This window comes from Aethalodelphis obliquidens, unplaced genomic scaffold (assembly GCF_003676395.1).
Source record: "Aethalodelphis obliquidens isolate GAN/ISIS:26980383/991018 unplaced genomic scaffold, ASM367639v1 scaffold31, whole genome shotgun sequence".
NCBI classification, from domain to species: domain Eukaryota; kingdom Metazoa; phylum Chordata; class Mammalia; order Artiodactyla; family Delphinidae; genus Aethalodelphis; species Aethalodelphis obliquidens.
Genome location: NW_020837975.1, coordinates 14,906,106 through 15,048,795, shown reverse-complemented (window position 1 = coordinate 15,048,795; position 142,690 = coordinate 14,906,106). Strand labels below are relative to the sequence as shown.

At 52.1% G+C, this 142,690-nt stretch overlaps 1 protein-coding gene across 1 annotated transcript; it reads right to left on the bottom strand.

The window, feature by feature from the left end:
• Positions 1–41,242: 41,242 nt before the first annotated feature.
• LINC03040 (long intergenic non-protein coding RNA 3040) lies at positions 41,243–97,406 on the bottom strand. The gene is given in 6 exon segments (XM_027126833.1): positions 41,243–43,799; positions 43,802–43,895; positions 45,145–45,203; positions 45,434–45,870; positions 47,524–47,563; positions 97,137–97,406. Coding segments are annotated over 6 exon segments (1,050 nt in total). The 3' UTR covers positions 41,243–43,649.
• Between the last annotated feature and the right edge of the window lie 45,284 nt (positions 97,407–142,690).

Sequence of the window (142,690 nt, the reverse complement as noted above, 5' to 3'; positions counted from 1 at the left end):
TCCTGTCGTTTGTCCCCTGTTCTCCTCAGGCTGTGGCACAGCGTCTACTGCCTCTGCTCGCACAGGCTGCCGGGAATGACTCGCAGACAAGCAGGAGCTGGGGGAGCCAGGGGCCGCTGCCCAGGATGCAGGCTACGCGGAGGCCTCTCCCGGGGCGGTGGCAGCAGAAGAACTAGCCCATGTGGGCAAGGCGGTCCCTATCACCCCACTCTGGGCCTCCAGGCAACAGAGGGAGTCACGGAAGACCCAAGTCCCCTGCCCCCTCCTCCAGCCCTCCTATGCTCTGCTTTCTCCCCGAGGCGAGGCTGCCCCTCCTTCCCTGCATCCCACTCCATCCTGATGCCAGCCCTCCCGGCTTGGGTGGCTAAGGATACCCGTGGTGGGGTCATTACAGGACACAGCAGCCCGAGGGTCAGAACGGAGGAGGCCCAGCCGTCAGCTGGAACCCATCAGAGCCCAAACCAAGCCCTGGCAGCAGGCGGGAAGGGGAGGGCGGCTCGTGGGAAAGGTGTCCCTGCGAACTTTTCTTAACCCTTCCCAATCCCGTCACCAGGGTGTGTCCTGAGACTTTTCCACCCTAACAGGTGGCTCCAGGTCCCTGGTTCTTCAACCCACGTTGGTGGGAGTGGGGGAGAGATCCTGCCCCTGCCTCAGGAGCCCCTAGTCTGAAGGGAGAGAAACAACATAGTCCCTGTTTTCAGGGAGATCTTAGTTATATGGGGAAGATGCAACTCAGACCTAGTCTGAGAGGGAGACACAGCCCTGACTCAGGGAGCCCCAGTTTGAGGGGGGAGACACAGCCCTGCCCGCAATTAGCTCAGGGTCAGAGATGAGAAAGGGAAATTTCGTCTTGTTGTTAAACTGAGAAATTAATGTAATGGCATCACTCTTGATTTTCTGTGTGATTCTGTGAAGAATTAGCAACTTGAACACATTGCTGTGCTATAAAAGCCCAGGAATGATATGTCTGCGGATCCAGAGGGCTGTCACCGGGGAACGGTTTTGTTCTGGTCACCCTCTTGGGGTCAGCTGCCCACATCGGCTGCCCGCTTTTCTGAGACCCCCCTCCTGAAAACCACTCAGCACATGGGTTCTTTTCAAGAGCTTGTTCAACTCCTTCTTCGGTGTCCACGGAACTTATATAACTCACAGCTTTCAATGAACAATTAGAGCTGGCGAGCAAGAGCACAGAAGGAAACGAGGCTACGTGCAGCTGGCCCCTCTTCAGCTGTGGGGTTTAGATTTCTCTGATTTATTTTCCACAATTAGCGGCTGGCCTTCTCCCAGTGACTCACCCAGGGTTCTTGTCGGGGCGGCCGCTGGCTGGGCACAGGGACTGGAGAAGCGGACTGCGGGCACCCCTGCCCCTGCTGGGATCACCAGAGAGGTCAGGCCTCTCCGTGACCGGACTGCACGGGGCTAGTCATCAAGTTCTTCGGTGGGAGGGGAGCCAGGCCGCACGCAGCTGAGGAGGAAAAAGGCCCAGAAAGGCCGACGCTTCTGCTGTGCCCCTCAGTTTCAGGCCTCGTTCCGGCTCCTGGCACCAGGCGTCAGTGTCCGCATCTGTTAAATGCGAGTGAACAGTGAGGTTAGGTGGTCCCTAAGGTTCCTTGTACTTGGACTTTGCTGCTCCTGCCTGCTTGCCTCCCCACCCCGATCTGGGCCCCCCTCCACACACCTTGTCAGGACCACAGTGGGGGGCTCATCACGACCTCGGCCGGCAGCCAGAGTGGTCAGCAAACATGCCACTGGGTAGCCTCGCGATGCCGGCCAAAGGGCTGGGGCCCACCTCTGCCAGCCCTGGTCAGGCACTGGGACACCTGAGGACAGAGTGGATCTATAGGCCAATGGGGCTGTTTGGCCACCTTCCCTGAGACCCCTCTGAGCTGGCCTCTGGGCCTTGCTCTAGAGAGGCCCCCAGCACAGGGAGCTGAGCGCATCTAGGAGGCTTGACTGCGGCAACCATCACACATTTACCGAGCACCTGCTCTGAGCCAGGTCCTGGGCTGGGCAGGGTGGTGACAAAGGTGAATGGGCAGACGTGGCTCCATCCCTCGTGGTGCTTAGAGGCACGTGTATGGGCTCTGACTTCGGTCTGCCGGGTTCAAACCCTGGTCTGACCCTCACTTCAGCAAGGCACTTAGCATCTTATGCCTTGGTTTTTCCCTCTGTAAAATGGGGGTACTAACAGTACCACAGCCATGGGCTGTGGTGAGGAGTAAATGATACAGTGAATGTAAAGTGTTCAGCACCCAGGGTGTGGTCATTACAACTTTCATTTCATGAGCACCAGCTCTGTGCCAGGAACTGTTGTGGCATTTGGTATAAACCAGAGCCCTTCCAGGGAGGGAGAGAGATCACTTCCGGTCTGGCTGAGGAAAGAGGCTTCATGGGAGAGTTGGTATCACAGTTTGGTCTAGAAGGACGGAGCTAAATATGATAGGGAGCAGCAAGGAAGGGCATTCTGGAAGGGGGAAACAGCATGAGCAAAGGCACGGAGGCAGGAGAACAAAAAGTGTGTTGAGGGAACTCTGAAAGGACCAGAGGGATTCAGTATATACTGGAGTTAAAATTGGAAAGTGGGCTTAACCCAGATGAACTCCCAGACCATAGAATGTGGCTTTCCTCCTCTAGGCAATGGGGGGCCACGGATGGTTGTTGAACGAGGGCATCCTGCAGGGAGATAAAGCTGTTGTAATTTTTTTTTTTTTTTTTGTGGTACGCGGACCTCTCACTGTTGTGGCCTCTCCCATCGCGGAGCACAGGCTCCGGACGCGCAGGCTCAGCGGCCGTGGCTCACGGGCCCAGCCGCTCCGCAGCATGTGGGATCTTCCCGGACCGGGGCACGAACCCGCGTCCCCTGCATCGGCAGGCGGACTCTCAACCACTGCGCCACCAGGGAAGCCCGAAGCCGTTGTACTTAAACAAGACAGTAGGGTTAGTTTCCCTAGATGATGATAACAACAGTAAGAATGTCAATGAGAACCCTTTCATTCTGTAGTACACGGTAAAGTGCACTGAGGGTTTTCATGGGTACACCTCGTCCGATCATCACGGCAACCGGCAACCCCGAGAGGTGAGTTGAGCAGGGATTATCACCTCCACTTTAAAGGCAGAAGGAGGAGGCTCAGGCAAGGTCACCCAGCAGGTGATGACGGAGCCAGGAGGGTCTAAGGCCCCATCCCGTGGCTGCCCAGGGGAACTGCACCATCTCCTCAAGCCCCATCCTGAAGTCCTCTCTTGCCAGGTGGCTTCTGTCTTGTCTTTAGGGCTTGGCAAGCCCGTAAGTGTGTGTGTGTTATGGGGAGGTGATGAAGGTGTCGGTGCAAGAAGCAACCCCCCTGCCCCCCTGTCAGGCCAGCACTGGGTCTGCTGCACTTCTGGCCCACTGCCAGGGGTCAGCCCACCTAGCACACGGGAGGTGGGTGTCTCCTCTCTGCTGACTGGTCCTGAGAACATCGGTGACTTGAGTTGGGGGGGACAGCCACTGCCAGGGGTGTAGGGGGCAGGCGGGGCTCCAGACATGTGGCGTGAGCTCACACAAAGCTCTGCCCTTACCGTAAGGCTTTCACCTTCCTAGAAGCCCCCCAGCTGAGCAGCAGGCAAGGAGGAGGGGAGAAGCCTCCGTTTGCTTTTCGTCTCCTGCCAGGCTCCTCTGCGTCTCCTCTGGGTTCCTGCCTCAGGACTGGGAGTCTGACTTCTGCTGCCCCAATCTTAGCTCATTCCTTCCTCTCTTGGGATCCCGCCTGCTTGACTGACACCCCCTCTCCCTCCCACACTGGGAACTTCCTTCTCTGATATTTAGTTTTGAGGTCCTAGAGCAGGGCTTGGGGGTGAGGAAGGAAAGCGTCGAGCCCCTGGCTTCCTGAGCCCTGCTCCCTGCCCCCAAGGTCTGGCCAGGCTCGCTCTCATTTCCAGGGGACCCGGCCCAGGGCCCGACTCTTGGTGCAGCCCACGTGGCATTTGTTGAGACTGTCCGCCAGGGCCTGCCTCTTCAGGGGAATCCAGCAGCCCTAGGGGGACTAATAGTGAGCGTCCTGAAAAGGGCACATCATAAGCGGGAGAGCGGCCCTAGCCCAGGGCTTTGCAGGGTTTGAAGCAGGTGAGGTCTTGGAGCAGGAGAGGAGACAGTCAGGGGACTTCCTGGAGTGGGGCTCCTGACTGGAGCTGAGCCTCAAAGGGTGTGGGGCTTGGATAGGGGAAAGGGCTATGCAGGAGGTCCCTCCCAGAGGGTGGGGGGCTGGCCTTACTGAGCTGGACGAAGCAATGGGTTGAGTGGTGAGAGCAGAGGGGTAAGGGCCTGGCCAGCCCTGGAAGAGGTGTGCGTTCGTGGACCTGAAGGCTGGTTAGGTTTGAAGGCCTTAAAGGTGGTTACGGGCTGTTCATTCATTCGTTCAATCATTTGCCATCTATCCAGTACCTCCTCCCTGCCAAGGGCTGTGCTGGAGGCCGAGGACTTACTGATGGGTAGCATAGATGTGTCCCTTCCCTCCTGGGGCTCCTGGTTTAGCTGGGAAGACTGAGGAGCAAACAGAGCATCCCAGCACACTGACTGGTGCCAGGAGAGGAGGGAAGCAAGGGCCGCGAGGGCAGAGAGGAGGGTTTCAGCTTCAGACCCCGGGGAGGTGGAGAGATACCTGCAGGGTGATGAGTGAGCTGGAAGGAGAGAAGAGCATCTCGGAACCGGAACCGGGGCTGGGGGTGGATGTTCCTTTCAACCGGTGAAGATCATGGCTTGAGGGGGCCGTGGAGGCGAGGTACGCTAGTGGCAGGGGCCAGGCCCCACGTGTTGAGCTATGTTAAGGAATTATCTGGAGGGCACTGGGAAACCTTTGAAAGGCTTTAAGCAAGGGCTGGATGGGATCAGATTTCTGTTTTGGAAAAATCCCTTTGGCTCAGGCGGAGATCTGGTTGGGGGACACCTGAGGGATGTCCTGTACCAGAATCAGCTCTAGGACAGGGAGGGGCGCCTCCAGGACACCAGCCCTGTGAAGGCAGATGGCGGCCTTCTTGCTGTTACTCCACAGAGCCCAGTGGGGAGTGTTGCCCAAATCCCATTAATGGAGGCCACGTGGGGTCCTGGGCGATGGCCGGTCTTCTTGCCCATGGGGTCCCTTCCCCTGGCTGAGGTACAGCCACCGTGATGTGGCCCAGCTCTCCAGAACCATTGAGGAGAGATAAGGTGAAGGCTGCCAGGAACAGGTGGGGAAACCTTCTGGAGGGGGCAGGGAAGAGCCAGTTCTCAGAGATGGTGACCACTCTGATTAACCCATTAATACCTGCATCCCCTTCCTGCCAGGTGATTCATTTGGTCTTTAAGAGTAAAACACAAAGTGGTTCCCTTTGCTTGGGGAGGGGTTTGTTGGGTGGGAGAGAGCTGCCCCAGACTAAGCCCAGCCTGTGAGGGGGGCAGATGGGACCCCAGAGATGGGGGTGGAAATGAACTTCATGGCCAAGGGGACAGGTGGGGGTGGGCTGGACTACCAAGTCTGCTGCCCTGGGAAGGATGGGGACCTTGTAGAGTCTGGACCTTTGAGGTCATACCCTGCACCTGAGCTCATCTGCAGGCCGCCTGCATGGGCTGGGGGATGGGATGCCAGTGATTCAGGAAACTTCCTTCTCTCCCACTTCCCCACACAACCCTCCCTCTCAAGGGAGAAGGGAATGGGAGGGCAGAGGAGGGCTATTTGGCCAGGCCCCCAGTTCAGCTGGGCCTGGGAACCCTGCCCAAGGTGCCCAAGACAATGCTGGGAATGGAGGCCGGCCTGGCCAGAGGCAGGCCCAGGAGGGGCAGGAGCAGGGCCCACTTAACTCACAGTCCTGGCCCCGGAGCTGCACGGTGGCCCAGAGTACCACCCACAATCTTGGGCTCCCCACTCGGTCCTGGGCTTCTGCCCACCCACCCACTCATTGGCAGCTACCGGCCATACCCTCCTCCCAGCAGGCCTTTCTCCTACCCAGCCCCGTCCCACCCCACTGAAGCACGAGAGTGTGTGAGTGTGTGTGTGTGTGTGTGTGTGTGTGCCCAGATGAGTGTGCCTCGGTGCCTGAGTCCCTGGTCTCCCCTGCGTGGGTGTGTATATATGAGCATATGAGTGTATGTGTGTATGAGTGTGGGAGTGTGTACATAAGTATCTGACTGTGTCTTTGTGGGTGAGTGTATATATGTGTGTGAGTATATATCAGTGTGTGTGTATGAGTGTGTGAATGTGTGTTTGAGTGCTGGGGAAGCGGTGAGGAGACAGAAGCTCTCCCCGACCTGCCCCTCGCCTAGCCGTTCTGCAGTGGGTGCCCTACCTCTCGTCCGGGGATGAATGCCTGGCATTACTTAGGACAGCCCTCATTCCCACGATTTACCCCACTGCCCCACTAGTGCCATTTATATTGCCAACCCGTACAGACTCATATTCAGCTTGGAAGATGCAGCCCCCATTTCTAGAAGTCTCCTTCTCCTTTAGGGCTGGGGGAGGACCCCGTGTTCTCTCTACCTGGCCAGGGAGGGGCCGCTGCAGGTGCCAGGGCAGGTGGACCCCACTTCTGGGGCTCTAGGCTGGAGGTGTTGAGGAGAGGCTTACCCGTTCCCAGCCCCAGGCCTGGCCTGGATTTCCCTGGAGGAGACAGCAGGAGGGAGCTCTGGCCCACGGGAGAACTGGGATTTGATTGTTGAACCGATTTGCAAGTTCATTCCACTTTCCGGCCAACTTTTCTTCCCGCCGCCCTTTCTCCTCAAGATAATAGAAATACCCCGGGAGGGGTTCCTTTCCTCCTGGGCCAGCTGGGGGAGGCTGGTGCCCTGCCATTGGCCTGGGCTGCAGTCACAGCAGGCACACCCCCTGGGCCTGGGCCAGCTCCCACCCCCGCCAACAAGGGGGAGCGGTTACATCAGTTGCTCTCTCCTGGCTCCAGCCCTCTGTGGGAGAGGCCTCTGTCTGGTCCCTGAAAGGACCCGCTCATCCTGAAGGAGGAAGGTCATCCTTGGCTAGGCCTCTCGCCTTTTGAGTCTCCCTGCCCCGGCCAGGTCTTGAAACTGTGGCAGCAGCAGGGATCAGTTGGGGTGGCATGATGCCTGGATTTGAATCCTGGTTCATCCGCTTTCCAGCTGTGTGATGTTGGGCAAGTCATTCACCCTCTCGGAGCCTCTGTTTCCCCATCGGTAACTGGGATGATCATCGTGCTATATTTATAGGTTTGTTCTGGGGTTCTGTGGGTCAAAATGTGTAAGGGACCTGTGCTTTCTCTTGCACTATGTAAGTGTTGGTTAACTAAATACATCGCTTTCCTAAATGATGACCAGCTAAGGACTAGGAGGATGGGAGGGTCACCGAGCTGCTAACCTCCAGCTTTGTGCGTCAGCGCTTACTCCTGTCCTGGCAGTTAGCTCCTACCCCACATGGACCCAAGACTTCTCTGACCTCTGCCCCTTCCCTCTGTGTTGAAGCCTCATCTGCACCATTTTGCCCTGACCTTATCACTCCTGAGGCAGGGATGTCACAGCAGAACATGGAGCCCAAAGGGGGCTCAGGAGAAAGTCTCTCTCACCCTGACCTGTCTCCCACTGCTCTTCGAGAGGTGCCCGTGCAACAGGTCTCTCCCCGGCACCTTCTGGGTCTTGAATGTTCTGGAGGAAGGAGGTGGCAGCTTTGCCTGCTGGGCTAGAGACGACGTAGGTTTCGGTTTGAGGATGGAAAAGATTCACTCATGGAAACTCACTCGCCTTCCCGGGACAATGAACCTAGTCCATTTCCAGATGCTTGTGCTGGGCTGAGGGCAGTAGTAGGGGGGGACTACATGCTACTTTGCAGGGCTGGTGGAGGGATGCTCTGTCCTCCCAGGCCGCCTCCCCAGTCTCTCCCTCCTTCCCAGGCTAAGATCCCACCAGAGGGGCAGACCTCTGTCTTCCCTGGTCTCCCCTGCACCCTTCCTCCTTGAGGGACACATGGAATCTTGGGCAGCTGTGAGCCGCAGGCCAGAGCCTCACACTGCCGGCCACCTCTACCTGGTCCCACTGCAGCCCCCTACCCCAGCCCCTTTTATTTATTATTTATTTATTTATTTATTTATGGCTGTGTTGGGTCTTCGTTACTGCATGCGGGCTTTCTCTAGTTGTGGCGAGCGGGGGCTACTCTTTGTTGCGGTGCACGGGCTTCTCATCGCGGTGGTTTCTCTCGTTACGGAACATGGGCTCTAGGCGCGCGAGCTTCAGTAGTTGTGGCTCACGGGCTTTGTTGCTCCATGGCATGTGAGATCTTCCTAGACCAGGGATCAAACTTGTGTCCCCTGCATTGGCAGGTGGATTCTTAACCACTGCGCCACCAGGGAAGCCCCTCAGTCCCTTTTTGATGTGCTCGCTCTGGAGCTGGAGACCGAGGCAGGTCTGAGGCAGCTTTGTCCGTGGGCCTGAGGCCTGCCTGAAGCCTGACTTCTTGGTGATCAGAGTCATCCAACTCAAGTCAGAGTTCTAACTCAGTAGCAGGGACCCACTCTGTGCCCTTTTGTGCCTGGCACTGGGGGCCAGCGCTGAAAAAAGGCCCAGGTGGTCCTGGTCACCAGGGAACTCCAACACCAGAGAATAGCCTTCAAAGAGAAGCCAAGGGCCATGAGATTCCTCCCTCCCTCCTACAAATGTTTACTGAGTCCTCCATTGGAGCAGGCCTTGCTAGGCCCTGGCCATCAGTGAAGGCTTACCCTGCTCTGAGGTTCAGAGCACCTCACTGCAGGACCCACACAGTGCTTTCTTTCCTCTGAGTTCTGCAGCTCTGCTCACCGGGGGTCCCCTCAGTCCTGAGTCTCCACCATCAGACTGTGGGCTCCCTGAGGGTGGTGCCTGAGGTGTCTCCCTCTCACAGGGTCTTCTGCATTCATTCATTCATTCAGTCCCTCAGGGCAGCCCTGCTGGGTGCCGGGCTCTTGTGAATTGGCCAGCCATGCACATGCTGTCTAAACTGATTCCCAGTGGATGAGAAGAAGCTGGTTCTGGGAAGGGGGTCCCAGGCAGAGGGAGCAGCACAGGCAAAGCCAGGGCTGAGGTAGGCAGGGAGGAAGCAGAGACTGCCCTGGAGTCAAGGAGAAAGGAAGCTTAGAGAGGGTTGGAGATTTCATCGCTGTGGCAGGAGAGAAAACCCAAGAGAGTGTCAAGTATCCGTTGCCCAAAGGAAGGCAAGAATTCAAAATTCTGCGGAATCCCTGACTCATCACTGGGGGTGGAGGGAGATGGGAGAAAGCTGGACTTCTAGGATGACGGTCAGCTCCTTCCTCACAGACTCCTCCCCCGCTCTGTCCTGTGGGGAATGTGTCCTGGGGCCCTAACTGTCATCAAGTGCTCCCTGTTGTCTAATCACAGTCTCACCTGCTGCATCCTTGCGTGTCCTTGGTGGACATACACCACAGTTGGGGCTGGCAGTCTCTCTTCCCCGTCCCCCCAGGCCCTGGTAGAGGCCCTCCCCATCCCTTTCCCACCCCAGGTACTGTCCTGGGCCACTGGGGCTGGGTCCAGGGCCTGGGGTTAGTTCCTGGGAAGCAGCTTCATCCTCTGCCCCGGACCAAGCTTCCACCTTGATCTCTAGGATCGATTGAGGTCTTAGATCACACTGAGAGGGCTGGAGGAGCCAGGGAACCTCATGCTCTGTTCCTGTCTCTTTCTTACCTTGGTTCCTTTTTTTTTTTTTTTTTTTAATTGGAGTAAAATTGCTTTACAATGTTGTGTCAGTCTCTGCTGTACAATGAAGTGAATCAGCTATGTTCATACCTATATCCCCTTCCTCTTAGACCGCCCTCCCCTCTTCCCCCTCATCTAGGTCATCACAGAGCACAGAGCTGAGCTCCCTGTGCTATATGGCAGGTTCCCACTAGCTCTCTATTTTACACATGGTAGTGTGTTTATGTCAAAGCTAATCTCCCAGTTCGTCCCACCCTCCCCTTCCCCTACTGTGTCCACCTTACCTTGGTTTTTTATCTTTTTTCCTATCTCTGTCTCTTTCTCCCCCACCCCCGACCCATCTTTCCTTGGTCCTGTCTCTGCCCCCTCCCTCCCTCAAGGCCGCAGTCTCTGTCCCCTTGGTCCCTCTTTCTGACAGTCCTCTGGCAGCGCTGGTGGACACGCTGGAGGAGAAGCTGGGATTATGGGACTGCGGGCACACCTGTGCCCAGCAGTGTGCAGGAGACCTGACAAGGGGTGCCATGCACGGCCACCCTCTTCCTTGTCAAAGTCGGAGGAGATTCAAGGACAGGGTCTCAGATCAGCAGGCTTCCATACCAGGCCCACTGGAGGAGTTCCTAATGAAGGGCCGGGCACTGAAGCCCTGAGTGCTTTGACTTTCTAGAAGAAAAGCAATACGGTTGCTTCTTTAAGAGGGAAACCCTGCCTACCCAGTTCAGGGAAGGAAGAAGGTACAGTAGTTGGACTACAGTAGTTGCTGCCCCTCCGCAGGCCCACACTCATTCTTGGAAAGTCACAAGAGCCTGCCCCACCATGGCCAGTGTACACAGAGCACATTGTGCCACTCCCCAGGTCTCTGCCCCGCCCCTGCCGGCTTCAACGCCAGCTCCCAGTGGCAAGCTGGCAGCCTCACTCTCTGAGGCTGGGACTGCTCACCTGGCTGGGTGGCGGCTCCTTCCGCTGCTCATCTGATGTCTCCCCTCAGGAGGCAGGGGCAAGAGCCACTCTGGGGCAGGGACAGGCATGCTGAGCCTCAGGCATGGCACTCACGCCCCTCCCTGCCAGCTGCCCACCGGCACACCTTGCCCCATTCTAGGAGCTGGCAAGCAAGCCTGGTCTGCCCTCCATTCCCACCCCAGCCTGCTTTTTCCCACAGGTCTTTGAAGAAGCCAGGTATCCTGTGTGGGAAGCTCACCCTCTCTTTACTCCATTTCTCAGGCTTCGATTCCTGCCTGCAACTCACCTCCTCTGGGAAGCCTTCTTGGATTGCCCACTTTCCATCTCAGATAGCCCATTCCTCCTGGGTGCTGCCAGATGGTTGGGCCCACAGCAGACACACTATGTGATTGACATCCAAGTCTCCTGGCTGAGTGCTGTTCCAAGGAACAGCCTGGGGCAACGAGAAGGTGCCAGCACTGACTACCACCCCCCAGCTGCCAGCACTTTCCATGCGTTATTGACTTCATTCCCACAGCAGCCCTTTCAGGTAGAGATTATTATTGCCATTTGACAGATGAGACAACCAAGACTCTTCGAGATTACCAACTTGCCTGAGGTCACACAGCAACACCCCTAAACTAAGACACTCTCAAAATGATGTGGGAATGACAGAGGCTTCCAGGGTGGGAGAGGGGGCAGCCCCTGCCCCTACAAGGACTTGAAGTGCCTTAGCTCCTGGGCCTGTTGGGGTGGGAAGTCTAGGTATTGCTACCAGCATCTGGGATGGAGGAAGGAGGATGGATGAAATGACCTTCTGAATGCTCGCCTGGGTTCAGTCCACTCCCTCTGCCCTTCCTGTGAAGAGCTTCCAGCGCCAGCCTCAGAGGGCTCAGACCCTGGCTCTCCCATGAGGGCAAACACTCAGCAGCTCCTGATCCCTGCCCAGTGCCCCCCGGACCCCACCTCTGGCTGCCTTCCTCGGGGCTGGCCTGGGGAGGCCTGGTTCAGAGCAGCCTGCTAGTTCTCTGCTCCAGTCGGCCCCCCACCCGTCTCCCTGGCTCCCCTCCCCAGACCACCTTGGCTGGGATTCGCCCAGGATCTCCATCCAAGGTGTTTCTCCGGCTTTGGGAAGAGCCTGGATTCAGACTTCCCATCTCCGTGACCGGATACGGAGCTCATCCCTCCTCTTCCCACCCTGTCTCTGCACTTCCTTCTCTCTTCCTCTGGGGTGTGTACTATGTGCAAAGCACCGGACTTGAATGCAGAGTAAGTGGGTCCACCAACAGCCAACTAAACAAAAACATGAACTAATGTAGCAGGAGCCCACACGAGGCATTGTGGGAGCTCAGGGAGGAATGCAGAGGCAGGCGGGTGCCCTCCTGGATGAGCCTTGAACGACAGGCAGAGAGGGGAGCTCTGTGTGCGGATCTGTGGAGGGAAGAGCCTCCAGGCCACTCCCCAGAGGAATCTTCCATCTTGCACTGTGAGCTGCTGGGCAGGGCCTGTATCCTCTGAAGCAGGGCTTCTCAGACTGCCTGGGGGAAGGATCAGTTGTTTTTCTTTAAATTCCAATTTGTCATAGACCATTAAATTATAAAATACAATACAAAGGAATTGCTAGAAAAATAAAACAAGATGTACAAGCCCCAACATTTTATTGTTGGATTCAACAGACATAAAATCACTTTGTCAAATAGCTATTAAGAGTCTAAGTGCCTGTCCTTGGTCTGCACTGCCCAGTGCCTGGCAGCCGTGGTTGAGCCTGGCGGATGGATCGCTCCTGGAGTGTCACTGCCTTGGAGCGGGGTGTTCAGGCTGCAGGTCGTGACCTGCTAGTGGGGTGGGAAATTAATTCAATAGGTTGTGACCCGCATTTTCAAAACATGACATAGAACAGAATAGGAAATACAGCGCCTCACCTGTAGCAGCGGAAGTGTGGTTTTATGAAGTGTTTATTTCAGGCAACTGCACACACGCACTTGAACACACACACACGTGCTCGTCCTGGATTGCGAGGTGAGACGTCTGCCTGGGCCTGTGGCCGGGTGCCCCTCCCCACAGTGCTGTATGGACTGAAATCGGCTCTCTGATGTCACCATCCTCGCCCGAGCCCCTTGTTTCCCTCCCTTTAGAGTCTACTTCTTTCATCTCCTCCTCTGGCCACCTCTGGGCTCTGGAGTCTTTGGTCCTTCCACTCGCCTGTTTCTTTTTTGTGGACTGTCCTCCTCCTCCCTCACCTTCCCCAGATGCTCCTTTCCTCCTGGGCCCCCTGGAATTAGGCCCCAAATGCTGCACTGGGTCCAGGGCAACCACCAGACACAGAACAGGGGTCCCTGCTCTCAGGAAGGGAGTAGCTGTCCTAGGGAGTCAGAGCTTGTCTGGGGGGGTCAGGGAATGGATTGCATAATATAAAGGAATGTGTGATAGCAACTGAACCCCGAACCCAAGCCCAGCCACGACCTGGTTCTCCCTGGAGGCCCTCGATGGGGAGAAACACATGACCCTACCCAGGGTCCCTGCTGAGCGGGCAGCTCCTCTTTTAGGGCCCTGTTGATATGCCTCTCCCATTCGAGGCATAACTTATTCAACCAGTTCTCTAGAAATGAACCTCTGGGTTGTTTCCAATTTTTTTTTCTTTTGTTTTTAAGTATCTGAAGCAATTAGAAATGGTGCTGTAATGAACGTCTTTGTGCCTCTCCCTCACCACATCTGAGCTGCTGACTCCCCGAGGTCCCCTCACTTCACCTCCTGTTTCTCTCGTCTCTAACCACACATGGTCCACATTCCTCCTCAGACCCCAGCTCATGTCCTGGGGCTGAACATGAGCCACAAGTTTGGAAAATGTGATCTTCTTCCCCCTCAGGCCACACACCCTCCTTCCTCAGAACGACTCATTTGCTGTCTTCAGCCAGGCTTTCTAAACACCCGGCTGTATTATAAGAACCTTTGACTGGAAGTAACAGAAAACCCGACTCAAAAATGGTTTCGACTCTACAGGAAGTTTTCATTTCATAAGAAAAAATGTCCTGAGGTAAGGTGGCTCCAGGGAGGTTAAGTGAGTCGCTCTACCACTTCATCAAGCATCCTGGTTCTTTCTGATTTTCTGCTCTGCTCTCCTCAGATTTGGCTTGCTCCTTAAGTGCTGTAGTTCTCCTCATGGTTGCAAGATGGCTGCTGAAGATCCAGACATCACATCCAGACATGCTATGTCTGGAGGTTGAAGAGGGACAATCTCTTTCTGTGTGTCTATTTTTTAGATCAAGAAAATGTTTCTCTGAAATACCCTTAGCAAAACTTATCCTCGGCTCTCATAGGCCAAGGTTAGGGCACATGTGCATTCCTTTGTTAACTCCCTAACTTTGTAGGGAGAATGTGTGAGCCCCAGGTTGGGTTTTAAAGGAGAAAAGGAGTCTGGGAACAGAGACTGAATAGACAAGCCTGTGGCTCCTGCTCTGCAGACTTAGCTTGAAACTGATTCAATTAGAAAACATTTTTTGAAGGAATGAGATATGGTTTTGCCCTTGAGGGATTGTGTTGCAATGTGGGAGAGCAGAGAGCAGGGCCAGGGTACAGGGCCCGGGAAAGAAGGCTGAATTTGTTGAAACTGGAGACAGGAAGTGCTCTAGCCCTTCTCTCTGAGGGAAGGAGTTGATGAGGATCCCGGTTCCTGCTGGATTGGAGGCAGGGGACTGACTGAGATGACCTGGAGCTGGGCTTCCCCTAGAGCTGAGGCCAACTCTCTGTCAGAGATGGGGAGACCAAGGTATAAGAGGTACAGAGACAAGGGGGGCACTTATCCCAAGCCAGGGTCCCCTTTTTTCTGGCCCTCAGGTGGGTCCTTGTCCGTGCCCCTGAGTCACAGAGGGACAGGAAGGAAAGAAGGAGGGTTGTGAGTCAGGAGCCTACCTGGGGAAACAGAAAAACACAGGAAGTGACTCAAGGCTAAAGGGCAGACAGGTGGTCTGTGGTGCCCAGGGGACAGACCCTGGGGGTGTTGGCTGAGGGCGAGGGTCCCCTCCCCAGAGGCTGCTGGTGCACACCATCCTGGCTATTTCTGCCAACCATGTTTCCCACAAACCCTCCCGTCCTCACCACAGCAGGCCGCCTGCCCACTCACCCACAAACCCAGCCACCAGCTGTCGCAATTCCTGGCACTGGTCCACCCCCTGCATCCGGGAGGGCTCATCACCTCTGACCCCAGAAGGGGGGTCAACCCCTTTCCCTGCTTTCCCTGAGTCCATCTTCTCTGCCCTAAAAGCCAGAAGGGAGAGATGCTTGGGCCACTAGGGGCTGTGGCTTTTTTGAACAAAGCAGATGCCTCTGTGCACACATGTATGATGGGGCCGTCCTCAGGGTCAGGGACATCAGGGTCACATCTAGGTGGAGTGATGGGTACAAAGACAGTGGGAGCACAGGCCTTGTGAGCTGCTGGGTCCCCTGCTGGGAGCGAGTCAGAGGAGCCTTTGTCCCACTGACTGGATTTCGGGTTTGAGGTCGGGGTCCCAGCTTGTAATAACATGATATTTTGCTTCCTTTTACCTCTGTTCTTATGCATTAAGCTTCCTTAGGGACCTTTGAAGGAGGAGGTGTGGCGGGACCAAGGCATGATTAAAGCATATTATATTAGGCTTTATTTTACAAATGTTAGGTTATATTATAGGTAAATTTAGCAACTTGTTTTTTCACTTATTATCTTAGACATCTTTCCACAATAGTATATATAGAAAGCTTCCTTATTATTTTTATTTTTTACTATTTTTAAATTTAATCTTTATTTTTTTGGCTGTGCCACACAGCATGTGAGATCTTAGTTGCCTGACCAGGGATCAAACCCATGACCCCTGCACTGGAAGCATGGAGTCTTAACCACTGGACCACCAGGGAAGTCCCCCTTATTCTTTTTAATAGCTGCATAGACTTTCACTCTATGGATATACTATAATTTATTTAAACAATTCCCTATAAATGAATCCCTGGGTTGTTCCCCGAACTGCCCCTTTAAAAAAATTATAAACAATGCTGCAGTGAACATCTTCGTCCATTTACCTTTGGGCACATGCATAAATGCTTTTACAGGATAAAATCCAAGAAGTTAAACTGCTAGGTCAAATAGTATGAACGTTTAAAATTTAATAGATAATGCCTAATTGCTCTCTAGAATGTACTAATTTTCCTTCCATCAGCATTGTATGAGACGGCCTTGTAACCACATCTTCCACAACCTCGTGTGGTATGAATCTTCTTAATCTTTGCAAATCTGTTAAGTGAGAAATTATATCTTGTTTTCATCTGCATTTAAAATTGTTAGTGAGATGGAACATTTTGTATATTTTGTTAGCCAGTTGTGTTTTTTGTGAATGACCTATTTATATTCTTTGCCTGTAGTCTCCCATTGGATTGTTGTCTTTTCCTTATTGTTTTATAAAAGGCATCTTTTGTTTTAAATTTGGAAAAGGAGCATCTTGTTATACATCTTGCAGGTATTATCTCTTATTTTATCCTTTGAGTTTATTTATGGAGTTTTCTCTTTTAATTTCCATGTAGACACATTTATGAGTCTTCTCTGTTATGACTTCTGTTTTGTTCCATGACTAGAAAAGCCTTTGCTACCCCAGGATCATAAAAACATTTACACACATTTTCTTCTGGCATTTTTATGGCTTTATTTTTCAAATGTTTTATTTTCAAAAATTTATTTTCTTTAAATCTTTGATCCTGTTAAAATTTATTTCAGTGTTAGGAGTGAGGTAGGGAATACAGATTTATTTATTTTTGTCCTAGTGTCTCTGTTTATTAAATTGAATTCTTATGTTTATTTGAGTCAATATCAAATTTGCATTCTTTACTACTGGAGTAAGCCCTTGACCCAGAATTCTTTACTGCATTCTTTACTACTGATCTGTCTGCCTGTAGCAGTCCCATACTATTTTAATTGTTATAGTTGTATAATATTTTAAAAAGTATTTTATAGGACTCCCCCCTCCCTTATTAGTTTACTTTTTTCTGTCCAGGGATTTTCTGGCTATTCTTTTCTATTTATTTTTCCAGATGAATTTATTTTTTAAATATTTATTTATTTATTGGCTGCATTGGGTCTTCGTTGCTGTGCGCGGGCTTTCTCTAGTTGCAGTGAGCGGGGGCTACTCTTTGTTGTGGTGCGCGGGCTTCTCATTGCAGTGGCTTCTCTTGTTGTGGAGCACAGGCTCTAGGCGTGCGGGCTTCAGTAGTTGTGGCTCGCGGGCTCTATTGTGCAGGCTCAGTAGTTGTGGCGCACGGGCTTAGTTGCTCTGCAGCATGTGGGATCTTCCCGGACCAGGGCTCGAACCCGTGTGCCCTGCATTGGCAGGCGGATTCTTAATCACTGCGCCACCAGGGAAGTCCCCCAGACGAATTTATAATCACTTTGTCACCTTATCTCAAAAAAAATTCTACTGAATTAATAGATTCATTATGGGGACACTGACATGCTTTCAATGTTACTGACTTTTTATCCAAAAGCAAAGTCTCTTTCTCCATTTATTCAAGTTTATGATTTGGGTTTTATAGCTCTTTCCATGTATTCCTGCACATCCTTTTCTATATTTCACGTTATGAGTTTATTGCCTTCATGCATGGGACCTTGATTCTTGTGCTTAGGAAATCTCGTTTTTAAACTAGCCACCTTGTTAAATCTTCTGATGATTACCAGAAGTCCTTTAGCTGATTCTCTTGGAATATCCATGTATAGAATAATATCATCCAATGATAATAATTATGCTTTCTCCTTACAGTATTTATAACTCTTATTTTATTCTTTTATCTAATTGCATTGTCAAGTAATTCCAAAACGATGTTAGATACTCTTGGTGGTAGTTGACAGTGACGGCTGACATCTGTCTTTAATATAGGGCTACTTCTAGACTCTCCCCATGAAATATGTTGTTAACATATTAAGATAGTAGGTTATGCTGAGTTTCCCAGTATTTGGCCTTCTTATTCTTCTGAAAGGAACCACACTTAGTCTTCATGTATTCTGCTTTTTATTAACATAATCCTAACAAATACATCCTTCCTGAGCTCAGAACCTCCTCTTAGATGATCATTCCTCCCTTGTAAGCAGAGGCATGAGAGAAGGCATGAGGCAGCAGAGAAGATGGGTGGAGGTGTGAGATAGGCGAAGAGCTGTGTGGTCCATAATGGGTGCAGGGCATCGAGGTGGCTGAGGGCACCTATGTACATGATGGGCTGAAGCCAGGTAGCCAGAAAGAGATGGAAGTGCCTTTCGGGTGTCTTCTCCGAGCTGGCCTCCCTCTCTTTACAGGACCAGCAGCTCCAGGATCGCAGAAGGAGTAAGCCCTTGACCCAGAATTGCTGCGTCTTCCAGACCCATGAACTCCCCTCTGGCCCTTAATTAACCCAGTCATTTAAGAGGAAGGGAGGTGAGTTTGTGACTGTGTTCATATTAACCGAGTGGGTATAGACACAATCCATTCTTTTCTCATGAGAGATCAAGAGCATACAGACATGTGTGGTGGTAAACTGAGTTTCAGGGAAAGTGAGGGAGAGCACGGTCAGACATTCACAGGAGGCAGGCCTGAGTGAATGGTGGGCACCCTGCCCGGAGGCAGGGGATTGAATGCAATGACCTCTGGATGTCGATGATGCTGCGAAGATTAACGAATTCTTGTCTTTTCCTGCTACTTTCGGCACATCCCAGTAGGGGCAACTGGGGCTAACCCCATTTCCCGGCCATGGGAGGCTGGGAAAAGAGTGAGGGTGTGGTCAGCAGGAAGAGGCTCCTGCCGACAGACTGGGGCTCAGGTTGGAAATCCAGCTTCTGGCAAGACGGCAAGAGCAAGGCCGACTGTAGCCCTGGGGGCGTCAGAACGCTGGGTGAGCGTTCAAGGCAGGGCCTTGGATAGAAAGAGGCAAGATGGGCCCTTGAGTGCGAACTTGAAGGTCCGGAACAAGGAGGGCTGCGTGCGGAATGAGGAACCCTAGGGGCATTTGAGTCCGTCCCTTCCAGCCACAACCCAAAGGGCTTTCCTTAGAATCGTCTTGCAAAATCATGGTGGGTTCTTGAAGGATGAGGCTTCCTGTGGAAAAGTAGGTGCCACGGTCCTGTTAAGTGATTTGGCATGAGCCTTACTCATTTCCAGTTCTTCTCATTTTCTGTACCAGGTCCAGGCCCCCCTGGCAGCGGGTGAGCTGCTAGTAAACACATCCCAGATGTGCTGTGTGAGACGAGCCAAGATGGCGGGCGAGATGGCTGCCTTTTGGAATAAAAAGCAATTTCCTCAGAAAAGCCTTCTCCTTTGGGCAAACACCACCTGATGTCAGCAGCTCAGAGAGACCAGAAGAGCTCTTCCTCCCCTTTCCAGAGCCAGGGACCCTTGGGGTTGGAGGGACCCTTTCCCCCCAAACGGTGCCCCAGGGCGCCTTGGGAGCTCTGTGGAGCCTCCTGAGGGGGTGGACAGCTGAACGGGAAGTGCTCAGCATCACCCCAACTCTTCCACCCTGAGCTTCAACCAAAGATGAGCCTCTGCCTCGATTTGTTGTACTTATTGGGTTCAGAGTAATGTCCTTTATACCGTGAGTTCTGAATCTTAAAATACATCTGAAAGACCCTGGAATAGCCCAGGGGCCCTGCCCTGTGGGCTCTGTGCCTTGGCCATGCATGCCGTGCTCCATCCTGGTTTACAGGCAGCCAGCTGCAGCCAGCTGCCCAGAGTCATACTCCTGGGGCTGCCTTCTACCAGCTCTGGGAGCTCAGCCAGGCTACTTAACTCCATCTGGGCCTCAGTTTCCTGAGTTGTAAACTAGGCTGTCGTGACAATTAAGAAAGCACTTAGCACGATACCTGGCGTGTAGTGTTAGCTATTACTAATGTCCTTATCCTACCTGCAAACCCAGGAATGACACTAGCTCACTGTCTCTGCAGGATGCCTGGTCTGTGTTCTGACCCTTCTCCCTGATTAGGCAAGGGCCACTCTGTCTTATCAGCTTGAAGGGGATTTTTTTCCTGAGTATAAAAGTAATACATGTTTTTTATAGTAAAGAGGGAAAATTCAGAAGATCAAAGACAAGGAATAAAAGAAAGAAAAAATAAAAAAGGAAAGAAAGAAACAATAAAGATAGAAATGACCACTGTCCAATTACCCAGAGAAAACCAGATGCAGTATCTTGAGGCTGGCATTCGCTTCTCTGCAGCCATAACAAATGACCACAAACTTGGCGGCTTAAAACAATCCCCATCTATCATCTCAGTGTCTGTTGATCAGAAGTTCCAGCGTGCTTGACTGGGCTCTTGGCCTAGGGTCTCATGAGACTGACATCAAGGTGTTAGCAGGAATGTTTTCCTTTCTGGAGGTTCTGGGGGGACGAATCCGCTTCCAGCTGGTTCAGGTTATTGGCAGCATCTAGTTCCTTGCAGTGTAGGACTGTTTCCTTGCTGGCTGTCACCTGGGAGTCCCTAGCCTGTAGAGGCCTCTCTCTGGCCATTGCGTGTGGCCCCTACATCTCAGAAGCAGCAATGGCACGAAGTATTCTTTAGTCACTTGGACTTTCTCTGACTTCCCTCCCATCATCTCTCTCCTCTCTTCCTCTTTTGCCCCATCTTTCTTCTTCTTTCAGCCAGAATTCTCTGCTTTTAAGGGTTTGTGTGATTAGATGGAGTCCACCCGGATGATCTAGGAAAACCTCCTTATTTTAGGGTCTGCAGCCTTAATCAAAGAGTCCCTTTTGCCAGGGAACATAATACACTCACAAATTCCAGGCATTAGGGCAGAGACATCTTTTGGGGGTACATTTCTTGGCCCACCATAGTATTTATGCTTTCAGTCTTTTCTCCAGGCATATTATCTTTGTAAAGAAATATTTGTAAAAGCGTGCAGTAGTCTGCTGGCAACTCAATATCATTTCCTTCCCCTGGTCTATGCTTTCCTCTGCCCGGCAGGGGCTGGAAGCCAGGGAGCTACAGTTCTCAGAATCCCGGCCAGCCGACTAGAGGCACTTGCGTTGAGATCTGGCAGGGAGGGAGAGAAGCATAAATCATAGCATTGTTCTCCCGGCGGCTACAGGCAGGTGCGTGCGCTTCCAGATAGGAGATTTGGGAGCAGACTTCAGGCACTTCCTCCATGTTTCCACCTGAGGAGGCTCAGATGTCCTGAGGTTTCAGCAACTTCCTAGCGCCCTAAAAGCTCGTCACGAACCTGACAGCCAGCCCTTGCACAGCTTTGTAGACACCTCCTTCTCTGTACTACATCCCTTTCTGCTGGAAATGCCTAGAGTGGTTTCCAGGTTCCTAGCTCACCGATCCAGGGATCTCGTTGACCATAGCAATTTATAACCTTCTAGTTTTCACTAAATAATAGATCGTGAAGATAAACCTGTCCACAGGTCATTCAGTATTCTGAAAACATTTTTAAAAATCTGGGTTTCCATGGCTGTAGGCTAACCTATCATATGGATGTACCATAATTTATGTTACCAACCCTCTTTTCTTAAACAAGTTGTTTCCTGTCTTTCACTTTTGTAATCTACACTAAGAACATCACTGGCCATGAATCTTCGTGCAAGGCCAAGAGTATTTACTTAGAATATATTCTTGAGGTGCAATAATTAATTAAAGGGTATTAGCTTTTTGAAAGCCTTTATGCATATTTCCAGATAAGTCATCTGTATTTTCTTTCCTTTCTCCTCCCACTTCTCCAGCTGTGCCTTCTCTGTCTCCTTGGTTGCTTCCTTCTCATCTCTCCGACCTCTTGCCGACGGAGAGCTAAGGGACTTAGTCCTTGCCCCTCTTCTCTTTCTTATCTATACTTATTCCTTGGTAAATTAATTTACTTTCATTGCTTTAAATACTATTTGTATGCTGACGACCCCTTCATTTCTATCTTAAGCCCAAGCCTTTCCCTGGAACTCTAAGCTTGTGTATTCGAATTGCTTTCTCAGAATCTGTCTGGATGACTGATGGGAACATCAAAAGCAGCACTTCTGAAACTAAACTCTGCTCCTGCCTCCCAAACCTGCTTTCCCCACAGTCTCCCCATCCCAGCTAATGACAACTCCTTCCTTCAAGTTGCTCGGACCGAAAAATCTGTAGTTCTCCTTGACGCCTTTCTTTTTCTCATACCCCTTGTCCAATCTGTGAGCGAATCCCGTTGGCTCTAACTTCAAAATGCATCCATAATCTGACCGCTTCTCACCAGCTCCATCATCACCACCTGGTCCAAGCCGCCATCCTCTCTTAGCTGGGTCGTCGCAACAGCCCCTCCTACCTGGACTCTCCGTTTCCCCTCGGCTTGGTCTATTCTCAGCAGCAGCCAGCATGATCCTGTTAACACATCAATCAGATCACATTGCTCCACTGCTTAGAACCTTCCAGTGGCTCCCGTTCCCCTCAACATCCTTACAGTGGCCTGCAAAACCTTGACCAATGCCTCCCCATTGCCTCTCAGACCTCCTCTCCCCACCACTCTGCTTCTTTAATCTATTTGAGCCACTTGAGCTTTCTTGTTTCTCAAACATTCCAGGAAACAGCCCACCTCGAGTCATTGCACCAGCCTTCCCCTCTGCCTGGAACACCTTCCCCAGGCGTTCACGTGACAGGCTTCCTCACGTCTTCAGGTCTTAGGTGAAATGTCTCCTCGTGATGCCTTGTCTGACCCCACCCTGACAACCCCCGCTTCTACCTTACTTTTCTCCAGAGCTCTTATCACCATCTATCAAATATATATAAATATATAACTCATTTTATTATCTGTTTCCTTCCATTAAAATGTGTGCTTTCTGAGAAGGGGAAACTTCGTCTGTTTGGTTCACTGACTCAACCCCTGAAAGAGTCCTGAGAACAGCAGGCACTGGATAAATATTTATGGAATGAGTAAATGGATTTGGTAGTTTTCTTTTAGTGGACTCTTTGAGAAGCACATTACGTTTTACAATGTGGATCTCACTTTACCTCAAAGACTGACAAGTAGGGATGGTACAGGGGTAAAGAGATCGCCTCACTGTGAAGCCTTTGGTGCTGTAGTTTCTCATCTGCGGTAATAACCATCTCACAGGCTTGTTGTCAAAACTAAATAAGAAAATTCAAGCAAATGACTTGCATAGTGCCTTGCACCTATTAATCACGAAATAATTACGTTTGTTTATTGCCATTTTATAGTAGACAAATCTGAGGCTCAGAACGTTTAGGAATTTGCTAAAGCTCACGTGGTAAGGGGAAGAGGGAGGTTTGAATCTAGGACTTTTTTTTTTTTGCCTCTCACTGTTGTGGCCTCTCCCGTTGCGGAGCACAGGCTCTGGACGCGCAGGCTCAGCGGCCATGGCTCATGGGCCCAGCCGCTCCGCGGCATGTGGGATCTTCCCGGACCGGGACACGAACCCATGTCCCCTGCATTGGCAAGGGGACTCTCAACCACTGCACCACCAGGGAAGCCCCTGAATCTAGGACTTTTGATTCATGATAACTTTCTGCATCAAACCAAACTTATGTAAAACTTAATTAAGGGCATAGGACTCTCCCCCAAAGCCCTAAGGCTAGAGAGATCTGGGGAGTCTCTTGATTTCTTTCTGTTGTTTGAATCCTCTCCAGGGTGTTTTGGCCAAGTCATCACTTCTGTTTGAGTCTCTCTGGGCCTGGGAGACTCACTGCCTCCAGGCTGCTTGTCCGAGGGCAAGGCATTCAGGCATCTGTACAGTTTGTCATGTTAGGTGGGCAAGGTGGCAGACAGTGTTAGGTACCCACCAAAGAGCTGTCCTCCCCACTCTCCTTACTCATACAAGTCCAATTCTCTCCAGGGCAGCAACGTGCCCAGCAAAAGCTATACTCTCTCTATTTCTTCACAACAAGTGTGGGCCTTGTGATGTAGTTGTGGCCAATGAAATGTGACTGGAGATGACTGCATGGTTTTCCTGATTAAAAGGGGGTAGGGATTTTCAGCAGGCAGCATGCCCTGCCCTTCCCTCTTCCCCCTTTTCCTGCCTAGAATATGGATGTGATGGCTGGGGGTCCAGCAGCCATCTTTTGAGCATGAGGAGGAAAGACATATGCTCAGACTGGAGGGAAGGAAAGCTAGAGAAGCCTGGGTCATGGAGGGTAGTGACAATATGGAATATCAGTCTCAAGCTGCTGTTACTGCTGTGCTTCTCATTGTGTGAGGAAAATAAGGCCTCTTTGGTTAAGCCTCTGAGATCATGTTTCTGATACTTGCAGCCTAATGCAGTCCTAACCAACACACTGACCCAAACGTTCTATAGTGGGTGCTGTTCCTCAGGCTTGAGCATCTTGGCCATTAGTCCCATTTTACGTGAGGCTCAAAAGGCTCCAAGGCTGTAAGAATTTGTAGCCTCCCTGGGAAGCAACAGGGGTTGATACTCCTGTGATGGATAAACACAGGCTGCAAGAAATCCCAGCTAGACATTCCAGAGAGGATCCTGCTGAGGTGGGTCCCTCCTGCACTGGGCTCATCACTAGGGTGTCCTACTACAATCGGAGGTCCTGCCTATGGAGCAAGATTTGAAAAAAGGTGTCTCCCTTTGGGCCTAGCAATTCTGCTCCTGGAACTTTGGTTTTAAATAACAGTCAAAGAAATGAACAGCTATTTGTGTAGGAGAACGTTCATTCACCATAGTCCTATGTATAACAGTGGAAACTAGAAAAAAAAGTTAAAAACCCAACAGCAGAAGAATAGCTAAATAAATTATGACACATCACATTATACAATAGGATGTAGCTTAGTGCAATCATCCTATTGGATGGCTGTTTATTAAGGTGGGAAGCTATTGCTAAAAAATATAAACTTTGAGTATGCACAGTAGAGTTCCAGTTTTGTCAAAACTACATCTCTACGACTCCCTTCTGCTTGACTCCAGCCCTCTCAGGATGAACCCCAGAGATAGCTGCTCTTATCATGATTGACTGCCATTGCTTCCCCTACTGGAAGTTGTGGCCTGGAGGACAGGGACCCTGTGTTTCCTCCCTAGAGCCCCAGGGGCTTGCCCCAGCCCCAGCACAGAGCAGGCAGACCGTAACCTTTTATGGACTAAATGAATGGGCAATTGGCAGCCAGAGATTTGATGCTACCCATTGCTCCCTGTGAGGGTCCCTGTGTTTCCAGGTCCTGCTGACCTCTCCCTCTGCTTCTCTGCCTGGCCCTGCAACCACATTCAGGTGGTCTCCCAGGCCAGAGAGGGTGGTCCCCACTCCTGGCTGTCTGTCAGCCTCACTGGGGCCTCACCCCACACCAGGGAGATGAGAAGCTCTGGGGTGGGCTGGCTGTGCACGCAGGGAACATGCTGCCTGCAGCCCCAGTGTGCTGTCCCTGAGGCCCCATGGGGAGTAGGGCTCAGTTCTGATGCTGAAAGGGGATCTCAGCTGCTGCCAGCCACTGCCAGCTATAAAGCTATCATCCCCACACCATTCTGCTACAGACAGGCAGGGTTTGGGTGGCCCCCGTAGGCAGCCCCTCAGGAGCAGTCATCCCACTCCTTGTGACACGGTAACCGTAAGAGTTAACATAATGCGAACAGTCCCAGAGGTCAGGCCCTGTTCTAAGGCTTTCCCTGGATCAATTCACTTAGTCCTCACAGCCAGCTGAATTGGGTATTACTACTACCATCTGCATCTCACAGAGAGACTGACTCAGACACAGAGAAGTCAAATAGGTCTTTTCTGTCACATCCCTGCCCAGGGATGGGGTGGGGTCACCATCCCAGGCAGCCTGGGGCCAGAGCCTGTGGCTGAGCCCCTCTGCCCTGTTGAGTGGGAGTTATATGTCTAAGCACCTTCTATGTGCTCAGAAACCTCCCACATGCCACCATTCCAGAAACTTGAAAGGAAGACCACATGGATAAAAATACAAGAGGAACAAGAATATTGAAGACAACAGGCTCTTTTCCACACTGCCTTCCCCCTTCAGTCTCAGGGTGGGTGCTGTTCCCGTACTTGTCCCCTCCGACTCTGCTCTTGTCCCCTCCTCATCATCCTTCTGGAAACCTTCCTCTTGTCCCCAAAGAACCCAAGCTCTCTTTAACGGAATTGCATTATGTCCTGAGACTCGTTTGCTTGGGCTGCCGGATGCGCGGTGGGCACCTTGCGGGCAAGGCTGGGGCGATGGAGACAGATGGCGACCGGAGGGAGATTGGATTACCTACTTCTCCCTAAAGCCAATCCTCCTGGTAACTGTGTTAGGGCCCATTATTGATAGGCTTCCTCTCGGCTGTTGCTTGAGATTTGGTTTGCCTGTGACTTCTTATATCCGTTATGCTTAGAGATGCATGAGTCGGGGCCCAGCTTGGAGGTTGAGGGAGGAGGGAGGAGGGAGGTGGCAGAAGATGAGTGCCGTGGGGACAGGCTGGGGAGCAGGAGGTCAGCCAGGGCCAAGTCAGCTCAGGGCAAGGGGCGTCTGGTGAGACAGGGAAGAGAAGATGGAGCCAGAAGGTGGGGCATAGGGGCCTCGAATGCCAGACTGAGAAGGCTGGTTTACACGTGGTCGGTAATAGGGAGCCTGGTAGGCATTGAAGCAAGGGAGGTGACAGGTGGATATGGTTTTGGAGAAAAGGAGCAAGGGAGTGTGGCAAAAATCCGGCAAGAGAAGGACGGTTGGGACCCCTTGACTGTCCCTTGGAGGAGGGCAGAGGATGGAACCAGGGGTCCTCAGCCCTAGTGAGTTGTGGGAGGGAATGGGACTCATCGGGATCTGACAGAGACAAAATAGAAGTGGGGCAGACACAACAGACACTGCTCTAGACCCACGCCCGTGTTAGATCTCACTCGGTCCCTGAAGCAGGGCTGTAAGGCATTGCATGTATTAACACAGAAGTGGAGGCCTGGGAAGGGTGAGTCATTGCCGGGCTCAGAGTGGAGAGGAGGTACAGCCCAGACTATCTGATGCCAATGCCATGTTCTCCTCACTGAACCGCTTGGCCTTCCAGGGCTCAAGAAATGCCCGTTCTTCCCGGCTCTTCTCTGCACTTAGAGCTCATAACAACAGTAACAGTCAGCTAGCCACCGCTTACCGAACGCTGTCTCATATGCGTCCTCTCCAGTTGTGGTTGGACTTGATGATCCTCATTTGACAAGTGAGTAAGTGGAGCTCAGAGAGATCAATGCCTGCCCAGACCACACAGCGGGTGCAAGCCTGCCTGGTACTCCTCACCACGGTGCGCCCCATTCCCAGTCTCCAGCCCCTGTATTCCCGAATTCCACTTACTCTAATCCTGGGATTAGTAAGGAGGGGGAATTGACAGAGCAGCTCAGGACAAGCTACTCATCATGGAAACTTCTCTGAGCATCCTCAGGCCTTACCCCTCCCCACCCCATATCTCTTTACAACCCAGACCTCCATCTCTCCAGGCCTGAGGCCTGGGAGCCCAGGGAACAGGGTCTTGTGAGCAGGGCTGGGGAGGCTCTGGGGCCCGTGGGCACGGGGTAGGGGGGCCGGGCTGCAGCCCCGGGCTTCCCCTCCCTGGTTGTAACAGGGAGGGGTGTGGGGAGTTGGGGGAGGGGAGGGGGCCCTATTGAGTGGGAGCATGTCCCTGCAGGAAGCCAAGAGTCTCAGAGGAGGACCAAGAATGACTTGGCCTCAGCCCAGCCCTAATCTCTGTACACACTCCCTTCCCTAAGGATTTTCCCCTGGAAAAATCCGTTTAATTTTCCCAGCTCAGAGACAATGAATGGAGGATTTGGGGTGGAGTGAGGATGGGTGATGGGGAGGCCTGTGGAGCTTGCTGTGAGAAAAGACGTTTGGAAATGGAAAAGCCAGTTTCTGAAATGCCCCCTCCCCCAAGAAGAAGCCAGGAATGCCGGCCATCTGACTATGGACCAGCAGAACCCCTGACTGGCCGTATGATCGAAAGGCTTTGGCTGACTGTCTCTGCTAGTTTGTTTTGTTGTTCGCATGTTCTCAGAATAGGAGACCCCAAAGACAGAAACTGCATGTGTTCGGCACAGGAAATCTCGTATTGGTGAACGTAATTATTGTGGTGGGATGGACAGTGGCAGTGGTGGTCACAGTGGTGGAGGCCATGGTGGGCGTGATGACGGTGGCAGTGTGGTGGTGACGGGGGTGGTCATGATCATGGAAACTCTGAAATCACGATGGGGGTGGGTGGGCTGGGAGTCGAGGGGTGGGCTTTGTAACCTGACACACCTGGGTCCCATCCCAGTCCCAATTCCCTCTAGGAGTCACTTGGGAAAATCAGCCTCTCTGAATCTCACTTTCCTCATCTGAAAAATGGGAATCATCAGAGCTATTGGTGGAGTTCAGGGCCCCCTGGGGTGGGCGCTGACTTCCTCCATTCTGCTCTGTCTCCAGGGGTTCTTTGGTCCCTCCATCTGCCCTAGCTCCTTCCCTTCTGCCCACAAACTTCCTCCAGTAGTTCTCAATGGCTCTTCCTTTAATCACCATCTCAATTCCTTCCTTCAGAGCCCCACACGTTCTAAAAAAGAAGAGTATACACATTGCCTCTGCTTCCTGGCCTCCCACTCACTCCCTAACCCCTTCTTGGTAGCCTCCGGGTTCCCGACACTCTACGGAAACTGCTCTCCCCGTCAGCAGAGACCTCCCCCACATCTCAACCTCAAGCTCTTGGAGGAAATTGGCCCTACGACCCGCAGGGCTTCGAGAGAGCCTCTTCCCAGGGCCGTCAGGGCCCACGTGTTTCTTCTCCCTGCCACCAGGCACCTGTTCTGCCTCCCTCTGCCCGCAAAGCCCAGTGCTCTGATGGCATCTCCTGTCTCTGTACACACTCCTCCGGGGTCACTTGATTCCCCTGGTCTGAGTCCAGTCTGTGCACAAGCAGCTCCCAAGTCCATGTCTCTGTTCTATCAGATCGCCCAGTTAGAACTCCACTTCCGGCCACTGACCGGCCTTCCCTGCTAGACTCCCTCCAACCCAGTAAAGGAAGGCATCCAGTGCTGAACTCACTGTGTTCTCCCCAGATCTAATTGCTCTCCACTCCCTATCACCCCAGATCCAACCCTCCACTCCTCATCCCTTCTTATAAATTTCCACCCACCCACCAGTCCTGTCAATTTCCCCAGGTCATGGTGCTTTTAAAATGAACATGGAATCTAATTTTTAAAAAATTTTTTTATATATATTTTTTGCAGTACGCGGACCTCTCACTGTTGTGGCCTCTCCCGTTGCAGAGCACAGGCTCCGGACACACAGGCTCTGGACGCGCAGGCTCAGCGGCCATGGCTCACGGGCCCAGCCGCTCCGCGGCATGTGGGATCTTCCCGGACCGGGGCATGAAACTGTGTCCCCTGCATCGGCAGGCGGACTCTCAACCACTGCGCCACCAGGGGAGCCCTGGAATCTAACTTTATTTTCAAAACATGAAACTTTGTTCAAAACATAAATTCGTCATTTAACTTTGCCCTTTTACAGTTTATAATCCTGATTAACAAGCCCTCTTTGGTATTAAAGTCAATAAATTATATAAATCTCAGATCTTTTTTTAACTCAGAAACATAAACTCTGTTGTGACAAACCATAACATGTTAATCTGTGTTGCGTAAACTGTTAGCTTCAAAAAACACACACGCCTTTTTAACACTGTTGCAAATGTCTCAGAAACTTCTTACACATCATGGTGCTTTCAGAAACAGTAGACTAGGTAATGTGGATTAACCTTCCTGCTGAAGGTAATTAGAGAAGATATAAATATATCAAAATATGTGTATATATACATATATATGAAAACACAGTATGTGTGTATACACACACACACACACACACACACACATATAAGAAAAGAACAAACTGAAGCATCTGAGTGCTAATAAGATCAATAAGGCAGTAGAGAATTATTGGGCTGGGATGTGGAGACTAGGGAGGTGCACCTGGCTTCAGAAACGCTTTTCGTTTGGGAGGGGAGGAAGCAACTGAGGTGCTGCAAGGTTGACCAGGGCTTTTGAGGGTCTTCTGGGGATAAAAGACAAGGCTTATCGAGAGAAGTGTTTGGTGACCCCCTTGCTTTGCATTGGGACCCCAAAGGGCTGCACCTGAGAAGGAAGGATGATCTGGATGTGGACAGGTTCTCACAGAGGCTGCAGCTTAGCTTGGACTCATCCCAATTCCTGAAATTGGATTAAGGTGATCCAATGTTGCTAGTGCCTTCAGGCTCTTGTAAATCCTCTCTGGAAGAAGATATCATCCTGGTATTAGATAATTTCTACAAATGATTTTGCAAAGACAATGTCCAGGGCATGCACACATAAAAACATAACCTCACAAAAACCAAAAAACCAAGACTCCCCCCAAAACCTAAAAAACAAAAAACCAGACACATGATGAGACAACATGAACAAATATATAAGGAAAACATTTATAACATCCTCTCTAGATGTTGGAGTTATGCATGTAGATTTAAAATTTTAAAATATAATGCTTAGCATTTTGGCAGATGGGCGAGAATGTGGAGAAAAGGGAACCCTTTTGCACTGTTGGTGGGAATGTAAGTTGTTGCAGCCACGGTGGAAAACAGTATGGAGACTCCTCAAAAAATTAAAAATACAACTACTATATTATCCAGCAATTCCACTCCTGGGTATTTATCTGAAGAAAACAAAAACACTAATTAGAAAGATATATGCACCCTTATGTTCACTGCAGCATTATTTACGATAGCCAAGATATGGAAACAAACCAAGTGCTCATTAACAGATGAATGGGTAAAGAATATGTGATATATAGATAGATAGATAGATAGATGATATATAGATATATATGTTGGAATATTACTTAGCCATAAAAAAGAATGATATCTGGCCATTTGTGACAACATGGATGGACCTAGAGGGTATTATGCTAAGTGAAATAAGTCAGGCAAAGAAAAGTACTGCATGATTTCACTATATGTGGAATCTAAAAAACAAAGCAAATGAACAAATATAACAAAACAGAAACAGAGCTATAGATACAGAGAACAAAGAGGCAAGAGGTGAGGAGATGGGGAAGGAAATAAATGGGTGAGAGGGATTAAAAGGTACGGATTTCCAGTGCAAAAGAAATGAATAATGGGTATGAAATGCCCATGTGGAGCAACATAGTCAATAACTATGTAATATCTTTGTAGGGGTGATATATCATAACTAGACTTATCATGGTGATCATTTTGAAATGTATAGAAATACCAAATCACTGTGTTGTGTAACAGGAACTAACATAGTGTTGTAGGTCAATTATATGGATACGTCCATCAAACTCATAGAAAAATATCAAATTTGTGGTTAGCAGAGGAAGGGAGTCAGGGTAGGGGGATTTGGATGTAGGCAGTCAAAAGGTACAGACTTTTAGTTATAAGATAAATAAGTATTAGGGATATAATGTACAACATGATAAATATAATTAACACTGCTGTATGTTATATATGAAAGTTGTTAAAAGAGTAAATGCTAAGAGTTCTCATCACAAGAAAAATATTTTTTTCTATTTCTTTCATTTTGTATTTATATGAGATGATGGATGTTCAATAAACTTATTGAGATAATCATTTCATGATTTATGTAAGTCAAATCATTATGCTGTACACCTTAAATGTATACAGTGCTGTATGTCAATTATATCTCAATAAAACTGGAAGAAAAAAAGAATTTTGGCAGAGAATTGAAACTATTTTTTTCAACATGGAAATCCTAGAACTGAACGTTATAATACCTGACACTAAGAATACAAAGGATAGGTTTAACAGCATACTAGACAAAGCTGATAGAGAATTAGTTAATTGAAGCTAGATGAGAAAAAATATCCAGAATGAAGCATGGAAAGGGAAAAGGTTGGAAAACATAGAAGAGAGTCGAATAGACCAAAGGAAAGAGTAAGAAGGCTCAAGAGAATGGGGTAGAAGCAAGATATGAAGGAATAATGGCTGCGATCTTTCAAAACCTGATAAAAGACACCAATCCGTTTCTTTAGTAAGCTCTAAGAACCTCAATCAGGAGAAGTAGAAGGAATATATACCTAGGCCTATCAGCGTAAAATGAAAAAGTACATTTTTACTACTAGATAAAACTAAAAGCTGAAAATCAAAAATAAGGAGATTTTAAAAACAGAGAAAAACAGATTACCTTCAAAGGGACAACAAACTGGATATACAGCTGATTTCTTTTTTTTTAAATAGTAATCTTTTAATTATTCATTTATTTTTATATTTATTTTTGGCTGTGTTGGCTCTTCGTTTCTGTGCGAGGGCTTTCTCTAGTTGCGGCAAGCGGGGGCCACTCTTCATCACGGTGCGCGGGCCTCTTCACTATGGTGGCCTCTCTTGTTGCGGAGCACAGGTTCCAGACGCACAGGCTCAGTAGTTGTGGCTCACGGGCCTAGTTGCTCTGCGGCACGTGGGATCTTCCCAGACCAGGGCTCGAACCCGTGTCCCCTGCATTAGCAGGCAGATTCTCAACCACTGCACCACCAGGGAAGCCCACAGCTGATTTCTTAATGGAAAACAATGGAAGCCAGAAGACAATGGGATTCTTTAGAGAGCTGAAAGAAAATAACCACCAACTTATTTTTCAATACCCAGAAAAAAATATTCAGGTGAAGATGAAATAAATACTAAGGCTAATAAAAATCATGAGAATTCATCACCAGCAAGCCCACAGTAATAGAATATTTTTCAGGCAGAAGAAAATAATCCCAAATGGGGGGTCAGAGATGCAGAAAGGAAGGGAGACCAATGAAAATGATAAATACGTGGGTAAATATCAAATAATACTGGCTGTATAGAAAAATAATATGATAGTGTTTGGGGGGAGTTAAGGCCCTAAGGTCCTAGCCTACATTTTGAGAGAAGAGAGTAGAAGAGTTAATTAATATTAGGCTTTGTTAAGAATGCATGCTGTAATCTCTGGGTAACTACTAAGAAACTGTAAAAGAGTGAATGACTTCACAAAATAATTGAGGAAGATAATTGAATAGAATAATTCAGGCACAAAGAAAGGAGAGAAGAGGGAACATAGAGTAGGAAGAACATATAGAAGCAAGATAAAAAAATAGATTTAAAACCCAAGTATAAAAGTAATTTTATTATATGTAAAATTTTCCCATTAAAAGGCAAAGACTTTCAGATTTTCAAACTTATTTTGGATAAGAACCAAAATTCGACTATACACTGCTTACACAGAGGTACCTGACATATAGAGACAAAGAAAGATAAAGGATGGGAAAAGATATAACACACAACACTAACCAAACAAAAAGCTAGTGGAGCTATGTCAAAATAAGACGAGATTTTAAAGCATTATTAGGTGTAAAGAGAGCTACTTCCTAATGATATAAAGCTTAATTCACTAGGAAGATATAACTCTACATTTGTATGCACTTGATAACTTGGCATCAAAATATATAAAGCAAAAATTGATAGAACAAATTATTGTACTTCAGCTTCCTTCTCTGCCTTCCTGGGGTCACAGAAGCTAGGCATTTCAGCTGTCAAGGCCCTCTCTCAGAAAACTCCCACCTAGTTCACTTATGGAGTCACTTTTAGATGGGGAGCCATCTTGGCTAATTCACTCAACTTGTATGTAAATAATATGTGTTGCAGACACCATCAGTGCCTTGCTCCATCTTACAGGTACTCACCATTTTCCTACACATCTACCTGGTGGCTTCCAATTGCAAGCACCCGAGACTGTACCTGAGGACTTTTTCTGGCTGCAGAGTCTGCTCCTGCATGTGGAGCATTCCAGAAGTACCAGAGAGTTAATGCTCCCAGGAGCAATCCTCAAACAATGCCTGGTGTGAGTCAGTGGATAGATACTCCCAACTCCCTTGCCCTTTAAGGATTAACTCAGAAGTGTGTGTTCCCGGAGATTTCCAGCAAGATTGATCTCCAGTAGCCCACAGGGGTAACTGGCTTGATGTAATACACATTTTTTGTTGTTGTTGCTGTCTTCCCTTTCCTGCCTGAGTTCCCCACTCCCCTACTGTTATTCTTTGAGGTGATCTTCCAAATAAACTATATTCAAATCTTTTTTTTTTTTCTGGACGTGCCATGTGGCATGCGGGATCTTAGTTCCCTAAGCAGGGATCAAACCAGTGCCCCCTGCAGTGGAAGCTCAGAGTCCTAACCACTGGACCACCAGGGAATTCCCTCAAATCCTTTCTTAGGGTTTACTTCCAGGGGAACTCAAACTCAGATATCACTTGTTTTAATGTTAAGGACATCACCAATCCTTGCAATGTTGCTTGGCTCTGAGGTGGTCTTCATTCCCCTGCCCCATCCCTTTGACCCTGTTCTCGTCTATGACTTCATGTGTGTCTTTCATGAGGACTGTTCAGACAGTGGTTTCCAGCGCCCATAATTTCTCTCCCACTGTTTCTCCACAGGCGGCTTCAGTAATCTTCCTATTAAGCAGAGAGCTCATCATTGCCCACCTTCTACTCTGACATTTTCAGTGGCTTCGTATTGCATGTAGCAGAAAATCCCAACCCTCAGTTGACATGCAAAGTCCTCTGTGATCTAGCCTCAATTCACCTTTCAGCCACTCCCCATTCTCCACTGCTTTCTCCCCCAAATCTGTGCTCACTTCTCAGCCACCTTCACCCCTGGGCACCAGTCCTCATGTCTCACTGTTGCCCATTATGCTCTCCCCAGTTTGAGAAGTCACAGGTCCATGAACCAACCAACCTCCAAGGCTCAGCTCAAACGACACTTCTGTGCAGCCTTCCCATTAGTCTCACATTAGTCTTTGACTCTCCCATAGTGCCTCAAATTTGGTGACTGCTGGTGGATTTTGAACAGATGACACTGAAATTCTTAAGAAGGAGAACTCCTGGGTTCCCCTCATTGGATTGCCTATAACACAAATGTGCTGTGTAATCTTGGGCCAGTCCCTTATCCTCCATGGCTCTTAGTTACGACAACTACACAGTAAGTATTTTTGACTAGAATCAGTGTTTCTCCAATGAAGGAAGGGGTGCAATTTTTCACTGTGCAGATGGCCTTGTGCGTTGTGGGACATTTAGCATTTAGCATGGACAGCTGTGACTTGGGGAGCAGGAGAGTGCTAGAGACTGACCACCCGACATGTGGGCAGTGGCTACAGCTGTGACAGCAGCACTCCTGCTGGGGGAGGCTGCAAACACACCTGGTTGTCTAGACTGCATGGTGTGTGTGGGGGATGGAGGCAGAGAAAGGTTGCCATGTTAGTGAGAGATGAGAGATGGTAAGGGTGGATGAAACAGCTGTAGGGAAGCCTTTCCTCAGACCTAGCATGTGGCTGGGGCTCTGGAGAGAGCTGCCCAATGTTGGGAGCCCAGGGTGAGTTTTCAGGAGGTTCTGGGAACTGCTCCATTCATTGGTTCACTAAGTTATCCATTCAACAATCATCTCTGGGGCTGGAATGAGACCACCCCAATCTTGTACGTGTTGTGGGATCATACTTCATCTGGTGTGAGGTGTCAGGGCTTTGGTGACTGATAAAGGAGGGACGTGGAAGGAGAAGAATTCGTCAATATTTATCCAAGTGGGTCCAGGAGATGCTGCTCTGAATGGAGACAACTGGCCTCAAGATGGCGAGGGAGGAAGGCTGGAAAGGTACCACGGCCGCTGATGCTGTGTGAGTTAGACGCTATGATTTCTCCTATTTTGCAGATGAACAGAGGCCCATTCTTGAGTTCAAAAGGGCATCCTTCAGGCTCACCCAGCTTGAACAGCCCTGAAAATCTCCAGCTGCCCTTGCTGTGAGGTCTGCAATCTTTAGATCTCAGGGGGTGGCTGCCAGAGCAGGAGGCAGCCACTGTGGCCAACGTGGTCCTTCTGACAGCCACCTCTGTCCCCACCATCCATCAGTTTGTTGCAAGCCTGGTTATATGACCAGTCTCCTGGGATCTGCTCACCCTTCGGCAAACTGATAAAACCAAAATTTTGAACTTTCCACACGAAGGACCAAGTCTTGGTGACTCCACCAACCATCCAGGAAGGTTAACTCACGCGTTCTCAGTGCTCGTTCTGTGCCTGGCACTGCGCTCAGCAATTCAAAATATATTTTGAAGACTCATTCAGTCTTCACACTAACCTGGGAAGTAGGGACCACTGTTAGCCCCATTTTACAGATGGGGAAACAGAGGTATGGAGAGGCTGAGTAACTTGCCTATAGTCTCCCAGGTGATAACTGGCAAATTGGGGTTCAAATTCAGGCATGCTGGCTCCAGAGGCTCCAGAAGTCTGGCGAGGGGCTGCCTGAAGCAGATTGCACCCCACGCCATCTGCCCAAAGTTAAGGACAGCTGGATTTGGGCCCCCAAAGCCTGCAGTCAATTTCTGGCCATACCACCAATTAGCTGTGTGACCTGAAACATGTCACTTACTCTCTCTGAATCTCCATTTTCTCCCTGGTTGAGTGAGAGGGTTGAGCTGCATGATCCTGAGCTTGGTTCCAGCTCTGACATTTCAAGAGGCTTCATCAGGCTAAAATAAGCAGTAAGAGGCACGCTGCGGTTGGGGAAGGGCAGCCTGGGACGTGCGTGCGTGGAGGCTGGGAGGCTGTCCGTGGTGAGGGGGTGTAGAGGCCTAATTGTGAGTTCATGAGCTCAGCAGGGGGCCACTTTCTCCGTTCCATGCCCACAGCTGGCTGTGAGTCACTGACAGTCATTGACCGTGACAGGGCTGCTGGTGACAGGGCAGGCTCCGAGCATGGACGGGAGACGAGTCCAACCTGGTCCCAGCCTTGGGGGTCCCAGGGGGCCTCAGGCTCTGCCCAGTTCCTGTCTAGATGCTACTGTATCCCCGGTCCCTGCGCTGGGCGCCTCCTCTGTCGGGGGGTGGCATAGAGACAGATAAGACACAATCTCTACTCTCAGGAAGCTCATGGGGGTGGGGAGGTGCATCTAGGCGTGGGCTGGGCACTTGTCTCAGGCTTCTGAACTTGCCAGGATAGGGGACCCAGAGCCAGGGTGCTGCCCCCTGCCCACCCCAGGCTCTGCAGGCCAGGCCTTTGCCAAGTGAGGCCAGGTGTCTTGTTCCTCCTTCCCAGCCCTACCTCTCACCGTGAGGAGGAAGCTGCCAGAGGGGCACAGACCTCAGGACAGACTCCTATTGAGGGGTCATCCTCTGGGAAAGTGGCCCAAAGGGGGCTCCGGACTGTGGCCTCCTTGGGAAAGCTGGGAGATGTGGGAGGGGATTCAGGGGTGAGCTGCTCCCAAGACGCCTCTTTCCTGGCCCCGCTGTGAGTGTCATTCAGCACCACGCGTCTGGCACTGCTGGATGGATCAGAAGTGTGGGGGCTTCCCTGGTGGCGCAGTGGTTGAGAATCTGCCTGCTAATGCAGGGGACACGGGTTCGAGCCCTGGTCTGGGAGGATCCCACATGCCGCGGAGCAACTAGGCCCGTGAGCCACAACTACTGAGCCTGCGCGTCTGGAGCCTGTGCTCTGCAACAAGAGAGGCCCGCGCACCGCGATGAAGAGCGGCCCCAACTTGCCACAACTAGAGAAAGCCCTCTCACAGAAACGAAGACCCAACACAGCAAAAATAAATAAAATAAATTAATTAAACTCTAGCTCTGGAAGCAATTCCGAAAGGAAAATGCGCCAGATATTTAAAAAAAAAAAAGAAGTGTTCTTTCCTGTATGTGCGTGTGCTGTGTGCATCTCTCGCTAGGCCGAGCGCCTTGAGGACAGGTCCACGGCTCTTCATCCAGGTGGGGCCGGACCCACAGACCCAGTTCTGGGACAAAGATCAGACTCCAGCCTCTGCTCAGTGCGTGAAATGCTCTGTCGTTGCCATTTTTCATCCATTCATTCATCTTCATTGGTTCCACCATTCGTTCAAGTAATAGTACGTCTGAGAAGTGTTCCTCTTGGTTCTGCTTAAACTCACCCTGCTCAGTCTTCTGGGGCAGCCCAGTCCACAATGTGACCATCTGACTTTTAAAACCTTACTGTTGGTAATTTGAAATCTGACTTCCTAGGTTGACCTTCTGCTGCTGGTCCTTCTGTCCTCCTTTATATGGCAGCGCTTGGAGGGTTCAAAGTTCATTCAGCTCCCCCTCCATTCTTCCCTCCCCCTCTCCGCCTTTCCTCCCTCCCTCCTTCCCTTCCTTCCTTCCCTCCCTCTCTCCTTCCCCCCTCCTTCTTTCCCTCCTCCCCTTCCCTCCCTCCTTCCCCCTTCCCTTTCTCCTTCTCTCCCTCCCTCCTGCCCGCTCCTCCTTCCCTCCCTCTGCAGACATTTATGGACTTCTCCGTGCCAGGCATCAGGAAGACAATACTGAGCAGCAGCACATCCAGCCCTGACCTCAGGGCGCTCACCATCTAGTCAGGGAGACGCTGCGAACAGAACAATTCCACAGATAACTGTCTCGCTGCCTCTGGTAAAAGCCACCCTGGGACCAGGGCAGGGTGGTAGGCAGAGCATATAAAAGTGGGACATAATCCACAGAGAGGTCAGAAAAGGCTTTCCTGAGGAAGCGGTGCTTTAGCTGATATGAAGACTAGGGAGGGGCTTCCCTGGTGGCGCAGTGGTTGGGAGTCCGCCTGCCGATGCAGGGGACGCGGGTTCGTGCCCCGGTCCGGGAGGATCCCACATGCCGCGGAGCGGCTGGGCCCATGAGCCATGGACGCTGAGCCTGCGTGTCCGGAGCCTGTGCTCCACAGCGGGAGAGGCCACAACAGTGAGAGGCCCGTGTACCGAGAAAAAAAAAAAAAAAGACTAGGGAGGAACAGGAAATTTGCCAGCGGCAGTTTCTCATATGATGGGGTTTCTGGACGCCTCCCCACCCTGTCACTCTCTGTCATCAGCCCCTGGAGAGGGAGACACCCAGGTCTGGACCCACTGCTCCAGGAGGGCCTGGTCAGCTCAAGGTCAGGGGCACCCCTCTCTCTCTGGCTGCTGCTTGCCCTGGGGGACAAGTCCCCTCCCAGGAATGCTCATCTGAACTGACCTTACATGTGGCCGCCCCCAGCCTGCTTCTGACTGCTGTGTAGAGGCCTAATTGTGAGTCCCTACGTTGACCCTACGCATGCTCGCCTCTCCAGTGTGGCCTGCTCACTCCAGCCGGCAGGGTCTGTTGTGAGTCTGGATTCCACTGCTGGCCGCGATGCCCAGGCCCGCATCCCTGGTGAGTGACCAGCACTGAGTCTGCATACCCTGGACAAGGTGTCAAGAGGCGAGGCCTCAGAGCTTATGGGGAGCAGGGGGAGGGCAAGGGGCCTGAGATCCTTGGAGGGGGCTGTGGAGGGGCCTCTGCCCTGGCGCCCCAGAAAGAGGTGCTTAGGGCCCGAGGCCTGAGCTATGCTGGGGTCCTGCTGTTCTGTGCCTCCCCCCATCCCCTCATCAATGCAGACCAGCTCCGCGTGCGCGCGTGCGTGTGTGGTGGGCGCTTGCCTGTCTGCGTGTGTGTGTGTGTGGAGTGTGTGAGCCGGTGTGAGTTGTCCTTGCTGTCGACTGGCGCCACCCTTTGCCACTAGTAACCCCATCACTCACGGGGGCCGGGTCACCAGAGACTTGGAAGCGGCCCCACCCGACCTACCTTGCCTAACAGCCACACCAGGTGGCCCCCTTTGCCCTCCTGCCTCTCTACCTGCCTGCAGGGTCCTCATTCACCACCCCACCCCCTCAAGTTGCTGACCAGGCAGCCGGGCAGGATCCCCTCCTCAGTCTTTTATTTCTCCCCACAGCATCCCTGCCACTGGTGCCCCCTGGTTCCCTCCTCACCTCATCACTTCCCCTGTCACCCCCTCTTCATCCGTTCAGACTCAGCGTAGACATGGACTCCTTCTCTAGGAAGCCCTCCCTGATCCTCCTCTGTGCTCTCAGACTGTAGGACCTCAGAGGGCACGGCCTACATGGGATTTATTATAGTGTTTTCAGAGGCTAAAACCTAATAGATCTTTTTAAATGAATCAGACTATAACCTCTGTGGGCTTCATATTTCTTATCTGTAAAATGAAAATAATACTATTTGACACAAGGGTTCTGAATAGGGAAGTAGATGACGAATAGGAATTTCCTGTCGCTGTCCTGGAGAAATCACAGATGTTCCAGAAACAACTCTCATGTCCCTGCCCCAACGTTTATGGATACACGTTCTTTTCTGTTTACATCCTTTCTATTAAAAATATTGTACATTTTTGGAGTCCTTTGGCCCCAGAGCACAACCAGCTTCTTGTAGCTCAGGTCTCTATTGGAAGGTCACCTCCTCACGGGGACTTTCTTTGATGACCCCATCTAAACTGCCCCACCCATCCAACACTCTCCACTCCAGTGGTTATCTCATCATGACCTGAACTTGATTCGTTTGTAACTTTTTGATCTGTCACTCCCTCCCTAGAATGTGAGAACCACAGGGACAGAGACCTAGGCTGCCTTTTCCATTCCTGGAGCCCCCAGTGCCCAGAGCCATGCCTGGCACACGGCGGCGATCCCTGAGTTTCCGAGGCTGAGGCTGTGAAGTCTCTAGGGGACAAATGCCAGTGTGTGTGTGTTGTGTGTGTGTGTGTGTGTGTGTGTGTGTGTGTGTGTGTGTGTGTGTTTGGGATAGAGGATGGTGGGGTAGCTCTTCCCCCCTCATCATACGTCCCAGGGAAGTGGGCTGGGGGAGACTCCTGTGCTCCCCCACGTGCTCCTGGAGGGAAATCGGGAGCCATGGTCCCTCCAGGGCTGCCTGGGCATGTAAGGGAGGGGGCGGCACCTTCTGGTGACTCCTGAACACAGTCCACCTGCCAGCAAGGAGGGACGGGGCTGCTTCCGCTGTTCCCCCACTTTGGAGGGACACTCCCTGCTGCCCTAAGCTGGGACCCCAGACCCTGGCCTGCCTCTTACTGGTGCAATTTTCTTCCCTGTGTGGCATTTGCTCCTCTCCTTTCCTCACTGTTGCCTTCCTGTCACCAGAGTCTGACAGGCCCCCTCCCACCTGCATTCTCCATCATCACCAAATCCTCAAACGTCCAGCTTTAGGGGTGCTGCGAGGTTCCCGTGTCTCCTGCAGTGGGGAATGCTACCCCACTGGGGCTTCCTGGTGCTCAGCCCCCACCCTGACACTCTGGCCCTTGCCCTGGGCATGGCGGGAGGGATTCCAGAGAAAGGCTGCCAGAGGCTCCCGCCTGTACCTGCTGCCCTTCCTGCTGGGGAAGGGAACTCAGTCCCCATGTGTCCCCCCTCCCCCCAACTGAGGGGGTCCAGGGCCAGACAAGCCTACTTGACTTCTGGCTCAGGTAGGCACAGAGGGTGTGCATGGACCCAGCTTTGGACCCAGGCCCTTGGCCAGCCTCAGTGGCATTACCCGGGGTGGCAAGGACGTCCCCTACCAGCTCTGTCCCCCCACCCCATGACCCCTCAGCCCTGCTCTCTACACCGGGGTGGCCCAGAGTCACTGCCTCATCCTTAGAGCTGTCAGCACCCCCAGTTCTAGAGCTCCCAGCCCTGGAAGGGCCCCAGAATGTTTGCACAGGGGATTTCAGGGTTCAGAGGTTAGTGAAGTGGGCTCTGTGGAGTGCCCTGGAGCCAATCTGCGTGCACGTGTGTGTGTGTGCGCACGTGTGTGCACGCACATGTATGATGGACTAAATACTGGGGCTCTGGGTCCCCACTCCTACTGTGACCATAGAACCCCAAACTTTTTCTGTTACTAGTGAGACTCCACATAAGTTACTATTTAAGTAAAAGGATCCATTATTTTTAAAAAAGAAAGGTTTGAAAATCATGAAACCTAGACAAAACTCATTTTATGTGTGGGGAAACTGAGGCCCAGGGAGCAAATGGCTTCTCAAGGTCACAGTGGGATCAGTGGCAGAGCTGGTATCATACCAGGCTGCCTGGCTCACAGGCTGACCAGGTCGAAATGTCCGTTTCAAGAGGTGGCAGGTGAGGGCGGAATGCCAGGAAGGCCTCATCCAGAGACGCGGGTTAAGGTCACAGCCTCCCCACCCCACGGGCCCCCTGTGAAGTGCCCGGGAGAACAGCTGCATTGGAAAGTTCCCTCAGTTCTTAACTGGAGGCTTGAGGTGTGGGAGTGGAAAGGGGCGGGATGAGGGAGGAAGAGTGGAGTGGGGGTGGGGGACAGGGGTTCATCCTCTGGGTCACTCATACCCCATCCCCCAATTAGAACACCAAATGCCCTTCTGTCATTTTCAGACTGCTTCTCCATTCCCCCGTGGTCAGTCTGACAGTTCTCCGCAGGAAGAAGATGAAGGCTGCTCCACAGGCACTCCCTGCCACAGCGCCTGTGCCATTGGAAGCAGTCCCCCACCCCAAGCACCTGACTTCCAGGCAGAGGGACTTGGTGGCAGGCATACAGAGGGCTGGGTGGCACTGAGGTGATGACTTCTGGGGTGGGAAGGCTGTGAAGAAGGGGGGTGGGAGTTCTATCTCAGGAGTCCTGTAGCCATCCCCCTACTGGCAACAGCAGGAATGGCATAGTAGGGGGCTCTGTGGCACCCCGTGTCTCCTGCCAGTGTCCAGATGGGCACCGGGGAAAATGCTATTGAATGAATAGTTGTGTCCATCCTCCACCAGCCTCTCCACAATCAGCAGTCTCCGCCCGCCCCCTCCAACACCCTTGTCCTTTAGAGACTACAAGGACTGAGTTATTCTTAGTAGGTTTCATTCATCGAAGCGTGACAAACAGCGTCCTGGGAGGAATGCCTACGGGCAGCCGAGAGCCAGAGGGGTGAGATGGGTGCAAAGGCCCCATCTGAGGGGACAATCCAATGCCTTCAAGGAGCTCCAGACTGAGGGGAGACGCAGCCCTGCCCTCAGGGAGCCCCGGTCTGAGGGGAGAATCTAATGCCTTCAAGGAGCCCCAGTCTGAGGGGAGACACAGCCCCATCCTCAGGGAGCTCGCTATGATGGAAGATACTACCTCCACACTCCCTTCCCCTAGCCCTCAGTGAGATCCCAGTCTAAGGGAGAGATCCAATATCCTGCCTTCAAGGAACCTCTGGTCTCATGGCAGAAAATACCATGTCACCCCCACTGGAAAAGATCTGGTGCCTACCCAAGGCAGAGACCGATATTCAAGATGAAAAAAGTGGCTGCCAGAGGGGTTTCCAGAAGCATATGCAACCACCACTGGCCCCACATGTAGGGAGCATAAGGCGGGGCTCGGAGGGACACTCATCTTGGCACGCTTACTGAGAACATGCAAAAACTACAAAGGTGCAATAGTGCAGACTGAGATCCTAGAAAATGAGGAAAAGGCTAAAGGCGCAGGCCAGGTGGGCCGGTCTAAATCAAGGTCTCAAACTCAAATGACTTGGGGACCTAGTGTGGCCACACTGGCCTTTGCCAATGGGGAGGGCAGCCCACATTGTCCGTAGAATATAAAAACCACATACTCACTGAAGGTCAAAAAAACCTCACTGAAGATTAAACTTGGCCCAAGGCCATCAGTTTGCAACCCCCTGGGCATCAGGAAAAAATTCCTGATAGTGGAGAGGTTGGAGCCTGGTTTGGATAAAGAAGCTGACAGCCAAGTTGCTCCCCTCAAGTGCTGGCCACCAGGCTTGGCTTCTGTGTCTTCAGGGCCTCCTCCCACCCTTCCTGGGATGGAAGACTTGAGCCACACTTCACCAGCTCCCTTGTGGCCAACAGGCCACAGCTGGTCGGCTGCCAGCACTCCAGTCTGCGGCGGGGGTATCACCTTTCTTCGCAGGAATGTAATTCCCCAGGCAGGGGAAGGAGCCTGTCCGGCTCCTTAAATGAGCTGATCTGGAAGTTCTAGCTGGGTGGTCTTCCCTGAGAGCCTTTACTTGTCTGAGCCTTCAGTGCAAAATGGGATACTATCGCCCGGGTGCCCTACCCACCCCCGCCCGGGACAGTTAACTTTCCAGTCGGCCTCAGTGACCATGTCTACGAGAGGGTCCTGCCCCCTCCCCACTCTCCCAGTCCCTTCCTGCAGAGATCTCAAAGACTGTAGGCTTACGGGAGGGGAGGGGCCGGCTTCCCCACTTCAGGCCTAGGGACGGGTCTCCAAGTCCTCCCCTCCCCCCACCCCAGGTTGGGGGGGGTCTCATAGCTCTCTCCTGGGACCAAGGGGGCAGTCCCGGAGGGCGGCAGGAAGCAGCGGGAGGAACCGACGCGCGCGCTACTGGGGACGGGGGACGGGTTCCGGGACCTGGGAGGGGCGGCCTAATTACGGCGCGTTGTCCCCGTGCCGCCGAGCGCCGCGGAGGAGAGCGGCGGTGGGTAATTGGAGCGCACTAGCCGTGCCCCTGCAATCCTGTAATTTCTCCGCGCGCTCCGGGTGTGTTGTAGGAGGTGAAGCGATGCGGGCTCGGCTCTGAGTCAGACTCTCGGAAGCCCGGCTAGGGACGCAGGGGACGAAAGAGGCCGCGGAGAAGCGACTCCTGCCGCGGGAGGCGCCGGCGCCTTCTCCTGGCAAGCAGTCACCCGTCCCGTGGCTGCTCGCAGTGCTTCCCCACTTCCGCGGACAGAGTGGGGCGGGGCCTGGGGCGGGGCAGCGAGGGGGCTTGGCCTGGGCCTCCTCCCGCCTCCAGGGGGCGCTCCTCAGTCCTGCGGCTCTTCCCCAGGCTTCGAGTCCGGTGCCCTGCACCCAGCCATGTGGCTGGCGCCCCGCGCGCAGGTGGACCGAAAGAGATGCAGATGCAACGCGGTAACAGACCTAGGGCAGTGAGAGAAAAAAACACTCAGAGACATCAGAAGGAAGTGGGGGCGCTTGTTCTAGCTGAGCCCTGAAATCAATTCTGGGGGAGCAGGGAGGAGCGAGCGGGGGGCCGAGGCTGGGAGGGGAGTTTATTTATTAGCCAGATTAGCCAGCATTAATGGGGGAGCGGTGGTGGCCGGCGGCGGCGGGGACATAGCTGGCATAGCTGGCATAGCGGCGGGGCCTCCCTCGGCGCGGGGCTCAGGCGGCTTCAAAGGGGCTTAAAGAGGCCCGTGGTGGCACTGCCACGGCCCCGCGGGGGAGGGCGTGGGCGCGGGCGGCGGGGGAGAAGGCGGCCATTGTGCACCGAGGGATTAGGGATCTGGCCTGGAAGGAATTTTAAACTGCTGCGAGCCGGCGCCCCAGGACTCCCCTCCTGCCCCTCCACTGCTCCAGGAGCAGGAGCAAGCTCAGATGTTTACCTGCATTTCCGTGTCTGGGGGGTCCTCCCGCCCTCGGATTGGAGGCATCTAGGGTTGTCAAATTTGGCAAGTAACGATGCAGGACGTCCAGTTAAATTTGAATTTCAAATAAACAATGAATAGGTTTTTTTTTTTTTAGTATAAGTATACTCCATGTGTTTTATGGGATATACTTATACTAAAACATTATTTGTTGTTTATCTGAAATTCAGATTTAACAGGACGTCTTGTATTTGCTTTTCCAGCAGCCCTAGAGTCACCAAAATGTCTAATCTGTGTCTGCCACATATTGGGGGCTCCCTAAAAATTCAGTGGGGCTTGTGTGTCTACCCTCAGACTGTAGGTTTCCTGAAGCCCAATGCTGTGTTTCACCCTTCAGAATGAGCTCTGATGGTAGAGTACACGTCTCCATCAGAATAGGAGCTTCCTGAGGACGGAGCTCAATTTCAGATTGGACCTTTGAGGTCAACGTCTGTGTCTTCATCACACTGGAGGTTCCTGAAGGGGTGTGTGTGTGTGTGTGTGCTTCCTTGAGGGCAAGTCTGTCTCCTCCTCCAAACAGGTGGTGGCCCCTCCCCCATTGGTGTAGTTTCCTGTCTACAGGGGGCGCCAGGGTCCCAGAGGACTGACCTACAGATGGATGGGTCCTGTTTCTTGGCACTCAGGGCTGCAGGTTCTCTAGGGTTGATGGACCTGGGGACTTGGGAGGTGGGGTCCCCATCCTGTGTGGCTCTTGACCTGGTCCTGGCCCCTGTCCGGGAGTTGAGGCCAGGCCTGCTTTGGCAGAAGCTGTGGCCAGCATGTGGGAGAATCTCTGAGTCTGGTTACTGACAGTTTTTGACAGGAAGGGACAGTGTGGCCCTCGGTGCAGAATGGCCTCGGTGCAGGTGGGCCCTGCCCACCTCCTCTCTTCCCATAACCATTGCAGCCAAGCCTCTGTCCTCTATCAACCTCACAAACCCCATTACCCAGCCTTTGCCTGTGCTGTTCTCTGTGCCTCTCTTCCTGTCCTTGAGGACAGCTGAAGTCTCACCACAGCTCCTGGATGTTCTGGCCTTCAGCAGGGTAGGTATGGCCAAGTAGGCTGCTTGTGCCTGGGGGCCTTGTGGTGCGAAGAGACATCCATCCACTCCTTCCTTCCTTACCAACCTGGGCCACAGGGACCAGAGAGGGGACAAAGGTGGGGGTGGGGAGAGATGGGAAGGTGGGGGGAGTGTAGGTGGAGGGGAAGCAAGGGGAAGCAAGAGGAAGTCTTGGCCACCATCTCCTCCCCGCCGCCCCCCCCGCCACTGTAGCCCCTTCCCAAATCCACTGTTCCACCCCCTCCCCCGCCACTGTAGCCCCTTCCCAAATCCCCTGTTCCACCCCCTCTCCCTCCCCCACCCCAGCCTCTGAACTCTTTTCCCTTGAAGCTGAGGGAAGCCGGGGAGAAGCCCTTTCCCACGATCACAGCCTCAGCAACCCCACCCCCTACTCCTTCGGCCACAGCCACCTTAGCCTCTGCAGAGCACAGGCCTGGCCTGCTCCATCCCTACAGGGCCCCCTCCTTGAGCCAGGACGCCTGCTTCCTCGAGTGGCATCACCCCACTCCTCAGGCCGCCCAGTCATCAGGTCAGCAATTAGCTACCGCATGAGGCCACCGAACGTCACAGCCCCTCCCCCCAGGCCAGCCGGCGGCCTGGAGTGCTGGGGGGTGCCCCCCACACTTTGTAGTCAGTGCCAAGTCCTGGCAGGACCTCCCCCCAGCCTACTGAGCGCTGGGGTATTGAGCTCTTCATCTTGGGACCCTGCGCTCCTGGGGGCGGGAGAAGCCTCGCTGCTCCCTCCTCCCTCCATGTCACCCCATCCCATTGGGTGAGGACACTCCCACTGCCTGGGTGGGGCAATGCCAGCTCAAGGGCACCTCAGCCTGGAGCGAGTGGAGCAAGCGGGTCTGGGCCTGAGATTCAGGTGTCTCTGTCCCCAGTCATAGGCAGTTTTAACCAGGCTGTCACCTGGGGCCTGGGAATCTGTGCACTGAGGATGGTGGCAGTGACCTGGTAAGGGGGGAGCAATGGGCGGCCCTCTGCAGAGACCCAAACGTGCAGGGGGGCAGCCTCTTCCTGAATGCCCACGGGGGGCTTGCACACCTGCACCTGGGCACACTCACAGATCCAACCTGGGCAGTGTGTGTCCCGCTGCAGTCGTGCGCTCAGGTGTCCCTGGCAGGCAAACCCACCTGGAGGTATACCACATGCCCAGACGACCCCTCCTGTGGCGTGCACACAAACCCACCGATATGCTCACAGGCAACAAGCTTACCACCACACCAAAACCAAAACCAGGATATGACAAAGGAGCCCAGCCCAGGAGGGTGGGATGACAGACCACGTCCCCCTCCCCCATCCCACCCCTTGGGCTCGGTGTCTCCCTGGGGAAGGGTGGGAAGGGTGTGTGGTGGGCAGGTGGGCAAGTGGGAGCAGCTGTGGTCTGAGTCTGGAGGTGGGGGCAGGGTATGGATTTCCAGAGAGAATAAAAAAGTTCCAACAAATTTAAAGAAAGGTGTGGAATCTTAGGCAGATCATCACTCCTTAGGGCCTCAGGGATTGCATCTGTAAATCGGGGATATTAAGGACACCATTTAAACTTGGTTGGGAAGTTTAATGGAGGTAACTGGCTCAGAGCAGGTGCCCAGCCCACATAACTGTTGAGGAGACCCTCCCTATGTCCCGTCTCTGGGTGGTGGATTTGCCCACAAGAGCTGCCCAGAGGAGAGAAGCAGCCCTCATCCTGGGCCTTACCTGAGCATGTGCTCACCGCTGGTTTTCTCCACTTCCTGGCGTCCAGCCCTGGCCAGGCGTTGGGGCTGATAGGGTGTTGCTCCGGATTGGCCTGGGGGCAGGGCCTGGGAGGGGCTGTCTGGCTGCCCCGCCCCTACCTGACTGGCCCAACAGGTAGCTGAGTGCTGGCTTCCAGCCCTGGGAGGGGATGAGTCAGTCAGCACCGCCCCATCCAGGCAAATGGGGCGCAGGGGACAGGAGCTTGGGTGGAGGGGCCTTCTAGGAACGTTCCTGGAAGAGGACCTGGGAACCACGCTGCTGCCTGGAGCCACCGCCTCAGCCTACTAGTCTGTACCCAGCTCAGCAAACACCCTCGTCCTTGCTTCTCACAGCGAGCCCTCCGCCCTCTGGATTCATGGGGCCGCCCCAGCTGGGAGCAGGGAGCCAGGCCTGAGGCCCTCGTGCTGCCTTGCCACCCTTCTCAGCCCTTCAGGAAGGCTGTCCAAGCCACGGCCACAGGGCCACAGGCACACACATGCTCTTGTACACATGTCTGCAGCCACATGAGCACAACCAGAGACGTGTTCCCACAAGCACACGCACACGCATACTCTCACCGCTCCCTCACACTTATACACACCACATAAACACCCGACTTCACGCACACACTCATGTGCACGACACACAAACTTGCAGAGTCATAATCACTATTGTTGGTTGGATTGTGTCCCTCAAAAGATATGTTGACATTTTTGCCCCAGTACCCGTGAATGTGACTTTAGTTGGAAACAGGGTCTTTGTAGATGTAATCAAGATGATATCTAACTGGATTAGGGTGGGCCCCTAATCTAATGACTGGTGTCCTTTTAGGAGAGAGATTTGTAGACAAAGAGATACGAGGCACACAGGGAGGAAGGTCACGTGATGACAGAGGCAGAGCTTGGAGTGAGGCAGCCACAAGCCAGGGAGCACCAAGGATTGCCTGCAACCACCAGAAGCTGGGAAAGAGACGTGGAACAGACTCTTCCTAGAGCCTCCAGAAGGAACCAGCCCTGCCGACACCTTGATTTTGGACTCTGGCCTCCTTAATTATGAGAGAATAAATTTCTGTTGTTTTAAGACACCAGGTCTATGGTATAGTTTATTATGGCTGCCCTAGGAAATGAATACTCATGCGCACGCACACACAGACACACACACACTCACTCACTCACACACTCACACACACTCACAGTGGCTCTAGGCGCAGGAATGAGGTTGGTGGAGTCCCTTTTAGGGGCTGCTCTGTCTCCGTCCTCCTTCCCCTATGACTAGTCCAGTCGACACAAAAAGGCTCACGGCACCAGGCAGGAGCTCAATAATTTTTCATCTCTCCTCCCCTCCCTGGAGTTCTTAACGAGGCATCCCCCTCAAAATCTGTTCTCAAGAATGGGTAGCCATGGTTATGTGCACCAAAAGACGTGTCCAAGAAGGCTGCGGTTGCTTTAATGCTGTTAATTAAAAACTGGAAACAACCAAATGTCCATCAACAGCAGAACACATAAATCAGTTGTGGCATAACTATTCAAAGGAAGGCTACTCAGCTACGAAAAAGGAAGAACTGGTGTTGCAGAAACAATGTGGAAAACCCTCACAGACCTCATGTCCAATAAACTGGGTCAGACACAAAGACTGCATGCTCTAGGAGTCCGTTTGCATGAGGTTCAAGAATAGGCCAAGCCAATCTGTGGTGAAACAAATCAGAATAGTGGTCACTTCTCTCCTGGAGGGAATGGTATTGTCTGGCAGGGGCTTGAGGGAGCGTCCTGGGGGGCTGAAATACTCTATGCTGGATCTAGGTGGTGGTGACATGCGCGTACAAACATGAACAAATTCACCAAGCTGTACCCCTAAGATTTGTGCAATTTGGTGCACAAATCTTACACCTCAATTAAAAAAAAGTAAATTTAAAAAACTGGGTCCCCGGGAAGTCAATGACCAGAAGCCACTGGACAGCATCTTCTGGGGTGGGTGGCTGCAGAGCCTGCCTCGTCCCCATACTGCACTGGTGTCCTTGGACCTGGGACCCCTTTTGTGGCTGACGTTCCAGGATATTTGTCGACTGTAAACTTTGAGCCGGGGGCTGCCTGGGGAGGCCCTGGTGTGTCTCAGCAGCTCTGGGTGGGAATGGGTGTGCAGAGGATCCCACTGCAATCTGTTTCCCCAATTTAAGACCACATGTTATCATTTCTTTCACAAAAAGCCTACACTGAAGCAGAGCTACCTTTTTATGCAGCTTTTGCTATCTGCCAGGCACATACTAAGTATCTTTGAGGGAGGTGGCAGTGTTGCCATTTCACAGGCAAGAAAACTGAGGCTATGAGCTGTTGAGCAAATTCCCAAAGTCACACAGGAAGCTCAACGGAGGGGATTTGGCATGATAGATCCATCATACTGGGGCTGCCTGTGGGCAAGGCTATGTCTCCTGGTCAGTGTGGGCTCTGGGGTTTCTAAGTCCCTCTGCAGGAGGGATTTAGGGGAGGATCTTGTCTTGAACCCGACTCGTAGCACAGGCACTGCTTTCCTGGCCACTCAGCTGCCCCTCACCGTGGCTCTGACCGCTCTGCCTAGCTCAGGGCTCTGCCCATAGGTGTACCATAGTTTGGGACCATGGATCTGGGGGGTGAGGGAAGAAGCGGGGGAGGGCGTGGATCAGAAGGACCTGTTCCTTTAGCGACTGTGCTGGAATCAGCTCTAGAGGTTCCCACCCCTTCCACTGCTTCCTGGCCCGGCCCACTGGGTGGGAGTCAGGACCACCCAGCTAAGCCATGCCAGAGCCATGCTGAATGGAGAGCTGGACCCTGCCCCTTGCCAGGAGAACCAGCTGGGAGAGGGGCTTCATTAAGGATGTATAGAAGGGCAGTGTGCAGGGTGGCCCCCAGCACAGCCCAGGACCAGGTGCTTCCCACCCACCCGGGCCTTGCCCGCAGGAGCTGGGTCATATGATGGTGCCGAGGAGGCAGGTGTAATAGGAGCTGACATCCTCCTCGGCCTGCCCTGTGACTATATTAAGTTCTGTGCCTGGTCTCCCCTCCACCCTATCCCCAGGACTTTCCCTCCTCCCGCAGGGGATCCTGCAGTGCAGACCGAGGAGTCCTTCCTCCCCTCCATCCCATTGTCCTAGGAAAGGGGCAGGAGTTTAATGAGGTCACAGCCAGTGGGTGGGTAAGTGGAGGCGGTAAATTTAGGCCTTGGTGCTAATGAGCTGTTGTGGGGAGCAGCTTGGAGGGAGGCTGCCTGTTCCTAAGGCCTTAGCACCCCTCACACTCAGTCATCCCCCCACTGCCCCCCTCCCGCCCCCACATCACCCAGGGCTCACAAGGGCACACACAGAACACGCTCAGCAGCTGCTGAGACACGGTTTTCACTCTTGCAGGGCAACCACGTGGAGGTACCCTTGCACGTTTGCACCCCTGGGAGCCCATTACCACCCTTATAATCCTGTTCAGGCGCTCACGTTTGCACGCCCAACCATGCATGCTTGCAGCCCCATGACCTCACATGCACACCACTCACCCCCGTTCGCCGTTTCTCCGAAGCCCCCAGAAGCAGAGGAGCCCTGGGGCTGCAGGGGGGTCGGGGAATGTAGTCTGGAGGATGCAGGGCATTTGCACCCCCTGCCTAGACCTAAAGGCTCAGTCTCTTTCTCCCCCCACCCACAGTGGGACTCATCACCCCTGGGTGAGAGGCCAGAAGCCCCAGGAAGCCCTGCCTTCTACCCAGGGTGAGGGCAGAGGGCAGGGCAGGGTTTATTAATAAACTCGCTCCTGACTGGGAAGGCCTGTACAGGAGGCCCAACCTCGAGCCAATCACAGCAGAACTTTCCAGGAATGTCACCCCCAAGCAAACCTTCCTCTGACTCCAGGATTATTTCCCACCCCTGATTTCATCCTCTTGGTGTGTGGGGCTCCCGCCAGGCTGCCCTGGCTCTGCCCCACAGGCCCGCTGTCACCCGGCAGCTGCCCAGAGGTCACAGCATGTGGGCGATGGGACTGGGATTAGGACCGCTTCCTCTGTAACCCAGTCCTGCTACATCTCGCTCCCCCAAACCGAGGACCACTGAACCCTCTGTGTTGGGAGCGCAGGAGGGCCTCTGCCTCGCTACCCACTCACGGCATCACGATGCTGCCCTGGACCCCCACTCCAAGTGGGGCGGGGCCCTTAAAGCAGAGACCCTGGGCTAGCTTCTTGGCCTTGCGTCCTTGGGCGAGCAGAACGTGACTTGTCTGTGGTTCACTGTCATCATTTATAAAAGGAAGGTAAAAACGCCCTCCCAAAATCAGCTGTGAGGATGAGGAATGTGTGATGGCTGGTGTAAAGCTATAAAGGGCTGTACAAGAGTGTAGAGGAAATGGATTTTATGTCTTTGCCTCTGTCACTAATTCCATTCCCATCTCCATCACCACCACCACCATCACCGACACCTCCATCTCCTTCACACCGTCACTTCCTCTATCACAGAATCACTGCCATCGTCCTCAGCCTCCTCACACTGCTGTCCTCAGCGACCCTTCCATCACAGCCAACACGTGATCACCACTCCATTGCTCCAAGAACACTTATTCAATACCTACTGTGTTCACAACCTTTTGGAAATTACTTCTGTCCAGGGTCCCGCACGTTGGGAATGGCCTATACCTCTCACTTCCTTTAAGCCCTGACACACAGCCCATCTCTGGCAGGAACTGTTCCTTAATCTACCCTGCATTACTCAGATTTCTTCTGTACACTGTGGTTCAGCTTCACCTGTCCCCTCCCTGGTTGCTGTGTGTGTGTGTGTCTGTGTACTCACACCCACACTGTTTAAACTGGTTTCTAAAGGCAACCTCCACCCAGATATCCTACACAGAGCATGGTGGCTCTGGGTCCCACTCCTGGCTCTGACACTTTCTAGCTGTGGGACCTGGGACAAGCCAGGTCTCTTTGTCTTCCCAACTGTAAATTGGATTTAATAATCCCATGTCTCATAGAGTTGTGGTGAGGGGTGCCTGAGTTGTTGTATATACAGCACTTAGAGCAAGTGTTCAATGAACACTAGTTATTGCTGTTGCTGTTATTATTAGTCCTTCCTCCTGCCAATGCTTGACACAGGGCTTTGTGCTGTCAATGAAAATGAATATATTACTGCATACACTCTGACTTTGCAATATATCTTGGGAGGGAAGGAAGAGTTGAACCTTTCTGAGAACTGTCTCCCCACCTGCTTCCAGAAGATGCCTGAGACCTCTGGGTAAGGGGTGTGTGGTGGGTTGGGAAGGACCATGAGGGGAAGTTGGAACCAGGAAGAGTTGAGTTTGCATCCTGACTTCATCAGCGAAGCAACTATGGGCAAGTTGTCACTTATCCACCTCAAGCCTTAGTTTTCTCATCTGTAAAGTGGATCACCACCTTGGCCACTGTGAGACTATCATCTCTGTCTGTCTTGAGCACAGTCGCCACAGACAGTTCTGGATGGGACTCAGGGCCAGTATACCCTTGGGGCTCAACCTTCCCATGCAGACAATGGACAATCCCAGCAGAGCCTGCTTCCCTGAGTAGGTCGGCGAAGATGCTGAGTGATAATGGGAAGTGTTCAGAAAAGTTAAACACCCTGGGAAAGTTCCAGGAACAGTCTTAATAATGATTGGCTCGAGTGAGGTCTAGCTTGGCCTGACCTGAAAAAACACACTGTGGTCTGATCTGGGTTCCTGGAGCAGGGTGGGGGCCAAGGGGAGGAGGGCCAAGGGGTCCCTAACCGCAAGTTTGGGAAGGCCACTCTGTGCTCAGACTCCCACGTGCACCATGGTGTGATCCATAGGGGGCAGGAGGGGAAGGGCAGCTGGGACATGGCAGGACGGGGTGGGCCTGGGAAGCATGCAGCCTTTTCTGGGGTCCCTGGTACATTGATATCCACACAGCTGCAGCCACCTGAGGATTGCCCCCGCCCTGGCCATGAACCCCCAGGGAATAAACAGGGACAGCAGCCGGCTGACTGGTGTGTACTCCTGGTCCCTACCATGTAAACTCCCAGGACATATTTATGTTCTGTGGGCCTGGCCCCAGTCCCCTGCCCAGCTCAGAGGGGTCACGCCACACCAGAAATCACACATACGGGATAGCTGGATGTCTCCACAAGGTGGGAGAGGGGCTGGGAAAACCAGGGGGCGTAGTGGGGGACAGGGACCAAAGACAGCTGGAGCTGGGTGGCCAGAGGGAGAGTTGCAGAGGGGGAAGGGCGAGCAAGCGCTATCGCGGAGTCAGGCAGGGCCCTGTTCCTAGAACTGCAGGTCAGAATCCTAGCATAACCCTGGCCTGGCTGGTGACCTAGGTCACTCTGTGGTCTTCCAGGGCCAGTCTTGGCCTCGGACTCCAGGGTCACGGAGCCTAGGGCTCTGCCCAACCCACAACTGGCCTGAGAATGGGACTGCCATGCCTTTCTTTGGTTCACCTTTTCCCTACCCTCTGCCGGGCACTGTGCCACATCTCTTGTGCATTATCTCACTTAAGCCTCACCACCTGCCGGGGGGCAGGAGCTACTGCTGCCCTCATGACCCTGTGGAGGGTCATAGGGGTAAGTAAGTGACCTGAGGTGATGAAGCCTGGAAGTGTCCAGGCTGGGGCTGGAACCTGGATCTGTGACCAGAGTATTTCTGCTCTTAAGAGCCATGCGTGGCAGGCTACTGCCCTTGAGGGCAAAGTGATGCCAGTCACATAGAATCCAGGGCTCTCGAGTCCTGGGTCAACTTTCTTCCCACTGGACCAGAAACAAAGTGGTGAGGAGACACAGCCCTTCCCTCAGGGAGTCCCAGTCTGAGGGGAGACACAGCCCCGCCCTCAGGGACCCCCGGTCTGATGGGAGACACAGCCCCACCCTCAGGGAGCCCCAGTCCTGATCCCAGGGAGCACCAGTTGAAAGGGAAGCCCCTGACCTCGGGAAATTACTGACTGGCCACAACATTGGGGAGGCAGGTGGAGCCAGAGGGCTTCATACAGCTGGAGTCAGCGTGGGAAAGCTTCCTGAGGGAGGGGGCTGGCAGCCCCTTTAGGAAGGAGGAGTTGGGCAAGTGATGGGCAGCTTTTGGTGGCCCTGGAGACCAGAGCTGCATTCCCACACTACCCTGATTAGGAAACAAGGCTCATCTCTGCTCCCTGCACTGCCCCGCTTCCCTGGGTAGCACTACCATCCAGGCCCCGCCCTGCCCGCCTGGGAGGGGCAGGAGGAACACAGCCATGTGACAAGCATTCAGCTGGGAGCCGTGCATGTCTCAGGAATGACACCCAGGGTAGGCTATTTTAATCTGGGAAGTTGCCTGTTCCTCCTGCCCACCCCAAAATAACCAGGCTCCCAAAGGAACCTGCAACATCGTGGGCTGCCACCAGCCTAATGGAGCACTCCAGCCCCCGCACCTCCACTGTGGCCAGCCTCCCTCCTCAGTTGGAGCCCTCGCCTCCTGGGGCTGTATTTCCTCCCTCAGACTGGGGCTTCCTCAGGGCAGAAGCTCTGTCATCAGACTAGGAGCTCCTGGAATGCAAATGTTGTATCTCCCCACTCAGACTGGAAGCGCCTCAGAACATCCAGGCCCTGGAGCCTGCCTCCCTGGAGCCTGCGCCTCTGTCTGTCAGGTGGGTTCTAGGAAGCCTTTTTCTCCTGAGCTGTATTAGGGAGAACGCCCCTGTGATGGAGAAACCAGGTTTCCCTCCCCCATTGGCCACAAGTACTCCTGGCCAGTGGGCTCACTTGGGGCCTAGGCCATGCGTGGCAGGTCCAGGCTTCCCTGCTGCTGGCCTCATGGCGTCCTGACAGGAGGGCTCACGTGTCTCAGCATCAGCCAGCCACCTGCTGCCTCCTGCCTCCCAGAATAGGAAAGCGCTGGCCTTCTCCCATTACCCGCTGCGTGCCCCACTGCCCTTGTCCTCGGAACGGGGCTCTCACTTCTCACTGTGCTCTTCCATGGTGGATGTTGAGGGAGTGGATCCTACAGCCCTGACTGTTCTCAAAGCTGAATGACTGGATATGGCCAAAGCAGGGGTTGCTCTGGTCCTGAGCTGGGTACCAAATGGGGAGAGTGTCCACTAACTTCAGGGCTCCTTGTAAGGAACCAGTGTCCATTGGTCCTATTAAGAGTACCCCCCAGGGGCTTCCCTGGTGGCACAGTGGTTAGGAATCTGCCTGCCGGTGTGGGGGACACAGGTTCGAGCCCTGTTCCGGGAGGATCCCACATGCCGCGGAGCAACTAAGCCCATGCGCCACAACTACCGAGCCTGTGCTCTAGAGCCCGTGTGCCACAACTACTGAGCCCGTGTGCCACAACTACTGAAGCCCGCGCCCCTAGAGCCCGTGCTCCGCAACAAGAGAAGCCGCCGCAATGAGAAGCCCGCGCGCCGCAAGAAAGAGTAGCCCCCGCTCACCACAGCTAGAGGAAGCCCGTGCGCAGCAACGAAGACCCAATGTGACCAAAAACAAATAATAAAATAAAATAAATAAACTTATTAAAAAAAAAAAAAAGAGTACCCTCCACCTTCTCTCCTCCCCAGCATCCAACAAGACCCCTGGCGTGGATTAGGGGCTGGGCACGATGCTGTTGACCTAAGTAATATCATTAACTACTGCTTATTGAAGACTGAGAAACTGGGGTTCAGAGTTTAAGAAGACAGCTCCTCTCGACAGCCTCCCCTCCATTCATTTCACAAATAACCATTTTTATTTTTTATTTTTTTGTGGTACTCAGGCCTCTCACTGCTGCGACCTCTCCCGCTGCGGAGCACGGGCTCCGGACGCGCAGGCTCAGCGGCCATGGCTCACGGGCCCAGCAGCTCCACAGCATGTGGGATCCCCCCGGACCGGGGCACAAACCCGTGTCCCCTGCATCGGCAGGCGGACTCCCAACCACTGCGCCACCAGGGAAGCCACAACAAATAACCATTTTTAACTGAGCACTTACTATGTCCCAGGCATTGTTCCCCATTAGTTACTATGTTTTAATCCTCACAACATCCTACTGAGAGGAGTATAGTTGTACCATTCAAGTGTAGAGGGAATGAGCCTCAGAGAGGTTGAGTGAATTGCCTAAGGTCACACAGCAAGAAAGTGGTAGCATTGGTATTCAAATTCAGGTTGGTACAATGTTTCCTTTTACTTTTTTCAGTTTTTGGGGGGATATTTTATTGTGGAAAACTTTAAACATTCAGACAAGTAGAGAGAATAGTACAATGACCCTGCAAGCACCCATTACCAAGATAGAACAATGAACACTTTGCCAGGTTTGCTTCTTGCTTTGGGGAGCTGAAATATTTGAAAGTAAATTATTGACATTATGACATGTCACCTGCAATCACTTCGGAATGCATCTCTCAAAAATTAACCCAATTTTCTATATAAACTAGCAAGCCATTCTCACGCTGAACAAAACAAACAATTTCCTGTAATTATCTAATGCACAGATCATGTTCAACTCCCCCAAACTGAACATGGTCTTCGCTGGATCTTATCACTCGACCGCACTGCTGCCGAGCAGTGGGTGGACAGGGTTTGGAGAGACCTTTGTCAGCCTCTGTCCATTAGTTTCACTTGGGGACACAGGTCCTTCCTTCTCTTTTCCCTGTCGCTGGGGGCAAGGTTTCTAGGTAGGAGAATAAGAGGAGCCCAAGGGAACTTGGTGGGTGGTGGAAGCTTTGGGGAGGTTCAGGGGACCTCTGTCTGCGTCTCCTGGGGTGGGGACCACGGAGTGAAGTGGGTATCCTGAGGAGTTGAGAGAAGCCGTGAACTGGCAGTAGGGAACCTCAGCAGGGGCTCTGGTGCGGTCGCCCTCCTGCCAGGGGATGGGCTGTCCCAACCCACTGGGGCCTTGGGCCTGGGAGCCCCTCCCATACAGGGTCCCCTGTCCATCCTGGGCCCTCAGATCAAACAGCCCACCAGCCCTCCAGCCAAAACAGGAGCTGGAGGAAGGTCAACTTATCGGCCTCCCCTGCTCCCTCATCCTGCGGGCCTGTCTGTGGGCACTATCAGTGTCTGTGGTGAGGGAAGGGGTTGATGGGACAGGGGGCAAGGCCATCCCCGAGGTCCATTCCTGCATGGAGAGGATGCTTTTTAGCAGGATTCTGGGAGAGCCTGGGCCTCACAGGTGGCAACGAAGGGGCCTGCCAGCCAGTGACCATTTGGGGCACAGGTCTCTAAGTTCCCTTGCTGCTCCCTGCCTGTCCTATCCTTAGTCCTTTGGGGCGTGGGGATGGGAAGGACTCTTACCTACGGCAGGAGATGATGACCTCTGGGTCTTTACTCCCTGGATGAGGATGGAGGTGTTCAAGGCTGAGTCAGACCACCCTGAAGGGACAGGGGTTGCGTTTCTCTGCTCAGTCTGGGGGCTGCCAGAGGACAGAGGCTCTATTTCCCCCACTGGAGTAGAATATTCCAGAGGGCAGGGCTATGTCTCCCCCAACAGACTGGGTCCCCTGAGGCTGGGTCAACACTGACCTTCCCTCATCATCGTTACCTCCAGGGGCCCCAGAGTGAAGCCATCTCTGAGGACCCCCAGCTCCTCATTGCTCAGGAACCTGGGCAGGGCGGAGAAATAAGCTGGCTTCAACTTGCTAGCAGTGAGTAAAAGTGGGATGGTCTGGGTTATAGACCATTCCTGGTGGGTTATAGAATCTGCTTCCTTTGATGGTTTTGGGTGTGACCGCCCCTTGTTGGGGCAGGGGATGGAAGAGAGGTCTCCCCTGGGGCTCCTCCTTCCACCTCTAGAGCACCCCAGCTACCTGTCTTGTGAGACATTGCCAGGCTATGGGGGATTCAGGGTGGGGGGAGGGAGACTCAGGAGCCAGGAGTTGGACCCCAAGGGGCAGGCTCCTGAGGGAGCCCCTTCCCCTGGCCCAGCCAGGACTTGCTGGGCAGGAGCAGGAGAGAGAGGGCTCAGCCTTGGGTGGGCCTCAGGGGATGGGGGAGGACCAGCTCCTGGGAAAACATGGACCAAGGCTGCCAGATAAGTTGAGGGTGGTGAGGAGAGGGGTGGGTGGGATGGGGAGGGGCCTTCAGGGGTTCCCCAAGGGCCAAAGCTCTGAGGCCACAGGTCCACCTTCTTCAACCTGGACCCAGGAATTGGTCCCAGGAGGGTCTCCTTCAAGGAGGCTGCTCGATTGAAGCTCCCACTTCTCGCTTCTCTCCCAGACCCCTGCGTCCGTGCAGCCACACCCCAGCGCTTAACTCCCGACAGTGCCCAGGCCTGTCTCCCCAGCAGCCCAGACATTGCATATAGATCCTCTTGGTCGCTCCCCAAACACCTGCCAGTGGGCCATGCATACAGCAGGCACTTAGCAAAGCCAGCTGGCTGATGGCTCCAAACGGAATTCTTTGGTTACAGCTCTAGTTTGTCCTGAGCCAAGTGGTCAGAGAAGTGACCTTTTATCAGCACTTCCTTCCTCAGGAGGACCCCACCCCACCCTGCGCCTCTGTCTGTCAGGTCCAATCACCTTGTTCCTTTGGGTGGTCACCCAGTGGTGCACGAATACTGTTGGAGAAGCTGATGCTCAGATCCCCATCCTGGGGTTAGAGAGGGGAAAGCACCCCCAGTCTGAGGGGCGGACACAGCCTTGTCCTCAGGGAGCCCAGTCTGAGGGGACACACAGCCCTGCCTCAGGGAGCTGTAGTCTAAGGGGGGAGGCATAGCCCCTACCTTAGGGGAGACCTGTCCCTTCAGCTCCTACTCACCATCAAAGCATTGAGGGTGGGGGAGAAGGAGGGCTAGTGGCCGAGGGCTCCCACGTTGACTCTCTCCAAGTTCCTGACAGATTTCTGCTCTCAGCCAGGGCCTGGGTGAGGTGAACTCCCTCCATAGACCCTTGTGGGCTCATTTTCACGACTCAGAGCTAATGGTAGGAATGCCCACTGCCTCGTTAACCCTTGGAGATGTTCTGTGGAAGAAGGAAGCCCCACGTCCAGCACACACAGGCGCTTTCCATTCACGAATTTTTCCTACCCATTATATCAGGTGAATCTCACACTGCCACATGTCCTAATGCAGCCCCATTTTATAGATGAGGAAACTGAGACTCAGAAAGTTGAGAGGATGCCCGAAGCCCCATCTCTAGGAAGTGACAGAGGCCCAGGTCAGCTTGGCTTCAAATTGTATGTTCTTTTCAGGACTTGAGCTTAGAAGGGGGTGGCACCTCTGTTCACCTCCAACCCCCCACACCTCAGCTTATATGGTCCCACTGGGGAGTGTGGATTGGCTGTGCGATTTCTGGAGGTCTGAGTCTTGGGGCCTTTGGGGAAATGCCCTGTGGATCCTTGGGGAGACCGCAGCAGGGGGTGTGAAGCAGGGCAGGAGAGGGAGGAAGAGGGAACTGTATGAGCCACCATTGTGCAATGGGTAAGGGCTGCCTGGAGGAACAAAGGAAGCAATCTCAGTAAATAGCAACAGCCTCTGTGACCAAGCAGGCTCTGCAAACACGGACAGGCTCTGCAAACCACAGCAGGTTCTGCAAATGTGGACAGGCTCTGCAAACACGGACAGGCTCTGCAAACCATAGCAGGTTCTGCAAATGCGGACAGCCTCTGCAAACACTGACAGGCTCTGTGTTAAGGGGCCCCACAATGGCAAGGGGAATGAGGAACATTATGGAGGAGAAGACCCTGGGGTCCAGAGATGCTAAGGGAAGTTTCCACTTACCTTAGATGTGAAGGCAGGTGCTTGGTTCCCAGCAGTGGCTCAGCCTCTGTGAGGGAGCCCCGGAGGGGGACACCCAACCCTTCTCCCCTCCTCCACAGCCCTCTCCAGTGCCTCTGCCCAGTGCCCACCCACTTAGCAGGCTGCAGAGGTGCCAGGGCAGGAGGACTATGACTGGGGGAGTCCATGGAGGACACGGGGGGAGGGTCTCCCAGGTGGAAGTCGGGCCAGCTGGGGGATGGGGTAGTCTGGTCCCAGGCTGCCATGGGGCAGGCTGGAAGCCCCGTGTGCCTTTGCCCACGGCCCCTCTGATCTCCTGAGTGTCTCAGCCTCGGGAGCAGAGGAGGGAGTGGTGGGAGCAGCAAATTTTTCCGAATGGAAAATGATGAAATCTTTCTGGAAAGCTGACTTTTCCAGGCTCTGGTGGGTACAGCTGACAAGGGGAAACCTGAGCCGTGTGGGCAGGCAGGGGGTCCGGCAGCAGGGGATCAGAGGCGTCTCTCTATGACAGAGTCCTGGGAAAGCCACTCCAGAGCTAAGGAGGGCCTGCTGCCTGGGGGCTGCCTTGGTGGGGGCAGGAAGTGGGCAGCTGAGTTAAGCTTCAGTCCTTGGCCCTCTACAGTCTATGCCCAGCCCAGCAACTAGAGGGATGCTGTGACAAAGTCAGGTCCTGTCTCTCCTCAGAGTCAAGGCCAAAGTCCTTCTTGTGACCTACATGGCCCCATGTCATCCTACTCTGTTACCACTCTGCCCCCCCACTCACTCTGCTCTAGCTCCCTATTCCTCAGATTGCTGGACACACTCCTGCCTCAGGGCCTTTGCACTGCCCGTTCCCTCTGCCTGGATGCTTCTCCCCTCAGACATGCACACCCCCTCACTTCCTTAGGTCTTTGAATATCACCTTCTCAGTGAGGTTTTCCTGACCACCTATTTAATACTGCAGTCTGCCCTTCCCACTCCAGCACCTACACCTTCCCTTCTATATTACTATGCTTTATTTTTCTCCAAATAACCTCAAATTATTTCTTCTAATATATTTGTAGTGGGTGGAAGAGTGGTCCTGCAAAAGATATGTCCATGTCCAAACCCCTGGAACCTGTGAATATGACTATAGTGGGTTGAATAGTGCCCCCCCCCCACCAACTTGAGGTTCACCTGGAACCTCAGAATGTGACCTGATTTGCAAATAGGGTCTTTGCAGACGTGCTTAAGTGAAGGTTCTTGAGATGAGATCATCCTGGATTTGGGGTGGAACCTAAATCCAATACTAGTGTCCTTAAAAGAAGAGGAAAAGAAAGAGACATGGGGGAGATAGCCACGTAAAGATGGAGGTGGTCATTGGAGGGATGCCGCCGCAAGCTAAGGGACTCCAAAGATTGCCAGGAACCGCCAGAAGCTGGAAGAGGCATGATTCTCCCCTCTTGGAGCCTGTGAAGGGAGCGTGGCCCTGCCAACACCTTGATTTCAGACTCTTAGCTTCCAGAACTGTGTGGGAATAAATTTCTGGTGTTTAAGCCACCACGTCTGGGGTAATTTGTTATGGCAGCCACAGGAAATGAATGTGGCACTCTGTAATTTACTTATTTATTTTGTTTATTATCTATAAACATGCTCCCTCGCCTCAAATCTGGACTCCAGGAAGACAGGGATTTTGTTTGTTTTGCTCACTGATAGAGCCCCAGTGACTAGCACAGCACCTGGCACACAGCCGGTGCTCAATAAATGGCCATCAGATGGCTGCATGAATAAGTTAGATGAAAGCCAGGAGGGTAGGGGTGGGAGTCGGGGGTCTTCAGGGACCGACTTGGCTGCCCAATGCCTGGGCCTGCTGAGACCCGCTACTGTGCAAAGGACACCTGGGAGAAGAGGAAAGGGGGATCTGGAGTCCTCCGGGACTAGACCCCCAGGTCATCGAGATAAGCAGAGCCTTCCCTGTCCCCACGCTTCAGCCTTCCCGAGCTTGGTCCCTGCCAGAGGCTTCGTGGGCTCAGTTTCTGCAAGGAGTAGGTGCCCTCCCCCCACATCCTGTAACAAAGAAAGCCACCCCCCAAACCAACTTCAGACACCTCAACAGTTGGTACAGAGGGGCCCAAGCCCTCCCCACCGCCCTGTGCAGCCTCGACCCCAGCCCTTCCTCCTGCAGACCAGGTCTCCAGGGCCACCATGGACAGAGCACTGGGGAAAGTCATGGTCTGGGGGCTGATGGGAGAGAGTCTTGGGGGCAGGGGTGGGGCCTCATCCATCTCTAAGTGCCCAAGTCTCCATCAGGCCACTTGAGCTCTGACCTGACTTTCCTGACTCTGGAGAAACTCGGCTCTGCTGCGATGGATTAAAGATGGTCAGAGCTTCTTTGCTTCTCCTACCATCAAGAGGTAGAGTCTACTTTCCCTCCCCTTGAATCTGGCTTGGCCTTGTGCCTTGCTTTGATGGAAAAAATGCAGCAGAAGTGAAATGGTGTCTGTTCCAAGCTTAGCCCTTGAAGGGCCTAGTGGTTCCCCTCCCTTCTTCTCTCCCTTTCCTCTCTCCCTCCTTCCCACTCAGTTCCCACCATACTGGAGGGAAGTCTAGGCTGTTCTCCGGGAGAGAGAGGCCCTGGAGGATGAGACGCTAAGTGGAGGAGAGTGGAGGCCCAGCAGGTGGCGTGGAGGCCTAAGGTTTGTGAGCGAGGCCACTTGGACCTTCCAGCTGAATGCAGCTGATGCAATGACCTAATCCCAGGTGAGACTTGCAGGACAGCCAGGACAAACTCCAGAAATGTGAGAAATGAAGAAACCGTTGTTGTTTTAGTCTCTACTATGTTGGGGAATGGTTTATTTGCAGCCATAAAAACCTTAGAGGGCTGTGTCTCAGAGGCCCCTCTCACTCCAGCATGGTAGGATTCTGGACACCCTAGGGGGTGTGCAGAGAAACATCTCTCAGACTCCATAGACACAAGGTCTTGAGCTGGAAGGACTTCGCCAATTCTAGAATGCTGAACATCCAGGGAGGCCACGCCCACCCGTTCCTCAGCTCCTCTCCACATCACCTCCCATTGGAAAGCTTCCCTCCAAGTTCACGGGCCTTGGCCCAGCTCCAGCCCAGGACTCTAGGGTGTGGGCAGAGGGTAGGGGGCAAAGCCAGAAAAAATGCCTGGCGTAACTGGCAGTCCCCCCCGTCTCTGTGTGCCCCCAACCAAGGTTGCAGGCTGGAATGGCCAGGCATAGGATCTTGTGCATCTCCCTGCCTCCAGGATGGGCATGTCCTGGCTGAGAACCTCCTTCCATGCTGCAGAGGGTGACCACGATGTTCCCCCACCCCAGGATCCAAACCCCCAAGCCCTAGCTCAGTGGGGGATTCTCCACATGACCTTGAGCAATTTATCATCCTGGAATTTCTTCCAGGAAGACTGGAAACTTCCTTAGGGCTGGCTCTCCCATCTCTGCCATCCCAGCGTTCTCTGCAGAAGTGGTGCTGATGCGGACCTCCCTCCCTCCCTCCCTCTTCCTGCCTCCCCTCCTCTCCCTCCGTCCCCTCCTTCCCTCTCTCCGTTGTCCCTTCTTCTTTCCTCCCTGTGGGGAAGCTGTTGAATCTCTCTCAGCCTCAGTGTCCTTATCTATCAAAGGGGAATCATAACACCCGCCGTGGGGAGGGTAGTCAGGATTAAATGAGGAGGTGGGAAGGAGGGATGGGATGGAGGACAGTGTCTCAGGGCCTGAGCAGGGGGAACCCACAGGGGAAAGACCTGCTACAGCCTCATTTCCGCAAGTCGTGGGCCACCTGTGGGCCCATTCTGAGCCTGTCCTGAGCCTTTGAGCCTCTTCTGAGCCCGCCTGCCCGTTCTGTGCCCTGCAGGCCTGTTTTCTCTAACTTTGATGTGGGCCTGGGTGAGGGGCCTGCTTGGCCTGCATGTGACACGGAGTGGAGTGGCTGGACGCAGCGTGAGGCGGTGCTCATCACCCTGGGTAAACATCCTTCCTCCGCCCCAGCGTGAACACTGCTGGTCCTCCCTTGTGTGGTGGACAATGGTCACCTTGTGTGAGTGAGAAGGAAGAGTGGGGACTTGTCATTGCTGATTTGGGCAGGGCCCCAAACAGGCTCGGAAAGGGCCAAGCCACGGGGGGCCTGGGCAGCCCCTGCCGATGTCTGGGGCCGGCGGGTAGGAAGGAGGGCGCTGGGGGTGCGGCCCGGCCACAGAGAGCGAGACACCGAGCAGGGAGAAGGTGGAGGAGCCCGAAGGAGATGCTGGAGAAATGAAGGGAGGCCGCTGGCTGGGCAGGAAACAAGTGCGTGCGGAGAGGCTGGGCGGGGCCCGGAGAAGCCAGGCACTTTGCGGAAGGCTCTGGCTACAGTTCCAGGCAGAATGAGCTCTGCTTCCTTCCAGGCCCAGGCCCCCTGGTGAGGGAAGCAGGGCGGGGCCCGGAGAAGCCAGGCACTTTGCGGAAGGCTCTGGCTACAGTTCCAGGCAGAATGAGCTCTGCTTCCTTCCAGGCCCAGGCCCCCTGGTGAGGGAAGCACTTGAGGAGCGAAGCCAGCCCGGCCCTTGCGCTGGACAGAGCAGAGCAGAACTCTGAAACCTGGCTGTGTACTTAGAACTTGCCCACTTCCACACTGAGAGGCCAAGTTTGAGCTTTCTCTGGCCGCAGGAAAATCTTTCTCACATCTCTCAAAAGCTGGCCCTGCAGGCAGCTGCGGGTGGTGCTGAGAGCTCGATGGTGGCAGCAAGGAGGAGGCCTGCGCTGGACGCTGGGGTCCACGTTCCTCTATGCCCCACGACTCTGAGCCCTCCACACAGGTGCCGTCAGACGGAGCCTTACCTGGGCCCAGAGCCTCCCGTCTCCCTCCTGAGGCCTCTCCGAGGTCCTGCGTGAGAACCTCAGCCTGTGCATGCCTGAGACCTGCTGAGGTCCCCCGGTGTGCACACCTCAGAAGGGAGGCCCACGGGGACACTTTTGCTCAGTGGAGGGACAGAAGCCAACAAACAGATAAATGTTTCCCTATTTGCCCTCCTGGGCAGACAGTTTTGAGATACATTTCCTAAGGCTCTTTAATAGGTCCCTGTGGGGTCACCAGTCACCCACAGGGGTAGCTAATGCGCTAAAACCTCCTGGTATTGGCTGACCCTCCTTCCCTGTCTCACTCTGTCTCCTGCCCTCATCCTGCACCCCTGCTCCCTGGGGTCACTTCCCAAATAAATTATCTCCACTCCAGTCCAAAGCCCCCGCAAGCCCCGCCCTTGGAGGAAACCAGGCTGAGATAGAGGCATCCTCTCTGAAAGAGTCTAATTCCTGGGGGCCGGGGTAGGAGGCAAGTGGGAGTATGGCCTATGGAAGGCACCCCCCCTAGCCTTCTCCCAAGTGTAATATTGTAAAGCACAGCTTGGGAATTCCCTGGCGGTCCAGTGATGAAGACTCTGTGCTTCCGCTGCTGAGGGCCTGGGTTCGAACGCTGGTCAGGGAACTAAGATCCTGTAAGCTGCACTGTGCAGCCAAAAAGATAAAAAGCACGGCTCTAGGCTGGCTCCTCCCTGTGTAGAGCTCGCAGTAACGACGACTCGGTGTTTGCCTCGCCACCCTGTGGACTCCACGGGGCGTGAGCATCTCCCTGGATCCCGTCAGCCTGAGGGAGAACCTCCGGACAGGTGCTTTGAATAATTAAGTGTACAGTTGACCCTTGAACAATGCAAGTTTGAACTGCACGGGTCCACTTACAGGCGAACATTTTTCAGTAGTAAACACTACGGCACTACATGGTCCGTGGTTGGGCAGATGCGGAGGAACCGTGGATGCGAGTGAACCGCAGATGCAGAGGGCTGACTATGAATTATACGTATATTAACGCTCCCCCCCCCCACCAGGGTGGGGCATTGTTCAAGGGTCAACAGTATTTTGCAGCAGTGTCCGGTGCAGGCGCGTCCCCTCTCCCAAGGCCCTGCTTTGGGGATTTGGTGGTGGTGAATGGGCCTGGCTCAGCCTCTGGTTCCCAACTCCTGGAGGCGAGGATGGGTCTCCTCCATCTGGCTCCTCCTGCCTGCAGGCCTTTGTTAGCAGAGACTCAGACTGCTCTGCTGGGAGCTCATGCCCATGGACCCCATCCCAGACGGGGGCTCTGAGAAAGCCCTGCTTCCCTCTTCTGATGCCTGTGGGACAGCAGTGCTGTTGTCGTGGGAACTGGGCCAGGTTAGCCTGCAGCCAGGGCCTGGGAACACAGGAGTATTGGGTGGGAAGCTGGCTGGACCCGGGGTCTTGACTCTGACCCCACTCCAGGGATAGCCCATGTCTCCTTCTGACCTTTGGGGCATGAGGAAGCCCTGGTTTCCTCCCCAATCCAGACTTGGGCTGGCAGGGTCGCCAGGCCTCCCCCCTCTCCAGAGGCCTTCATTTCCCCCCTGCTCGGCTTCTGGCTGGAGCAGAGGGGATGCTTTCTCCTCAGCCTGGGGATCTCCTGCCTGAGTTCCTCTTACTCTTCTATGTAACTTGCCCTGTGCTCCCCCAACTCCTCCCCCTCCACCCACTGCACTTCTCAAGGTGTGTTGAGTGAATGGGAACAAAGGAAAGGGAGGGTGAAGAGCGAGGGAACCCCAGCTTGGGGGTACGTCCCCCTGGAGGGGGCAGCAAGGCCAGGGGCCAGGGGGTGTGAGTGGCAGACGTTGTTTTCCCCAAATCTCCCATCCTACAGTTCCTTGCCACACACTTGTCAAGAGGTGGAGTCTGGTCCCTCTCCCCTTGAATCTGGGTGGGTTTGTGACCTGTCTGTACCCAACAGAAAGTGGCAGAAGAGACACTGCGTGACTCTCAAGGCTAGGACAGAAAGGATGTCAAAACTTCCACCTTGCTGGCTGGAAGCTCACTGCTGGAGCCCAGAGGCTGCCATGCTATGAGGAAGCCCAAACTAGCTCGTGTGGAGAGACCAGGTGGCCAGGCCCTGACTACGTGAAGAGTCCAGACGTCCAGACAGCCTCCTGCTGCTCCAGCTCCGGCCACCATCGGACTAAAACCACAGGACAGAACCCAAGCCTGAACGCTTCCCAGGCGCTTCCCAGGCCCCTGACCCACGGGCACGGGAGAGGCTATCAAACGACTTGTTGTTTTAGCCACTCAGTTCTGTGGTGCTCCGTTACGCAGCATTAGCTGACCGGGTACGATGATGGAAGCTTCATCAGTGGCAGGATGTGGCCTGGAGTCCCAACATCTCTGCCACCAACTGGCCCTTGCAGGACCCCTCCGCTCTGGACCTCGATTTCTTTTCTGAACACTGAAGGGCTCAGACTAGCTGCGCCCTGAGGCCCAGTTCCCCACATTGCTGGACAGTAAAGTCTGGATAAAGTGCTTCCCGCTGCCCGCTGCCTCCTCTGTATAAACCCTCCTCCTATAAACTCCTCCTAAAGGTCCAGTCCCCAAGCGCCACCTCCCTCATGAAGTGCTCTGATTTCTCTCTAGCAGAGCACCTAGCACACAGGCAGTGCAGCTGCTCCTCTGCCCCTCTTGGGTGCCTGGGTCTGTGAGAGTGTCATTACGCGGTGAGATCTTGAACTTCAAGGGTCGTCTTTCTCTGCTGTGTTTCCCCCACAGCTTTAGAAACAGTGCCTGGTGCATAGTTGACGCCCCCACTGAAACTAGTTAAATGAATGAATGAATGATGTCGACTACCCCTCGGACTGTCACTACTGAGAACTTGCTGTGTGCCAGGCACTCTGTTAACCTCTTTACAAATATCAACTCGTTTTCATTTTCATAACAACCCTGTGAGGTGGGTAGCATTCGCAACCTCATTTTACAGTTGAGGAAACCAAAGCACAAGTTTAAGGAAGGTTAAGTAACTTGTCCAAGGTCACACAGCTAGTAAGGGGCAGAGCCAAGTTTGGAGCCCAAGGACTGTGCTCTTAACCACGACATCATGGTGCATTTTATAGGTGAGGAAACTGGACTGAAGACCTTAAGCAAGCCGCCTAGTCACATAGTTGGAAAGGGGTGGAGCTGAGATTTTGATTTGCTTCTGTTTGCAGAGGGCTGTGCCCCTAACCACTGGGTGCCCTTGTCCCATATTCAGGGCTCTCATTCCTCATGCCACCCGTGTGGGTGAGGTCGGCTCCTGCTGAGAGGGCAGGCAGGGGACAGGGAGACAGGATCACAGCCTGGAGAGGGCTGTTGTCCCCTCCGACTTGAGGATGACTGTGCAATTAGGGGCCCTGGGCGTGAGCGGCCCTTCTCTTCAGCCCTGGGCAGGATGCTTTGTGCAGGGAGGACCCTCAGCTGCCAGATGTGGCCGTGTTCTCAGGCCTCCCCTCCCTCTCGTACTTTCCCTCCAGCCGGATGTCAAACCTCTTATCTCACTGGGTGTGCATTGCCTCTGGGCTGTGTGAGGACGCGCTGGCCCAAGAGGGGTCAGTGACTCAACCGGGGTCTCCGTCGAGGCCCAGAGGGGCAGGGGTCTGACTGGGGCTGCATTTCACTTCCCGCTTGGCCAGCTTGTCGCCACACTCGCTGTCATCGCTTGCTCTGCGGGGGTCTAGGCCGGGAGACTTTCTGGGGCCTCGAGTTCTGAGTGCACAGAGAGACGACTTTGGGGCCGAAGTCCTGCCCACAGCCGTGAGGGAGCTGCCACCGTGGTCACGTAGCTTCCCTGGAGCCAGTTGTCTTTGTGGAAACTCGGGCAGGGGCAGAGCTGCTGTGTGCTCCTGACACCCCTGGGTGGGTGGCAGCGGGGCTCGGGACCCCAGATCTGGGTGTCTGGGGTTGAGGGCATTTGCATGCATCTGTTGGGAGCAGTCAGTCAGGCGTGGGGCCCTAGCAAGAAGGTGCGTTAGGCTCCTGTGTCCCCTGTGTCAAAGAAACAAAATCCTTCCCCTTGCAGTTATTCAGGCAGAACTGGACTCAGAAACAGATTACTGAACCAGGAGACTTGGATGAGACTGTTCAGAGTAGCGCTGTTGATGACAGTAGGGCTAGAAGCCACCCATGTGCTCATCAGCAGCAGAGTGGATGAATGGGATGTGGCTGTGTGGTCACAGGATGAAATATTAGACAGCAGTCAAAACGAATGACCTTCTCTAACTTGCAACATTATGCATGAATCTTGGCAACATAAAATTGAAAGGGAAAAGTCCCATGGGATTATGTTCCACACGATACTCTTTTTATAAAGTTAAAAACCTTAAAATTTAAAAATGAATTTTATGGAATCCATATAGATGCAATTAAACTCTATAAAGCATTAAGTAAGGGAAGGACGGAGAGCAGATTCAGATGAGTTACCACAGGTGGAGGGACGGGGAGGAATGAGGGGGCCAAGGTTAGATGTGGTTATTGTCAAGAACTAGCTATTGTTCTGGGTGGTGGGTTTATGGACGCTTATTGCATTATTAAAACCAACTAACTAACCGATGTAAATCAAATTGGGCTGCGCATGGACCACTGAGTATCATAGATCACGGGTTCTGTACTGAGGTCCAAACAGAAGAAGAAAACAAAGCAAAACAAAAGGCATAAACTGGGAAGGCTCACGTCCCCACAAGAGAAGGCATCAGGAAATGATTGAATGGTGGGGGGCAAGAGCTTGGTAGCTTGGAGACCCATGGGTCCCAGCTCTGGGACCCTGGGAAAGGGCCTTGTACTCATTTTCTATCGCTACATAACAAATCACCATAAACTTAGCTTAAAACCACACCAATCTGTTATCTCACAGTTTCTGTAGGTCAGAAGTCTGGGCACAGCATAACTAGGTTCTTTGCTAAAGGTATCACCAGGCTGAAATCAAGGTGTTGGCTGGGACTGCAATCACATCCGAGGCCAAGTTCCTCGCAGCTGTAGGACTGGGGGCCTCGCTTAGAGACCACTGCTGTTCCCTGCCATGTGACCCTTTCCATAACATGGCAGTTTGCTTCCTCAAGGCCAACAGGAGAACACCTCTGCTATTTTGAACCCCTCTGAGTTCTTTCATCTGTGTCCTCTGATCTCTCACCTGATTAGGTCAGGCCCACCCAAGAAAATCTCCCTTGTGATTAACTCAAAGTCAACTAGTTGGTTAGGGACCTTAATTACATCTGCAAAATCCCTTCATCTTTGCCATGGAATGTGATCTAATCACAGAAATGATATCTCATCATATTCATGGGTACTGACCGTACTCAAGAGGAGGGGATTTCACAGGGTATGGATGCCAGGAGGTGGGAATCTTGAGGACAGTCTCAGAATAATGCTTACCACAGCTCCTTTCCAAGCCTTGGTTTTCTCCTTCATGAAGTAAGGAGTATAATCTCTATCCTGTAGGTATTTAGGGAAGATTATATGAGATGAGGTATGCGGAAGTGCTGTCATTCATTCAGAGATACTTAGAGAGGGCCTGCTGCATGCCAGGTGGGCCCCTGGGAGCTCACTGAACATAGCAGTGTGCAACATGGATGTGGTCCCTGTCCTCATGGCGCTGATAGTCTGGTGGAGGAGGCAAGTATTAGCTGAACAAATGAAGACAACAGTGTGATATGCAGGATCTTTATGCTGAAAACTACAAAATGCTGTTGCAAGAAATCAATGAAGGGACTTCCCTGGCGGTTCAGTGGTTAAGACTCTGCACTTCCACTGCAGGGGGCACAGGTTCAATCCCTGGTTGTGGAACTAAGATCCCACATGCCATGTGGCATGGCCCCCCCCCCCAAAAAAAAAAGAAATCAATGAAGACCTATATAAATGAAAAGATACACTTCCAATCCATGAATTGGAAGATTCAATGTACTCAAGATGTCAATTTTCCCAAAGTGAACTGTAGATTGGACACAATGCCAATCAAAATTCCAGCAGGAGTTTTTTGGGAGGTTAGATATTAACAAGTGGATTCTAAAATTCATGGAAAGGCAAAGAACTAGAATAACAAAAACAATTTTGAAAAACAAAAGGAATAAAGTGGGAGGAATCTACTCAATTTTAAGACAACATAAAACTACAGTCACCAATACAGTCATCAAGGCAAATCAATAGACACATAGATCAATGAAACGGAATAGAATGTCCAGAAATTGATGCACACAAATGTGATCAACATGCGCAAAGGTACAGACGTGTCGGTGGAGAGTGGATAGTCCTTTCGACAAATGGCATTGGAGGGACTTCCCTGGCGGTCCAGTGGTTAAGGCTCCGCGCTTCCACTGCAGGGGGCACTGGTTCGATCATTGGTCGGGGAGCTAAGATCTCGCATGCCATGCGGCATGGCCAGAAAACAAAACAAAACAAAAAAATAAACAAATGGCATTGTAGCAGTTGGTCACCCATGAGCAAAAAAAAGTAAACGTTGACTTAAATACAAAAAGCAAATCAAAATGGATCAGAGATCTAAATGTAAAACATAAAACTATAAAACTTTTGGAAGATCACATATGTGAAAAATCTTCATGACTTGGGGTGATGTGAAGGGCTTTAAAAATGATACCAAAGTCATGATTCATGAAAGGAAAAATTGATAAATTGGACTTCATTAAAATTAAAAACTTTTGCTGCACCAAAGACACTGCCAAGAGAATGAAGAGACAAACTGCAGAGTGGGAAAAAATCTCTGCAAACTGCACATCCAGCAAAGGACTTCTATCCAGATTCTGTAAGGAACTCTCATAACTCAATAGCAAGAAGATAAGCCACCCAATTAAAAAATGAACAAAGGACTTGTGCAGACACTTCACCACAAGGATATAAGGATGACAGACGAAGGCATGACGAAGATACTTAACATCATTAGCCATGAGGGAAACACAAGTGGAAATCTTGATGAGATACACTGCTCGCCTATTAGGGTAGCTGTAATAAAGACTGTTGACAGAAGCAAGTGCTGATGAGAATGCAGAGGAACTGGGACCCTCATATACTGCCGGTGGGAATATAAAATGGTACATGCACTTCGAGAAACGGTATGTTCGTTTCTTGTGAAGTTAAACATACGCTTCCCATGTGACCCAGCAATCCTGCACCTACGTATTTACCCCAGAGAAATGAAAACTTTTCTTCACGTGAAAGTTCATGAATGTTCATAGCAGCTTTATTTATACTAGCTGAAGCTGGAAACAAGCTAAATGTCCTTCGGTGAGTGAATGGTTAAATAAAGTGTGGTACATCCAAACAATGGAATACTACTCGACAGTTAAAAGGCACTATATGGAGACAGGCAACAACTTGGATGGATCACAGACGTTTATACTCAGTGAGAGAAGCTAGTCTAAAGGTTACATACTGCATGACTCCATTCATTTGACAGTTTAGAAAAGACAAAATTATAGTGATGGAAAACAGATTAGTGGTTGCCTGGGTTATGGGTGTGGTGAGGGTATAACTTATTATAAAGGGATAGCATAAGGGATTTTTGGGGGATGAGGGAACTGTTCTATATCCTGATTGTGGTGGAATCTATACATATGTTAAAATTCATAGAACTGTATACTAGAAGGAAAAGAAAGTAAACTTTACTGAATGGTAACTAAAAATAATAACAACAAGAAAAAAGCCCAGTGTGGACAAGTGCTCTAGGAAAGAGATGCTTGGCCCTTGGGAAACAGACTCATGTTTCAGAAATGAAGCGAAAGCAAGGTAGATGCCCAGAAAATGCTTGGAAGATGCCCAAAGCCAGGCCTGCCTTGACCTGGAGTGGGTGGCCTGCAGGCCTGGGAGGGCCAACTCCAGACCCCACCTCGTGGCCAGACCTTGCTCAGAGCCGCCCAGAGGGGCTGGGTCTTCAAGGGTGGAGGAGGAAGCAGCTGCTCTGATGGAGATCCAGCTCCCTCTCCTGAACTGTCAGGTGGCCCTCAGCCATGACCTACTTTTCCTACCTGTCAGTGCAGGTGAACACGCCGCCCACAGCTATTTTTATCCCAGAGGAATTCCCAGCTATTTTTACCAGCCCGGCATGTGGGAGAGTTGGATTGTGGGAGATCCTGATGGACATTCCTTACCCTCCTTCTCCCAGTGAGGACCATGCTGCCTTCCCACAACCACCCCTGCCCCAGGTGTCTCCCCTGCTGTAAATCCTGCAAGAGCTCCCCATTGCCTACAGGATAAAGTTCAAACTCTTTAATTGAACATTTGAAGCTCTCTCTACCTGGAACCCAGCTTCCCTTTGGCCTCATGTCACTCCATACCTCACAGCCATCCCACCCAAGGGGCTAACCAACCGGGCCCCTTGCCAGATGCTGACGAGGCCTCTCAGTTTCCTGCCTGTGCACTTTCCCTTCTGCCTCTATTCAGCCCAGCACCTGTACCACTTCCTCCATGGAGCCCTCCTTGGTTCTTCAGCTGGCGGGGATTGTGCCCTCTCCTAGAGAACTATTGTCCTAAAACCATTTATCTGGCACTCTCTGCTCCTCTGCCTCAGGGGATATCCATCTATCCGAGGGTCTCTCTTTTCCTGGTTCTTGGGGCTGGCCCTTGCCCACCTCTACCCCTGCACAGAATGTGTGTGAAGGATGGAGAAGGGTGCTGCTGCCTCTCTTGCATCCTCCAGGCTGCCTCGCGTGCCCGGGCCCTGGGATGCCCGTCCTCCCCAGGGCAGGGTGAGGGCTCTGCCATCTTCTGGCTGCTAGGCCCTCTGCCTCTGTGAATCAGGGCCTGCAATGGGCTCAGCACTTCTTTAAGTGCTCTGGGGAGGGTGTGGGGGAGGAATTCAGGGGAGCCATGCCCATCAGAGGGAGCCTGGTAGGCAGACCTGAAGCTCCAGGGACTATACAAGCGGTGGGGCGTGCCTGGCGACCCCCAGAGGTGCACCCCACTGCCCCTCAAACCACTGCCCCGTCTTTGTCCTCTTCCTGGAGAACGCCCCCCACCTCCACTTCCCGCCGCGTGGCCTGCCTTCTGCTCCTCCTCACCCCTGGTCCCCGCCCTGCGGGCCCTGCCAGGACCTCCTGAGCACCAAATCCGCCGGGCGCTGCTGAGCTCCTATCTCCCTGGCCTGAGCCTCTGCACACTGACCTCACGCGTTCCCCTGGTTCTCCTCCTCCATCTCCATGAACGCCTCCCACCTCTGTGGTCCTGGAGAGGCCGGAAGTCCTTAGGGTAAGACTGGGCTCTCCCTTCCCCCTGAATCCCCTCAAGGCCTCAACTGTCAACACTGGCCTCCAAATCCTTTCTTCTGCCTCAGGTCGTTTTCCCCGAGCTGCCGACCCCTGAAATTCTCAGGGCCTCTGAAACTTAACATGGTCTAAACTCAACTCATCCCCTCCTTCGGTAACTCAGTCCTTCTCTGCCCCACCCCCTGGCCTCTCCCTCACCCTTCTGACCCGGCTTCCTAAGAACCCCGGGTCAGGCCTCCTATTTCCCAATTACAGCAGCCACTCCTGCTCTGGCTCCCTGCCTCCTGCTTTTCCCATTCCCACTCATCCTCCACTCAGCAGTCAGCACAAACCTGGCCAGACCTTCTTTAAAGTCTTGTTTACAGAATGAAGTGTCAGAGTCTCAGGAAGGAGGCAGGGGCGTGTAGCATCAGGTGAGGCCAGGCTGTCGGGGGCACGTCCTGCTGGCTGTGGGGCTCGGGCAAGTGACTTTCTTGTTTTGGAGCCTCCACTTCCTCGTTTGTCTGGCATATCCACCCCTGGGGCAGTTGTGAGCACCAAATGAGGCAATAGGTGTGATGGGTCTGGAAGGTGCTGGCCTGCAAGGAGCACTCCATGTACGTGGCCGTCGGTGTTATCAGCCAGCTGCATCCTTTCGCCTGGCTCTCTGCAGCTTTGACCCTTCTTTCCCACGTGGCCATGAAGCCAAACTGAAAAGCCTCTACGCCCCTGACCTTGCTCTTCTTTCTGCAGCAGATGCCTCCTCCTACCTGCCCACCTAGCTGACAACTTTTCCTACTTCATTCATGGCCCACTGGGAATCCCATGTCTTCTGTGTAGCCTTCCAGAGCTGATGCCTCCCCAGGGCTCACCTCAAGGTGCCTCCCCAGGGCTCACCTCAAGGGAATGGAACGCCCCATCCCCCATGACCCCTGGGGCCCATGCCTGAGCCCTTCCTGTGGTTCCAGCATCCAGGGCTGTATCAGGGCCCTCGAGGGCATAGTGGGAGGCCTGTCAGAACACCCTATCAGAGTCTCGGGGACCCCAGGCCCCAGGAGAGGGTGTGACCCGGGAGGGGTCCTCCAGCTTGAGGCCTTGGTGTGAGAGGGCTGTCCACACATGTCTTCCCAGTGGACTTGGGTCACTAAGCGCCCACCGAGGAGGCCTGGGTCCCCTCTGGGGGGAAAGCAGTGCTCTCTCCCTGGCGTCACGTGTGGCTGTTAGCACTGTCCGGGTCAGGCCCCACAGGGAGCTCACTCAGACTGCACGGGGCTGCCCCTACCTTCCAGGACACCTTTGGGGCAGGTAGGGAATATGGAGGCAGAGGTGGGTGGGACAATGAAGCCCTCACAGGGGAATGTGGGAGAAAGAGGGAGGCTTCCTGGACGTCTGGGAGCAGCCAGGAGGAGGGTGGATGGAGGCCCCCGTCCTGCCTAGTGGCTCAGCAGTTTGAAGTACAGTAGCCACTAGCCCCATGGGGCTATTTAAATTAAAATTTAGTAAAATTAAAATCCAGCTCCCCAGTTGTGTGAGTCACATGGCAAGTGTTTAAAAGCCACACGGGACTCGTGGCTACCATGTTGGACAGCACAGACGCAGAACATGTCCATCATGGCTGCACTGCTCCGGAGCTGGGGCTGCTGTGCTACCGCTAAGCTTGGGCCAGTTACTGGTCCTCTCTGTGCCTTGGTGTCCTCTCTAAATGGGGATAACGACAGTCATTGAGAAGATTAAACGAGTTCGATGCATGTAAAGTACTTGCAACAGCACCTGGAAAGGGCCTGCGAGTCTGCCAGCAGAGAAAGGCACAGCCCATGCCAAGTCGTTAAAAATAAGATACGGTTTACTTTTTGGAAGGGTGTGTAACGTCCAAATATACAGAGAAAAGCCACCCACAGTGCCGTCTCCCAGCTACCACATCACCCTGCCATGGGCAGCCCGCGCCTGCCTCATTTGCTAGGCTGGCATCATCACCTCCCATCTGCAGACGAGGAAAAGGACCTGCTCAAGGCCAGTGAGGAAAACCCTGTTCTCTGGACCCAGGCCCAGAGCTCACCTCCACTGCCCCAGGTACGACCCAGGACTCCCCAGTTCCTTAATATGCCCCAGGGCACCACTTCTTCGATGATGTATGACACTCCTTGTCTAGCCACACCATCCGGAAGTCCTTTCCCATGTCTGACCTCAGTCTCACTAGCTGCAGAGTGACCCTTACATCTTAGGCTTCCCCCGTGGAGATGCCACAGGGGCTGAGGTGGGGCGGTAGCGAGAAGGAGAGACGGCTTTTGTATGATCCATTTCAGAAACCACCCTCATTCAGGAAGTCAGTTCATCCTGATGTCTAACTGCACTCCCACCTACCACGGGAAAGCCTGTTTCTTCTTGCCTGTCCTTGGAAGACATGGGGCCTTTACTCCAGGGCTTCCTTACCCATCCGGCAGGGACAGGGATTAAAGCCTGGCCGTTCCTGACTTGTCTTTTGGCAGGGGGTCCCCATGGTTACACAGGGTGGGCTCACTGCCAGCCCAGGCAAGAAGGCACAGCCTAACCCTATCTATCCAGGGAGGGGAGGCCTTTGGCCAACCCTGTAAGGGCTATGCTGCCCATTGCACAGCAGGGGAAACTGAGTCCCAGGGCAAAAAAAAAGGGCTTTCCCCAGGGCACACAGCCAGGACTGAGGTCTCATGCTCACTGCAATCCTCTCTCCGGTCTGTCCAGGTCTTTGGGAAGGCACTAGAGGTTTGTAGCATCCCAGAGCCCAAGTCACAGGTGGAAGAAAAGCAGGTAGAAGAAACTGCCCTTTATGACTCCAAAGTAAGAAGCTATATCCTTCTTGTCTCCTGAAGGTCCAATACGGAGTCTGGGAGAGAAGCCAAAAAGAACTTGCTGTCAGTAGGAAGTGAGGCGCACCGTGGAATTCACTTTTCTGAGGGTATTTGACCAACAGATAAGCAAGCGAGTCTTCCTAGTACAGTGGTGCAGGTTGTCTACTGTGCAAGGGGGCAAAAGGGGAATGAAATTTCTCTGATTCAAACCAACATGCTCCAGAGGCTTGTGGGGAGCGGCTGCTGTAGACTAGCCATCCTCATGTTGGGCTCCACCTGGGTCTGGCCCGGGAGAGAAGCAACTGTCCCCATCCTTGTCTGCTCTGTGTCTTGCCCTCCTGCCCACCCTGACTGCTCCTGTGATTGAAATCTCCCTGCTGGTCTCGGAGCTGACCTTCCCGCCTTTAATTCAATCAGGAATCACAAGCCCTTTTAATTTAGGAAATAAAAGACCAGCTGCTGAGCTGGCTGCCCCTGATTGACGGGGCTGCCAGCATGGCCAGGCTGGCCTGGGGAGGGGGCACAGACCCGTGACCTCAGCCAGCCTCTCTAGGGTAAGGACGCTTCCCTGAGGCCTGGGGAACAAAGAAGAACCACCCCCCTCTCGACCCCCAGTAGAGGAGGGGCCAAGGCCACATGGTGGGGGGTGGCTGCCGACTGGCCCAGAGAAGCTGTGGAATGTCAGGCTCTCACTGCAGCCTGGGGGACTTGGGGCAGATGTGAGGGAGGACTTCCCAACCCACTCATGCCTCCCTTAGTCATTCCATGACTCTGGTTCAATGTTCCAAAGCGCCCTGACCACACATCTTACTTTTGCGAGGGGGCAGAAGAGGTGTCAGAGGAATCAATGCTAGCTTTCCTGGACTTCAGTTTCTCATTTATATTTGAGGATAATCATGCGACCCAGCCACAGGGCTCTTCTGAGGATTAAATGAGTTAATGAAAGCTCACTGGTACATAATAACCTCTCATTAAATTATATCTAATAATATTCTTAATAATATTACTCTGTTAGAGGAACACAGCGTTCCCACCTCTACTTGGAAGTGGCAGAGACTTGGGGGAGAGTGTCCAGGGCCCTGAACCCTGTTGCTCCCTTTGCTTCCCATGAGGTAGCCCAGGGCAGACCTGCCCAGGGCCTAGCCTCCTTCCCCAGGGAGGCAGGATGGGGCAGTAGAAAGCTGCTGGCTTAGGATTCTACCTGAGTACACTTTGGCTAAGTGACCTTGGGCAAGTCACCCCACTGCTCTGAGCCTCAGTTTCCTCCTTTATTTATTTATTTAGTGGCTTAAAACAGTATTTTTATCTCTCATGGTTGTTGGGATTCAATGGGTCAGTTTCCTCCTTTTCAAAGTGAGCTAGGAGCGCCTACTGGCAGGATTGTTTTGATGCAGTGTGAAGTGCCCAGGCTAGAGCCTGACCTGTAGAAGGTGCTCAGACATGGTACCTGCCTCTCCAAGCCCTAATCAAGAGCCCAGCATGGCCTGGCCAAGTGGGAAGCCCTAGTTCCCTGTGGTCTGAAGCTCAGCTCTGAGCAGCCACTGCCCTGGTTCTGTCCAACCACGTTGCATGAATGTCCTGTGGCCTGATTCCCCCAGGGTCCTGCCTGTGGCCAGGGCCTGCCTGGATGCTCCCACTGTGGCCAGCCTCACCTTCTTCCTGGGTTGCTCCTGTGGAAGGAACCACCTAGGGCTGACCCAGATGGTCTGCTGCTCCCCGCACATGTGCAGCACGGTGCCTGGCACAGAAAAGATGTTCAAGGAGGCCTCACCCCAGGAGGCCTGACCCCCACTCCTGGCCCAGATGTACTATCAAAACACATACTATCATATCGTTCTTTGGTCTCTCAATAAGCAGTTCCCCACAGCTCCTGTGTAAAATAGATTTGGAGCTGAAGGTGACAGTCACAGTGGCCACCCACGGAGCTCCAAGCTTACTCCGCGCTAGACTTGGGGCTGAGCGACTGACCCGCCCACTGTCCTGTGAGGTAGAGATTGCACTGCACAGCTGAGGAGACGGAAACTCAAAGAGACTGAGTCACTTCTCCAACCTAAGCCAGCTATCAAGCAGTGCGGCTGGGATCTAAACCCAAGCTCTTGTTTGGATAACTCATAGAAATTTCTTCTGTCTATGTTGCCTCTGATCGCACAGCAACCCTGGGGGTATGCCAAGCACGTGATTACCATTATTATTATCCTGTTTTACAGAGGAGGAAACGGAGGCTCCAGGTCCCACAGTGGGTCAAAGATGGGACAAGGGACTTAGATTCTAACCCAGTGCTCGGGCCCTGGCAAGCATAGCCTCCCCACTGGATTTAGAAGGAGTCCCTTACTCCCTAAATTCAAGGCTCCAACTGGATCATTCATTCATTCATTCATCCATCTGGCAGATATTTTTCAGGCTCCTTCCTGAAGCTTACCGTCTTTGTGAGTAAGAAAGACTTGAGACAATCACGTCTACAAACATGATAAAAACAGCGATGATAAGCATTGTTCCTGGGGGTGGGGTGAGAGATTAGGGAAGGTCTTGGGGGGGGGGAACACCTGAGATCTGAAGATTAGGCATTTGGCCTGGGAAGTGGGTGTGGAGGCTGGGAATTGCAGCCTAGGCAGAGGGGACAACATGTGCAAAGGCCCTGAGGCAGGAATGAACAATACAAATAAGGCTGGGAAGTACTCAGAGCAAGAACCTGGTGGGCTTGTCTTCATCCTAAAAGGAGGGACTCCAGGTTAGTGGAGAGGAGATTGGAGGGGGTTGAGTCATGGTGGGGACCCCAGTCAGGAGGCAACCTTAGTGGTCCAGGCACAGGGCTGCAGTGGAGCAGGAGGGGAGGACGAAGAAGGTGGGGCAGCCTAGCTCTACCCACAGCTCCTTCAGGGCTCCTCCAGCCCTATCCCAGGGGCTTACTTTAATGGTTAATGCTTAGGATACCCTGACCTTCAGGCAGTGATGTGCTGGTAATTGTTTAAGGACCGCTCTCTGGGGAAAAGTCTTTATTTGTAGCCTTTGCCAATAACCACGGTGTAAATACTTCCACCATTGTTGATTTCAGTCTCCCAACCTGAAGTCAATGAATAAGAAATGGGGAAGAGATGTTTATAATTGCCCAAGCTTGAGAAAGTTGGCTTCAGCATACTACTGCCCTCAGGTCTCAGAAAGGCAGTGGTTCTAATGAAATATTATTTATATGTGTCTCACCCCTCTGTGTAATTCCTGTGTATATGTAAGGGGGAGAAGGTGAAGGCTGGGTGGACGGGATGTGTAGGAAGGAGGGTGGGTAAGGAATTAGTAGTAATGCCACTCTCCACCCCCAGTCTTCCCAATGACTAAGAGATTGGTACTATTATTATCCCCACTTCCTAGATGAAGAAACAGAGGCACAGAGAAGTCAAACAACTTATCCAAGTTCTCACAGCAATAAAGGGCAGAACTAGGGACTCAGTTCAGGTCCTCCTGAATCTCTGCCCTGTCCCACCTGTGAGCCACCCAAAAGGGAGGGAGATGAGGGAGAGTTGGGAGGGGACAGTGAATGGAGGATGGGTTAGCTGGGAGGCAGGAGAAAGCTGTCAGAAGAGATGGTTGGGGTGGGGGGGGTCATCTGAAATTCTCTGGCTGAAGCCTTAATTCTGAAGGGGGTGACCTCTAGAAGTCAACTTGGGGTGAAAGTGATTTTTAGAGGGCGGTTATGAGCTTACTCTGTGAATGCTCCCTGGAGAGGGCAGGAAGTTGGGGTGGGCAGAGGTCACGCTCCTGGAAACCCACACTTTCCCCATCTTCTGCAACCTCTGCAGGGTGGGGGCTCCAGGCCAGAGCCCATGCAGCTGCAACTCTCTCCAGGTTTGCAAGGAAGGTGTCTCGGCGGACCCCGACGGCTCAGCAGGGACCTGGGAGCAGTCAGGTCAGTCCCAGCAGCCCGGGAACAGCTCCTGTCTGGGTTCAATGAACTGGGAGCTGGCAACATCCTCTCGGGCCAGCGTGGATTGGACGGGGTGTAAGGCTCTGGAATGGGGCTCGGGCCCAGGGCTGGGGCAGAGGCTGAGGGACACTGATCTGACCTTCAGGTCTTCAGGACACTGCCCACGGGCCGTCTGCATTCTCCGTTCTGCAGAGGCTGGGGGCAGACTGGCAGGTCTAAGCCCCCATCCCCACATGCATACCCTGATCCTGTGTGCACCACCCTGAAGGTCCCCTCACTCTCTCTCTCTTCCCTGCATTGCTCAGAATTGCCATTGCACCTTTGACATTTCCTTTTCAAAGTTCTTTCCAGCCATGAGAGTCCTGCCAGTGTTCAGAAGTTAGCGTCCTTTCTCTGGGCCTCCGTTTCCCCATCCTCACAATAGAGATAAGTTCTCACGAGACTCCAGAGTCTATGAGGCAGTCTGCATATTGTGTGTGTCTAGGATTGGGGAGCATAATCCTTCAGATGTACTGGCTTGGTGCTAAGCACACAGTAGTCGCTTTATGGATTGGTTTGGCTAGCCTGCCTTGCCCAGGAGTTGGGAATGAGAAAGACTCCTAAGGTGCAATGGGCCTGCATCCAGTGGTCACCCCAGGGATGGGTTGGGAGTGGCCCCTCCCCACTGTCTCTTCCCAGAAGCTCCTGGATATTCCCACTTAATTATTAATTAATTCTTATTATTCTCATCATCCCCATTTTGTGAACAGACAGACAGAACCCCAGAGAGCTTACATTGCTTCCCCAACGTTATTCAGCTCATAGGTGGCAGAGCTGAGGCCTGAACCCAGGCAGCCCGGCTCCAGGGCCCATCTCTCTAACCATTGGACCACACAGCCTTTCTTGTAGTTTAGTGGTCTCCAAAGTGGAAAGAGGTCAGGAAGGAATTACTAGAAATTGTTACATTCATTTTATCTCATCCTTTAAAATTTCTATTGTGAATGTATATTTTACATGCAGTACATATATATCATTTATTATTTTAAAAAAATTTTATTTTTGCCTGCGTTGGCTTCGTTGCTGTGCGCTGGCTTTCTCTAGTTGCAGAGAGCGGGAGCTGCTCTTCGTTGCCATATGCAGGCTTCTTGTTGTGGCGGCTTCTCTTGCTGTGGAGCATGGGCTCTAGGCACGTGGGTTTCGGTAGTTGTGGAGTGTGGGCTCAGTAGTTGTGGCTCACGGGCTCTAGAGCGCAGGCTCAGTAGTTGTGGCGCACGGGCTTAGTTGCTCTGTGGCATGTGGATCTTTCCGGACCAGGGCACCAGGGCTTGAACCCTCATCCCCTGCATTGGCAGACGGATTCTTAACCACTACACCACCAAGGAAACCCCATATACTTTGTTTTAAAAGAGCTTTATTGAGTGTGATTTACATACCATAAATTTACCCATTCTAACAGTGCAATTCTTTGTGCAACCATCACCACAATCCAATTTTAGCATATTTCCATCCCCACCCAGAGATTTCTCCTGCTGATTTGCCATCAATCCCCTGGCCACTGTTAGTCTACTTTCTGTCTTTATAGATTTGTCTTTCCTGGATATTTCATATAAATGGAATCATACAATGTGTGTTATTTTGTGTCTGGTTCCTTTAACAGCATAATGTTTTTGAGATTCATTCATGTTTTAATATGTATCAGTATTTCATTCCTTTTTATGGCTGAATAGTAGTCTGTTGTGTGGATAGACCGTATTTTATTGATCCATCTACCAGTTGATGGTTATTTGAGTCATCTCCACTATTTGGCTGTTATGAATAATGCTGCTATGAACATTTGTGGTTTTTGTGTGAACATAAGTTTTCATTTCTCTTGGGTATATACCTAAGAGTGGAATTGCTGCATCTATGGTAAATTTATGTTAAACTTTCTAAGAAGCTGCCAAAATGTTTTCCAAAGTGGCTGCACCATTTTACATTCGCACTAGCAATGTAAGAGGGTTCCCATTTCTCCAGATCCTCACCAACACTTGTTATTATCTGTCTTTTTGATTATAGCCATCCTAGTGGGTCTGAGGTGGTATCTCATTGTTGTTTTAACTTGCATTTCTCTAATGACTAATGATGTTAATTATCTAAGTTGTCTAATTTTTTGGCGTAAAGTTATTCATAGTATTCCCTTATCACCCTTTTAATTTCTGTGGGGTTGGTAGTGATATTCCCTCTTTGGTTTTTATTTTGGTAATTTGTATTTTTTTCATTTTTTTTCTTTTTCTTGGTCAATCTAAAGTTTTCTCAGTTTTGCTAATCTTAAATTTTAGTTTCATTGTTTTTTTCTTATTGTTTTCTATTTCACTGATTTCTAATCTTTATTATTTCATTACTTGTGATTGCTTTGGGTTTAGTTTACTCTTCTTTTCCTAATTTCTTACAGTGGAAGTTTAGGTTATTGATTTAGCATCTTCTTTTTCTAGTATAAGTTTTTCAAGCTATAAATTTTATTTCTAAGTACCACTTTAGCTGCATTCTATAAATTTTCGTGTTATGTGTGGTCATTCAGTTCAAAATATCAATACTTTAGAATTTGCCTTGTGATTTCTTTTTTTTTTTTTTTTGCGGTACGCGGACCTCTCACTGTTGTGGCCTCTCCCGTTGCGGAGCACAGGCTCCGGACGCACAGGCTCAGCGGCCATGGCTCAAGGGCCCAGCTGCTCCGCGGCATGTGGGATCTTCCCGGACCGGGGCACGAACCCGTGTCCCCTGCATCGGCAGGCGGACTCTCAACCACTGCACCACCAGGGAAGCCCTGATTTCTTTTTTGACCCATGAGTTATTTAGAAACGTGTTGTTTAATCTCCAAATAGTTGGTGATTTCCCAAATTTTCTTCTGCTGTTGATTTCTAATTTAATTTGTTGTGGTCAGAGAACATACTTTGTATGATTTTAATCCTTTTCAATTTATTGAGACTTCTTTTATGGTCTAGCATATTATCTATCTTGGTGAATATTCCTGGTACACTTGAAAAGAATGTGTATTCCTGCTGTTGCTGGGTGGAGTGTTCTAATACATGGCAGATTAAGTTGTTTGATAGTGTTGTTCAAGTCTTGTATAACCTTGCTGATTTTCTGTCTAGTTGTTCCATACATTATTGAAAGGGGGCTATTGAAATCTCCAGCTACTATTGTTTTTCCTTTTTTTTTCCCTGTATGGACTGCATGTTCCTGAAATTTTTCCCCTAGTTCTTTGGAAGGCATACATTAAAAAAATTTTTTTTTAATTTTTCTTTCGGTTTTTATTTATCCATTTAGCCACTTAAAATTTTTTTTAATTTTAAAATTTTCTTATTGAAGTATAGTTGATGTACAATATTATATAAGTTATGGTGTACAACATAGTGATTCACAATTTTTAAAGGTTATACTCCATTTATAATTATTGTAAAATATTGGCTATATTCCCCGTGTTGTACAACATATCCTTTAGCTTATTTTATACATTATAGTTTGTACCTCTTAAGCCCCAACCCTATTTTACCCCTCCGCCCTTCCCTCTCCCCACTGGTAACCACTAGTTTGTTCGCTATATCTGTGAATCTGTTTCTTTTTTTGTTATATTCACTAGTTTGTTTTATTTTTTTAGATTTCACCTATAAGTGATATCATATAGTATTTGTCTTTCTCTGTCTGACTTACTTCACTTAGCATAATACCCTCCAAGTCCATCCATGTTGTTGCAAATGGCAAAATTTCATTCTTTTTTATGGCTGAGTAGTATTCCATTGTATATATACATGCAACATCTTTTTTATCCATTCATCTATTGATGAACACTTAGGTGGCTTCCATATCTTGGCAATTGTAAATAATGCTGCTATGAACATTGGGGTGCATGTATCTTTTTGAATTAGTGTTTTCATTTTTTTCGGATATATGCCCAGGAGTGGAATTGCTGGGTCACATGGTAGTTCTACTTTTAGTTTTTTGAGAAACCTCCATACTGTTTTCCACAATGGCTACAGAAATTTACATTCCCACCAACAGTGCACGAGGGTTCCCTTTGCGCCACATCCCCTCCAACATTTCTTATTTGTGTTCTGTTTGGTGACAGCCATTCAGACAGGTGTGAGGTGATATCTCATTATGGTTTTAATTTGCATTTCTCTGATGATTAATGATGTTGAGCATCTTTTCACGTGCCTGCTGGCCATCTGAATGTCCTCTTTAGACAAATGTCTATTCACGTCTTCTGCCCAGTTTTTAATTGGGTTGTTCGTCTTTTTGTTGTCGAGTTATATGAGCTGTTTATATATTTTGTATATTAACCCCTTATCAGTCATACCATTTGCAAATGTTTTCAGTAGGTTGTCTTTCTAGCTACTATTGTGGAATTCTCTATTTCTCCCTTCAGTTCTGTCAGGCTTTGTTTCATGTATTTTGAGACTCTGTTGTTAGGTCATATCATTTTGATGAATTGACCTTTTTATCATTATAAAATATCTCTGTCTTTAGTATATTTCTTGGTCTTAAAGTCTATTTTATCTAATATTGGTATAGACAATTTACCTCACTTGTGGTTACTGTTTGCATGGTGTATATTTTTTCATTCTTTTGCTTTCAACCTATTTGTGTCTAAGCATCTAAAATGTCTCTTGTAGGGAGTGTATAATAGAATCTTGTTTTTTTAATCTGGTTTGATAATGTTTAAGTCATTCACATTTAGTCTGAATGTTTAAGTTACTTATATTTAGAGTAATTATTGATATGGTTGGATTTCTCTCTGCAATTTTATTTTTTTCTATATGCTTCATGTCTTCTTTTTTTTTTTTTGTGCTTCTGTTCTTCCTTTACTGTCTTCTTTTGTGTTAAATAAATACTTTTCTAATGTACATTTTAATTCCTTTGTGGTTTCTTTATTATATTTTTGAGTTACAAGTCTCAGTTTGTTCTAGAGATTATAATATGTAATTTATCACAGTATACTTCAGATTAATACTAACTCAATTCTAATAAATTATCAAAACTTTGCTCCAATATAGCTCAATTCCCTCCCTTATCCTTTGTGCTATTATTGTCACATATATTACATCCATATATGTTATAAATCCAATAATAGTGTTATAATTATTGCTTTATATGTCTTTTTAAAAATTTAAGAGAAGAAAGGAGAAAAAAATGTATTTATAGAATTCTTTATATTAAACCACCTATTTATCATTTCTGGTTCTTTTCATTTTCTTCTGTGGATTCAAGTTACTGTCTGGTGTCCTTTCCTTTCTCCAATATAACTCTATTCCCTCTTTATGTTATAAACCTGACAGTTGTTTTTTAACTCAGTTAAGAGAATAAAAGAGAAAAATATGTTTGTAGTGTCTTTGTATTTACCTATATAATTGCCTTTTGCTCTTTATTTCTTCATGTGGATTCGATTTACTGTCTAGTGTCGTTTCCTTTTACCCTGAAGGACTTCCTTTAGTATTTTTTATAAGGCAGGCCTGTTAGCAACAAATTCTCACTCTTCGCTTGTCCGGGAGTGTCTTTATTTCACCTTCATTGTTGAAGGATACTTTTATTGGACAAAGACTTCTTGATTGACAGGATATTTTTTCTTTCAGCACTTTGAATATGTCATCTCATTCCTTCTGGCCTCCATTGTTTCTGATACAAAATTAGCTGTTAATTTTATTGTGGCTCCCTTGTATGTCGCAACAATTTCTCTCTTGCTGCTTTCAAGATTTTCGCTGTCTTTGAACAGTTTTACTATGATGTCTACTTGGACTTTGGATGTGTAAATTCATGTTTTTCATCAAATTTTTGGACTATTATTTCTTCAAATATGTTTTTATGCCTAATTCCCTCCTCTTCTGGAACTCCCATTAAGTGTATATTGTGTGTTCAACGATGTTCCACAGGTGTCTAAGGCTCTGTTCATTTTTCTTCATTCTTTTCTTCTTTCTGTTCTTTAGACTGAATAATCTCAATTGCTGTATCTTCAAGTTTGCTGATTCTTTATTCTTCCAGCTCAAAGATGCTATTGAACCTCTCTAGTGGATTTTTAATTTCAGTTATTTCACTTTTCAATTCCAGAATTTCCATTAGATTCTCTCTCTCTCTCTCTGTGTATCTATGATATATATATCATATATATAATACATATATATGCATATAATTTCTGTCTATTGATATCCTCTATTTGATAAGTCTTTCCTTTAATTCTTTGTACATGGTTTCCTTTAGTTCTCTGAACACATTTGTGATAACTGCTTTAAAGTCTTTGGCTGATAAGTGCAACAGGTGGACCACCACAGAGACAGTTCCTATTAACTGCTTTTCTCCCTCTGAATGGATCACATTTTCCTGTTTCTTTGCATGTCTTGTAATTTTTTGTTGAAAACTGGACATTTTAGACAATACATTGTAGCAACTCTGAATTCTGACTCCCCATGACCATGATCAGGGTTATTGTTGTTGAGTTCAGTGTTTCTTGTTTGTTTGTTTAGTGACTTGCCGAGACTAATTCTATGGAATCTGTCTTCCTCACAGTGTGAGGCTGCTGGTGCCTCTGCTCAGTTTATTTTTAAAATTCTTTTTATTTTTAAGCCTGGCTTCCTAGAAATTGCCCCAGGTCAGCATAACTTAGTGTTCTGCCAATGACTGGTCAGAAATTGTGCTGAAATACCTTGATCCAGTTAGGCTTCTGTCCTCTGCCAATGCATCTGTGTGTGGGTTGGGGAGCATATTGCAGATTTTGGCAGTTTACAAGTCTGCCCCAGTTGTTAATCCCTGTGTGCTGAGCCAGGGATGAGTTGGTAGCTGAGGCCTTCTCCAGTGTCCTCTTAGTGTGCACACAGCCTTCCACATCCCCAGAGATATATGGGAGCTTATCTAGACTCACTATGGCTTTCTTATTCCTGGATATCCCTGCTAAATGTTTTGCTGTTCTGCTAATTTCTTACTTGCTGCAACTAGTATTATACCTCAGGCTAGCTGCGATGTTGGCCTTAAGGGACGTAATTTTAAAGAAATATACCTATACTGAGTGAGTGCTTCCATTTCCCGATACGGGTGCACGATGAAACAAGTTTGGCAACGACTGGTCTGCTTTTGTGCATCTCTAACTGCTCTGCCCTAGCTGAGGGCTCTGTCTGGATGCTGAGTGCTGGCACTGGCATCCCTTAGGTGGGGTCTGGGGAGCATTTGAGAAGAGCTGCTGCAGCAACAGAATTCTCCAGAAGGCATCTCAGGGGCAAGCGGTGGTCATCCAAGGTGGATGAACTTGACTCCTTAGGACTGTCGGCCCTGCCCATCCTGGCTGGGGTTTTGCTCCCACAGGGATGCAGTCCTGGCTCCTCTGTCAGCAGGCCTGGGGTGGGGGAGCCAGTTTCCCTCTACACTGGCTTCCAGTCACCGGAAGCCTGCCAGACACTCAGGAGGAAAATCTAGCGGAGCCAAGAGAACGCTCAATTCCCTTAGGGCAGAGCTGCCAGCAAGGGGGGTTACCCGGGAGGCGGCTGTCTCCTGCCCAAGAAGCCCAGGCTGGAGAGGGCTGGGACCTGTGGCCTCCTTGGTCCCCTGGGTACTCACTTGAAGACAAGGAGTCAGAGAGCAGCCCCTCCCCCGGGTACTGCCCCTGTCCTTGGGGTGAGCACGTAGAGAGGCCTGTGCCCATGAGCTGAAGGTCGGTGTGCTCGGCCGGCACCGTGGGTAGGAGGGGTGGAGGGCAGAGGGGAGAGCTGGGCTGACAGTCACGTAGGTTGATGTCATTGGTCACTCCACCTCCCTGAGGTATCGCTTTCCTCATGGCCAAGCCTGCAACTGAGTTCAGGGGGGCCAGTCACGTCCCATCCCTGGCAAGCTCTTAGGCCACTCACTGTACCGCCTCTGGGGCTGCTGAGGTCAGGGTGGCACCTGCCAGCACTGCCTAGACTCAGCTCAGCTCCCAAGGTGGAGAAGGGGAAGCTAGGGGGTAGGGAGTGTGGCAGGGACAGGTGCCTGGGGTCTGGGAGTGGGCAGACTGCTGAGACGGTGTCCCAGGGTATGGGGTGGGTGGGGGTGGGTGGGAGGGGGACGCTAAGGTGGGTTTATATCACAGGGGAGCATCACCACAATTCAGGAGGTCTCAGTCTGAAGTGGGGGGAGGCAGGCAGCCCCTGCCCACAGGTAGCTCCCAGTCTGAGGGAAACAACAGAGCCCTTGCCCTTAAGGAGTTTCAAGTCTGATGGGAGAGACGGTCCCTGTTCTCAGAGAGCCCTTGACTGATGGAGGAGACACAGCCCCTGCCTACAGAGATAGTGGCTGTGTCTGAGCTGAGCATGGTGGTGGCTGGGATTAGAACCCCCTGCCCTGTTCTCTCCTCCAGTGTAAGCCTCCCAGGTCATCCAGAACAGATTCTTAGGAGGATCGCTTGCCCAGATGCAGGGAGAACCCGGCAGGTGCCCTGCATGTGACTGTCCACATGGGACAGGGAGGGGCTGCCAGAGCGTAAGTGCAGACAGACAGCAGCGTCCCCGTGTCTGAGTGCATCCTTGGGTCTGGGTCCAGCAGAGGGAGCTGGCAGCCAGCGGGAGCCGAGCAAGCCGGCCCTGACCCCAGAGATGGCCTTGAGGCGCTCCTGCTGCCCACCCAGGGTGGGCGATTCACCCCATGGCTGGAGCTGGAGTGTCAGCAGCATACGTGGGGACCCAGGCCTCCTCAGCCCACCCCAATACCCAGGGCTGCCCCACAGAGACCCCCCCCTGCAGAATCCCCAATTCCACACTTCCAGCTGAGCCTATGAAGTCTCTCCCACGGTCCCTGGGATAGGAGGGAGTGCGAGGGGTCAGAGCCCTGGGTGGGAGTTCTGCTCCCTCTCTTACTAGTTCTGTGACTCTGGGCAAGTTATATAATCTCTCTGGGCCTCAGTTTCTTCATCTGTAAAATGGGCTGCTGTGGAAGGAAAGTGCATAGGATGTGCCTGGCACATAGTAGGTGCCAGTTAGGCAACTTCCCTTCTCCTCACTCCATTCTTCTCTGCTTCATGCAGGGGGCCTCTCCCTGACCTGAGGCTGAAAGGCTCGGGGGAAAGCCAGCTAAGGTCAGGGGGCACTACCAGGGCAGGCTTCTTTTGGAGATGAGATTTGAGTTGATGCTTCCTCTCAACCCGTAACACAGACACGTCAAACTGCAGCCAGAATGAAGTGACACTGACGGGAGAAGGGGCACGACCCCATTGGCTCTTCACTTAGCACCCTGCCTAGCAACCCTCCCATTCATGTGCTCCTGGCTGCAGGTCAGTAGGACTTATTGGGCTCTTGTGACCCCGCCATCAGTGCTGAGGTCTCCTTGGAGTATGTAGCTCTCTGGGTGTTCCCCCTCTTTCCTGCTCAGCATATTTATTGAGCACTTATTTTGTGCACTTCTAGTCACTAGGGAGACAGCAGTGAGCAAAACTGACAGGGGTCCTTGACCTCATGGAGCTCACATTCTAGAGGGGAGGGTGAAAACATCAAAATAAGTATATTAGAGGGTGGTAAGTCCTCTGGAGAAAAATAAAGAAGGGATGAGGGATAGGAGTATGGGTGTAAGGGGGTGGTGCACTTGTAACAGAGAAGTCAGGGAAGGCCACACGGAGAAGGTAACAGTTGAGTAAAGACCTGAAAGAGGGAGCCATGTGCGAAACGAGGGGAAAACATTCCCTGAGAGGGAACAGCATGTGCAAAGGCCCTGGGGTGGTAGCAGAGCTGGCTTATTTGAAGAAGAGCAAAGGGGCTGGTGTGGAATGAGTGAGAGGGGGAGTAGTGGCAGATGAGTTCAGAGAGGTAGGAGGGACCAGATCCTGTGGGGCTGGTAAGCCACTGTCAGGATGCAGGAAAGAGACAGGGGTCACTTTCTTTTCCCCGATGGGCGGTGAGACAGTAAGGAAATGTCACCTGCTTTGATAAAAGTGAGCCACAGAACTTCTAAGACTGGCGCTGGAAATACCCTCCTGACTGAGAAGGGCAGCTTGGTCCATGAGACTCCGACTTCTTGGGGCTCTCTCACAGGATTCTGGTGCCGTCCCACGTTGATCTTGGGGAGAGAGGTGGGGCTGCTCAAGGAAGCGTCGAGAGCAACCTGAGGGCAGGAGTTTCCTGTTAATCCTGCATCCTTAGTACCTGGACTTATAAGAGGTGCTCAACACAGCCCAGTTGAATGAAAGATGGAGGGAGCGAATGAGTGAGGGATGGACACAGGCCCTGGCCCTTCATTCCCCATTGTAGCAGAGACCAGGCTGGAAGTTTTCTCATGTCCCGGGTGACGCACTCAGAGAACCAGGCCTCTGAGACGATGTGGCTGACGAGGCCTCATTCTACTCCTTTTCCACGTGGAGTCTCTTGCGGGGGGTTCTCTGTTGGCTCCTGGGTGGCATTTCTGTGGCTGAACCACATTGCACACCCCACCTCACCCGCTCCCCCATACACACACACCTCAGACATGCAGCACCTTCAGAGGCTGAGCTGTGTGTCAGGATCCCCACCGCCTGAAATCCAGCGTCGGGTCTGAGGTCCGTCTCTTTCCCCCCCGAGCCACATCAGAAGGCGCCACCCGCTGCGGGGAGCTCCCCTGGACCCCGACACAGGGTGGTGGTCTTTCGGACCTTAACAGAATGACCCCAACCTCAGGCAATGGCGGGGAGTGGCCTAGAGCTTGGTAGTAACACTGACGACAATAGCAGCTTCTCACATTCATCAAGCTCTGGCCATGTGCCTGACTCTGTCCTCAACACACCACCCGCATTACCTCACTTAGCTCAGAGTCAAGGGGGCTGGGGCCCCGAGAGGTCAAAGAACTTATCTGGAGGCGTTTTCTGGGTGGGGGTAGAAGGCCTGCAGGGCCCCAGCTCAGAACGGCCCCGCCTACCACTGCCCTGGAGCATCTAAGCAGAGGGGTTCGGTCCATGACCCACGTTCTCCTGGGAGACCCCAGCTGAGGATGTCAAACTCTTGCCCACCCTTCAGAGGAGAGGCTGGGGTCCTGGGGTGGAAGGGAAGTGAGCTAGGAGAGCTGGGCTCGTGAGATGGAACGGTCCCCTGCTGTCCCTTGTCCCTGGCTGAGCTGCGGGGAGAGTGGAGGTGGATTTGGCACTCAGGGCTTGGGTGCCCCCAGGGTGTGTGCTCCTTCTCCCGTCTGCGGGGCTGCCAGCTGCTCACTCGTCACCTCTGGGCCGGCTGGGCCCCGCTGGAGAGAGGTGCTGCCAGCAGGGCCAGGCCCAGCCTCCCCGCCCTGGCTGAACAGAAAACAGATCTGGGGGACCCACAGAGTCTTCCAGAGCTCGTGCCTTCTGCCCTGGCGGAGGAGACTGAGAATGGGACCCTGCTCCAAGCCCTGCTCACTCCAGGCCCCAGCTGCCCTCTCTGGCCAGCGACGCTGCCTCCCTGCCTGCTGGCTCACGGGAGGTGAGAGGATAAGGGGCAGGAAAGCTGCAAAGTGCTCTGTAAATTCACCAGTTCACACAATGTCACCACTGTTCACAGCTGGGTGGCCTTTCCTCTGAACGCAATGCCCAGGAACTATATCTCTCACCTGGGCACAGTGCACCTTGCCCTTGACTGACAACCACCTGTGCACATCTCTCACCCCCAAGCACAGACAAGCCTGGGGGAAATGCACAACCACCTGTGCACATCTCTCACCCCCAAGCACAGTGCCTGGTACAGAGGGAGGTCCCCTCCTACTTCTCTCCCTTCCAGAGAACAGCAGACAGAAGTGGGCAAGGGGTGGGGTGGAGGCGGGGTGGGGTGGGTGTGCTTAGGGAACAATAGGAAGACCCTGGACTGGTGTCCTGGCTCTGCCCAACAGCACCTATGTCCCGTTTGCCTCCCTTTGAGATGTTTGAGACTGGAAGTGATGCCTTTGGGGACACATGCTCAGGCTGCCTCATCAGATAAAGGCTCTATGCATCTCAGAATTCAGAGCTGGCAGGATGGGAGGATGTGCTCCTGATAGATGTCGTGAAACTGGCAGAGAGAAAACCTGCAGAAGAGGCCAGCCCCACAGCCCGAGCTCTTGCAGCTGCCTGATCACAACCCGTCGTGGCAGCCAGTGGCGGCCAAGTCTCTGTGCGTTTCCTCCAGGGCAGGAGCTGGGCTGGATTCCTTTGTATTCCTAGTGCCTAGGGCAGAGTCGGGCCCAAAACATGCCCATAACATGTGATTGTTGAACAAATCTGGCCGAGGTGAGTGGGGTCCTTGCTCATGCGCGCGCCAGCTGGAAATGACAGTGGCTTCTCTTTGTGAGCGCTCGCTCATCAGTGAACCCAAGGAAGTGGGGCCTATGGGTGATGGGCATCCTGGACTCCAGGAAAGGAAGGATTCCATGGCTTTACACTCTGGGAGGCACTGAGAGCCAGGAAATATGCAAGGCTGGGAAGAGGGGCCCCTTCCGAACCATCATGGCCAGGCTTGCGTGGAGGCAGCAGCGGGGCACTGGGGGTGGAGAGGGTGCTGAAACAAACTCCATTTTGAAAGTCCGTGTTCAAAATCTGGTAAAATGAACTCTTGGCCAAATTCCAGTGGATGGCTCATACATTGGCCAAATGCATATATGAGAGTGTGTGTGTGTGTGTGTGTGTGTGTGTGTGTGTGTAGGGGGAAGTGGATGGAGCAAGCTTTATAAAAATTCTATTGAAAAAGACATGGAAGTTTGGTTAACCATAAACTCACTGAGAATTGCTTAAAAAAAAAAAGAAAAAAAGCAACCATAATCTGAGGTTGTATTAATAGGAGCATAGGACCCAGGATAAAGGAGGAGATGTATGTCCTGCTATACTCTGAGCTGGTCAGGCTGTACCCAGAATGTGGGGCCTCTCTGAGGGAGGAGAAGCACTGGTAGCTAGATCAGACCTGAGGGGACAGCTTGGCTAGAGTGGAGGTGGGGTAGATGCTAAAGACAGAGGGTCAATGGAGGGCTGGCATGTAGAAGCAGGAGAGACCTGATTATCATATTTGCTCCAAAGAATAAAACACTTGGATTGATGGTTTGGAAGGTACAAGGAGATGAATTTTGGCCTCGGCAAGACCTTTCTAATCATTAGAACTGAATTATATAATAATAATATAATATATAAATATTGTACTACATAATTTAACAATATAATATAATAAAAGTACTTTCTAATAATTGGTACAGGTTTGAACTCTGCACCACTGGGTGTATTCGAGTAGCCACTGATGACGTCTATCTAGGATGCTGCAGAGGGCATTAGCAGAATCACCAGGACCCATAATTTTGGGCTCATGGCAGCCCTACTGAAGTTCAGTCTAGAAATCTGCTTTACTTATTTATTTTTATCCCAGATGCAGACAATTGAACTAATTATACTATCATCATTGTTCTGTTCAAAGCCCCCTTTAACGTTATTTTTCATTTTATTTTTCTCCTTCACCCCTGATCTCCACTCCCATTTCTCACCATCCCCAGCCCCCTGCCTCCAGACCCTCATTCTATGTGCTTGATATTGGTCTTGAAATATGCATCTTTGTATACTGGGTCGTGTTGTTTTCTGCACTTTTTTTTTTTTTTTTTTTTAGTACGCAGGCCTCTCACCGCTGTGGCCTCGCCCGTTGTGGAGCACAGGCTCCGGACGCACAGGCTCAGCGGCCATGGCTCAAGGGCCCAGCCGCTCCGCGGCATGTGGGATCCACCCGGACCGGGGCACGAACCCGTGTCCCCTGCATCGGCAGGCGGACTCTCCACTACTGCGCCACCAGAGAAGACCTTTCTGCATGTTTTATCATTTATATAAATGGTGTTATGCTATAACTCTCCTCTTTTTCTTACTTTTTTCATTCAGCACTGCTGTGAAGATCTGTGTATCCTGGTACATGCCTCTGGCTTGTTTCTAACCACCATGTGGAAGGGAGCTGCCATATCTTACTTATCCACTCCCCCAGGGATGGACACTTAGGCTGCTTCCAATTCCCCACTACGCTAGATTTTGCTGTCATGAGTACCCTGTACATGTCCTCTTTCCACCCTATATAATCGTTTTTCCAGGCTATTTACCCATTTGTGGGATTCTGGGATGTCAGGTGTGTGCGTACTTAGTTTCACTAAATATTGCCAGATTGCCACTCTCAGGATGGATATATAAGCTTATCCTCCCATCTGCAGGACACAGGAGTCTCATCTCCTCACAGTGGGTATAATCCACCTTTCTACTTTGTGCCATTCAGTTGTGTGTGGAGAGACATATTGTTGTTTGAAGTATGCAGCTCTCTGATGACTAATGAATTGATCCATCTCTTCATATCCTTGGCCATTGTACTTCCTCTTTTGTGGCATGCCTGTTCATATATTTTTGCTCATTTTTTTTTCTATTGGATTTCCTGTCTTTTTCTTGTTGATAAAAGAAGTTCATTGACCATTTTAGATTCTAATCCCTGGCAGGTTTCGAAGTTGTGAATCTCTTTTCCCAGTCTGAGAATCTTCCATTTTAGCTGGTGTTCTAAGGTTCAGCTGGGTTTGGGAAGCCCTGGGGTAGATCATTTCTAATTCTGTCACTGCATGCTTTAAAGATTCTTGGGCTTTCTGAGAAGGTTCCTTGCCACTTGTGGGGGAAACAGAGGCCTCAGGAGGTGTGAGGGCAAAGGGATGTCGTTGTGAGTGTGGATGTGGAGCTGGGGCAACCCCTGTTTCTTGACCGTCTCTAGCAGTGCATTGTGTCATGAAGATGTTCATGTGATGTGGCCCAGACAGGCTTGTGAGGTCCTCCTGGGGGGTGATACACAGCTCATTTGGATAAAACCTAGAATATCTCATTATTCAGACGAGATCTTCAATCTACTGGAATTTTCTCAACAATAGCAACTTAACTTTTTTGCCTCTGTGGAATTTTAAAAATTTGACTGCAAAATTTTCAACACTCCTCCCACTGAGAAGTAGTGGGGGGAGGTCTGTGTTTCCTCCCCTTGAATATGGGCTGTTTTTTGTGCCCAGTAGAATTTAGCAGAGGTGATGCTGTGTGACTTCTGAGGCTAGGTCAGAGAAGGCCCTGAATCTTCTGCCTAGCTCTTTTGGGACACTTACTCCGGAGGAAGCCAACTGCCATGTAAGACATCCAACTACCTTGAGACTGCCATGCTGGAGAAGCCACACATAGGACACTGGTCAACAACACTACCTGGGCTCCCAGCCAATGACCAGTGCCAACTGCTAGCCATGTGAGGGAGCTGTCTTGGATGTCCAGCCCTAGCTGACATCTGACAGCAACTATATGAGAGACCCTGCAGTGAGAACTGCCCAGCCGAGCCCCTCCTGAATTCCTGACCCACGAGATCACGAGACAACAAAATTGTTGTTTATACCACTAAGTTCTGGGGGTAATTTGTTAAACAGCAATAGTAACCACAACAATCTCCTGGAACATAGCTAGCATAGTTACTTTAAATCTTTACTGATAACTCTAATACAAGCAGCTTTTCTAGGTCTGTTTCTATTTATCATTTCTGATGTTTTAAAAATTGTTATCTGACTCCTCATGTGTATAGGTATTTTCAATTATGTGTTAGACATTGTATTTACAGTCTTGTTTGTAAAAATAATCTGAGGTGTAGAATGATGTTACCTTCTTTGGAAAGGATTGACATTTGTGTCTGCCAGGTGCCTGGGGCACTAATAATACAGAATCACCTACTTCAATTTTAAGGACTGAGTGATTAGAAACTGAGTTGTCTTCTTCTGGTTCACCCCTAACTCCTAGGATGTATAGCCCTTTTGGGGTGCCTGCCCAAAGAGAGAGGGTTCACCCCTTGGTAAGCCTGGAGCTCCAATCTATGTCTCTTAGTCTCACAAGGCTGTCAAAAGAGTTGTTTAGCTTCTTGGACTCTCAGCTGACCCCTCCAGAATGGGCAAACACCCAAATGCCACTCTTACTTTTCTAGGTCTCAGCTGTGGTAAAGAAATTTATTGCTGTCTTGTTAGCTCCCTGATGACTTCAAGTAAATTTTAAAACTATTTTGTCTAGCTGCTGTAGCTGTTCTCAGTAGGAGCATTGGTCTAAATCACTTTGTCTACCATTATTAACTCATTTAATTAATTCTTTAAATGTCAAAAACACAAAGAAATATAAAATTATGTTCTTCAAAAGTTCTTGTAAAAATATATATCACATTGTCTCTAACCTTAAACAGATATTGACCATAATCCAGTTTTCCACTGAAGACACAGGGTTCCCATTAAGAATATCCCCTATCATAACTAAAATGTAGTGGTGCCCCTAGGAACTGGGGTACATCATTTTCTTTGTCCCTACCCTGAATTCTGAGTTCTTGGGTCTCCTTTTTATTGTTTGTGTCTTCACTTGATACTTTTTGCTGTCAGTAAAAATATCCCTAATGACATTCTCCCCATTCTAACTTTAAACCTTGACGTTTTCCTGCATGGTGTTCGCCAGGGGTCCGAGCGGAAGGTGGATGCAGTGCTCATCCTTGATCAAGGGGTGATGCATCACTTCAGAGGTGATACTGGAATAGAACTGCAACTTCTCGTCATAGGCGACACAAGGGGGCTTCTTGGCGGCAAACTTCTCCATCACGATCGCTTTGTCCAGTTTCCAGAACGGTCGGTACTGCTTGCATTTCTGCAGGTACTTCATAAGATTGATCAGAATCCTGTGGACGTTTTGGGGGGTCATAACAACCTGCTCAATTATCTGAGGGTTCTGAGAAATATTATTGTAAAAGCTGATTGTAACAAGTCTTCTTCCATTCCCTTCTGAGGTGGGCATTCTATGCAGCTGCCATTCATCCAGCGAACAAAATTCTGGCAAAATAAGAATCGGGGGAGAAAAGACAGCCCTTTGGTATCTATTTTGCTTCCTATGTACATATCATATTCAGTAATAAGTCTTGCTAGTAAGGGATATCACTTTATTATTGATAAGCTGTGCTAGATGGCAGAAAATCACCACAATCCTTTGTTCCTCCCATCAAGAGGTTCTGTCTGTTGACAAAATGGTCTATCGGGGGGACCTATTTTCCTGCCCTGGGCTAGCTTGTGACTTGACTTGACCAACAGATGAGGAAGTGGCATTATACAAGGTCCAAGCCCAGGGCTCGAGTAGCCCAGCCGCTTCTACTCTCATGCTCTTGAAACCTTGCAGCCACCAGATGCGTGAACTTCAGCTAGCCTACGAGATCATGGAGACCCAGGAGAACCAGAGCCCCCCAGCCAACAGCCAGCCAATCATCAGACATGTGCTTGAGCACAGCCAAGTTTGGATGTATAAAACAACATTAGTTTCCAGTGTCCCAGAACAAATCTGTCATCTGATGCCTCCCTGCTATATAGTCAAGAGCCCCTCTTCTTTCAAGCAAACCGTGGGTGGTTATACATAACATCTCTGAACCATAGTCTGGCCACCTGTAGAATGGGAATAACAACAACTACTAATTCTACTGCTCACTGTAATACTAATACCAAAACTGATAGCGAACATTTATTTAGAGCTAATTGCCAAGCACTGTGTTAAGTGCTCTACGCGTTATGCCATTTAATTCTCCCAACCCGCTCTAGAACATGGATTGCATTATCATTTCCACTTACTAGATGAGGTAATCCAATCCTAGTTTAAAACTTTTGCTCACTGTTTTCAGTCATGAAATATGAATCCTGAAGCTGAAATAGTGCGGTCAAGCCAGCTTAAGTCACCTCGTCATAAGTGTTTATTTGCAGAGATTTTTGTTAATGAACTGCATTTACAACACTTTCCAAGTGGATAGGTAAAAATTCTCTTCATTTAAAAAAAAGCATTGATTAAAAAAATAATAATAAATAAAAGAAAACGTTTATGAAGATAAAATAATACAGTCTTCACTAAAAAGGTTCAAACCCATCTGTGGTGGGGGTGGGAATAAACTGGTATGAAATACTATGATTAATATCCACAATGTTTCACAGAGAGTTTTTCCTATTTATTTACCCCTTGGAAATTTTTGTTTTCCTGTTCAAAGACTTGGTAATGTAACATCTAAAAGTTAAGAGCATTTATGGGACAGAGGTTTAATAAATGACCTATTTGCATAGATTAAAAAAAACCGTTAATACATATGTAAATTAGATAACCAGGCATACAAGAATAGTGTGTAAGGTAAGAGCAGATAGGCTCTGATTCAGGTTGGGGAAAAATAGATCAGTAAAGTTTAACTGTCAGACAGCTGTTGAGAGCATCTCCTCAGAAGCCTTTTTATCTCGGCTCTCAGTCTGGATGGTTGAGGTTGTCAGATACGTGGGTTCTGGATAACTGAAGTGACACCGCACTTGCCCTGACTTAGATGCCCCCACTGGAAGCAGGGAGTCAGGGGGCACAAGCAGCGTCCTAAAGCAGCTCAGGGGCTTTGGCCAGCGCTAGGCTGCCTTGTCTTTGTTTCCGAGGCCCCACCCTGTCTCCTGACTAAGGAGACTCAAGAAATCCTGGCAGAGAATGCTGTTCCCAGCTGCCCTGCAGAGATGACCACTTCACGGAGAGCGGAGGGAGGAAGGAGGAGAAAAGCAAAAAGAAAGGTCCTCTTTCAGGCTTAAGATTATGTGGAGTGGCTGCCGCAAGGCCTGCCAAGGGCTGACTCACCAGGCTGGGACGAGGCACTACAGGTGCACTCAGGCCAGCAGGCGATAGGCGCCGGTTGCAAACAGGCCCACGCCCGAGACAGACCACCAGGGACAGGTGGAGACAGCCCCTGCGGGAGCATGGGAGCCGGAAGGGCGTGCTTCCAGGGCCTGGTTCTGAGCGCTCACAACCATGGAGACCCCATAACTTCATGGCCAAGGCATAGGAACGCTGATCCAGGAGTCCAGAGACCTGGGGCACCCTCTAATGTGGGCCTCATCCTCCTAGCTCTAAAGTTCTGGTTCTAACTGCCATTCGTATGTCCTGGGACGTCATAGAGAGCACACACACTTTTCAAGCCTTGTTTTATCCCTTTCGGAGTGACTCCTTCACCTGTGGTATCTCTAAATCTTTACCTACTTTGAGTCAGTGCCATTATTAGTCCTGTTTTATAGATGAGAAAACTGAGGCACAGGTTGTCCAACGATGCACAGCGGAGAGCTGGGTTTCAAAGCCAGAGCTGTGTGAGTCTGGAGCCCATGCAAAGCCCTGCATTGTGCAGTCACCCCAGGAGACCAGGAAACAATGCCCTGCATCTTGGCAAATACAGGGCCGGCTCTGGAGGTCTGGCAGAGGCCATAGGGGTGGGATGGTCAGGGAGCTTCCTGGAGGAGGGGGAGATTGAGCAGCTCCTAGCATGGGGACAGGCAGCACGGGAGGTGAGGGCTGGTGGGAGGCTGGTAGCTGAGACTTGGATCCTTACCTGACACCTGCATTTAGCAGGTTGAGGGTAGGGGTTGAAGGATGGAGAGGGAGATGGACTTCTGCCTATCTTCTGCCCTGGGGGAAGTGACCTGGGACCCCCTCCAGAGCTGGGTGCCAGGGCAGGCTGTTCACTACTCTGCTCATTACCAGCTGTGTGAACTTAGGTAAGTTCTAGAGACTTTGTAGACTTCAGTTTTCTCATCTGTGTATGGGAATTATAATATGGCGGTTGTTACCATAATGAGATTGAGTGAATGGAGTAACTCATGCAGAGACTAGGCGCGGTAGCAGTACTCCTCACCCACACCTTCTCTTCTCTGGGCTGAGGCCTCACGTCTCTCATCTTTCCCCAGAGCCCTCCTTGCTGGAGTCTCTGACGTCCCCAGTGGCCCAAACCATCCCTCCCCATTGCAGTGGACTCCCTGAGCGACCAGCTCCTTCCTACCTTGTCCCCCTCCTACCTTCTCTCCCTGGTGGGGCCCACACGCTGCAGCCTGTACTCCCTAACTCCTCTGCCAGTGAGACTCCAGCCTGAGGCCTCATGGAATGTTTTCTCTGCCTTTGCCCCACTGGCAGGAGATGAGGTGCCCTGGAGCTAAGTGCTGGAGACCTGGGTTCAAAGCAGGCTCCATCTCATTTAACGGTTGGGTCAGCCACCAGCCCTCACTGGAGTTTCCTATCCAAGGTTGTTTGGGGGCCCTCTCCCGGGGGCCTCAGGGCCAGCTGAGGTGACTCCGGTCAGTGGCTGTACTCCCTGGCAGGGAGGGGTGGGTGAGGCTGGGCAGGCAAGGATGGAGGGACAGCTGTCCTCCCTTCCTGTTCTCACCGCATCTCCCTCCCTCCCTCCTCCTGTCCAGAGGCCTCCCAGGGTCCTTCGCCTGAGAAAGAAACTGTCTGCCCTCTCTTGTCAGAGGACAGGGGCTCGATAAGGAATTAGGTGAGCAAATCCAGCCTGCATGTTAATCCTTCCTTTTGCTCTGAGGGACCAGGGAGGTGGGCAGAATGAGCGCCCGGCCCTGGGAGCAGTCATGTCTAGACCTCCCGCTATCAAGGCAGCAGATGATTAGCCAATTAGCCTGGAGGAAAGCAGGTCTGGCTCCTGGGGGCTCTGGGCTGCATCTCCCAAGAGAGCAGGGCCTTCTGGGAGTGCTGGCTAGGTGAACAGGGGCAGCTGTGGGGCTATGCCCAGAGCCCACAGGGTACCCACAGGAGGGGGTCTTCCTGTCTGCCATGTATGAGGTAAGGGACAGCAGGGGTGGGTCCTGCACTCAGTACCCCATCCTCCTGGATATGAGTCCTGTAATGACAGAGAGGACTCGGCACACAGGCAGTGCTGGGTTGCGGTCGACCGCTGTCACTGTTAGTATTGCTGTTATCGTTTCTACCATGTGCTGAGCATCTGTGACTCGCCGTTATCTCTATGAAGTCATATTATTAACCCAACTTTAAGGATGGGGAGAAATTGATTGGAGATTCAAACTCAGGTCTCCAAAACCTGGTCTCTTAAATATTACACTTTGCTCTGTTTGTGCCATCCTGGGTCACCTGGGGCACTTGTAACAAATGCAGGTTTCCTAACCCACCCCAGGCCTGCTCAGTCAGGACTTCTTGGGGACAGGGGCAGTCCCAGGAAGCTGTATTCTCAGGAAGCTCCTAACCACCACATCGTGACTGACTGTGATGCAGGAGATCTGTGCTCTGACTCCAAGAAACTCAGACCTAAGAGACCCTCCTTCCCCTCTTCCAGGGCACCCTCTATGCCGCCTGGGGCAGGGGGGCACCACTCCTTTGGGAAAGGGAGATTTCTCCTCAGCCACTTCCTCCCCTCATTCATTGAGGAACATTTGGTACCTCTGGCATCCCTCCAGAGGCCATGGCAACGGTGGAGGGCAGGCAGGCGGGTGGCTTCCCTGGCAGAGGGGCTCACCAGCTTCATCTCGGGTCAGCCTGGCAGCCCTTGCCTCACGAACTGCTTCTCTGCATCCATGATGGGGAAGGCCCAAAGGGGGCCCTCAGTGGTCTGAGGTCACCCAGATCCCAGGAGAAGACAAGCCCTCAGGCCAATGGGTTACTGAGCCGCCCATGCCCATGGGCAGCTCAGTCGGATCTGTTTCTCATCAGCCTCTCTGGGCCTTGAGGAAACCGAGGCTTGAGGCCGGCCAGCGGCCTTGTGGTTTTGGAAGCAAGGGGAGGCCAAGTCCTTGAGTTCCCAGGACCTCTGCATTCATAAGTCTGCACAGGCGTGCACGAGCACACACACACACACACACACACACACACACACACACACGTGTGTGGATTGGCTGACACATATTCAGCATGCAAATACCCACATGCACACGTGCTCAGGGCTCAGACTTTGGCAGCCAGGGGGATAGGAGGGCCTGGTCTGAGGACGCCTCACCCTGTCTGGTCCCATCTTCCTCCTCAGGCTACTTGGCCCCAGGACAGGGAAGGGCATGGGCTCTGGCTTCAGCTCTGAAAGCTTCTCCCTTTCCTTCCTGACTTAGAGGGGCTTCTAGGCCAATGCGTGAGGCTCGTGAGGTATGAGGAGCCTTCTCTATCCTCTGTCCCCACACAAAGGAGAAGAAGGCTGGTGCCAAAGATCACTCATCTCGCCTGCACTCGTCTTGCTGTGTGTGGGGCCGGCAGGCAGGGTCAGACCTGAGCCGACTCTTTTTTTTTTTTAATTTATTTATTTATGGCTGTGTTGGGTCTTCGTTTCTGTGCGAGGGCTTTTTCTAGTTGCGGCAAGCTGGGGCCGCTCTTCATCACGGTGCGCGGGCCTCTCACTATCACGGCCTCTCTTGTTGCCGAGCACAGGCTCCAGACGCGCAGGCTCAGTAGTTGTGGCGCACGGGCTTAGTTGCTCTGCGGCATGTGGGATCTTCCCAGACGAGGGCTCGAACCCGTGTCCCCTACATCGGCAGGCAGATTCTCAACTGCTGCGCCACCAGGGAAGCCCCCTGAACCGACTCTTGAGTGATGCCTCCTCCGTGGTTAACTTCAGAGACAGGAGCTGACTCCCTCCTCTCTGGAGTGGTGGCTGGCGTCCCGCTGCCCTGGGCCAGGAGGCAAGGGCACTGGGGCCTAAGGTCTTGGACACAGACCTGGTCATCTGGCCCTGCCTCTGTGGGGGTTAGCCGGGCTGACTTGGGGATGGGTCATCCCACCCCAGCCCACTTTCCCTACTTGGATTTGGGGGCCTATGGGCTACCACCAGCTACAACCAGCTTCGAGAGCTCCTTGGAGGCTGGGGCTTCCATCCCTGCGTGGAGACCCAGGCAGGATGGTGGCAGGCACACGGTAGGTGCTCAGTACACATGGAGTACGCCAATGCACCCTGTTTGTTCCCAATTCCTTTACTTCTATTTGTTCCGTTTTTTTCTCCCTTTCTTTCTCTTCCTATGCCTTAGGCCTGGGACATCCCCAGCACTGCCGAGCCTGCTTAGGACCCCCAGGGAGGGGCATAACCTGAGCTTCCCGAGGCTATCCCGTCAGAGGCCAAATCTCCCATCGATCCCGGAGATGAGGGCTGCCGCTCGCCAGCCTCTCTGGGCCTTGGGACAACGGAGGCTTGAGGCTGGCCAGCAGGATATTTACTTCTAAGAGACAATTCTCCTCAGAGGAGACTGGGACTTTCATCACAGCCACCACAGGCAGAGCCTCTGCTCTGACCACCTTTGACGCTAGCACTCCGCCAGCCATCAGCACCCACCCTCCTCCCCGTCTGAGGGCTGCCCTCCTCGGCCAGCTCAGGGAGTCCTGCCCTGGGCCCAGAACGGGAGGAGATTTCAGGCTGTGGCTGCCAGGGGCTGCCAGCCTGACTTGGGAGATGCCCACTCTCCACAGAGAGGTGGGCCACAGACTGCGGGCTCAGGACGGCTGGGGCAGGCCAGGCCAAATGCAGGTCACTTCACTCAGAGATGGCCGACTCAGCCCTGGCAGAGAGCAGGGCACACAGCGGGACTGGCACAGCGCCCTCGCGCAGGGCAAAGGGGAGGGAGTGGGCCTGCGGGTGTGTGGAAACCTTCAGGAACGGGTTTGAGAGCTCAGCCTCTGTCCCTGACTGCCTGGGTTTGCAGTCAGGCCTGAGCCTCACGTGCTGAGACCTCGGGCACTCAGGACCTTTGTGAAACATCAAGCCTAATAGCTCTCCCTGGTAGACTTGTTTCCAGAATTAAATGAGTTTCTCATGTAAAACACTTAGAATAGTGCCTCGCACATAGTAAGCCCTCGATTGATGTTGGACATGATTGTTACAGACTGGAGTGAATTGTAACCCACTCTAAAGGGCCTTAATTGACTGTTGACATTTGGTTTCCTCCATTGGACTCTGAGCTCCCCAGGACCTTTATCTCCAATGCCTGGCACATCTCAGGGACTCAAAACTACGTGTTGAAAGGATGAATATGTGAACGAGTGGATGAGGGAGGGTAGGGCATCAAGAGCTTCTTCCTGGAAGAGGCAGCACCTGGGGAAAGGGCCCCACAGAGTTGGGGAGGAGAGCCTCGAAGGCTGGGAGGCCTCTGCTGAGCTGGCGTCAGGGGAGACTGTCGAGGAGAGGAGCCCCGCCAGGCCTGAGTGGACAGGAAGGAGAGGGGCTGGAGGGAGACCAAGCTGGCCACAGCCTCCCACAGAGGCTGGCCGGCCTGTCCCCTGTCCTGGGTCTCAGGGGTCTGGGGCTGGATGAAGCTGCTTCTGAGGTGAGGCTGGGTGGGAAGAGCGTATGGAAAAGCATCCGGGGCCTTCAGCTCACACCCATCTTCCGCTTCCGGCCAGACACCCATGGGCCATTTGTGGAGCCTGGAATCCTGTTGTCACTGAGAGAAAAACCAGCCTCGCTCCAGAGACTCCTCAACCAGCGGAGAAGCAAGTGTTGGAGATAAGAGGATTTTAAACAAATCAACTCCCTGACAGGAGACTTAAGAGAGGAAAGGTTGCGAGTTCGCTCTCCCTCTCTCTCGCTCTCCTTTCCTCCCTACTCTCCCTCCCTTTCGTCCTCCTTCTTTCCTTCCTTTTTTCATTCTGTCTTTATCAACAACTCCCACCCCAAGTTCAAAACAAAACCAAACAAAAACTCCCCCTCCCCCTCACAGTATCCTCCTGTGCTAAACACTGAGCACTTATAAAAGGGTTTATTGACCCAAAGAGTCAATAAAAGGGTCATCCTGTACCTCCCCCTGCTTCTGGTTGCAACTGCGTATAGATCCACACAGGTGATGCCCCGTTTCCCTCAGAGGTGCCCTATGGCACCAGCTTTGGCCCCTTGTGTCCAGCCATCAGGCCCAGCTCTAGGAAATGATCCTTGGGCAACAAAGGGCCCCGTGTAGACCCCAAGAGCTGACCACTTACACAGAGAGCAGGTGAGGCTGAGCTGGGCCCAGGTCTGGATGGTTGGTGGCAAGAGTGTCACTGAAGGGGAGACGGGGCCCCGCCCTCAGGGAGCCCTGGCCTGAGGGGAGACGGGGCCCCGCCCTCAGGGAGCCCTGGCCTGAGGGGAGACACAGCCCCTGCTCTGTGAAAGCCCAATCTGAGTAGTTAGATAACCGCGCTCTGGATAACAGCCCATTTTTCACTTTTGGTGCAGGACTGCGAGATGTTGGGAGGGATGGGCCCCCCACAGAGGGCGTGGGTGAGAATGTGTCTGAAGCTGTCGGGACAATGGGCAGTGGGGAAGAACTGTACCCTTAGTTTCCTCTATCCCTTTTCTGTCCCCAGCCTGACCGACCATCACTGAGGGTCACTGGAATCCAGTGTCTCCTCAGGACAGGGAGAGTCAGGGCTCAAGAAGCCTAGTGGCTCTCTGGAGTCTGGCAGGCGAGTGACCACAGGAGATAAGCCCCTGAGATAAGAAGCAATCAGGTCACCTCATTTAGTGGAGAGCCTGTCGGTGACAAGCCGAGCCCTGCACGGCCCAGGACGTGTGTGGTGGGGAGGTGGGGGAGTGGGCATGAGGTCAGGGCTGTTGGGCAAGAGGCCTTCTGAGGCAGCCCCCAGCTCCTCCTGTCCGTCTCTGCCCAGGTGGAAATATTCCCATATCCCTGACACCAGAGCCCCTCTAGTGGGACCTCATTACGATGGAGATGGTGGGGATGGAACTGAGGGGAGGCGTCTGGATTCCCAGCAGCTTCTTGGCTCCTATCCACACACACCCCCCACCTGTCACATCATATTGAGTGCGAGCTGACTGGCAGCAGGCATGTCTATGGGGCACTCACTGAAGCTCCCATGACCTTGAAGCCTGAGGGAGGCTTCCAGAGGAGGAAGAGTGTGGCATAGTTGGCTGTGGCCTTTTCTTGACAGGAGGATCCCCTCTGCGGCCCGGTTAATGAGCTGGGGTTGCCAGCATGCATTCGCAAAAGCCAACACTGGGAAGACTCTTGTGGTACAGAAAGGGAAGCTGAGGCTCAAGGAGGTGAAGGGCCCTGCCTAGGGTCACTCAGCGCTCGAGAGTTGCCAGCTCTCTCCCCGCTCCAGGCTCTGCAAGGACTGTGAAGTCAATTTTCCCCTCTGATCTGTGCATGTGTATACGCATGTGCATGCATGGATGCCGTGGGTGTGTGCTCTGCAGGCCCAGCGGCTGCAGCCAGGTCCTGGAAGGGGTCCCAAGCCCAGCCCTGTGCGGGCCCCTGACCCTCTGGTCAGAGGAGGCAAGCCACATGGGATGGCCCCCAGACTTCAAGGCGACACTCACTTGTCACTCCATTAGTGCTCTAACCGACAGTCCGAGGGCGGTTCTCATTCTGGCCTGGCGCTCCCCAAGGCCTGGCAAGAGAGTGGAGGACACAGCTCAGCTTACGGGTCCTCAGGGACCGCCCAGCTCACAGTTACTTCAGCCAGAGCACGGTATGGTCAGGCAGGCGGATTCACTCTCAGGAAAATCACGTCAGCCTTCACCAGGCGAGGCTGAAGAGAAACACTGAGATTGTCTGCAGCTGGCATGGTCCCGGCCCTGTCTTCCCTTCCAGAAGGGGGAGCACAGGCATGGGGACAGCCAGCTGGGGGAGGGGAGCAATGACAGAAATCAAAATGCCTGAAATGAATATGGATAGAAGCATACTTTACGTAAACCTATGCAAATAGGCACGCAAATCTACCCCAGGATGGGGAGGACATGTGCAAATCAGGACTCCGGAAAGTCCTGACAGTGAGACTCTCTGTTCTAATGAATGAGACCCAAGCATCCCCAGGTATGTCCTTGCACAGAGCTTGGGTCTCTGGCTCTACCAGAACCCAAACTCCCCCACTCCACCCCCCGCCCTCTGCTTGCATCATGTGGTCTGGCCCTTGGTTACTCAGGCTGTGGCCAGAGCCCAGGATGGCCCAGATGCAGCTCCCATGGGGCCCAGCTTCCTCCTGCCTGCACTGCTAAGTGCCCTCCAGCTCCTAACCACTGTCCCCCTCCCAGTGGCTGGGAAGGGTCTGTGGCTGCCCACCCCGCCACGACCACAGTCTCCACCCCAAGCTTGCCTTGTCCCCCAAACGGGGCCCAAAAGAGTGGTCTACTTATCAGAGAGATGGCTTCCTGCAGGGGGCCCTCGTGTTGTTTCCAGCAATGCCCAGCACACAAAAGATGCTCACCAACAGATGAATGATGGAATAAATGAATACACAAACGCAAAATTCAAATGTATAGTCACTTCCCTCTGGGGACTGTCGTACTCCCCTGCTGCTTCTTGCTCGGTATTTTTTGCAGCTGTCAGCGTACTAGAGCTGAAATGTTTGGGCTCTTTTCTCATGTCCTCAACTGGCCTGAGTTTGCCATGGGCAGGAGTGTGTCCCGGTCTTCTTGCTGGTCCTGACACCTGCCACGGAGGGCGCTCAAATCTTGGTTGATTCAGTGAACGCATAAACATGCGTGTCTGTTTCTCACAACCCCTTACTGGACCATGAGTGCCTAGAGGGTGCGGGCAGCTTCCTCTGTCTGGAGAACTCAGGACTTGGCACAGAGCAGGCACTCACTACATGGGGGACAGATGGTTGGGTGAATGGGGACCTCTGGGTCCCTGACCTGCTGACCGGTCTGTCTTTCCTATTAGACTGCGAGGGGTCCTGGGCAAACAATGGATAAAGTGAAAGGATGAACAAGTAAATAGATGAGTGAATAAATGGCTGAGTCCTATCGGGGGTCTGAGGAGGCTGTTGTCTGATGTTCAGTGTCACTGTTCCCAGCCCAGGTGGCCCAGCATATGTGTCCTGTGCTCAGATCTGAGCTCCTCTCTCAACTTCTCCCCGGGGGCCCACTCCAGCCTCCAGGCCTTTGTTCCTACACCACTCCTCACTCCAGCCACTCTCCCACAGCCTTGATCCCCCGCTCCCAGGCCCCCTGGCTCTTCCTGTGACCTTGACCCCACCTGCCCAGCTGTTTGACTTAGAGCCCTCCAGCCTCTGGGTGGCTTTTTCCTGCCTTCCTTTGAGGTTGCCAGGTCAAGTGCAGCTCTGGAGCCAGCCAGACTTTCAGGGCTTGAGTCTTCCTTCTGCCATCGGCCAGAGGGCAAGAGACTGAGTCTTCCCCCAGCCTCAGTTTTCTCATCTGCAAAATGGGGCTAGTACCAGCTGTTAAGAGACTAAATGAGGTTTCAACTTGACCCCTGGAATGGACCCAGTTGCTCAGTCAAGTACTCAGTATGTGGGGTCTCCCTTCCCTCCCTGTCCCTGCCACTGCTACCCCCCGTGGACCCATGGTCTGTGCGACCAAGGAGAGGCCCCCTGCTTTCTAGGAGTAGGAGTGAAAAACTCATGCCTATAGGAAGTGCAGTCCTGGAGCTGGTTTGGGTGGAGCCCCCAGCCCGGGAGCAGAGAAGAAATGAGGACCATTAAAGCCAGAAAAGAAGAGGTGCCCTAAGAGAGATTTGGAACTGGAACCTATATGTGGGACAGCCCAAAGGAAAGGTTAAAACTGAAACAAGAGAGCTTGAGGTTGTGTACAAGAAAGGACTTTCCAATAATGGAGGTTGAGGGAGAGAGCCCATTGGCTGAGGCAGGAGCCAAGGCTCTCCTGCCTGAAGTTTAGGGCACTTTGAGAAAAAATAATTTGAATTTATCTTCTTCCAAGTTTTTTTTTTTTGGCTGTGTTGGGTCTTTGTTGCTGCGCGTGGGCTTTTCTCTAGTTGCAGGCTTTTCTCTAGTTGTGGCGAGCGGGGGCTACTCTGCGTTGTGGTGCGCGGGCCTTTCATTGTGGTGGCTTCTCTTGTTGCAGAGCACAGGCTCTAGACACGCAGGCTTCAGTAGTTGTGGCTCGTGGGCTCTAGAGAGCAGGCTCAGTCGTTGTGGCGCACGGGCTTAGGTGCTCCGCGGTGTGTGGGATCTTCCCGGACCAGGGCTTGAACCCATGTCCCCTGCATTGGCTGGCGGATTCTTAACCTCTGCGTCACCAGGGAAGCCCTTCTTCCAAGTTTTTTAAGTGTTTGCCTAATCCTTATCTTACTTCACCCCCATAATAAGCCCTTAATATGTGGCAACAGTGTCATTTATAACATAGGAGTGGCCAACACTGTGATTCCCTCCCACACAGGAAGGGAAGGTTCCAGAGGCCACAGGATGGCCCATGGTTGTCTGAAAGAGGGTCAGGGAACTGGGGTGAGAGCTCTCTCATGAATAAGGCCAGGGTACTGGCTTTCTCTCATCCTTTCCAGGGTTTAGTAAGTCTGGCATAAGTTTTTGAAGTTGAGGTTTAATGCTGATTTCCTTGTTTAAGTTAAAAACGGGAAGTGGAGGGTGGAGGAGGTTTTCCCAATCCTGTAGAGAACAGGGGGACCCGAGTTTGTCCCTATGCCTCAGGCTGGACTGGGACGATATGGAGGGCAGTGGGGAGGACTCTGCAAGGCAGGAAAGGGAGCATCAGGGCAGGGAGGAGGGGTTGGACCTCAGCTTCCATCAAAGGCAGACGCCTCTTTGACCCCATCTGGGCAGCCCTCCGTTCGCCCGCCCTTGCAGCCAGACCCCCCCCCCCATTCCCACCCCAGCCCGGCCCATCTCTGCCTTGCCCCAAACCTGCAAACAATGCGTTGTTGACAATCTGCGGGGGCTAAACATTCGATAACACGGTCCCCACCATGCCAGACATCCTAACAGCGGGCAGGGCTCTGTGCAGTGACGGGAAGATGCTTTGAATACATCATCCTGTCAACTCAGTTTATTATTCTTTCGCTTAAGATAAACTGCCGCCGCCAAAAAGGGGCTGTATAAATTCCAGGCTCAGAAGTCAGGCAGGCCCCACTCCTCGTTAAACACACACGCACACACACGCACACACACATAAATCCTGCTGAGAAAATATCGCCTCTCCTCAGCCCCACAGGTCTCTCGGGGGCTTGGTAGCCTCCATCTCATGGGGTGGTCCCAGGAGCAGCTGCAGACATCAGGGGACCCAAGGCTCGGGCCTCCCCTTGGGTCATTTCCTTGGCTGGGCCTGAGCACAGACTCACTCTGGGGGCCAGAGAAGGTGTCCCCATAGGAGACAGCTGTGCCCCAGTCAAGCCCAGCCCCTTGACTCCCGGACTTCTGTCTGTCCAAGGCTGCAGCCCCGTGTGGGTGGCTGGAGCACTCACAGGGCTGTGTTGGAGAGGGGAACCGTTTCCAGACTCTAGAGCCCACGGCCAGGCCCTAGACCCTGATGAGGCCTTCGAAAGCAACCAGCATCTATCCTGGGGGAAGGGGACCCCATGGACCACTTGATCCCCATACCTCCCCGCTAACCCCAAGGAAGTGCTGAGGAATTCATGTCAGCTCCACGTCCTGGCCAGAGAGGGGGTCTCTGTACTCAGAGCACAAGCACAGTCCTTTCCTCCCAGGCCCCCTGGGTATTTGCAGCTGGAAGCGAGAGATCCTAAGGGCTTTATTTCAATCTTGCCCTGTCTCACTTGGGAACTTAGAATAAAAACAAAACCAAACCAAACCCCATGCTGGGCGCAGGGACAATGGTAGGGAGGTCGCAGGATGTAGCGGAAAGAACAGGAACTTTGGTGATCGATGTAGGTCTGCCTCTCCAGCTTCAGTTTGCTTCTCCATAAAATGGGGAGAGTCATTTCTATCATGGGGTGTCATCGTAACGACTGGTGGCCAAGCATGGCGCGTCGTAGGTGTCTGTGTCAATTTCTCCATTCACCACGCCCTCTTCCCATTCACCGCCAGGCTGGGCAGAGAACGGTACTGTCCCCATTCTATGGGCGAGGAAGCCAGGACTCCAGATAGATTCCAAGGCAGCTCCGATAGGAAATTCATTTCACTCCCAGCTCTGAAGCACGATTATCACAGACAATTATTTAGCACCTGCTGTATGCAGGGGACTGTGCTGGATGTTGAGGGAATGTATGGAAGGACTTCAACCTAGGTTACCCTCCTCCGGAGTGCAGGCTCTGTCAGGACAGGGATCTGTCTGTCTGTCTGTCTGTCTTCTGCAGGGCATCTTTCCCCGCTGTCCAAGAGGACCCCAGTACCAGCAGGTGAAGCCCTGGACTTGAGGTTTGATCTCACCACTTTTGAAGCCACGTGACTCCAGGCAGATCTCTTGACCTGCCAGCCTCATTTTCCTCATCTGTGAAATAGCCAAAGGGCGGGATCTTGGCAAGGAAGGACCTGACCAATTCCAGGGGCGGGCCCACCCGTGCAGAGATGTTCTTACCATCCCAAGGCAAGGAAGGAGGGTCAATCCAAGACGTCAGAGGCCCTGCGCTTATGAAAGCAAATTCCTGCCCTGACCAGCTGCTGCCCACTATCCTGGTCTTCAACAACTGGTCCAAAGATCATCCCAAGTATTTCAGACATTCCCCCTCCCCCTCCCCAGCAAGGACAGCAAGCAGGTAGAGGAATCTGACAAGTTGAAGGGGGCTGAGCGTGTGCCAGCCCCAGGTCCCCTCTCCTCCCGCCCCCATCCCATTATCAGCGCTCAGGCCTCCCCAGAGCTCAGAGCCTGGGCTTGGGGCAGCCTCCTTGGAGGGCTCCTGCAGCAGGATTCATAAGACCAGGGACTTGGGGTCATTCCAGGGGCCACTGCTTGAAGAGAGGACCCAGGATGGATATCTAGAACCCAAAGCATCTGGCCAGGTGCCTATGCTCTCCACAGACTGCAACTCAGGGAATTGGTAAGTCGTGCTTCGGAGGCTGCCGAGGGCATAATGGCCCGAAGCCCGCCCCATGCCCCAAAATAAAGCTCATTTGACTTGTGTCATATTGTGGGCTCCACCTAAGACCTGACTGAATGGAGAATTCCACTGCTATCAAGCACGTGGGGAATGCATTGGTGGAGTTCAACCCTCTCATCTCACAGATGAAGAGACTGAGGTTCAGAGGGACTGCAGCCACTCAGAGATCACAGAAGAGCTGGGATTAGGCTCCTCGCCCAGTGCTCCATCCTCCACCCCAACCTGCCCGCAGCCATCTCCCAATGGCTCACCAAAGCTGGGGTCATGAAGATTCTGTCATAATCACCCAGGCAGCTTGTTAAAATTAGGAACCTGATAATCGGGTTCTTTGCAAGCTCCCTGGGTGACTTCAGTTCCTACTGGGACTGGGAACCAGTGCTCTGGGCCATGAAGGGTGCTCACAAATCATCAGTACAGAGCTACGTGCCCGCTGTGTGACGCTAGGCAGATTCCTTTCCTTCTCTGTACCTCAGTCTTCTCATCAGCTAAAGGGAATAACGATAGCACCTGGTGTTCGGCATTGCTGTGATATTAAATGAGTTAACACACAGCTAATATCACACTGTGTATCAGTGAATATCACACAAGTATCTCGTCTTCTGTGCTCTGCTCTTCTCTTATTCTGCTCCAGCCACAGCCGTTGTTCTTTGGACACACCAAGCATGTTCCAGCCCCAGGGCCTTTGCACTTACTCTTCCCTCTGCCTAGCATTTATGTCCTCCAGATAGTCCCGTGCTCCCACCCTCAACATCTTCAGGGGTGAGCTCAAATGTCACCAAATCAAAGGCCTTCACTGACCATCCATTCTCCTGACTGACTTTTCACCACCCGGACTATTTTCTATTTACTCACTTCTTGACTTATTCTGTTTCTCCCACTAGAAAGTTTCTGAGGGCAGAAACTTTGTTTGCCTTGCTTCCTGCCATACCCCCAGCGTCTGGAACAGAGCCCGGCACTCAATAAATATTATTGATTGAATGAATGAAAATAAAGTACTTAAAACCGTGCCAGGTAAATAGTAGGTGTCTAATATATGTAGTCATTAATGTCACTCACATCTCCACCTACACTGGATGTGGTAAAGACCAAATATGGGGCACGACTCAACACCCAAGGGTGGGGAAAGAAGGAAAGGATGTACTTTACAGGCTGAAGTAGGCCCACGGGAGCTGTAGGACCTCGGGTGGGCGTGTCCACATGTCGAGTCCAAGTTTTCTGTCTGATCACATGCGAGCACTACACCTGTTCTGGGTTTTGCTGTTGCCGGGAAGGGTATCCAGGCGCTCTGTCTCTGCTGACATTTTGGCTCTCTGCTCAGAAGCAGACAGGTACCAAGGACAGATGCCTGAGTGAGGTCACGACTTAGGGATCTAATGTCATCCTGACATGGGAGCAGAGTACTCACCTGCCTGGGCGATGTGGATACAAGGACGGTTGCCTCACCAACAGGAGGATGTGCCGGGGGAGCTCCTGACAGGTGGGAAGAGGCCTCCAGGTGGCCCCCTCCCTGTCACCACCTCCTCACCCCCAGCTTCTGTTAACTGAGGCAGAAGGGAGATGGCAGCCGGTAAGGCGCAGGGCCTGCTGGGCCAAGCAGACGGGACAGCTACCCCACTGCCACTGTCTACCTGGGGCTTGGCCTGAACTGGGGGGAGTGGCTTCAGGGACATTCTTCTCCCTGAGGTCAGGGGCTTCTGGAAGTGTCTTCTGGGAAATGTTCAAAGTGGCTGGGTCTGGCACTCCCCCTCTCCCTTCACTACACATATTCAGGTTACACGGATGAGTAAGTGAATGAATGAATGAGTTAGTTTTCCATACTTCACCCCCAGTCCAGGGTGTCAGGCTACATCTGCCTCTTTCCTGTTGTGGGAAAAGGCAGCAGTTCAATAAGGAAGGCACTTCTGGGCGCTGACTGTATGCAGGTACAGCCCTGGAGTTCGCGGTCGAGCGGAGACGCAGTACCCAGGCTGCTTTGCAATCTGACGCGGCACTTGCTAAGATGGAGCTTTCGCTCAGGTGGGGGAGCACAGAAGGAACACTTGGATGAGGGCTTCTGGGAGCTGACGACACAGGAGTGAGGCCCCAAAGGCTGACTCTGAACTGGCCAGTGGAACAAGGGGAGGGAAGGGTAATCTGGGCAGGAGGAACAGCATGTACAAAGGCATGGAAGTGTGAAATAGCCGGGGGTGTGCTGGGAAGGGACCTGCCATTCAGGGTAACTTGGGGACCTTCTGGTGGGGCCCTGGCCTGGGACTTTGGGGAGGGGGGACTTTGATGGGGCAGAGTGCGATCAGAGTCACGAGTTTCAGCTACATCCTGCGGCTGCAGAGGCAAAGGGACGTGGGGGCTGAGACCGGGGACCTGTACGACAGTCCAGGGGCGAGATGCTGGGTCTGAGTAAAGGCAGTGCTCGCTGGGATTCCATCCCAACCTCCAGCTACTTGTTGAGAGTACCCCCTCCTCTCCCATCATTTTAGAATCGAGGAAACTGAGGCCCAGAGAGAAGACATGGAGGCCCCAGAGGGGCTGAGTTCACAGTTCAGGGGGCAGCTACGATCTCTCTCTCGGATTCAGAATGAAACTCTGCTGGGGCTGGGGCTTGTTCAAAACAATTTCCCATTGGATAGTGGCTCTCACTCTGGTTTTCCAGAGAGCAGAGTTCATTGAACTTAAGGGCACATCTATATCCTGTCCTTCCTCTGCAGAGATAATAAAGTTCATGGGACTATTTTCTGTGTGGAAGAATAGGGCTGCTAAGAAAACATTGTGGAGTAAAGGCTGTTTGCAAAGGCCAGACAGAAAGGGGAAATCTTTGCCACCAGGAGGAAGTAAAGGGCGTGTCTCCCAGGCTGTGGGGAACGGTGCCACCGGCACCTCGCTCTGCCCAAGCCTGCCGCGTGCCTGTGCTGACTTCCCTCTGTCTCACCAGACTCTGATTCACGCAGATGGCCAGATTGCAGAGCTGCCCGTCCCGTTTCCCTGCTCTCCAAGGTGCAGGCTAGTTGGTTAGCTTTGGGGAAAAGAGTTTATTCTAGACCCAGAGAAAGTCCAAACTGGACTTTTAAGATTGTCTGGGATTGTCTCATGGTACATGGGGACACTGAGGTTCCCACTTACACTGAAGTGAGCTTGTTTCAGGTCACACAGCCAGCTCTGGACAGGCCTGGTAGGGAAACTGAGGCATGGAGATGGGAAATGGCTTGCCCTGGTCGTACAGCTAGCTGATGGATTGAAGTTGGGAAAATGAGGATTGGAGAGGAGAAGCGGCTTGCTCAGGCTCCCACGACCTGCTGGTGGCAGAGGCAAGGGTTGGACTCAGGACAGAGCTGGCTCTGTCATCAACCCCGAGCTCCTGTCCACTCCCCCTTCCCCTACTGCTCTGCAGAGAAACCTCAGCATCACCACAGTCCATCTCTGTTTGCTGAGTGTCAGTCATCCCTGATGGTGTCTCCAAACGCCCTGCTCAGCCCCTTTAGATCTTATCGGCTCAGCCCCTATGAGGGCTCCTCACCTGGACCATCCCCAAACAGCATCCGTGTGCACAGGTGCACTGGGCGGGCGGGGGCTGGGCATTCCAGCGGGGGTGGGGGGCGGGTAGACAATGGCCGGGTTAAGAGGGTCATCTTCTTTTCGCACCTCCTGATTCCTCGAGTTTGTAAATCATTATCCCAGGCTACACAAAGCAGGCATTGAGCAAGCCTCTCATCACCTTGTGACACGGCAGGCAGAGACTGCTAGGGTCGAGTGGCTGGGTGGCAGCTCCCAGCCCCCTCCTGGGCACCAGGATTGAGTTACCCGCATAATCCCTGCTCTTCCATCCACCCTCTTTGTGCCTATTGTAATTTATAATTGAGGGGCATGATGCAACCTGCTAATTACATTGCTAGATTTTGAACACATCCTGGCTTCTCTGACTCAGGCGGCAGAGGGGGGCGGGAGCTGCCGGCTCTGCTTCGCGGCTTATCAGGGCTGGGTTATTCCGCTCACACCCGCTCACGCCTCCCCGGCCTTTGTTAACCGCGACTTGCATCACCTCCTGCTTTCCATTTCTGCGGAATTTTTTTTAACGGCCCTTTTTTATGAGCCGCTCCATCTTGTCAGCTTATGAATGATTGTGGGGCAGCGATGGGGATCGCTCTGTGTCTTTATTAAATGTTACACGATTGCCATTATGAATTGATAAGGGACAACGAATAAAAAATATATATAATCCATTCTGTGGCCTGGGGCAGACATGAGACTCACTGCCTTGTTCCCAGGCTGAATAATTCCGAGCCCTGGGGACCACAGTCTGGACGAGGACTCAGCGAGGGAAGGATGGAGGCTGTCAGGGCGTGGGGGTACGGCCGGCAGGAGAGCTAGGGCTCTATCTCCAAGCCTCTGTGGAGGCCTCCCTACTCGTCCCAGAGCTCGGGCTCCCATAGGCCAGTGTCTGGACTATTGAAATTCCTTCTTATCAGCTCTTCCTGTGTCCACCGTCGCCCCGCAGCCCCTTCTCCACATCCCAGCAGAGTGAGCCTCTCACGATGACACTGGCCACACCACTGCCCTGCTCAGACTGCCTTTAGTGACACCAAGACCTTCCTTTTCAACCCTCTGCTTTCAGTAAGTTATTCCCAGGGCTTTTCTGTCCTCACTGAACCTGCTGGGAGTGGGCTGAGCCCATGGAAGATGAGCGACCCGAAGAATTGGGCAAGAGGAGAGTCTGGGAATTGGAAGGAGTGATGGGCAGAGGGTCTGTGCCTGGCTGTCACTTACCCAGTAGTGCCCAGGGCCATGGGACATGGAAATGGAGGGACGTCAGCTGCCTCATCACTGCTCCAAAAGGCCAAAGGGCAGGGATTTATATTGGGTATACAAAAGTGAAGAAGATAATTTACTTCTCATTCAGAAGTATTTGATAGGTTTCCCCCAAAAAGAAATTTTACATTGATAACAAGCTTTTGGACAAGAGTTTAAATCATCTGATCAAAAAGCCAAAGTTCTATGCTACCTTCTCGGTTATATTGTAAGCCTTTTTCCCCCCCTAATTTAAAATGAACGCTACAGAAGAGTTACTCCATGTACAGCTGGTCTTTAGTTTGATGGATGAGGTATGGATTATTGCATAGATGTTCAATGTTTAGATTCTATCCACCTAGATATCTAGGGCTGCTGTGCTGTGCCCAAGGATGGTCACTGAGCCTTTACAGGTGCTGGGTACACGGGGGTGCTTAATAGATACTCAGTGGTCTGAAGGGATGGGCAGAGGCATGGGTGATGTCCACATCCCACCCAGGACACCCCAGCTCATGCCCTGAAGACAGAAGCTGGAACACACCCATCCACACGGCCAGAGCTGCTGAGTACCAAGCCTGGCGTAACTTCTGCGTAACCAGGGACACGGCACAGCCTGTCAGTGAGGGGTGTCTGGTGGGCAGAGGAACAAGACCGCTGAGATCTAGTGTAGGCAAATCACCTCCTCTCCCTGGGCCTCGGTCTTCCCACCACTCGAGTTCACGCTCCAGTATTCTGTCTGCCTCCTAGTTAAGCGACTTGCTTTTCCGCCTTCAGCCACCCAACCCTGTGCGCTCCCTCGGCAGGGCCTCGCCTCCCATTCTCTGCGGGCCTGGCACTCGGTAAACGCTGAACTAATGAGCAGCTGAAACAAAATGCTCTCGAGGCACCCACTCCGTGCCAGGCTCCTACCAGACGCTTCCTATGTGTTACCAGGAATCCTCCCATCAATGCTGCTGGGAGGACTGCTTAATCCCCATTTCACAGCTGAGGTCACTGAGGTGGAGAGAGCACCCAGCCCGTGTCCAGCAGGGTGGGGCTGGGGCTGAGCCGTCTGCACGTGGCTTGTGAACCAGAAGCTGAGTACTGGCCGGGGGCCCCCCTCCTCCGCTTTTCATGGCCTGGGTGGCAGCAGGCAGGCAAGTGACCGTGGGGCGGGAGCCGGCCGGGGTGACCGCAGGCTGGGCGACAGAAGGAACACAGTCTGAGGACACCGCTGAAGTTCATCTTCAAACACTGCGGCCGCGCTGTGGGTGCCGGGAAACCACAGCCGCCCACATCTCAGCGGTCGGGGCCAGCTCGGGGCAGGAGGCAGAGCTGGCAGTGGCAGGGCAGCTGGGGGCATGCAGGAGTGGCAGGAAGGCTGGGGGAGGTGGGCAGTGGGCTGGGGGGTAGGCGGGAGGGGGCAGGAAAGGGTTGCTAACTCATACACAGAAAGCCTCAGCCCGGCTGTAGCAGGCCCGGCTACATCATTTTGGGGGGCCTTGTTCAAAACTACTAAGAATTTCAAGATGGCAAGAGCAGACCTTAAGCCAGTCTTGGACCCTCATAAGTACGGGCCCTTTGGGTCACCCATCCAGCCAGTCCTGGCCAGCAGGTTGTTTGCTTGGCTCTCAGCTCGCAAATGAGGGGCTCGCCCTGGCATGGCACTTGGGTAATAGACATAGAGTAAAAGGTCTGGCCCCTCATTGCCAGGGAGGAGCCCGTGTAACCCACAGTGCAGGGCATGGCAGGGCTGGAAGAGGGGCCGGGCATCAGGAAGACTCATGCCATGGACCTTTTTGGAAGCTGCGTGGACAAAGGCAAGCCAGCACACTGCTGGGACGGCAGGCAGGCAGGCGTTCCGGGTGTGGCCTGCCTGGTGACTCACACAGCTTGGCTGTGCTGCTGCTTTCGCTGTGAGCATGTTGGGGAGAGGTCCCAGGCCCTGCCAGAGGCATCCAGAGTCCCCGGGGGGGACACGTGCAGACCTCAAGCCTGCAGGAAAGCCCAGGGTCCTGTGGGTGCCCAGAATCAGACAGGCAGCTTGGCCTCCAGAGGCACGTACATTGTCACCAGAGAGGAACTTGGAGCCCGCCTTGAGCCTGCATCCCCCAGGCTGGCTCTCGGCAACAGGGATGACAGGCCACCACTGGCTGGTGGCCCTCCTCTGACCTGAATATGGTGCCCCTGAGAGGCTGGGCTGAGCCCCAGTTTGTGTCTTCCACCCCAGTCCCTGCCATAAGGCCCTGTGCACAGTGGGTACTCAGGAAATACTGGTTGAGTGAACACAGGAGGTATTGAGAGAAGATTCAATTCTGCCTCATTTGTGCTACAGCTGACACTTAGCTTGGAGGTGAGGGAAAGGAAGGATGCTCTTGGTTAGCAGAGTGGTGGGACACACTCCACACACAAGTGTTGGTGTACACATCTGCATTTATGTGGGTCTGGGTAAGAACGCACATGTGGGGGTCTCATCTATAGAGGGTGAAGATATAGATAAGCATGCATGCGCTTGTGTATGTGTGAAGGTGATTATAAAAATACATATAGGGCTTCCCTCGTGGCGCAGTGGTTGAGAGTCCGCCTGCCGATGCAGGGGACACGGGTTCGTGCCCCGGTCCGGGAAGATCCCACATGCCGCGGAGTGGCTGGACCCGTGAGCCATGGCCGCTGGGCCTGCACATCCAGAGCCTGTGCTCCGCAATGGGAGAGGTCACAACAGTGAGAAGCCCGTGTACCGAAAAAAAAAAAAAAACCATATAGGAGGGGCACATGTGTGGGTGGGGACCCATGCATATGTACATGTTTGTGTGGGAGACATGCATGCACCTGCATGCACATGGCACATGTCAGTGGGAGTGCGCACAGATACCCAGCAATCCTCTGCTTCCTGCACTCCATCTCCCCATCGACCACCCTGCCCCATCCAGGAGCCAGACCCTTGCGGGCAGTGCTCACGGCACGAGAGAGGTAGAAAAGTGTGGCGGCTGGGAGTGCAGGCTGCCTGGATGAGTCTGACTCTGCCCCTTACCCACTGTGCAGCCTTGAGCACGTTATGTAAACTCTCCTTACCTCAGTTTTGTTGTCTGTAAAAAGGGCTCATGACAGCAATTCCTTTGAACTATAAGGCTTGAAAAATGGTACTTAGTAAGGCTCCACAAAGGTTAGCTGTTGTTAGTATCTTGGCTGGGGGCTGCTGCCGCCGCGGGTACCAGGGCCAGCACTGAGAACAGGGCTGCAACCTGTGTCCATCCATCTCCATGAACGAGATGGGCAAGTTCCAAACACCGGATGCCTGGCTGGAGAGGTGAGAGGAGGGGAGGGGATGGCCCAAGGCTTCAGAGGCCCTCGCCTCCGACAGCTGCCTCGGACTCCTCTAGCGGCCCTGGGAAGGCCGCTGAGGAATCCCCAGATCTGGAACACACACGTGGTAGGGCATGGCAAGGTAGGAGCAGCTCTTTAAAAACAGTCCTCCTGGGAGAGCGGAGCTGGGCCCCAGAGGCCACCCACCCGCCATAGGGACTGGCGGCTGTGCACTGCAAGGTAAATCACCCCCGATTGCCCTCTGGAATGCGGTCGCTGTGAACAGTAACACGCATGTTACTGCTACGTAAACACAGTTAAACTATTTACGACGGCCTCGGCCTGGCGGCCCCAGGAAAACTCTACCACGTGGGCCGCCTCAGCTCTGCCGGCCAAGGTGGCTGGGAGAGGGATTTATTTTGTCAAGACCTAGATCCCTGGCACTCCCTGCTGCCACCCAACCCCAAGACCTAGCACTGGGCCAGGGGAGGTGTCTTCTCAAAGGCCAGAATGAAGTGTTTTGAAACTATGGAAAGTTGAAGAATAGCAGAATGCCCTCTTTATTTAATGTTAGCCCTTGGCCTTTGATCCAGTTTGTGGAGGACATTTTTTTAAGTAAGCGGGAGCTTTGGCCCCAGATCTCAAGAATGCTTTGGGGTAGATCTCCATGCAGGATGCTGAGGGAGAAACTGAGGAGAAGACTCAGCCTAGCCCCCAAGGAGCCCCCCAGCAAATGGGAAAGAACCAGCCCCTGCCCACAGCAGCCTCCAGCCTAAACGTGGAGACACAGCTCCTGTCCTCAGTCCCTTCCCTCCTCCTTCCCAGTCTGAGAGTGCAGGCGCAGTCTCTGTGTCCCTCCCCATTCGGTGAGTGGACTGGACCACCTGAGGCTCAAGGCCTCAGGTAGACTCAGGGAACAGGCCGCCCTGGAGGGCAAAGGCCCTAATGGTGGCCGTGACCATTTAGACCTCCCCAAGAGAAACACGGCTGAAGCCCCCCTGGGGCCCCTCTGCCCTGGTGCAGGTTCTAGCCTTGGTCGATTCTCTTCCTCCAGAGGCGCCATCACCTACCATTTATTTTTTCAAAAGGTACCGGGGTTACCTGAGAGGTCACTTAGGCTGGTAAACACTACAGGGGTTTCCTACCAGCGTATGCAGACCCCGCCCGCCCCTGGGCCCTCTCCCTGGCCCCTCCAGGCCTCCCTCTCCTCCCCTGCTCGAGGGCTGCCTCTCCATCCACCTCCTGTGTTTGCTCCTGTGATTCTCGCGCCTGAAGTCCACCCCTTGTCCCTTCCTACCCAACCACACGCTGAGCACCTGCAGAACGGGCCTTCCTGGGCAGCTCGGTCAACAAGACCTTTTCCCTCCTGTTGTCTACACAGTCCGATCCAGGTCATCTGGATTAATCTGCTTGCCCCGAAGCTCCTCTGCTAATAGTCACCACCGTTCATGGAAGGCCTTTGACATGCCCGACGCTGGCCTTATTAGCTCACACACGTTCTCTCCAATTTTCCACCACCCGCAAAGTGGCAATTTCAGGCCCCCATTATGGTGATGAGGGGACAGAGGCTGAGGGAGGTTGGGTTATCTCCAGAATCACAGCTGGTGAGTGCCACGGGGCTCTGACACCCGTGTTCTGACTACGGCACCGCCTTGCCTGCTCTCCTGCACACCCCAGGGAACAAGGAGCAACATGTCCTTGATTAGGTGGGGTCTGAAGGTTTGACCGTTTTGGGGGGGGGACCCAGTTTTCATAAAAGAACACTGGAACTTACACACATGCATGAGGTTATCATTCAAAAAGTTTACCTCAGAAGAGGGCAGTTATTCTGATCATGCTGCTTGTTCAGTGCGTTTTGGTTTTGCTTTTGTTTTACGTTTTATTTCTTTGAATCAACAGGGGCACAACAGAAAAGATCATAAAAGCAGGTTGCCCCTGACCTGTCTCAATGCCACCAGCCATTTCCTTCCTTTCTTCAGCTGTGATAAAGAAAGCTGTGGCTTTCTGTAGTTTTATTCACAGTCCTTTTAAAGTCAATTAAACTCATCACATCAGAATCAAATTTTTTTTTTACCCAGTTTAATCCATCACTTTTTTTTTTTTTTTTTTTTTTTGCGGTACGCGGGCCTCTCACTGTTGTGGCCTCTCCCTTTGCGGAGCACAGGCTCCGGACGCGCAGGCTCAGCGGCCATGGCTCACGGGCCCAGCCTCTCCGAGACATGCGGGATGTTTCCGGACCGGGGCACGAACCCGTGTCCCCTGCATCGGCAGACGGACTCTCAACCACTGCGCCACCAGGGAAGCCCATCATCACATTATTTTTTTCAACTTGATTTCAAGTAACATTTTAAAAACAAATCCTTTACTTTAGAATAGTTTTGGATTTCCAGAAAAATTGCAAAGATAATAGAGTTCCCATATACTCCATACCCAGGTTCCCCTGTAATAGACATCTTAATTAGTATGGTATGTTTGTTACAATTAATGAAGAAACATTGATACATTATTAATAACTAAAATCCACGCTTCCTAATTTCCTAAGGAAATTCAGATTTCCTTAGTTTTTACTAATGTCCTTTTCCACTTCCAGGATACTATCCAGGATACATTACATTTAGTCTTCATGCTTCTTAGGCTTCTCTTGGCTGTGACAGTTCCTTCATTTCCTTGTTTTTAATGACTTTGACAGTTTTGAGACCTACTGGTCAGGCATTCTGTAGAATGTCCATCCCTCAATTGGGATTTGCCTGATGTTTTTCTCATGATTAGGCTTGAGTTACAAGTTTACGGAGGAAGAACACAGATAAAGTGTCATTTTCATCACATCATATCAACGGTACATACCATCAACATGACTTATCACCGCTGATATTGACTTTGATCACATGGCTGAGGTGGTGTTCGTCAGCTTTTTCTATCTTAAAGTTACTGCTTCCCCTCACCCCATCCTTTCCATACTGTCCTCTTTGAAAGGACGTCGCTACGCAGAGCTTACACTTAATGGGGAGGGAGCTATGGTCTACCTCCCTGAGAGTGAAGTATCTACAGCCTGGATATTTGGAATTCTTCTGCACAGGAAATTTTGTCTCTTCTCCCCCATTGATTTATTTAATCATTTATTTATATCAGTTATGGGCTCATGGAAATTTATTTTATATTTGGGTTATGGTACAAAACTACTTTATTTCATTTCTCAAGTTCCATCTTTGGCCACTGGAATTCTTTCAGTTGCCTCTTGTGGGGTTTTTTGGTTTGTTTGTTTGTTTGTTTTTTGTTTTTAGCACTTCCTTACTTCCTGGCACTGTAAGATACTCTGGGCTCATCTTGTATATTTCCTGCCCCAGTCCTAGACTCAGTCTTTTCTCCAGGGAGCCCTGGTTTCTTCGAATGAAGAATGGTATTAGAAACCAAGATCTGAGCACTAGGTGTGCTTGTCACTACTGGGGTATAGTTGCTTATAGACACTCCCAGTTGACAGAGAAAGGAAATATATGTCTTTACTAAATCACGTGTATAATACACATTTCTGTAAGTATTTCTTTTGTAACCATCCGTATCTGTATTAAATTAGACCTGAGTCTGTACTTATGTCCCCAAATCTAATCCATTACCACATGGATCATTCTAGGCTCCTCCTCTTATTGAAACCTTTCACTCCAACAGTGAGGAAACTGGCTCCTGTCTGCCATCCATTTACTTAAATGTTCAATTCCAGTATACATGTATATTACTTCAGATTGTTAACCCACATTTCCATGGGAAACAACTTTATCAACTAGAGTACAGTGCTATGTGCAGCTCCCTTCGTCTTTAGTCTTACAGACTCCATTCATTCCCAGAGTTACTTAGTACATTTCCTCCCATCCCATTCAAGGAGGTGGTTTTATACTTTTGTAATACAGTTAGATTCTTTTCTCACATTCTGTGTTCTATCCTGTGCTCTCCCAGCCTCCTAAATGATTTTTTTAAATTTGCATACGTTAAGGCTCACTCTTTTTTATTTATTTATTTACTTACTTACTTACTTATTCTTGGCTGAGTTGGGTCTTCGTTGCTGTGTGCAGGCTTTCTCTAGTTGTGGCGAGCGGGGGCTACTCTGTTGCGGTGTGCAGGCTTCTCACTGTGGTGGCTTCTCTTGTTGTGGAGCATGGGCTCTAGGTGCACGGGCTTCAGTAGTTGTGGCATGCAGCCTCAGTAGTTGTGGCTTGCGGGCTCTAGAGCACAGGCTCAGTAGTTGTGGCGCACGGGCTTAGTTGCTCCACGGCATGTGGGATCTTTCCGGACCAGGGCTCGAATCCGTGTCCTCTGCATTGGTAGGCGGATTCTTAACCACTGTGCCACCAGGGAAGCCCAAGGCTCACTCTTTGTGTTATAAATTTCTATGGGCTTTGACAATCACAGTACTTATCCACTATTTCACTATCACACAGAATAGTCCTACCACCCTACAAAATTCTCTGTGCTTTACCTATTCAACCCTCCTCCTACCCCAAACCCATGACAACCACTGATCTGTTTACCATCTCTACAGTTTTGCCTTTTCCCTAATGTCATAAATGAAATCACATAGAATGGACCTTTTCAAGACTTCTTTCACTCAGTAATAAGCACTTGAGATTCATCCATGTCTTTGTGTGCTTGATAGCTCTTTTCTTTTTATTGATAAGTGGTATTAAATTGTGTGGATATACCACTTTGTTTATCTCGTCACCTATTAAAGGACATCCTGCTTCTTTGGCAATTATATTTTTGGCAATTCTAAGTCAATTGCTGCTATAAATAAATATTCCTGTGCTGGGTTTTGTGTGGACATAAGTTTTAAAATCAGTTGAGTAAATACCTAGGAGTGAAATTGTTGGATCATATGGTAAGACTATGTTTAGTTTTATGAGAAACTTCCAAACTCTTTTCCAACGTGGCTTTACCATTTTGCATTCCCACCAGAGATGAGTGAGAGTTCCTGTTGCTCCACATCCTCACCAGCAATTGATATTGCCAATTTTTAAAAAATTTTAGCCATTCTGTTAATAAAAAGTATAGAGTGGTTTTTCATTGTTGTTTTAATTTTCATTTTCTTCATGACAAATGACACTGAGCATCTTTTCATTGGCTTATTCACCATCTATATATCTTCTTTGATGAGCTGTCTGTTCATACGTTTTACCCATTTTTAAATTGGATTGTCAAATAACTTTTGGTTGTTTAAAAAAGTCAATTCCAGCTCTGATCGGGGAGGATCAAACCCCACTGAGGATGTTCATCATTTAGATAAGATACCTAAGAAATATTTGTGGAATAACATTCCATGGAGACCTGGAATCCCAGAGCTAAAAGGCACCTCAGAGTCCTTTTACAGGAGAAGAAAATGGGTTTTGAGAGAAGAAGTGGTGAAATGACAGAGACATTTTCTCTTCACCACATACCCACATGCCCCACCCTTACTTCCCAGTCCCTCACCATTAGGTGGGACCACAAGACTAACTCTGACAGATAGGCTGTGAACAGAGATGCAATCTGTCACTTCAGAGCCAGAGCATTTGAGAGCCAGTGCACAGCCCTCCTGCTCTTTTCTGCCCCTGCAGACACAACCATGGAAGCCACCTGTTGAAAATAATGGATCTAATATCCAGGATCTCTAATGACTTTGTGGAGCAGAACCCCTGCCAGTCTGCCTTGGCCAAATTGTGTGAGCAAGAAACAAACCTTTGTGATGTGAATCCACTGAGATTTCAGGGCTCATTTGTTACTGCAGCACAGCATAGCCTATCCTGACTTGCATGGCCAGTCATTGGCTGGTGCCTTTGGCAACTCATCAGAGTCCCCCAGACCTGGTGCTATGCCGGCCCAGTAAAAATTTGCTTAAGGAGAGAGATCATTTAAACCAATCAGCATCTACTGAGACCCACCACGTGTCTGGCCCTGTGTAGGCACATGTCTTCATCACCTCAGTCTGTCAGGGAGAAGCTCTCTGCTGAACGCTCTGCTCTTATCACTTACTGGTCCTTATCTCCCCAGGTGACATATGGTGGTTGACATATAATGGAAGCTAACTTTCCCACAGGAGAACAATCCTTATGGGATACTAGAGGCAGATTTCCCCACCCAAGTCAAACCCTCCAAAGTTCCTATAAACCCCACGTCCCCCACCAAAGTTTTACCTGAGAGGAAGCATGTCTCAGAAGCTCTTTTCTATCTCCCGCTGCATCTTTTCTTCAAACTCAGGACTTGCTTTCTGCTAACTCCATCCATTCCAGAGGAGGAAGACATTGCCATCTCCGTCGTCCAGAAGACATGCACCTGCCAGCACTTAACCGGGCTTTTTCTCCAGCTTGGCCCTGCCTAAAACAATTTTCCCTGGGCTGACCTCCGATAGCAGGCCACAGGCTATGGTGAAACACCTCCACAGCCTCCCAGCCTCCTAATCACAATATCTGGGGGCCTGATGCAGCCCTCAGGGCAGGGAGTGAGGGTTTTCTTCCTGTGAAGTGAAGTAATGCTCACAGGGCTCAAAATCAAGACCATGACCTCATTAGCTTGATGTTCTGGTCAACAGGCTTGAGGAAATGTGATGATGTTAATTATGTGCTGATTTATTTAATCCCTGTTCTTGTGAAATGCAAGCATTTGCCTTCCCCTCCTTTCCCCAGGGGCTATGAACTCCTGGGGGCTTGGCATGGGGTGGAGCAGGAGGGGGAAGGACCAGACCAGGGTCACCCAGACCTGGATTCACTTCCTAGCTACTGTGACTTTGGGTAACCTTCCTGAGCCTGGGATTGAGCAAGGATTATGGGCTTGGCACTGTGCCTGGCACGTAGGAAGCATGGAAAATTAGAGCTGTTATTACCACACTCTTAATTATTATTTTATCTATCAACTGAAGGATGAGTTTCCATTGTTCCATCTTGATTCTGAAGAGACAGTAGAGAGTAGACCAGCATTGTTCAACAGAACTTTCTGGGCTGACGGAAATGTTCAGTATCTGCGCTGTCTAATATGGTCGCCACTGGCTACGTGTGACTGCAGAGCCCTTCCTTGAAAGGCGGCTGGGGTAACTGAGGAACTGAATTTTTAATTGTATTTCATTTTAATTATTTCAGTTAAATAGTTCCATGAGGTTAGTGGCTACTGTATTGGGCAGTGCAGGTGTAGAGGGTAAGAATGCAGGCTCTGGGGTAGACCACTAGGGTTCCCATCCTGCTTCCTAGCTGGAAGCCCCTGGGCCAGTTATGCAACCACGCTGGGCCTCAGCTTCCGCATCTGTAAATGTGGATATTATAGTACTGAATTCCCAGGGCTGTTTTGAGGGTTAAATGGGTCAATCTACATAAAGTGCCCCATTTTTAAAATTATTTATTTATTTATTTTTGGCTACGTTGGGTCTTCATTGCTGCACACAGGCTTTCTCTAGTTGCAGAGAGGGGGGGCTACTCTTCGTTGTGGTGCACAGGCTTCTCACTGTGGTGGCTTCTCTTGTTGCGGAGCACGGGCTCTAGGAGCACAGGCTTCAGTAGCTGTGGCACGCGGGCTCAGTAGTTGCGGCTCACAGGCTTAGTTGCTCCCCGGCATGTGGGATCTTCCTGGAGCAGGGCTCGCACCCGTGTCCCCTGCATTGGCAGGCGGATTCTTAACCACTGCGCCACCAGGGAAGCCCAAGTGCCCCATTTTGGAAAGTCTATTATTATTGCTGTCTGCATAGCACTGGTGTCTGGTCTGTAACCCATGGGCATGACTATGTCTCCTGCCTTGAGGGCCTCTGTCTGATCCTGCTCTGAATTCCTCAGGGCCCCAGCCCAGGGCAGAGAAAACCAGTGTCCACCGGACCAGGGGGTGAAGGAGACTCAGAATGCCCCGAGAATGATAAGGCCAATGGACAAGGATGCCCTGGCTGCCCCTCTCCCCTCTGTGGTGTGGGCCTGCCACCCTTCTCAAGAAGGGGTGGGCTGCAGGAGACAGCTCATCCTCTGGTCCTGGGGCGTTTGGGGCATGGCAGCCTGAAAGAGGAGGTTCCGATGGGTTCAGGGGTGAGGGTTTTTTCCTCATTCCAATCTCCCAGGCCACAGGGAGCCACAGGAGCCAAACTGTGTCCACTCTACCCTGTCTCCAAGCACGGAGATGGATGATCTGATCCACCTGCCAAACTCAGCCACGAAGCCAGAGGAGGCCAGACGTCAGGAGGGCTCTCCCGGAAAGCAGTGAGTACGCTTCTAAGAAATGGAAGACCTGGGTCCCACGCCAGGGCCCTGGAGCCGCGTCTTTGGAATTCCCCCTCCCTTCTCACCATGATGAGGAACAGAATTCCTCCATTTCAGGGAACGGGTGCGAGCCTGGGTCCTGTCATCTTAGCTTCTTCCTCCCCAGGGGTGCAAGGGCCACGTGGGGATTTCTGGATTCCGGGACCTCTTGGTGCCCCCCGAGGCAAAGCCTCAAATTTCCCCAGTGAACTAATCAACATCAGAAGCCAAGGACCCTCTGAGGGTCTCGCAGTCCCTGGCTTCATCCTGGCGAGCTCCTCACCTGTCCCAGACTCAGTAAGAAATGGAAGGGTCCGCGGGCAAGGCCCAAGTCCCCTCTGTGAGGTGGCCCAAGAGAACACCTCCTTCTCCCAGCCAGAGTCCCCTCCTCCCCCAGTGTCTGGGACTCCTGCTTCTGCAGTCAGGAGCAACCCACCCTCCAGAGCCACAGAGGAATGCCACAGTCTCATGTAACAGTGCATAGGACAGGGACCATCTTTGCTCCACTTTCCCTGATTTCAGAGTAAGAGACAGCAGGAGGCACCAAGGTTAGACTCCAGGAAGGACTTCCTCATGATGAGAAATAATGAGCCAGTTGGTTGTAGGAGCCAGTTGTATTCAATCTTCTGATCAGGCTGATGGGGACGGCTCCGGTAGAGTGGGATGATGAGAAAACTGGGATTTAAAATACACAGGCTATGTGGCCGATATGATCTCCCAGTTAGCTGGATTGAGAGTCAGACAGACTTAAGTTTAAATCCCAGCCAAGCCACTGACTGGCTGGGTGACCTTGGGTTAATTGTTTAATGATGCTTCCATTCAGTCTCCTTATCTGTAAAATGGGGCTAAAGAGATTCACCCTCCAGCTTGTACTAAGGAGTGAGGGAGGCCTGTAGGTGAATGGCTCCAGCCCAGTGCCTGGCACATACCAGGGGGGTAGAGAGGTGGCCAGGTCTGAGCAGGCTGGGGGTTTAGGGAGCAGTGAGAGGGGAAGACATGCAGGAATGTAGGCCGGGGTGGGGAGCTCAGTGCCCCATGGGAAAGACCTGTTATCCCAGCTGGAGGTGGCCTTGGAGCTCCACTGCAGGCCAAGGAATGGGCCCCACTCCCTGTGCCCTGGCTGAGAGTCTCCTGTTGCCCAGCCCCGCTTCGACACCCTACCTCAAGGCAATCGTGCGAGGACAGTAAGAGAACTGGGACCCCCTCCCTGGAGAACTCTGCTCTTCCTGCAGGCTCCTAATCCCACCTTGATCTGGGGACCTTCATCTGCCAACCCCAGGAAGCCCTTCACGGGACTGGTTAACCCAGACACTCTTACTCCTTCTCCTGCAAGATGCTGAGGAAGACTCCAGGCTGGGGGCCAGCCTGCCCGCCTGCTTCAGGCCAGTGCTGGCGAGCACTGGGGTGGGGAGCCCGTTGGTGATTTGGGGGGCCAGCTGGTGGGCAGGTTTGCGGGGGACCCAATTCCCACCAGACTCAAGTATAAATCGAAAGCCCTTCCAGACCTTGCGATGGGGCAGGAGGGAAGCTGGCTTTGCCCGGCGGCTGGCGCGCCGAGGCATCAGCTGGCCCCAGGCTGAGCCGCCTCCAAGGGCCTCCCTCCCCCAGGCCTCGGCAGGGGTGAGAAGGGCTCAGTGGCAACTGGCCGTAAACAGTCATAAAGCCAGCGCAGGCGCAGGCGCGGACGCAGGCGCAGGCCGGAGGCCCACTGCCAAGGAGGAAAACTGAGAGACAATGAGGGCTTGAGAAGCCCAGAGCTGTATGACCCAGTGGGAGTCTTTAATTCAATTCTAGGGTTCTTGGATGCAAAGGAGTTAGGCTCTCATCCTAAGTGAAGACATAGCCCCCACTCCCTTAGACTGGGGGCTGCCTGAGAGCAGGGCTGTGTTTCCCTATCAGAGTGCCTGGGGCGGGGGGTGGGGGGTGGGACCAATCAGCTTTGACTTTCTCCCACCATCTGAATAAGACCATGGTGTCTCAGGAGAGAGAAATCTCTCACTTGTGGTATCCAGGGTCTGAGAGTGTTATTACTGATGAGAGTAACACAGGGGGTGGGGGTGGGGTGGGGGGGTCGGGCATTTTTAACTTTTCTGAAAAGCTGTGGAATCCCAGAAGTCTCTCTTGGTTTCCCCCTACTTCTCCTCATCCCCTCACGTGTGCCAATCCTCCCAGGGTGAGGAGAACTAAGAGCTGGGGTGGCCCCAGGGCAGAACCTGGGATGTGGCTGGGGTATAGCGAGCTGCCCCGCTCCAGACCCCTCCTGTTCTCTCTCTCCCCTGCCCCTCACACCCACGCTGGACCCTCTGGCCTCCCTGCAGCCCTTGCTTGTCCAGAGCAACCCCAGCTGGACACCCCCCTCCCTCCCTCCTTTGCCCACAGAGGAGGTCGCCTGCTGCCCACTGCCAGGTACAGAGGATAAAAATAGCCAGTGGAAAAACACGTGGCTCCAGGTCAAACATTAACCTGCGGGACCTGGCATGCCGACCACGGTGTCCCTTCCCAGGTTCCCTGGCCACCAACATGCAGCTGGTGACGGCATTCTCTCCCCGTGGCCATCGCTGTAATTCTCGGACATTTACTTGCAAGCTGCAGCAGGGAGCACCCACCCACCTGAGGGCCCCGAGGGCACAGGTGTGGCCAGACCACCCAGACTACTGACTTCAGGGATGGTACTCCTTCTGCTCAGTCTGGGGTCTTCCCCGAAAAAGCCAAGCTCACTTAGAATCCCGAAGGAAGTGGAGGGGACAGCAGAGTCCAGACAGCGCTGGCATACACCCCTCAGCACACTGGGAGGCCACCTGGAGGAGGTGTTGGGAGAGGCAGGCAGGTGAGACATTCCAGCCCTGTCTCTAAGGCACCCTGCGTGTCCGGCTCCGGTGTTGTCTGGGGCTGTGTTGACCAGAGGGATGGGTGAGCCCCCCATGGACACAGATGACTCTTCCTATACACCTCAGGCCCACCTCGGCCTTTTACTGGGCAGGTGCTACTCATCGGCATCCCCACAGCTGCCTGTGGCTCAGCAGGGCACAGCCTGCCCCTGGCCCTTGCTCCTCACACCTCCGGAGTCCGATGCCCCATGGTTCTAGGAAATGCCTGCACAGCAGCCTTGAGCCTGAGCCAAGTGCCCCATTTTCTGTCAAGGAAGCTTGGCGGCACCAGGAAAGGGAAGTCCATCTGGGCACAGCACGACTATCCCATCATCAGGCTAGCTGGAGTCTGATGAGCCCCCATCTTGGAGCCCGAAAGGGATTTAGGGGGTCTTGGGACCAGAGAAGCCCCCCCGCCCTGGCCACTGTGATGTCCACGGCAGCAGCACAGCAGCATGGTGGAGAATGTGTAAATATTAACTTTTAAGGGGAAGCAGAGGGCTTGAGTGAGATCAACAAGGGCCTCGCCTGCCTCTCTCGGGGGAGCTGAGAGCTGGTCCTCTGGGGACTGGCGTCTGCTGGCCCTCACACCAGGTCAAGAGTCCAGCGCTGGACAGAGAGTTGGGAGCCCTGGGGCCTGCCCTCTGAGGAAAAGTGAGTCTCCCCCGGGCACAGGAATTCCCACCCAGGATTGTCTCCCAGACTCCTGGAAATGTTTCCCACCAGGGTGGCTGTCCCTGTGCCAGGACAGCGTTCTGGAGACAGTGCTGGAAGGCCCGGCCCTGTCTCTGACCCAGTCAGGCCACACAGGAGGCCCCATGGACTCTGGAAGCCTTTGGTTAACAGCCAAGTTCTGCCACTTTCAAAGCTACATGGTCATATATGAGTTACTAAGCCTCACTGAGTCTCAGTTATCTCATCTATAAAATGGGGACAATTATGTCCAGCTCTCAAGGTGCTCCAAGGGTTAAGTTAGCTGATCTCTCTGTACTGCCTGGTACATAGAAGTTATGTTATTGATGGTTGCTCCCGTGAGCTCTTCTCTCCATTATGGGCCTCAGTTTCCTCCGTAAATGGGGATAATCACGCCCAGCTCACAGGACCAGATGAGCTAATCTTTATATTGTTGTTGTATGTGGACATTGGTCCGCAACTGTCAGCGTGATCGTTATCTGTTTCCCTCTCTGCACCTCTGTTCCTCATCTGGATTTGGTCATCTCTGTGGACCTCGCCTGGAGGTCCAGGGTGCTAGCCACCTGCTCCCTGAACTCAGTCACACCCCCTGCTCTTCCCCCTCCTTGCCAGGGCCAGAGCGGCATCATATCACCCTCATTATCATGCTGACATTTGCTTTGGCCCACAGAGCAATTACCTGTTGCATTGAACAAAGACCCAGGAGCAAGGCAGATAATAGGACAGCCAGAAGCCCTGGCTTTGGAGAGAGAAGCAGACAGCGGTGTCAGCCTGAGCCTGACCTCAGGCCCGGGAAACAAAGCCAGGGACGCAGGGAGGTGGGTGTGAGGTGGAGGTCAGTATTAATTTCCCCCGGCTGAGGAGCTGAGCGGCTGGAGCCGGGGAGGAGGAGGGATGTGTGCATCTGGATGCCATCTGGACAAGGGCAAACATCGAGGGGCCACTCGAGGAAATGCCTGAGCGGCAAATCAAATCCTGCAAAGAAACTGCTGAGCCCTTGAAATGAATGTCTGAGGGAGAGGCATGCATCTGGGGAGAGGTGGTGGGCGGGGAGACCAGATTGGGGTAGGAGGCGGGGTGGGGGGGGAACGGAAGGGACCATGCCTGGGAGCCTGTGGTGGGGGCCTCCCTGGGCTGGTGGCCCCCAACAGACACTGAGGCTGGACCTGCGGTCTGGGAGTGTTGAAGGAAGGGTCCCCAGACATGCGGACGGTCCACATTGCCTCAGAATCCTGGGCCTCTCTCCCTGTAGCCCCCCAACCACTTTTCAGACCCCAGACCCCGAGTGCTGCCGTCCTTCAGATCAATGACCACTCCACACGCATCGGTGTAGCACCTACTGTGTGCATGGCCACAGGTATGGGAAGCCTAGACGCTCAGAGTTGTGGCTCAGCGTGGTTCTGGGTTCTGACAAACTCAGGTTCAAATCCCCTCTCTCCTTAAACCGGCTCACAAAATGTAACTCGCTTGGCCAAGCCTCCATTTTCTCCTTTGTAAAAGAGCATAATCTTGTACCTTCTTGGGCCTCCCTGGGAGCGTGGCCAGCGCTAATCCCGGATGGGACTCCGGAGCAAGGCAGGAGATCTGGGAGACCCTCAACGCTCCCTGGGCTGGGGACTGCACACCCTCGGCCCCCTTCACTGATGTAACGAGGCGGGTGCTGCCTCTGCCTTGTTCCGGGAGGTCAGGAAACACACTCCCCCCCCTAAGCCAGCCAATGGCCACAGGACCTGGACACGTGGGCCTTCTCCCCTCCTCCTCCCATCAGCCAGGCCACCAGGCACACACAAGTGTGTGTGCCTGCATGCACCTGTGTGTACTTGTGAGTGCACGTGAGTGTGGGTGCGTCTGTGCAAGTTTTTGCATCTGTGGGTGTGCACATGGGCTTGTGTATGTTTGCACAGAAGTGTTCTGTGTGTGGTGTTTATTTGTGCACGTTTTGTGTGCTGTGCAAATGTTTGTGTGTTTCAGCATGTGGACGCCATGTGCACGTGTTTGTGTGACTATGTGAGCATACATTATGCAAATAGGGGTTACATGTTTATGTGTCTGTGTGCATATATTTACATCTTATATGTTTTCGTACAGTATGTGTATGTGCTGTGTGTTTGTATATTTGTGAATATAGGATCTGCGTGGGTTTGGGTTTGTAAATAAGGTATGTATGTGTTTGTATAATGTGTTTCTGTGTTAATATATGTTTGTGGGTATAACGCATCTGTGTATAATTGGCATGCCCGTGTATCATGTGTGTGTGTGTGTGTGCTTGTGTGTGTGGACGATTATATGAAATGCACCTGAATCTGTATGTATATGTATGTAATACGCCCATGTGGAAATATGTGTGTATAATTAGCATAAGTGAACCCCACGTATATGTGTTTGCATGTCTATGTGTGTGACATGTGGTGTGTGTGTGTGTGTGTGTGTGTGTGCCTGGGCCTGTAGGAGGCAGCCTAGCATGTGCTAGCATGTGAGGAACCGCCCTGGACTTGCAGCCAGAGGAGAGAGTTCAGACCCCTGACGGTGAGGCCTTGACGTACATATTTGGCCTTTCTGAGCCTCTGTGGGCCCGGCTCTAACCGCCCCGGTGGCGCTCCCTGCCCTGCCTCCCACCTGTAGGGTCTGAGGTGGGGGAACATGTGGACGAGTAGGAAGCCCAGAGCAGGACTGTCCTGGCAAGCACAGGAAGGTCTGCTGGGCCCAGCCCTGCTCCTAGGATTGCAGCGGGGCACAGCATAGAGCCTGCCCTCACCCATCTTACGGTCCAGCTGTGGAGACAGCAAACAGAGAGAGCACGAGGAAGGGGCAGGAGGGGACTGGCAGATGTGCTTGCAGGGCCAGGAGGGGCCAGGCGGGCTCAGACCTGCAGCGGTAAGAGCCTGGGTGTGTGGGTGCAATTGTTCTGGGATTGCGGGCAGTCACTTGACCAGTCTGTCCCTCAGCTTCCTCATCTGCAAAACGAGATACAGTAGTGCACACCCAGAGGGCTATTGTAAGGACTAAATGAGTTAGTACGTGGAAAGTACTTAGAAGAGTGCCTGGCAAGGAGAAAGCGCTCAAAGGGTGTTAACTGCTATTGTTACTACAACACGAGAAGCCACTGAATTTGTTCTAAGGACGTAGAAAATCAAGCTAACAGCAACAAAAAGGACCATCATCAATTCCAGGAAGAATAAAATGTTGTGTAAAGGAAAAAAAAAAACACCCAACAATCACAGTTTACTAAATAGCTCAACCTTGGATGTCAATGTTTTCGCAAGGTCACGTTCCATTCCCATCTAACCAGAATGACATGGGGACTGTGCTGGGGGAGGGTGGGAAGGCTGCACAGGGTTGTGGTCAGAGGCACCAGAAGAATCTGTCCTGACCAGTGAACGTGGGCACCTCTGCTGGGTAAGGAACCTTATAGAGCCCTGTGACTCTTATGTGTATAAACAACTTTCATGAAGATTGGTAAAAATCCATTTAAATACATCAAGTAGAAACCTGTGCCTGCGGTCAAGTGTCCCTGAGCTCTAAGTATTGAAGAGGTGATGTTGGCTCTCTGTCTCTGCGGAGGGTGAGACACGCCAGCAAGGGTCTCCAGGAACCAGGGGTGTCTGGGAGGGGGGCCTCTCTCTCCCCACACCAACCAGGGATGACTTTAACAAGGGCATATCCTGGCAGACTATCATTACTTTGACCCCTGCCAACCCCTCCCCTTCCTCTGTACTGTCTATTTAGTCATCCATCTGAACGCATGGGTAAGAAGAAATATAATGATATTCATGAAAACTTATATGCTGTTTGAGAGGTACCACTGTTCTAAGCCTTTTTAAAAAAAATTAATTTATTTTATTTATTTTTGGCTGTGTTGGGTCTTTGTTGCTGTGCGCGGGCTTTCTCTAGTTGTGGCCAGCGGGGGCTACTCTTTGTTGCGGTGCCCAGGCTTCACTGCGGTGGCTTCTCTTGTTGCGGAGCAAGGGCTCTAAGCGTGCGGGCTTCAGTAGTTGTGGCTTGCGGGCTCTAGAGCGCAAGCTCAGTAGTTGTGGCGCACGGGCTTAGTTGCTCCGCGGCACATAGGATCTTCTCAGACCAGGGCTCGAACCCATGTCCCTTGCATTGGCAGGCAGATTCTTAACCACTGTGCCACCAGGGAAGCCCTGTTCTAAGCCTTTTACATGTTTTAACTCTTTTAATCCTCCCACCCATCTTGACAATAATCTGTTCTGACTTCCATTGTAAGCATGAGGAAATGAGGCACAGAGAGGTTAAGTAACATGCCCAAGGCCACAGAGCAGAGGCAGAACTGGAACTCAGGCAGTCTGACCCTGGGGTCCATGCTCTTAACCACCAATTATTCAAGAAGGCCCATAGGAGCAGCGTGGGGAAAGAGACAGATACACCTGGCCCATTGCCTTGGGAACCGCCAGCAGCCAAGCCACACTGGGTGACCTTGGTATCAGGACTTGACAGGGAGAGGCCATGTTCCCATGGGGGGCAGGGACGATTAGGTATGGCATCCCTGCCAGGGCCCTTGACAGGAAGTCCTGTTTGGGCTGCCCGTGTGGGACCAGGCAGGTGGTAGGGTGAGGAGGAGCCAGAGCCGAAAGGCCTTCAGATGTCAAGTTGCTGACATCAGCTCCAAATCAGCCCAGAAATGCAGGCCTGGTCCCTCGACCCTCCCGCATGGTGCGCCTGCCTGTCGGCACGGCGGTCACTCGGTCACAACAGAGGTGCCCACCGAGTGCTCATCGGGTGCTTGGAAGTGGGTTCAGGATCCGGAACGCGGAGGTTTGATTCCTGTCACCTCCTAGCTGTGTGACCTTGGATGAGTTACTCAACTGCTCTGTGCCTCAGTTTCCCCTCTGTATACGAAGATCATAACAGCACCGATCTCCCGTTTGGTGTGAGGATTAGGCGAGCTAATAGCTGCAAAGAGTTCAGCATGGTGCCTGGCCCATAGTGTGTGCTCAATTACTCTAGCCACTCTGTGTCCCTTGACCTTTGGGGATATGAATAATAACACCCGAGCTTCACCTCCTTAATCCCTAGGAATGGTAATAAGATGAACAAGAGTTTGCCTCTCAGCAAGCTTTTCAGCCTAATAACAGAGAAAAATAACCACCAAACGAAGGCATGAGTGAGTTCATTGTGCCTGAAGGTGGGCACCTCGCAGCCTTTGGTCCTGGAAAACTAGCCCGTGGGTGATGGACTCAGCGAGGGCCGGAGGCGTCCTTCCTCCTCCAGCTTCAATCAGAACAGCCAAGCAGATGGACTGATTGACGCCCCTGAAGAAGGGTTGGAGGGTCAGAAGGGGGCTCGCTTGGCCCTGGAAGGAGGCAGCCTGGAGGCACGGGGGCAGCTCCGCCGAGGCCCGCTGAGCAGCCCACGGGCTCCACCACACAGGCTCTGCTTTTGCTTGTCTGTTCTCCTTCGGCTAAGTCCAGAGCCTCTGCAATCTGAATGCCGAGAGAGCCCTCGCCCACCACATGGCCAAGGAGACTTCCCGCTCCTCGAGGCGATGTTTTCTCCTGGATGTGAATGACGTGACTTGTGAGTGTGGCTGGTTTCCGCTGGCAGGAGGGGTAGGCTGGGTAGTAGGCCTGTTTTCTCACCCCAGTGAATACCTGGGCAGTCTAGGGTCTTCCTCAGGCTGTGATCCCCCTGGGCACTGGGGAGGAGGGGGGCTAGGACACTGGGGCTGCTCCTGCACCCCAGACAGACGTGCCGACAGACCCTCCCCAGCCAACCAAGGCAGCGGGGCAGGCAGCACACCTCTGGCCGCCAGGCTTCTTTCTGCCCCACTTTCATCCGCTGTTCATTCTATAAATATTTAGCTGAGCATCTGCTTGGTACCAGACTGCATCCTCCACCTTTCTGGGAGGCCGGCATCAGCCCCATTTCACAGGTGAGGAAAATGAGGCTTTGAGAGGTTAGAGAGAGAGAGCTAGGAAGATTCAGAGTGGGACTGGAGGCCAAGTTGTCTAACTCCAGAGCCCAGACATCGATTTCCACCCCTCATTAGTCTTCCCTCTGACACTGGGATGATGGTAACGATGCAGAGAAATTCATTGTGCCCTTCCTATGTGCCAGGCCTCACTCTGAGAGCTTGATGTCCTCACAGCACAGAGATTAAGAGCTTGCCCCAGGTCACAGAGCTCAGTGTGGAAAAGCTGGCCTTTGAACCCAGGATGTCTGGCTCCAGAGTCACTCGTGCTCACACCACTCCGGGACAGATGCCAACACCTGGACCCAGGGAGATGCGATGTCGCTCTCTGCGCACGGCTGTGGAATACTAGCAGCTCTCCCAGATAGATGATGAGGGGAAAAGCCAAGGGGCAGAACAGTGTGGTCAGGAGGCCACCATTTGTAGGACGGAAACCTAACAACATAGCCCTGTTGACACTGCAGGTGGGGGACCCTGGGGCTGGGGGTGGCAGGCCCCGGGTGTGTGCAGTGGGAGAACCTGAGAGGGGGTGTGATCTCTGAGCTTTAGCGGGGTCACGGGACACAGGGGCTGCATCCCTGGGTGGTGCTGACTTATTGGCAGGTCTGGGGTTCATGATATCTGGCTGGAGAATGTCCCTGGGGAGACATTGAGGGGAGCATCCCCAAGTATCGAGCAGCAGCTTTGAGTCCGCATGGAGCGGGCAGTACCAAGGTCTGGACTCAAGATCAGGGGAAGGGGGACATGCCAGGCAGGATGAGGTTCTGTCAGGCCTCTAGGAGGCTGGGATCAGAGGGCTACAGCGTCCACCTAGGGTGCTTGCTAAAATACAGCTTCCTGAGGCCCAACCCTGGAGAAACCCTGACTTATAGGAGGGCCAGCGATGGGGCCCTGGAATCTATAGTTTTGTTTGATTTAAAAATGATTTTCATATAGTTTTGTAAAGGTGAAAAGAACAGAGGGAGAGAGGGAGGGAGGGAGGGAAGAAGGAAGGAAAGAAGGAAGGAAGGAAGGGAGGGAGGATGGTACTGAAGAGAACACAGTGACAAGCAAGTCTCCCTTGGGTGCTCCTTCCTGGGGACTGTCCCCTGGGGCCAGCAGTGGCCAACAGTGGCCAAGCTACTTGCCTTTTTCTGGAGATGTTCCAGGTACATGCCCCACCCATATCAAAGCATAGAGGGCCGCTTTTTCACAGCTCTGTTGTAAAGAAGATGCATTTTTAAAAGCTTCTCAGCAAATTTTGATAAACAGCTAGTTTGGCTTAGAGAACTCCTTCGGAGCTGACAGCCCTAGATTCAAATCTTGCTTCTGACATTTATGAGTTTAAGTGAACTTGGGCAGAATACATGACCTCTCCAAGCTGCAAGCCTTCACTTTTCTATGCATAGAAGGGGGTAATCCTGGTAGAGGTTTTTTTTTTAAGATTTATTTATTTAATTTATTTTTGGCTGCATCGGGTCTTGTAGTTGCAGCACGCAGAATCTTCATTGAGGCACGCAGGATCTTTCGTTGTGGCGCACGGGCTCTTCGTTGCGGTGCACAGACTCTTTGTCACAGTACGCGGGCTTCTCTCTAGTTGCAGTGTGTGGGTTTTTTCTCTTCTCTAGTTGTGGGGCAAAGACTCCAGGGAGCATGTGCTCTGTAGTTTGCAGCACGCAGTCTCTCTAGTTGAGACACGCGAGCTCAGTAGTTGTGGCACGCGGGCTTAGCTGTCCCATGGCATGTGGGTTCTTACTACCCTGACCAGGGATCAAACCCGTGTCCCCTGCGTTGCAAGGCGAATTCTTTACCACTGGACCGCCAGGGAAGTCCCCTGGTAGAGTATTAATAAAGATTAGAAATAATTTTATGGCCAGTGCCTGGTGCATACTAGGAGATAATAATAATAACAAAGGGGATGAGACATTTGCACGTATATGGAGTAACATGAGAACAATCACGAGGAGGGTTTCAGGGAAGGGTTCAAAAGACAGGCCGCCTGCAGAATGAATCCTCTGAGCTCGGCCAGCTGAAAAATCAGTGAATGAACAAAGTGAAAGAGTGAGCCACATCCCCGCAGTCCATGAGCAGCGTCTGGGGTGGTGGGGGCCAGGCGGGGTGATGGGCCAGATGAGATGCCTTTCCACCTCTGGCCAGACCACTCTGAACACCAAGAGAGAACTTTCTGGGAAGAACTGACAAGTCTGGCATGCACTCTGCTTTGGAGGATAATCCGTTTTGGTCTGGATGGCAGGTGTCACTAAGTCAGGGCTGGCAGGACCAGGGTTTGCTGGGAACCGCAGTCGTGGGGCGATTGGGTCAACTGTCACGGGAGCTTCCATCAGTCCCAGTGCTTGGCTGTTGCTTGGCCTGGTGGCTCTAGGGACTGGGACTTCTTGGGTCCAGCGTGGGGCACATGCAGGACCTAAACAAATCCTTACGGAGTTACCTTTTGGATCCCAAACCTAACTGGAAAAAAATAATTCCATGGAATTCAGAAAAAAAGTCAGGGGAGGGGTTGAGTCAGCAATGGGTCCAAGTCCCAGCTCTACAATGTCCAAGAGGTGTAAATTCAGGTATGCTCTAATTTTCCTAAGCCTCAGTTTCCTTGTGAGTAAACAGGGCCTCCCTTCAAGGATTAAGCCATATAATGTCTGTAGAGCAACTGGCATAGGGCTTGCTACACAACAATAATCATAGTCTAAATTTATTATTTTTCCTTTTCAAAACAGCCAGTTGGAATTCAATTGATTATATTTGCAAATGAACTTGATATACACTGCTCTGGAGTAGTGGTCACTGAAGTTAGGAAAGCTTGAGCAAAGAGATTTTTTCGGTAGAAGGTGAGTTCTGAATTAGTGTTGAAAAGGAAAATTGCCTCTATTTAATTCAACAATTTTTATTCGGCATCGACCACATACAAGGCAAGGTCTCAGGCCCTAGGGATGAAGCAGTGTGTAAGGCAGACCCACATCCTTCTGCCCTTGTGGAATGTATATTCTAGTGAATTATTCTAGTCATGGTTGGCGGGGGGCGGGGGGGAGCTTTTCCAAACCAAACAAGCCCCTTTCTCCACTGAGAGGGTTAATCTAGGTTGCATCCTGCTCAGGAAATAATGACTTGGCTAGTACCACAGGGACACTTTACTGATCCCATAGAAACCCATTCTGGGTTTGATGAAAGACTCACCTGGAGTGAGGGACTGGCACTGCCTAGAATAGGCTCTAAACAACGGCAGAGAACCCAACCCATTCTGGTTTCTGTACACGTCTAGACTGGCTCCCTCCAGATGGCTATCCCAGCAGACACTGGCCTTCATCCAACCATGAGGTGGATGGGAAAGGATGGACCTTACTTCCCAAAGGCCCAGCTAGTGATAGCGCTGTCTTTTGAGTCCCTGAACTGTGTTTTCTTTCCCCTTGAACTGGGGCTCCCTGAGGGCAGGGCTGTGTCTGCCTCTTAGACTGCAGACTTTTCCCCTCTCCTCCTCTCCATGCCTGGCCTCTGGGGAAAAGGGATTTTCTTCCCAATTTCTGAGGTGACAGCTGGCAAACTAAGGACTGAGTTGAGCGGAATTCGCTCTCCTGCTGTCAGGCCAGGACTCTGTCTCGTACACAGAACACGCTCAAACTCTCAATGTGTCCTTTATCTCCTAACAAGCTCCAGAGTCATCTCTGCCCTGTTCCCAATGCTGTCAGGAGGCCTGGTTTCCAGGCCAGCTGCTTTCCCATCTCAGGAGAAAGGGCACTGTGAACGCTGGTACTTTCTATCTCACCCCTCCCTGGGAACTATTAGGCAAGCGAGGTGTTGACTTTTCCGAAGCCCTTACTGTTTAGCTACGGGATTAGTTCTAGTCCATTTATTCACCAAGACCGCTGGTCAAACGCTGGGACCAGAAAAGCACATCTCCGTTGCATAATAAATGTTTAATAACGACAGTCGGGATTGACCAGAAAATGCCCTGGCTGGCAGGCCTGAAGTCGCACCAGCTCCAGGAGCGATGAAAGTTCAGCTCCATTGCCCCCACCTACCTACTCTGCCTGCCTCCAGGCCCTGGGAGCTCACAGGCAGCCTGCTTACCTGCCTCCCTCTGCCACCTGCCCACCCTGTGACAGCGGAGCCAGCAGGAATGAATCCCTCCACAGCCCTCCAAGGTCCTCTGCTGGGTTTCAGGATGGGTCCTGCCTCCTCCTTCAGCCTGGGGCTTCCTTGGGCAGGGGTGCCCTTCTCAGACTGAGCTCCCTGAGGGAGGGGCTGTGTCTCCCCTCAGACTGAGGTTTCTTCCGGAGGGCAGGACTGGGTCTCCCCCTCACTGCCAGCCCCATTCAGCCTGGGATCTCCCTTCTCACGTCTGCCCACCCAGCTCAGCACAGAGCTGGTTCCACCTGAGGCTGCTCTGTACCCAGGCCCCAGGCTCATTAGCAAACAAAGACCAGATCTGTGTGAGCGCTGGCAGATGGGAAAGATAACCCCACTCTGCCCTTTAGGAATTAGTCTAAAATATACGATTATATTTCAGGAGACTTAAGGGTGTTTCTGAAACCTTGGGGCCCAAGACAGTTATAACATATGTCCATTTTAGACTTTGGAAAATAGGGCGCTATAATTGGAAAAGTTAGCAAAGCACTAAGTACAGGGAGCCGGTCTCTTTACATCTCAAATACCAGGTATTTAGGTGGCTTTCTTGGAACCTGGCATT